The sequence below is a fragment of the Helianthus annuus genome, chromosome 10 (genome assembly GCF_002127325.2).
Source record: "Helianthus annuus cultivar XRQ/B chromosome 10, HanXRQr2.0-SUNRISE, whole genome shotgun sequence".
In the NCBI taxonomy this organism is placed as follows: Eukaryota; Viridiplantae; Streptophyta; class Magnoliopsida; order Asterales; family Asteraceae; genus Helianthus; species Helianthus annuus.
In genome coordinates, this window is record NC_035442.2 from 166871609 (window position 1) to 167006913 (window position 135305).

At 37.2% G+C, this 135305-nt stretch overlaps 10 protein-coding genes and 1 long non-coding RNA gene across 17 annotated transcripts in view; 6 read left to right on the plus strand and 5 right to left on the minus strand.

Moving 5' to 3' along the window:
* LOC110883361 overlaps window positions 1-886 on the minus strand; it is a 1594-nt gene extending 708 nt beyond the window's left edge. The window contains exons 1-2 of the long non-coding RNA XR_002560440.2: window positions 723-886; window positions 128-181 (exon numbers count right to left, since the gene is read on the minus strand). This is a non-coding gene — a long non-coding RNA (uncharacterized LOC110883361). The remainder of the gene's footprint in view (window positions 1-127; window positions 182-722) is intronic.
* Window positions 887-15864: 14978 nt separating this feature from the next.
* On the plus strand, window positions 15865-24962 carry LOC110886438 (phosphoinositide phosphatase SAC2). The gene is made up of 18 exons (XM_022134229.2): window positions 15865-16094; window positions 16184-16299; window positions 16399-16563; window positions 17599-17803; window positions 17887-18052; window positions 18381-18594; window positions 18678-18754; window positions 18854-19041; window positions 19127-19224; window positions 19799-19932; window positions 20021-20143; window positions 21362-21641; window positions 22429-22550; window positions 22641-22754; window positions 22931-23074; window positions 23253-23396; window positions 24327-24429; window positions 24511-24962. Exons 3-18 carry the CDS (start codon window positions 16471-16473, stop codon window positions 24589-24591), a joined length of 2286 nt encoding a protein of 761 aa, XP_021989921.1. The 5' UTR covers window positions 15865-16094; window positions 16184-16299; window positions 16399-16470; the 3' UTR covers window positions 24592-24962.
* A 3544-nt stretch (window positions 24963-28506) lies between these two features.
* On the minus strand, window positions 28507-31790 carry LOC110886437 (40S ribosomal protein SA). Its single transcript, XM_022134228.2, has 5 exons — window positions 31563-31790; window positions 30163-30425; window positions 29869-30066; window positions 29562-29772; window positions 28507-28763 (listed from the first exon to the last, which is right to left on the minus strand). The coding sequence occupies exons 1-5, from the start codon at window positions 31690-31692 to the stop codon at window positions 28675-28677; spliced, it is 891 nt and encodes a 296-aa protein (XP_021989920.1). The 5' UTR covers window positions 31693-31790; the 3' UTR covers window positions 28507-28674.
* Window positions 31791-49256: 17466 nt separating this feature from the next.
* On the plus strand, window positions 49257-53086 carry LOC110886436 (dnaJ homolog subfamily B member 6). 2 transcript variants are annotated; one of them, XM_022134227.2, is made up of 6 exons: window positions 49257-49643; window positions 49838-49931; window positions 51313-51389; window positions 51526-51582; window positions 52455-52694; window positions 52791-53071. In XM_022134227.2, the coding sequence occupies exons 1-6, from the start codon at window positions 49539-49541 to the stop codon at window positions 52851-52853; spliced, it is 636 nt and encodes a 211-aa protein (XP_021989919.1). In that variant the 5' UTR covers window positions 49257-49538; the 3' UTR covers window positions 52854-53071. The 2 variants fall into 2 exon arrangements, with proteins under 2 accessions (XP_021989919.1, XP_021989918.1); XM_022134226.2 differs by having other exon boundaries at window positions 49264-49643; window positions 52795-53086.
* A 3388-nt stretch (window positions 53087-56474) lies between these two features.
* On the plus strand, window positions 56475-63177 carry LOC110886435. Of its 3 annotated transcripts, none has more exons than XM_022134225.2 (9): window positions 56475-56793; window positions 57062-57267; window positions 57367-57549; window positions 57627-57748; window positions 58454-58496; window positions 58628-58780; window positions 58857-61657; window positions 61770-61839; window positions 62793-63177. In XM_022134225.2, the coding sequence occupies exons 2-8, from the start codon at window positions 57209-57211 to the stop codon at window positions 61811-61813; spliced, it is 3405 nt and encodes a 1134-aa protein (XP_021989917.1). In that variant the 5' UTR covers window positions 56475-56793; window positions 57062-57208; the 3' UTR covers window positions 61814-61839; window positions 62793-63177. The 3 variants fall into 3 exon arrangements, with proteins under 3 accessions (XP_021989917.1, XP_021989915.1, XP_021989916.1); XM_022134223.2 differs by having other exon boundaries at window positions 56476-56793; window positions 61756-61839; XM_022134224.2 differs by having other exon boundaries at window positions 56476-56793; window positions 57131-57267; window positions 61756-61839.
* Window positions 63178-64342: 1165 nt separating this feature from the next.
* On the plus strand, window positions 64343-67985 carry LOC110886434 (25.3 kDa vesicle transport protein). 2 transcript variants are annotated; one of them, XM_022134221.2, is made up of 6 exons: window positions 64343-64522; window positions 64877-65107; window positions 65215-65375; window positions 65456-65602; window positions 66271-66347; window positions 67673-67985. In XM_022134221.2, exons 2-6 carry the CDS (start codon window positions 64920-64922, stop codon window positions 67754-67756), a joined length of 657 nt encoding a protein of 218 aa, XP_021989913.1. In that variant the 5' UTR covers window positions 64343-64522; window positions 64877-64919; the 3' UTR covers window positions 67757-67985. The 2 variants fall into 2 exon arrangements, with proteins under 2 accessions (XP_021989913.1, XP_021989914.1); XM_022134222.2 differs by having other exon boundaries at window positions 64898-65107.
* A 1823-nt stretch (window positions 67986-69808) lies between these two features.
* Window positions 69809-86284, plus strand: LOC110886433 (peroxisomal (S)-2-hydroxy-acid oxidase GLO4). 3 transcript variants are annotated; one of them, XM_022134219.2, is made up of 12 exons: window positions 69809-69938; window positions 82147-82303; window positions 82395-82519; window positions 84015-84061; window positions 84154-84231; window positions 84311-84435; window positions 84975-85032; window positions 85109-85171; window positions 85512-85581; window positions 85665-85765; window positions 85847-85951; window positions 86038-86284. In XM_022134219.2, the coding sequence occupies exons 2-12, from the start codon at window positions 82161-82163 to the stop codon at window positions 86215-86217; spliced, it is 1095 nt and encodes a 364-aa protein (XP_021989911.1). In that variant the 5' UTR covers window positions 69809-69938; window positions 82147-82160; the 3' UTR covers window positions 86218-86284. The 3 variants fall into 3 exon arrangements, with proteins under 3 accessions (XP_021989911.1, XP_021989912.1, XP_035834668.1); XM_022134220.2 differs by lacking the exon at window positions 69809-69938 and adding an exon at window positions 81791-81897; XM_035978775.1 differs by lacking the exon at window positions 69809-69938 and adding an exon at window positions 81868-81906.
* LOC110886432 (peroxisomal (S)-2-hydroxy-acid oxidase GLO4) lies at window positions 69843-73685 on the plus strand. The gene is made up of 12 exons (XM_022134218.2): window positions 69843-69938; window positions 70364-70520; window positions 70612-70736; window positions 71485-71531; window positions 71613-71690; window positions 71764-71888; window positions 71966-72023; window positions 72109-72171; window positions 72799-72868; window positions 72932-73032; window positions 73120-73224; window positions 73322-73685. The coding sequence occupies exons 2-12, from the start codon at window positions 70378-70380 to the stop codon at window positions 73502-73504; spliced, it is 1098 nt and encodes a 365-aa protein (XP_021989910.1). The 5' UTR covers window positions 69843-69938; window positions 70364-70377; the 3' UTR covers window positions 73505-73685.
* LOC110883233 lies at window positions 77626-79320 on the minus strand. The gene has a single exon (XM_022131041.1). It carries the CDS (start codon window positions 79318-79320, stop codon window positions 77626-77628), a length of 1695 nt encoding a protein of 564 aa, XP_021986733.1.
* A 71-nt stretch (window positions 86285-86355) lies between the features above and the next one.
* LOC110886431 (protein PHYTOCHROME-DEPENDENT LATE-FLOWERING) lies at window positions 86356-95954 on the minus strand. Its single transcript, XM_022134217.2, has 12 exons — window positions 95712-95954; window positions 92012-92054; window positions 91837-91901; window positions 91692-91763; window positions 91353-91433; window positions 91119-91283; window positions 90933-91031; window positions 89279-90396; window positions 88922-89142; window positions 88697-88845; window positions 88104-88142; window positions 86356-88003 (listed from the first exon to the last, which is right to left on the minus strand). The coding sequence occupies exons 1-12, from the start codon at window positions 95844-95846 to the stop codon at window positions 86582-86584; spliced, it is 3609 nt and encodes a 1202-aa protein (XP_021989909.1). The 5' UTR covers window positions 95847-95954; the 3' UTR covers window positions 86356-86581.
* Window positions 95955-99015: 3061 nt separating this feature from the next.
* LOC110886430 (oligouridylate-binding protein 1B) lies at window positions 99016-105802 on the minus strand. Its single transcript, XM_022134216.2, has 12 exons — window positions 105564-105802; window positions 103853-103914; window positions 103469-103571; window positions 103255-103331; window positions 103113-103174; window positions 102402-102489; window positions 101698-101773; window positions 101564-101594; window positions 100870-100989; window positions 100301-100386; window positions 100030-100206; window positions 99016-99523 (listed from the first exon to the last, which is right to left on the minus strand). The coding sequence occupies exons 1-12, from the start codon at window positions 105675-105677 to the stop codon at window positions 99236-99238; spliced, it is 1284 nt and encodes a 427-aa protein (XP_021989908.1). The 5' UTR covers window positions 105678-105802; the 3' UTR covers window positions 99016-99235.
* Window positions 105803-135305: the final 29503 nt, after the last annotated feature.

Sequence of the window (135305 nt, forward strand, 5' to 3'; positions counted from 1 at the left end):
AACTATTACTTGAAAGCTCAACACATCAATCTACCATGTTCTACGCTACAACTTTCAACTAGAATTAATATAATAAGACGATCATCGTAGCTTACATTAGGGATAGACAAAGTTCATATGAACTTACCTTTACCTTGCATTGCTTGCGACCCGGATTGGCTCGTGCTTTCTTCCTTCACTCCTACAATTTCACATTCAACATTCTTTCAATCTCATGTTTTTATCTCACATTTACATTAACGTAGTGAGCTAACAACTCATCATTTCACCAATCCTAACCATTTATCATCATATGCATATGAAATCATCAACATCACATGAAACTAATACTCAAGCATTTCATCAAACACATGGTGTGCATACCATTAACAAAGCATAATTTACAAGTATCTTATGCATATTCTCACTAGTTCATGTCAAGATCATCAATTCAAATAATCTCATATAACATTCATTCTAAATCAATTTCATCTAACAAATACTCATTATACGCAGCTTCATACATAATCATTACACTAATTTGCACATGATTCATCATTACACTTCACATTACTCCTATTTCAAGTGGGTTTTCACTTTTAATCATCAATTCAGCCGAATTCAAACATAATTCATGTTCTGTGTGGTGTTTTTAACCCATACTCATACTAATTTCACATAAATTCGTGGATTGCTTGAAACCCATTTCATACAAGATCATCAAATTACAAATTTCGACATACCTTAAGTAGAGAACACTTGGATGTTTAAGAAACCCATCACATGCATAAGAATTCAGCCCTAATTCACTCTCAAATGGCTGAATTTCTAGTTATAGTTGAAGGAGTGAATTTTTCTCCTTCCATGTTCTATCTCGATATACTCACATACACACATCCCACTTACTGTATTCCTTTTCTTGTTATAACATGGCTTTTCAAATGTTACATTTCAGCCCCTACTATTTTAATACATGTCACTTTAATATCTAAGTATTAAATAGGCTAGCTTCCACTTAATTAAATTTGTTCACACCAAACAATTACACTTACTAGCATGGTAACCGACTTTTATTACACTAAAAGTCTAAACTTACCATTTTACCATTAAGGCATCATACATATAATATTATAATATAACATATGAAATTTGGGGTGTTACAGTTTATTGTTAAAAATAGCTTCTTCTTTTTTTTAATATTTTAGTTTTAGAACTTTTTTTCTTTTTTTTATTTGCTTTATTTTTAATATTTTAGTTTTAGTTCTCATTACGTCTGCATTTTCATTTAGATTTTGTAAAAACCTGCCATTTAAATATTGTTAAAAATCGGCTCGTCGAATCATGAGTGTAACCACTGGTTACCAAATAGATTGACAACATATGATTGTATCTTGTCTGTCTTTCTTGATCGACTAATTAGGTGTAATATGGATTAAACCCCATCATAAATCATATATGTCGGGCCTAGAGCATTGAAGTTTAATTAAGCACATCACATGGGTTTGATTATAACTTTTATCCATTTATCAATATATACGTTGTTTAAAGAAATGTCAGTATATACTTCATAATTTATATATTAAACTTACTTTATTTATAAATAAATAGATGTTAATCAATTCTAAACAAACAACCCCTAGAGATATCCATGATTTATTTAAGGTGATATTTGAGAGACTTCAAGTCCGGGACTAAAACATCCATGTAGAGTACCAATGGGTTGGAGGTCTATTTGTAAATGCAAAGCCTTTAAATACCTGAGTTTGATAGATGTAGATCTTAAGTTCAAGTCCTACAAATGACAGTGACTAAAAGAATATTGTCGTTCAAAAAGCATCAATGTAGAGTGTTAACAAAATAAAAATAAAAAATAAAGAACATTAAAATATTATTCTTTATCTTTATAATTTAACTAAGTCACTAATAATTCTCTCTCATTTTTTTAAACCCTATCACATTTCATTTCTTCTTCGTGTGTCTGTTTGATGTTAGGTAATGGAATGAGTGAGAGAATGAAATAAATAAACACATGAAATGGACAAGGGAATAAAATGAATTATTTCATTCCATTGTAATGTTTGTTTACTCATATGTGAATAGAATAAATCGTTACTTTGTACAGTTTGATAGGCAAAAAAGATCAAGTAACTAAATAGTAGTGGTGGTGGTGGTGGTCGTCGTCGTAGTAGTCGTGGTCGTGGTCGTGGTCGTGGTCGTGGTGGTCGTGGTAGTCGTCGTAGTCATCGTAGTCGTAGTAGTCGTGGTGGTCGTGGTTGTGGTGGTGGTGGTAGTATAATATAATAATAACAACAAAAATATAATAATATTAATAATAATGTATTTCCTTCCATTCCTTGAAGCATAGTGGCTGTGTTTGGAATATCATCGGTTCATCTGCATCAGCTTGGTACCAAGATTGATTCTCAACAGTTTCGATATCTGTATGGTTAACAGATATATTTTGGAAAGCATCTAAAATATAATAATATTAATAATAATGTTTTTTTTCCATTCCTTGAAGCATGGTGGTTGTGCTTGGAAGATCATCGGTTCATCTGCATCAGCTTGGTACCAAGATTGATTCTCAGCAGTTTCCATATCTGTATGGTTAACAGATATATTTTGGAAAACATCCGAAATATAATAATATTAATAATAATGTATTTTTTTTCCATTCCTTGAAGCATAGTGGTTGTGCTTGGAAGATCATCGGTTCATCTGCATCAGCTTGGTACCCAGATTGATTACAGCAGTTTCCATATCTATATGGTTAACAGATATATTTTGGAAAGCATCTGATAACTCTCTAGCGCTCATACTGTTAGTCAAGAACAATAAAAATAACGAACTCCGAAAATCAAATATATAATATTTAATTAGTATCTCAGATTTCACAGAAGTATTTAATTTAATTTCTGACTACTAATTTTTAAGTATTTTCACAATACTTAACTAGCTTAAACCAGTGGCTCTGATACAATCTTCTGTCTAAACCCTCGACCCTACCTCGGGCGGGGAGCTGTGAGCAGATACAAGTGGTACCAGTGTTTATTAAATTATCGCGGCGGAAACTTATCAGGATCGGGTGTCATGAAAAATATCAGAGTTTCATAACACCGAAATTTTCATTTCATAAACTGTGGGGTAAAAGTGTAAAACCTGTATTTACATAAAGGGTTTTCACGGGGATAAATCATTGATTACAAAAACACGTTTTATTCAGGTTTACAAAGCCACTTATTTAAGCTGGAGTGCTTCATAGCACTTTTACTTTCTTCACAATAAATCACCTGAAACGCGTTTTAAAAAAAACATTTGGTCAGCGAAAATACTGGTGAGTTCATTCACTTGTATAAAACACATTTGTTATAATTATAGCATTCAGAGTTTTTGCATTTGTTTATATCTTTCAATTACTCAATCAGTATTTGACTATTTGTCACTCGGTGGCAGTTCCTGTGACTATGATCATATCACTCATTGGCTAACCCGTTGTCCAATAGTGAAGATTATCAAGTAGTGTATACAAAACCCCACATACCGGCAGTAATACAGAATATAAAAACTTAATCACTGTAAATACAACTTGGAAAACAAATAGGGGTTTGAAAGCATTTAATAAAATAGAATGATTCACTTTGTAGATTTAAGGTGTCTGTACTAGCCTGCTGGTTTAATGCTTGTATTACTAATCAAACACACAATGCACACGTATTAGTGTATTAACTCAATTCAACTTTAACGATAATTACGAGATCTAAACCTACAACGAATGACAAAGTATAGCCGTACACAGGCAGCACTTAAACATCCATTGGATCAGTTTCAATCGATCGGACAAAGTACCGTACCAGTGATTCGAATTATTACTCTGATAACGGACAAAGTTTCAGTGCTTTGGGTACAGTGGGTAGTACAGCAGAATTTCAGAGAAAGAAAGAAAGTTTCGAACGGTTTGGAATGTCCCATGCTCGTCCAATTTATAGTTGTAGTTACATCTCGTCGCGTCGCGCGACCGAGTTAGCCTAACCCCTTCGCGTAGCGCGAAGGGCATAGCTGGCATTAGTCAACAAGTAGGTCTGCCACGTAGACGACACGTGTCCACCACGTGTCTCAGACGGTTTACAAGTGCGTCGCGTCGCGCGACCAAATCACGTTAACACCGTCGCGTAGCGCGACGTGGTTGAAGGCAGAAGTTCTTCGTTTTTCGTGCTGGTTCTCGTCATGCGTGCTTGGAGTTTCGGTTACGAGTTGGTATGGTCTTTTTCGATGGTTGTTACAGATGCTTTGGCTTCTTTTAATGTTGTGATGTCTTGATGTTTGTCTATACCCATTATACTCGTTCCATGATCAACTTAACCATAACATCAGTCTTGGTGATGCCCCTCATATGAGTTCGCATGCCTTGGTTAGTGCTTACCAGAATGTTTACTAGTCGATATTGGTCACATTGTGGGCCAAATGTAATGGCTATTATTAACAATTGGATCTTTCTCTTGCCACATCAAGGTGGGGGGGGGGGGGTAAGTGCACGGTCCTCCACATCAAGGTTTGGTTTTAGCAAATGGAAGACATGTTTTATGAATATATATGTATCCCTAGAATATCGCTTTAACCTATATTTAAATTTTCGATATCGTCAAAATAAATATGTGATAACTGCAATCAACAAATATTATTAAAAAGCATAGCATAAATGCATAATGGTGAATTTAAGAATAATTTTGCTTACAATCTTGAACACATGGATCATATGATACATTACAAAACAAATAAAGACAACACATGATATAATATATAGTCATATGAATTAATGATGTCGGGCCTAGGGCATTGAAGTTTAATTAAGTGCATAACATGGGTTTAGTTAAAACTGTTATCCATGTATCAATATAATAATATATAGTTATAGTGTTAAGATTAAATATAAATAAATTTTAACATACAAAATACCCTTAACGTAAGAAGTGAATGAGGTATTTTTCTTTCTTTTTTTGCAATTTTTTTCCTTACTATTTAAGAATGATGTTTATTTGCAAAATGTAAAAAATAAAAAAAAATCGTGATTTTACAGTAGTAGAGTAATTATTGTAGGGTAATTGAAATTAATCTACATCGAGTAATAATCTACTAGTGTAAAATCACAATTTTTTTTTTAATTCAGCGACTAAAATACGTGTTTAATAAGATGATAAAAAATCTCTCCTTCACTTCTTACGTTAAGGTGTTTTGTATGTTAAGACTTATTTTACAATCACTTATCCTTATACGTAATATATTATATAGATCAGGGGCGGACCCAAGCCCAGCCCAAGGTGGGCGGGCGCACCTCGGGGAAAAAAAATTAGCACTAATTTCGTCGAAAATCCCGTCCGCACCCCTTGGAATTTTTCGTCCGCACCCCTTGGAAATTTTCGACCGCACCCCTTGAAATTTTTCGTCCGCACGCCTTAGGAAAAAAGTGTTATCACTTTATATTTTAAATTTTTTAGTAATCTCTTATAAAAAAAATACTACCTAAATTATATAACTTTTAATACTAACTAAACCCAAATACCCATACCTTTACCCACTTATAATTCCTAACTAGCTAGCCCAATAAGTCTTAGCCCATTAACCAAACCCAACAATATTTCAAACTATAATAAAATAATTAAAGCCCAAAACCTTTAGAAATTCTCTCCTGCTCTCTCTCTCTTGCGTCCCTGCATTGCCAACGAACAACATCACCCAACGACAACAGTCCAGCAGTCGGCGACCAACGTAATCAGCCACCATACCACCGTCGTTCGACACCAAATCTAACCGGAATCCGAACACGGGTAAGTTTCTTTGTTATTTTGATGATTTTGGTTGATATTATAGGAGAAAAAGGGTAATAAAGTTGTTAAATAGGTTTGAAATTTTGTGTGTTTTGACGTTGTTTATGGCTGTTTAGATGATTTTTAGGGTGATTATGTTGTTTATATATTTTTAGGGTGATTACAACTTACGTTATGATTTCTAGGGCTTGAATAGTTGAAAATTAAAATTGAAATATTATGTTATGGAGCGATGAACTTATGTTATATAGAGAAAAAATTGTTTGAGAAATTAGCTTTAGATGATGTTTTGGATAGATTTCAAAAAATGAAAACCCGTAGGGCGTCGACATTTTAATTATGTTTGTAACAAGGTTTGACATGTTTTTGATGATTATATATATTTAGTTTGATGTTCGTTTGTTTTACATGACCTGATACGAACCGATTTTTTTACTTATATACCTAGGGGCCTAAAATTTTTTAAAAATGTTCCGCACCCCCATGGAAAAATTTATAGATCCGCCACTGATATAGATAAACCTTAAACCTTATTTATTTTGTAAATAAATATATATTTCAATGTTATTTGACTAATAAATTTCAAACAAACAATCCTAAAGATATACATGATTTATTGGAGGTTCCAATTTTAAGCATCAATGTAGTGTATAGGTATTTTAGTTTAGTTAACAAAATAAACTTTTTATAAGAAGTAAATTCACACATCCTCTTATTCTATGAATTAAACTTTCACAACTTGAATCCAACATCTTAAATGTTAACAAAATAAATAATAGCATTTATAACCTTATTATAAGGCTGGACGGTATAGGGACCGTCCAGCAACGTCGCCGTACCCTCTCTCCATTTCTTGTTCTCCGTCACTGTGCCTTCTTCGTTGCCATCGTCGGGGTTGAGACGCCTTGGACGGGCCTCCCCTCTCACACACATATATACATACAACATATACATATACATATACATATACATATACATATACATATACATATACATATACATATACATATACATATACATATACATATACATATACATATACATATACATATACATATATATTTTAGATCCATCCTTCATTTCCTTACCTCCATCCTCTTTGCCCCATCCTCATACCCAATCTACGTGGTGGGTCATCCTCTAAAAATGAACTATCACCATACCGCATAGCCTAATGCCATAAAAGAGCATACTTAACAAACTCATTTATTACCCATTACTTAAGTCTATAAACTGTATAAATTTTACACGAAATAAATATGAATTTAAATGCATTTCACTATTACACGATGTTGTGTTTTATTAAAATGTCTTGGAATGTGCGTGTTACATGCTATCCAAACTTTAGTATAGTTATTATCAATGGTTTAGATTAGGGATGAGTATTTTGTATTGAATACCAGTATCATACTGATATGGTGTTCGATACCTATTTTTCCATAAATTTGTTATTGATATATTCGGTTGCGCTATCGATACTATACCGATACCATATAGAGATGAACCTTTTTGTAACGAGTATGGCATCATACTCAATCGATACTATGTAGGAGCCGTTCGCGTATTAAATAAAATAAAACAATTTTATTATTCAATTATAATACAGAAATAAAGAAAGCTAAAAAAACAGTACAGTTACAACTCAAATAATCAAATTACAAGAATGAAAGAAGAAACAGAAATTCAGTTGGCTGAGGGTCGTGTTTAACACAAGGCCATTAAAAAGAATTCCGTGTCTCCCAAGAGAACTCGTTTTGTTTCGTAGGGTACAACAGTCGGAGCAGTAGTACTGTCGGAGCTGGCTCAAGGACCCGAAGAATACCTTGAAAGAAACACGAAAAAGATCAGAAATATGTAGAGGGAAGTTTGCATAAGTTGCTGGTGTTGCTTGTGTCTTCTGCAGTGGATGACACAAGCAAAACGAATTAAATGAGTGAATTAAATTGCATTGAACGTCTTCAATGCACTTTAATTCGTCATTTAATTCTCAGTCAAAACCGTTGACTCGTTCGTTTCAAATGCTGAAATGAAACAGATCTGTCATTAAAGTCTGGAAGGCGGCTTGCGGCTTGCGGCGTGCGAGCGTGCAAAGTGCCCCATCAAAATGCTACATTACACCCATCGCCCACGCCACGCGAGCGAGTGCGAGCTAGGGTGCTCACCCTTCGCGAGTACACTAGTGTGTGCTTCCATGAAACATTAAGGATGTAGTGTTTCCAATTAAATACCCTTTTAAGTTTCATCTCTCCTCCTTTGTGGGACAATGTGTCATTTTCCCATTATTTCAGCATTCAATGTTTCAAACACCAAACTTTGAGTATCGATATCTCATTCATCTTAGCTTCGTTTTGGATGCCGTTTAGTTCGTTACGAAACTCTTCCAACATAGAACACAAACCCACAAATAAATATATAAAATCTCATTCGTTTCTTATATTTATTTCTAGTCCAAAAATAGGAAAAATGCATTTTCTATATTTGTGTAAAATCACATTTTCACAAAATTTCCAACATACTATACCGATAGATTCGGTACCGACTTTTTCATAAATTCAATATGAGTATTTTTGGTACCGGTACGGTACTGATCTCATCTTTAATCGAGATAGATACAATTTAATATTTTTGGTATTGGTACGACACTAATCTCATCTCTAACGATACAGTTTATCAAATAACACATGATCTTGATCTTGTTGGTTTTGTATTAATACAAGTGAGTTATGTATGTACTTCAACGATTAACATGACAACTATGTGACGACATAAATTATAAGAGTTATCTAAGAACACATAACAACTATGTGACGACATAAACTATAAGAGTTATCTAGGAACAAATTACCCTCATCGAGTAAAATGAAGGGTTTGTCTAATAGAATTATCTGGATTCCTATTAACACAAATGTTATTGATCTATTTGTTACATAATATCCAGATTGAGTACGAGAAATATATTGATTCCTATTAACACAAATATTATGAATCTACTTGTTTACGAAATACTATGTAATCATGTAACAATGTAACATGTTATTTTTTTAAACAAAAAATTATAACAATATAATACTCAAGATAAAGAGAATAAAATATTCATTTATGTTGTAAAACTTTTAAAATATTATTAACGTATAAAAAGATTATAACTGTTTGAATAACATGGTGAAGTTAATTTAAAAGTCAACAATTGTGACTACTCATTTTTTTTACTTTTAGTATTTGTTTTTTATTACCTTATTGTAATATTATTGTACTACTTAATCTCAACCATTTCATTGCTAGATCAATGCTCCATATTCCTTCCTATCGTTAGTACATTTTTTTTTCACTTTGTACTTTATCGAGCCCCTATATGTCTATATTATATTATAATTAATACATATAAGGAGAACAAAAATATAATTTTACATAGTTTTAAGTTTCTAAGTAGTTAGGGGGTAAGGAGTGGGGGGCGGCAAATGGTTTTCACCGAATCGGCAATGGGTGGCAAACCAATGCCAACCCATTTGCCACATGCATGTTTGACGAAATTGTTGTGAAATCGGTGAGCCAACACCGATGCGGCAAAGGGAGGAAGAAGAGAGAGAGGGGGTGTGGGGTGGGGTCCATTCCAATCTCAACCAATCACATCTTTTTTCATTAAAAAGTTTACCACTCCACCAAATGTTTAAACCATTGCCAACACTTTTCAGTAAAGTTTAAACACTTTTAACTGATTGACATGGCGCGCTCTGATTGGTCGGTTTTTTGGTTTGCCACTCCAAAGTGTTTAACCACTCCTTACACCCTTATAACTTTTAAAACATATAATACAATCTCAAAATTAATTGTCCCTCACGATTTTTAAACACCCATGATTTTTTATACATTAATATTTAAAAAAATACACCTAAAAAGCTTTATGTTCTCTTTAATTTAAGTATAGTATTGACATAGTTTTTTTTTCCTTACAAGAGTAAATTACAATTTTTGTCCTTTATCTATAACCATTTTGCTGGCGGTGTCCTTTGATGCAAAACTTGACGAGTTTTGTACTTAATATTTCAAAATCTTGCACGGTATATCCTTTGAGCCTAACCTAGTTAACTTTTTTGGTTAAGTATGGTCACCCAAGAGTATTTTAATCTTTTTACCCCATTTATTCAATATCATTTATAGAAAAATAAAAAATTAAAATATTGTTATTATACACACACACACACATATATATATATATATATATGTAAGTATGTATCTGAAATCAACAACTACCTATCACCACCACCCTCCACCACCATCACCACCACCACCCTTGATCTCTATAACCAAAAAAAAATATGCAACAAATCCTCCAATTTTCCAAAACCCCCTTCAAACAATCACCCACAATGTCAAAACAGACCTACAAAGTATACTTTCATTCTTTTCCTCTTCTCATGCGCTCCTCTACTAAACCATCCTCTTTTTTTAGGAGGGAAGGGTTCCTCAGATTGGGCCTTAAAGATAAAGATTCCTTCCTCGGAATCAGCTAAGTAGCCTGAGAGGGTTGGCTGGGATGAGGTTCCTTCATTCTTTGGGGAACTAGGTTATTGACGAGAAGCGTCAGATGTACCTTGCTCACTCATACTGTAAACTAACAAATTGTCAAATAACACAAAATAATAATGTATATATTTACACAGAATCACATAAGTTATTTCCTAACACAATTGGTTAAAATTTAGGTATCAACAGAACACCTAAACGGCTTAAACCAGTGGCTTTGGCTCTGATACCACCTTTCTGTCACAGCCCTGACCCCTACCCCAAAAGCGGAAGCCGCGAGCCAGTCAAGTGGTATCGATGTTTATTGATTTGGCAGCGGAATTTAAACATCAGGACCATAGTTAGAAAATATTTACCAGAGTTTCAAAACACCAAACTTTTATAATAAATATATAGGATAAACTCCAAGTTTCATTCACAATACATTTATAGGGATAAACACTAATTATTGAAAACATAAATTCCTTTTTATTTAGGTAACTGTTATAGCCACTTCTTTAAGCTTTCAGTGTTCCCCTGCTGGTTTCTATTAGCTTCACATTAAGTTACTTGAAACGTGTTTTAAAAATATTTTGTCAGCAAGAAATATTGGCGAGTGCATCCCAGTTTAATCAAAACAAGCTTTTATAACTTTACAGTATTGAGAGCGATTACAATGTTTATATCTACCAATATACTCATTCAGTATTTGTCATGTTCACAGTTCCATGATTGTGGTCATGTTACTCATTGGCTAACCTGTCGTCTAATGGTAACGGATTACAAGTAATTTATACAAAACCCCACATACCAGCAGTAATTGTAGAATACATAGACTCAATCACTGCTGAGTATAATTGAAAACATTTGAGGTTTTGTAAAACAGTTTGGTAGGAAAAGAGAATGACTCACAAACGGTGAGAAAAGAGAATGGACTCACATTGTTGACTTAGGTAATACTATAGCTTCCTAAGGGTGTTCCTGATTATATCTATTAAAAATAAACAATGCACACGTGTTAGTAAGGTAACCCAAAGCACATTAGCCTTACAACACGAGACAAGACTCCAACGAACTGAGTCAGGCAGAGCCTTGACATGCGTTACGGAGCCCTAGATCAAACGGGTAGGGTAACGAATTAGTGATCGGGGGTAGCAATACTTACAACGAGGCAGAGCTTCGTGTTTTAGGGGGTATTATTCCCGCTAATTTCGCACTATAAGGGACAACAAGAAAGAAGTTATGAACGGTTTGAGACTAAGGCCTTCGGCCCCTTTATATAGGCTGAAATTGGGGCAGCTCGCGCCCCACGACCCATTCCTCTCTCTCCCTCGCGGCCCGCGAGGGACCTAGGCTAGGTCCTAGCCTTGGCGACTCAACACCGTAGATCTAACACGCACAGGGACACGTGGCACAAGGGGGTTCCACCAGCTGACACTCGGTCGCGCCCCGCGAAACACACGACCAAATAGGTCGCGGCCCACGAGCGGCCTATATTATTTGTTTTATTTGATTTTTAAGAATATTAAAGTTATACGGGTTCGTTTACGAGTATACAGGGTATAATAAGGTGTTTTAGGGTGTTTTCGAGGGTTGTTATATAGGGTTTTCACTTTTCACAAAATCAACAACTAGTCAATCAGAATGGGGGGTTTTGAAGAGGGTGTTGTGGGGTTTCTCAAATTTTAGATCCTTTGTGGTTTCGATTAGATTGGGGGATTTTGAATTGTTTCTTTTAGTGCATCTTCTTTTTCAGCCATGTTAGTTTTGAATGGTAATAGAGGTTGATCATGTGTCTGTGGTGTTAATGCAACATGTTTAGTATCATTTTATAGAGATAGGAAGTTGAGGGTTGGTCATGTTTGTTCATAGTGTTTCATAGGTGATCAAATTGAAGAGAGAGAGAGAGAGAGATGGAGAGGATAGTGAGAGATGGGAAATAAAATGATTTTAGTTGTCTATATATTTTTTGTTTTTATACACAACAGTCCTTACATGTATAAGTTATTTACAAAATAGTCCTTGAAAGATTAAATGACAAAAATACCCTCATGTGTCTTGCACATAAGCATATTTAACAAAAAAATTAACCGAGTTAGCGTTAAAGGACATAACGTGTAACATTTTGAAACATTAAGTACAAAAGTCATCAATTTTAAACACAAAGGACATCACTTGAAAACGGGTATAAAGATAAAGGACAAAATTTGAAACTCACTCTATATATATGTATATGATGTTTTCGTTCAAATGTTTCAACTACCAAGCGTTTGACCGTTTAACTTAAACACTAATTGTTTTTAGTGTTTATTATAGGCTTTCGCAAAAGCGGAAACCGGACGGACGACCAACTGACCAAGCACGTGAAGAACCGAACACTATTAAACTGCTAACACTTTGGAGAGGATTATGAAAAGGTTGAAGCATAATCAAGCACAACAAAGTTTTTGAGTTTAAAACTTTAATGCTTTTAAACTACAATTAAGTGTAATAGTATGTTATGTCGGGTCGTTTGGGTTATCAGTTAACCCAAACGTATAAGTTCAATGTTTAAAAAAAATAATTGGGACCAATCATCTGCATTTATTAAAATATTGTACAAACCTGGTTAGAGTGTTACACGATTCAACCGGCCTTTTTATTACCTTTCTTCGCTTTTGATTTCTTTTTTACTTCCACAGTCTCGCCACTATTACCCGATGTCTCGACTATATACTTTTTCGTTTTCTTGTTAGCCTTGGTTTTCTCCAGCTGACTTGTTTTCATTATCAAGACATAACTAATAAGCTCGATTATATTAATCGGGGAAGCGGTAGACGATTTTACCTACAGTTCCCGAAGTTACGCATATGATCTCGCTCTTTGGGACCACCTTCGCCAACTTTTTCTCACTATCACGTGTACTTGCCACTGTTTTATTTTTTAAAAGCCATGCATGTTTTATGGACAGCATATACACATACTTCTAAATGTAAAGAGCCAAGGTCACACATGTTACAAAATATAGATATGTTATCACATATATGCATGGATCTAGTGATCATGTAGTTTTTAGTATCTAGAAGACTAAAACAAAACAATTTCGTCGCTCATACTTAGATCATAAAACAAGTGTATTTTTAGGTGTTTATTTACTTGTTTTAAAAGTCTTACGAAAACATCCCAACACGAGATCACATAACTAGCATTTACACTTTTGTCTGCGCGGCACAGACCACGCACAAACATTGCCATATGCAGACTGTTTGTTTTTCCAAAGACGTTTTATTAAAAGAAAAATGTCTGCGCGAGATTTTCTTGGTGCAGACTTGGCCCAACTACTTTTAAAATCTTCTAAGGTTTGCAGATGGTTAAACACCACCACCCACCACCAACACCCACCGTCCACGTCGACCACCCACCACCACCGTGTGTACACCACCACCAGTTTATTTTAGAAGTTTACATATGTTAAAAAACAAACAATCTTTTCTAGATGTTTAGTCCACCTCTTCTTCTATATATGTCTACAGATTTGGTCCGAAGAGTCCAGACATTTTACCTTTTGTAAACAAACTGCACCTATCTTTTTATCATGTTTAGAGATAGTTACCATCACTACACAAATTTAGCGAACGTTACGATCAATCAATATAAAAAGAATATATTTTTCTCATAGCTTTTAGATCCTATTCGGTACATATTATTTATGGATGGTAAATATATGGATTGTTGACCTTGTATAATGTATATTCACGTCTCTCTCGTCAGATTAAAAACAGTCGGTCGTCCACATAATATTTAATTATTTATATATTACTTAATAAGTAATTAAAAAAACAATTAACTCATGCGTGTTCTAACATCTAGGTTAATAATATAATAAATAAATAATTGATAATCAAGTTAACAAATTGAATGGTAGCATATTCGTGGTTTCTTTTGAAGAATATAATAATATGAACACAAAGAGTGAGATAATAGGTAATATTAGTTGGCAAATTGTGACAGCTAAGAGATATCAACAACGACACGTCACCAAGTACAGCTGGACCTCTCAAAGTCCTACCATGCCCATGTGGACACGTCTTCTCCATGTTTTTTTCTTTTATTATTCATAGAATTTATGCCCTCAATACCATATATTACTTGTTTTAAAACCATTTGTTTGTTTCATAAAATAACACCTTTAATAAAAAAAACTATATAAACTAATTTTAATTTTAATTTTAACTTAAAAAGAAAACTCAAAGTAGTTAAACAATTGATTGTTATTTATTTCCATTAAATAAAATATATTCAAAGATAGTAATAATATAAAAGAACCGTTAGTTATGTCTTTAAATTTCATTTTATGTGTGAAAGGGGTAAAGACAAAACACGCCACATGAGGAACATGTGACACAAAAAAAAGAAAGGAAAAAAGAATGATGTAATATATGTGGACACTTTCAAGTTTCTATTATTTGGTTAATGTCAATACCTAAATTCGAGCATTTGTAATGAGAAAGCAATTACTCATGGCATTAAATAATATTAACAAGTATAAGACAAATATATTTTTCATATAAAAAATAACATAATGTATATAGACATGAGATAACATGTTCATATACTATTTAAATGTAACATTTTAAATTTTAAATATGCTATAAAGAAACAAAAAAAAAATAACTATGAGAAAAAGATTGTGTTAAAAATAACATTAAAATTTTTATCTGCTATTGTCAAAATATGTTCATTTAAACATTTACATTAACTATTAGTAAAATAAAAAAAAAATTAAAAGAAGATTTAAATTATTTGAACAATTATCTAAGAGCAATTATAATGCAGAACTCCAGAGCCAAATACAATACATGTGTCGGGCAACGGATGATAAAGCCACAAATGATGTATTACGTAGGTCTGGCGATGACCGAAGCATGAGACACATTTGTGGCTACAATCAAGCTCACAAACATAGTTGTTTTGTTATTTTGTTTTTTTATTAAAAAACATTTTAAAGTTTGTATTTTTATAAGGAAAACTTATTAACTTTTATAAAACAAGTTTATTAGCTTTTGAATTAAATGTGAGTTGTATTTAATTTTTTAGTAAAATGTAAGAATTTGCATATCAATTTTTACAATTATCTTCAGTTTTATTATATTTAAATTTATTTGATTTTAAACCATGTAGTGTTTAAACATAATTTATATATTATTATCTATAATTTAGTTATAAGAAAATAAACATAAAATTTGAGATAGCACGTAAAAAGCTAACGACACAAGGATGGTCAATTGGTCATGGTGTGAATGAATAATACACTGGTTGTCCTTAAACGACATGATATGGTTTTGTCCCTAAACGACATGATGTGGTGGTAAGATGCATCCGACAACATATATGCTAGATCCGACAATATAAATGATAAGAAGATTTAAAAGTAGGTTATTTCACCGTTAAAAGAAATGCAGTAGCAATAGGTTGATTGCTTAATAAAAAAATAAAAATAAAAAACCATCCCAACAGAAAACCATGAAGTAGGTCCCTTAAACACAATAATAATATAAGATCACAATTTGTAGCTAAATTTGACATAATATTAATTATTATTCAAAATTTTATGTGGATACATTGGCCGGAGCTGTGATTTTCGTCTACTCTCTCTCTCTCTCTCTCTCTCTGGCATCTCAACTCAAATCTATCCACCCCTATTATTATTAACCGTCTTCCTCAAATTCAACTTCATCTCTAATCTCCAGATCTGCAACTAGATTTCACTCAAATTCCAACACCTTCAACACCACAAGCTATCAATTTCCGGTACGAATCATCTGTTTTTCATGTCAGCAACTGTTGTTTTCGTTTTTGTAGCTCAATTTTCAACTTATTATGCTGTAATTGATGCACAGGATGCCGGAATTAGGTTTAGTTTGTTGAACTTGTATGTTTACGTGATCTGCTGCTAGCTAGATTTCGTTCAATCCGAACAGTTTCAACTTTCAACGCCACAAGTTATTGATTTCCGGTACGAATGATCTGTTTTGCATATCAGCGGCAACTGCTGTTTTTGTTTTTTGTTTTCGTAGCTTGATTATCGACTTATTATGCTTGAATTGATGCACAGGATGCCGGAATTAGGTTTGAAATTGTATGTTTACGTGATATAGCCCGAGCCTGAGGCTCGGGATTCGGAATAATGACTTCGGACGAGCTACCTGATTGGATCACTGAGGTTCCGAAAGTTAAGAATGCTTATTTGCAGAAGTTCAGACTCTACGAGACTCGCTCTGTATGATTTCGTTTCTGTTTTTCGTTTAGTTGTGGTGTTTGGAGTATATAATGTTCTGGTTTGTGTTTATCAGTTTGTTATAGTTAGTCAACATGTAATCCAACGTGTTTCTGTGTGATTTTGTTTTATCTTCTTCGTTTTGTTAAATTTTCTAGTTATGTTGTTTGGAGTATATGTATATGATCTTCTGATTTATGTGATCAGTTTGTTGAAACTTAAATCTAGTCAACATATAATCAGCGTATTTCAGCAGGTACAAAAGGATGCACACGTTAATTGAGCGTAAAACCGGCTATGTGTTTATTAAGCTTAACCTTTGTATGTTTGCTTAGGGACTTAATTTTTTCGGTTTACGTATGTTAGGCTGTTATTAGATTAACCTTTTTGTGATATTAATATTTATTTCAAGACTACATGTCTTAAATATTGAAGGATGGATTAAATTTGTTGGTTAAATGCTGTGATCAATATGTATACTTGGTGCCTAATGATTTATCGGTTATACATGAGCGTGCGAGTAGGCATGGGGCAGGGTAACAGAAGTCTGATCTACAATAAATTTATTAAGTTGTTATTGGCCCCTACCTTGAGTATCATTGCTTGAACAGTGTCAAACAAAGAGACACCGACTCACCGAGTCACCGACAACCCTGGAGTTACCATGGTACGGTTTTAAGAATTTTATGATTATACAATGTATCAATTAAGTTGAAAAGCAGATCTACTTCTTATTCAGGGTCCTTTACTGTGAACGTCTTCACCTTTTCAGTTCTACGTATAGCTCTGGATTCTTTTTGGTCCAGTAATCTCCTTTGAGCTGTTTATAAAATACTTAATTAGGCAACACACCAATATAGTTTTACGTTTAGCGATACTGCTCTCTCACACTTGTCACGTGCCGACAGTGTCGTATTATCTATCACAACATGCCAAAATAATACTTTTGCTAAATGATATATTTCGTTCTTTGCAATTCCATCTTTCACTTTAACTGTTAAAATTTGTAATCACAAAGTCAATTTTGCGTTTTTACAGAACTTTTATATGATCGGACGTAGTAAAAACAGATCAGCTTGGAGAGTGTTAAAGATCGACAGGTCAGAACCTACCGAGTTAAATATTACTGAAGATCCCACAACGTACACTGAAACTGAATGCTGTGAACTTCTAAAGCGTATTCATGATGGAAATAAGTCCACAGGGGGGCTTAGATTTGTTTGCACTTGTTATGGGATTGTTGGTACGCTCTGTTTCGATATATTTCAATGAATGAACATTTACTACAATACTTGATTCTCACATTTTCTTTTGCTGTGATTTTAGGATTCATAAAGTTTTTGGGACCTTATTACATGCTGCTTATTACAAAAAGAAGGAAAATTGGTGTAATCTGTGGTCATGCAATTTATGCAATTACTAAGAGCGAGATTCTACCAATTCCCAATACTACTGTCCAACCTAGTGTGGCTTACTCTAAGAATGAAAACAGGTCTTTTGTCAATTCTACATGTATATGTAAAACATTTAAAGCCAGATCTACTTTTTATCCATATGTATCTTCATAGATACTGATTATTGATGAGATATTTATAACACTTATTTAGCTCTTGCTTTTATAAGTCTTCTCTAGCATTATGATTATCTTGATGTTAGTTTATACTGTTGAATGAGACAAGGTAAAATCAGGGTATTACTGGGAATATTAAAAATTTTGCTGTTAATATTACAGCTATATATTTTTTGCTTGGTTTTATAACTTTAAGCGTTTGATTGAAGTGATTGGTGCTAACTGTTTATTGTTTGACTGCATTGACTAGATACAAGAAGCTCCTATGCTCGGTGGATCTGACAAAGGACTTCTATTTCAGCTATTCATACCGTATTATGCATAGTTTTCAGAAGAATTTATCTCCCCATGAGGCTGGAAATGAAACAATGTTTGTTTGGAATGAGTTTTTAACTAGCACAATCCACAATCAACTGCGGAATAATCTCTGGACAGTACAACTTGTTTATGGCCACTTTAAACAGGTATATTTAGCATTAATTATTTCTTAAAACAGTATGTCATGCTAGCATTCTTTAATGATTATATGCACTTCTTATCAAATTAGGTCAAACTTTCAATAGGCGAAAAGGACTTCTGGTTGACACTCATTGCTAGACGGTCGCGCCATTATGCTGGAACCAGGTTTGATGTTTTCCTTTGATTTTTGAATTAAAAATAAGACATTCTTTCTGTTTTCAATTTTTCAATAAATCATTTCACCTGATTTTTTTTCTTTTCTAGATATCTAAAAAGAGGGGTAAATGAGAAAGGTCGTGTTGCGAATGATGTTGAAACAGAACAGATTGTATTTGAAGATGTTCCTGAAGGATATCCTGTGCAAATAAGTTCTGTTGTTCAAAATCGGGGTTCAATACCCTTGTTTTGGTCTCAAGAAACTTCAAGATTAAATATTAAACCGGATATCATATGTAAGACTAAAACAATACTGTAACTGTTCTATTAATTTTCCAGTTACATTTGATTGAAGTATTGAACCGTTGCTTTTCTATTTAGTGTCAAAGAAGGACCAAAAGTACGATGCCACCAAACTTCACTTCGAGAATCTTACCAAGAGATATGGAAATCCAATAATTATATTGAATTTGATTAAGGTAAATACGGTCTTACATACGATACAAATGTCCATTCATATATATATATGGTTAATGGTTATAGGGGCGGCAATTCTTGACACGACCCAAACCCGACATGAAAAAAATCAGGTTTGGGTCGACTAACACCACCTATTTAAAAAACGGGCCGGGTTCGGGTTGACCTGTATTAAAAACAGTTCGGGTTGACCCGTTTAACTATTTAGAAAACAAAAACTTTTATATTTTTGTTTTTTCCATTTCTAATAATGTTAGTTTTGACACATTATATTATTTACTTGTCACACTCATACTCACCATTAAACATGTTATCGATAACCCGCTTAAAACCCAACAACTTGCTTATAAATCATCAACTTGTATAACTCGTTGAAATATACGGGTTAAACAGGTCGTATTCGGGTTGACCGGAATTTATATTTGACCCGAATAATAATATGGGTAGGGTTCAGGTTGAACATTTCAACCCACAAACCCGCAACCCATCAACCCAACACGATTGACACCCCTAAATGGTTACCATGTATCATTGGTGTGTTTTTTATTAATAATTAATCATCATGTGGTTTTTCAGACCAAAGAAAAGAAACCTCGAGAATCTCTTCTTCGTGTAGAGTTTGCTCATGCTATTGAGTTAATTAATAAAGATTTGCCTGAGGAAAACCGTTTGAAGTTTCTTCATTGGGATTTAAACAAATATTCCAGAAAGTATGTTGCCATCTTTCCTTGCTACTTGTTATGCTATTTTATTATGTTGTTGATCTCACGATGTCGTTTTTTATCTTTGACTTTTCAGCAAATCTACGAATGTATTGGCACTTTTGGGCAAAGTAGCCACTTATGCATTGAATCTAACTGGCTTCTTCTATTGTCAAGTAGTCCCAAATTCAAAGTCTCAAGAGCTTTTAAACTGTTCCAGGTAAAACTCAACAACACAGATGTTCATTTATTTTAGTGTGTAACAGAAAAAGGTTCATTGGACTTAAACTGTACACTTTTTAAATAGAGTTAATTGCGTTTACCGTCCCTGTGGTTTATTGAAAATAATCATTACAGTCCATTAGTTTAAAAGTTGCTGTAACATTTACAGTCCACCTCCGTTAACCCCGTCCAATTTACCATTAAGGTTTTGTTGAAAAGACTAAATACCCCTCAATTAAAAACAACATGTAAACAAATGAATTGATTATGCTTTTTGTCCCTGTGGTTTGTTGAAAATAACCATTACAGTCCATTAGTTAAAATATTGCCAAAACAGTACCAGTAGTTTCACTTTTGTAACAATTACAGTTCAAAAACTTAACGGTAAATTGGATGGGGTTAACGGAGGTGGACTGTAATTGCTACAAAAGTGAAAGTACTGGTACTGTTTTAGCAATTTTTAAACTAATGGGCTGTAATGGTTGTTTTCAACAAATCACAGGGACAACAACAACAACCATACCCAGTAAATCCCACAAATAGCAAAGCTACTTATAGGGTCTGGGGAGGGTGGGATGTAGACAGACCTTGTCTCTATCCATAGGGATAGAGAGGCTACTTCCGTAGAGACCCTCGGCTCGAAAACGCACAGCATACCAACACACCAAGTCAAAGAATATAGAAATAAGAAGTCACCCATACCAAGAAAGTGATCAGAGTGACACAATATAATGTAAATCATGTATAATAGCATACAACATCATTTAGGCATAAACACAAGAAGGCAATCACCGGAAAATTCCCTTAAAGAGTAAGAAAAACCTACTTCCCTAAAATACACCTAAGACCTTACTGCAATATCTTCTAGAAGTCCTTAACCCTAATCCTACGCCTCCACGAAGTCCTATCTTGGACCATGTCCTCAGAAAGATGCAACCCTAGTAAATCATGCCTAATCTGCTCATCCCATGTCAGTTTGCCAAAATGTATAGTATGTAAAAGAAATTTTTGTGATTTTCATGGTATGAAGGATGCATATTTAATATATTTACAAAAAAATGACATTACAGATCAAGTGTCATGGTTTTTATTAGTAAAAATTCGTTTGAAATAAAAATGAAGTTGACTATCAGATATCAAAGTCTGGTCCATCTGTATGCTATTATTTTTGTTTAAATCATTGCAAGTGTCATTAATGCCTCTGCTCATGATGCAGGGATGGTAATAACAGCAATGGTGACAACTTTAGTTTCAAGCCTCCTAAATATCAAACAGGGGTGCTTAGAACAAACTGCATAGACTGTTTGGATCGTACGAATGTTGCTCAATTTGCATATGGTTGGGCTGCACTAGCTCGTCAATTGCACACTATAGGTTATATAGATACTCCTGTTATTGAGCTGGATTCCACTTTAGCAGATGATTTAATGAGGAGTTATGAGAAAATGGGTGACACCTTGGCACTACAATACGGTGGTTCTGCAGCCCACAATAAGGTAATGCATTAACAAAATTATCACATTTAAAAGGCTATTTTTCATAAAAAGATGAACTCTGATATGATTTATGTTTCAAGTAACTAACTTATTTTATGCCCGATAAAACCCATCAAAGTCTTGTTGTTAATTTATTTTTATTTAAGGTAAGATAAACGATTTTCAGATCCAACGAATTCCTTCGTCAATGGATTTAATATTCTTTCACTTAGGTGATGGAATATTTAACTTTCTAATGGAAGGTGTAGAATTTACCGAAATACCTTTTCCTAATAACCATTACTCCTCCATTCTCGAACTATCAAAAGACCAGAATATCAACAGAAGGCTTCTATTATTCAAAATAATGTAAAACAGACGCCAAATATAATCCTTTAAAATGTAATACTATAGATCAGGAACCATTAAATTCATCAAAACAACCAATAACAAGTCTAAATAATGAGTTCTAAATTATTTTGAACAATAGTTAATATAAAAGATATCAGACAAATTGAATATAAACATCCCAAAACAACCAATAACAACCCTAAATAATGAGTTATTTGTTGAAACGAAAAACATCCAAATAAATAGATTGATATTCTATGTCAAAACTTAAATATTAATTTTTTTTGTCCTTCATGCGATTTGTCTCCTTGTTTATTTGACTCTGAACTTATGATATATATATATATATTTCATGCATCACGGGTAAAGCAACCGGGTCTGTTTTAAAATTTAAAGTTTTACATGTTGAAATGCATCGTAAATAATTATTCATGTTGTGCTATGTTTCTTTATACAGATATTTTGTCAAAGAAGAGGCCAATGGAAAGCTGCAACCCAGTCTCAGGAATTCTTTAGAACTCTACAACGTTATTACAGTAATGCATACATGGATGCCGAAAAGCAGGATGCCATTAATGTGTAAGTGAAATAAATCCATGATATTGAGTAACTTTTAACTATATATACCCATCACTATTATGATTTTGAACCGGGCCATTGTTTTAACAGGTTCCTGGGTCACTATCAGCCCCAAATCGGTAGACCCGCACTGTGGGAGTTGGATTCAGATCAACATTTCAATGTTGGTGGTCAAGGTTCTAACTTGTCAGTTGAAAGAGCTAGGTACTATTAATTATTTATGGTATTTCTTAATTAATTGTCAAGAACATAATTAAACAAAAATATTTAAATTTTAAAAAGAAGAAAAGTAGAATCTTTTTTGGTACTTGATGGATTTTAAAGAGGCATATATTCTATGTGGAAATAATTGACATATGCTTACTTTTATATAAATGCAGGCTTATTAAAAGGTCATTGTCGGTAGGCAACTTTCTTTATGATGACAACATAATCCGTGATGCAAATTCTGCTATCGGAACCACTCAAAATATTGAAGAATCCTTACCCGAAATCTCTTCTGAAAGTGATTCATCTTATCCAAGGTCAGATATTTATTATTATTATTATTATTATTATTATTATTATTATTATTATTATTATTATTATTATTATTATTATTATTATTATTATTATTATTATTATTTTCTACCATTCAGATAAATTCCAAATTTAGTAGATTACGAAAAAAAAAAGTTAAATAAAATTGTGGCATTTGTGCAGGTATACAAACTCAACATCTCCTGAAGAATCCCCCAACAGTGACGGGGCATTTTACAGAAAAGATTCTTTCAACTGCTCGAATTTTCTTGATGTTGATTGGCTTTCATCGTCTGGAAATTCATGTGAAGACGAAACATATGAAAGGTAATTTTTGATTTAAAATTACTGTTTGTACAACAACTAGTAATAGCCCCGTGCGTTGCAACGGAAATTCGGTCAGTATTAGTTTGGTTCATTATGGTAACAACACTCACTATAGTAATCGAAAGAGAAAACCTAAAAACTAAAGTCGTGATATGCCCAAAAAGATATCTGACACTTGTTTTACATTGTTCGAAAGCTATAACATTGGTACCGGTACGGGACCAGCACTCGCATAGATTACACTCGTGATACGTGGTTGCGTTTATTTTTTTTTCTCAACATTGCGATATAAGTTTTATTTGAAAAAGAGTTGTATTCAAAATAACGGTACGATGACGAACCGAGTCGGTATAGTAATATTTACAATGGTTTTATTACACAAAAGCTATATGATGTAACTCAAAAAACAAAGTCATGTTTTACATTGATCAAAAATCATAAAAACAAATACCAATACCGGTTCCGATAACACCAATACCTATAATGATGTTGTTGGTCAACACTAGCGAAGAACGCTAAGTTCTTCACCATATCTTCATTTTGAATACAACTCCGTTTTAAATAAAACTTCAAATACAACTTTTTTAAATAAAATTATATTGAAATGTAGAGAAAAAAATTAACGCGATCGCGTATTTAGTCTGTATAAAAAAAAAACGAACGAACGAAAGTTTTAAGAAAAAAATGAACTTATAGGGTTAAAAACGTATATTATTTATAGTCTAAGGTGTGTAATAGAAACTTATAAAAAAAGTCAAAGTTACCATTCACGCAAGTTGATAACTGTTATAAACTATAGGGTTAAAAACAGATACTATTTATAGTTTAAGGTGTGTAATTGAAAAAAAAAAGTCAAAGTTACTAGTAACATAACTTGGTAATTGTTACTTATATATAATGTTAAATGTGGTCGTCACATTTTGGCTGCAGGTCAACACTAGTAGGCTCTCCGATGGGCGGTCAGTCATCTGATAATGTTGTAAATGAAATGTGCACTTTCGCTAGTGATTCTGAGATATGTACTAATGTTAAGGTCAGTTATAACTTATAACCCCATTTTACCAAAATTAAGTTGTCGTTTACTGATATTTTTGTTTTTTTAACTCGGTTGCAGGAATCTAGAAGCCCGATTGTGGGCGGGTTTTCAGATAGATTTGCAGAATGGGTGACCAATGGGGATATCATGTTCCCTTGATCAGTTTTGTCAACAAAACCTAAAAAGAAAAACAAAAAGAAAAAAGAAAAAGTCTTACCCAAAAGCCATTGAATTGAGTCATCCCCTCGAAACGATGTGGGTTGCAAAGAAGAAATAAATGGTAAGAGAATAACTTTAGAGGAAAGGAAAAGAAAAGAAATGAAGTACCTGCACTATGCTAACCATTGTAAAAATGTTATATTATATGTATGTATGTATATATGCATATATATACATGTTAAAAGCGTACATTAAACGATAAAAAAACCTAGTACAAAGAGTAAAAATACTACAGTTGGTTCTCTCAAATTCAATCTTTGTAAATAATTTTGGTGGTATTTTTTTTTTAATTTAGTCAGACTGGAGATTCATATGATGGTTGCACAGATGTTTGTAAATAGTTTTTGATGCTACTTTTGTAACTCGGGTAGCTATTTATTTGTAGGAGTGTGGTTGGTTATGGGATAAAAGCGAATATATAACTAATGTTTTGAGATTTTCGTAAACGATCAGTTTCTGTTGGTAACCGTCTGTTAATACTTGGTTTTAGAAAACACGCTCCTAGGTGCTATGAGGTATTCTTGAAACCGCATTGAGTTGCTTAGGTCATAACTTCTAAGTTTCAAAGACTAGTTGTTTAGGATTGTTGTAATTTAGGTCGTCGCTAATTTTTCTTTAGGATATTCATATTCATGAAACAATGAAAAGAGTTGTGCTCAAGTAATTTACAAATGTATTATGAATATTGGGATGTGTATGATGCGAGTGCCTTAGCTTCACCTTCATGCCTCGGCTTACAGTTACGCTACTCTTAGCGCAACTCTGTGCATTTTGTGTGTTTTATAACCAAGATACAAACCAAGATACAGTGTGGTTTAAATTGGTTAAGCAGACAGTTAGGTGATGTATAGATTGTCAGAACCTCTTTATCATTACCTATTTTGTGATGATTGGCTACCAATGATGTGCTCCATATATATATTTCTTAATTTTTTTATTTATTTATTTATTATTTTTTTTGTACTTGTATATAAGATAAGAATTAATATGTTATAACATCTCAAATTCACTGTACTGTTATATACCCAGACAGTTATTAACTTATTATTTTACATAATGTATATATTGTGACCAAGGTAACGACCGATGTTGACCAAGTCAACTTTATATTCATTTCTTCATTCTTCAAGAAAGCAAGAGGAAGGGAGAGCCGACAATAGAGAGAATGTTTGCATTAAGAATAGATCAATCCATGTTTTAAGCATACGTTCTAATCTCTGTCTAACTTAGAAATGATCAAACCATCCGTCGCAAGTAATTCTCATACGAGTTCAAGTCTTGAGTTTTTAAGCAGGCCTTTGTAACAAGACGTAAAAAAATGATTTTTGGGTCTGTAAGTGGCATCCTTTGGTATAGAACTCATGATTTTGATTATGATTTCTAAATGTATATTGTTTAATACTTTAATGCATGTGGGTAGATTTTCTAAAGTTGATCAATTTTGAGTAGAATTGTTTTCTTGATCTTTGTTATGCATATACATCTGGCCAAAAAAAATATACATTATTATCGTCAACATTAATTTGCATTTGGATGAAAATCCTACCAGAAGTGTATAACTGCACTAGTTATGAGAAAAGGTAATTGTAAAATGTTTGACTCAGTTTGACATAACTAGTTGGAACTTTTAATTAACATTTGGTAGTAAATGTTGTTTCTGCTACTATCCTCTTCACAGAGAAAGCGCGTAGCGTCGGATGCGTAAGAATAGAACACGTTACAAACCAAACTACGCTTAAGTAATTGTACCATAAGCGTCAAAAAATGTAAAAAACGAACAGTGATCAGTGATCCTCCTCTCAGACACCACCATTGGCATTGTGGGTTATAGAGCTCTAAAAAGGTCCTTTCAAATAACTATATGCTTTCGGGTTAAAAACTTAAAACTGGTTTTCTAAATAACCCACAACCAAAATGTTCATCCAAGTCAACCCATTATACATTATATATTATATTATATAATAGTATAATTTACAACATTACTGTGCATGTGGTGGTTGTACTCTATGCATGACATGTTTTGTGCTATTGTATGTTGTATGTTGTATGTTGAGTAATATTGTTTGTACATTGCTATTTTGAAGCCACGTGTCTCTTTTATATCCACATCCACAACTTTACCTTTACTTTCTTTCTCTCTCTAACAATATAAGAGGACTCATTCTCAAAGATTCACTCAAATCACACTAACTTTCTTTGTGTTCGAAGTGATCAGCATACGGCCACATCGATAGTTACAGGTTCGTGATCTCTGCATCACATTTTATTCTTTTGACATTGAACCCTAAGTCTTAATTTCTTTATTCTTTACAGCAAGATTTTAATTGGGTATTTAGGACTACGATTCAGAGCAACATGTAGCATCATCATAGATTGAGATGGTAAGTATCATCTCCCACTAGACTCATAATCTTTTTGCTATGCAATATCAAGTGGTTTTATTGTCTGATACTTTTGAGTGCATATTGAGTAGTGTATTTGTAGCAATGAACAGTCAATTTGTTATGTGGTTGGTTTGGTTTTGATCATAAGTTAGTTTGGTTAAGGATCCTTCAAAATGTCCTTCTCCAAGATATATGGTCACCTGATTATTTTTCAATTTTTGATCTTTGGATAAACATGTTATGTTATGTATACAAAGAAATAATTAGAGATTTAAGAGCACTCTTTTTAACATTGTTTTCTATATTATATATCGATGGAAAAAAATATTTCAAGAATCCTTCCAAAACCTCGAATCCTAATATTGTACACACCTATACGACTTCGATATGGCATCTTTACCCGAACGATTTTTACTTCATATGGCCCTTCACAAGTTGGTTAGCAGCAATAGTGGACATTAGGTTTAACTAACCTGCCAAAACATCACCATCAACAACCTTAGCCAATTGTCTTGCGTTTGACCCTGGCGAGTCTTCGACCCTTTACACCCAATAGGTTCAAACAACCTGACTGTGGGGCCAACTGGGTGCTGCCACCCACAGTCCCGACCTCAATCGACGGGATGCTCACCGATACGTGAAGATCTCGTCCTTTGTTTACGGTTTCCATCATGGTGATACAATGAGAGCTCTCGATGATGTTCTGGGCCGGGTCTTGTCCACTCGCACTGTAGATGACGGAGACATTGTTGTTTGCATGCGCGTTAAACTAACCTAGCACACCTTCCATAGCGGATCCAGTTAGGTTCTTCAACATGTTTAGTTCGACCAACGAAGCTGCATTTGTTTTTAGAACACACTCTTTATCAGTTCTGACATTTTGTTAGCCCATAGATTATATAGAAAGTTTGCATTATCGTTGGTGTTAAATCTACCTTAATATACTATTTTTTGGACAAATAAGCTTAAAGCAAGTATATGTATCTTAAGTTAGTGCGTTGGATTTTTTATTGTAATCTTAAGCTAATTAATGCTTCGCTAAATTAATACTCACATATCTTATTATACAAACATTACTAACCAACCTTTTTACCATCCTAGATAACAGCAACACTACAAAGGAGGGACGCATAGGACGCGGGGAATGATATGAATGTCTTAACACCTTTTGTACAGTTGCCAAGTAGAAAAAACACAGTTGTAGGCAGTAGTTAAGCAAGCCATGTCCTCTAAGAATATATCTTTTGTGCAACTTATGTAACTAACATGCTTAGCGTTAGTAACCTAAGTTGCAACTATAACATACGTACAAACCTGGACACAAACTCTTGGCTATAGCTAATCTAACCGCTAAAGGATGTAACTCAATCACAACTAGCCTAATGTAAATATAAATCTAGCCCCCGCCGCATCGTGGCGGATTACTCTTCTAGTTTGTTATAAAACGAGTCATAATTGCCAAGTCTACAAATTCAAAGCAATATCCACATCCACCTCAATAAAACAACATAATAAATTCCTGGTATTAAGAAAACAAAATTCTGCATCCTGTCACAAACTTAAATTTGTCCCTTAGACATCCTATATGATCTTAGATAAAAATTTAAAAAACAAACATCAAACTTGAGAAAGGTTAAGTTTAATCCCAGCCAGTTGCAGCACCACCTTCAGCTGTTGGTACAGGTGCCGCCACAGCTTCCCATCCATCAGCACCACCAGCAATCGGAGCTGAAAAAAAAAACAAGTTAAGCGGAAACATATTTTGTACAAAATTCTATATCTTTAAGATACAAGTAGTCTTCAATTATAATTATAAGATTGTATTACTTCAGTTATATGGAAAAATATCTTCATTTTTCACACACTGGAAAATACCCTTTGGGTGACTTCGGACCTTTTTATCAAGTTGAACACGTTTTCATTTACGCTATTTGTAAAAAAAACCAGAATCAAACCTTTCATTAAGTAAAAAAAAGAGTAAAATGTCATTTTCGTCCTTGAGGTTTGGCCACTTTTGCGACTTTTGTCCAAAGGTTTGTTTTTCGCATCTAGATCCAAAAGGTTTGAAATCTTGTCATTTTCATCCGACTCTTTAACTCCATCCATTTTTTAACAAGTCAGAGGTATGTTCGCTTTTACGTCATTCAATCTTGCCGTTTTGATATAAATAAACAAATAGCTAAAATGACAAAAATGCCGTTGACTTAACGTAAAATAAATGGATGGAGTTAACGAGTCGGATCCGTCATTCAATCTTGCCGTTTTGATATAAATAAACAAATAGCTAAAATGACGAAAATGCCGTTGACTTAACGTAAAATAAATGGATGGAGTTAACGAGTCGGATGAAAATAGCAAGATTTCAAGCTTTTTGGATCCAGATGCGCAAAAACAAACCTCTAGACGAAAGTCGTAAAAGTGGCCAAACCTAAGGGACAAAATTGGCATTTTACTCTAAATAAAAACACTCAATATTATGTGTTTTTATCAAAATAACAAAAGCATTTATAATTTCTAGTTACGTACCATCAGCAGCACCCCAATCAGCTGCAGCTACAGGGGCACCAGCAATTGGCGGTTGAGCCACATCACCGCCCCATTGGGCATCAGGAATCTGCGACGACCATTGATCATCCATTCCAATAGCACCAGCTCCATAATCTTTGTAATCCACGACAGCGGTTTCATCCTCTTCCTCCTTAACCTCCTCTGGTTCTCTGTAGAAAAACAAATCAACCTGCAAAAACAGATAAAAAATTTTAAATTCTAAAACCTTTGAATCAAATGAATGAAAAATTGATAAAACCGAAGATATTTGGTTAATAGTTAATACCATGACATCCCACTTATGTCCTTGATTGATCACACCCCGCATCTGAAGAACCATTCGGGCTAGAAGCCAAAACAAACAACCAATGCTGTGTTTCCCTTTGTTGTTAGCGGGGATACCGATATCAACGTATCTCATAGGTGAGTCGGTGTCACAGAAAGCGATTGTCGGTATGTTTCCTAAGGCAGCTTCCTTAATGGGCTGTGAATAATCAACGACAACGACAATGACAGATTTAATACAAATAGCCTTCGAGCAATCAAAAAACGAGATAAACTTGATTGACTAAAATATAACCTGGTGATCGGTTCGTGGGTCAGTCAATATGAGGAGTCGTGGCTCACTGAAAGAGGTCTGGAGCTGGTTAGTGAATGTACCAGGTGTGTGGCGACCAGCAATGGCGTGAGCACCGGTATATTGCGCGAACTTGAGCACAGCTCTCTGACCGTATGGCCTAGCAGATTGAACAATGATGTCCTGTGGGTTCTCGATAGCAACGATTACCCTAGCAGCCATTTGAAGCTTCTCCCATGTCTTTCCAAGATTGATAATGTAAATACCTAAATTGAATCAGTACTAAAATTGTCAGTTACATGAAACAAGCACACTTAAAAAGGGCATCGATAAGCACAGATCCACTGATCAAGAGTTTGTAACTGCTAGAAATGTGACGAGAAACGAAATCACAGCACTTGTGTTAACCCTGAGAATTGAGATTATCAAATTTCACCTCAACATGCTTTATTCTTAAAATATCTTCTTTATTAGCAACATAATAGGAACCAAAGTTTAAAAGTACGGAATCGTGCCTCGAGGCGTTTTCACCTCGCCTCGAGACGAACCGAGGCGGAATAAAAAAATAAATTTAAAAACTATATATCTTATAAAAAATAACATACTAACCAATTTCATCATCAGATTCATCAAAAACATCAAAAAAACACATAAAAAGACATGGAATACAAGAAAAATCAAAAACACACATATCCCCTGAGGCGCAGCTTTTCTTAGCGCCTCAGCCCTGTAAGACGCACATACAAAAATAACCCCCTGAGGCGCGCCTTAGACTCGTTTCTAAAACCATGAAAGGAACTCACTTTCATATGTCAATGTAATCATACGATCATGGTTTAAAAGGACACATGGGTTTGCACTTCACACAACAAATAGAGACCAGTGTACAGAAAGCGCAAAAAACGCACAAAAAACCGACATAAGGCACAATCATGAGGCACACCTTTCTTACGAGATAAGGTTTTGTTCATCAAGATGTTGTACATATAGATTACGTATCTATAAAACCAAAACCATATATAGTGCTTATATATGTCTAAATTTGGGTTGCTAATGCTAGAAACCTATGAAAATTAACAAAAAAAATGTATACAAATAAATTGCAAAAACACTCAAATAAATCTGCATCATCATCGCATACTCAACACTCCAATATAATAATTCAATCAAATATAACATTAACATTTAGTCCAAATATATAACACTTAACACCACAACTACGCATTTAACAGCTTCGATCTCAAAAATGTTACACGCTATTAACTGAAAATAGCAGATAAACTGACGGAATATATAATCACACAAATAAATAAACAAAAAATCAGGCGAATCAACGCCGGAAGCAAATAGAATGAACAAATCTGAAGGGAACTGTAAACAAAAATCAAATGAAGAAATAATACCGTCGTTTCGGCGCTTAAAGACGTAACGTTCCATCTGAAAATCACAGTTTTTGGTGCCGAGATGGACTTCAGCGGACAACATCATCTGTACATCGGCTTCTTTGGTTGATAGAGGTTTAGGTTGCGCCATTGTTGAAGCTCGATCGTCGCTGCAAATCGGTGGTTTTTGCGAGGAAGAAAGAGTGACGGCCTTACGTAGATGAACGCACAATAGTGAATAAACCCTAGGTAGCAGGCAGGTTTGCTTTTACGAAAAGGTCCCTTGTGATGTAACACTTGGATCCCTTTACTATACGTTTAATGCAGAAAAGACCTTGTTGTTGCGTTTCATGTCAACTGTGGCAGGTTTGTGTTATGTAAATTGTAAAATCATAAAGCACACGTGGCATTACAACCACTGATATCATGATTTCATACTCAACAATCAACATGTGTAATTGTGCTTTGAAGTCAGGGGTGTAAACAAGTCCAGAAGCTCGAGAGCTACTCATAATCGGTTCGGTTAAAAGCTCGAATGAGTCGAGCCTTAACGAGTCCAAGCCCGAGCTCAAGCCTGAAATAGAGCTCGTTTAGTTATCGAGCCCGAGCTCGAGCCTGAAATACAAAGCTCGTTTAGGCTCGTGAGCCCAAACGAGCCTAAACAAAATTTTAGATTTTTATATATATAATATAATAATGATGATGATAACATTGGTGAGCTGAGCTCGAGCCGAGCTTTGGCTCGCTTAATCGCTATTGAAACGAGCTCGAGCCGACCTTCTAGCTCATTTGAGGTTGTTCTTGAAATAGCTCGAGCCGAGTCGGGCCGAGCTCAAGCTTTAGGTTTTATTCGTGAGCCGAGCTCGAGCTCAGAGAAGTAGGCTCGAACCGAGCGAGCTCGAGCTCGAGCTTCATAAAAACATAACGAGCCGAGCTCGAGCCTAGTTGGGCTCAGGCTCGGCTCGGCTCGTTTACACCCCTATTTGAAGTTTAAGCCTCTTTCCTAAGCATTGCCCAATGTATAACGTCTTTGTAGTTAAAAAAGGTGTAGTGGTATAATCCTACAACATTTATTACCTAGTTATTATCTTTTTAAGAAAATAAAACAAGGGAAAAGATCAAATAGGAAGTTAATTTTCGCTAGGAAGGATAGCAAGCCATAGGATTATCACATGTGGCAAATTTTAAAATAAAGAGAAAGGGTATTTTAGTCAATCCAACTCCTTCTTCTTCCTTTTCAAAACCCAGTAAATTAAAAAACCCACCATTTTCAAAACCCACCATCTTCAACTATTTCTTCACTTTCTATCTCAATAATCACTACATTATAGTGCGATTTTCATCACGAATCAATGATTCAGAACCCGATCAACGTGTTCTTCAGCTTTTTTTTTTTAAGAAAACCCAGTTTAATTTCATAAAAAAATATCGTTTTTTCTGGTGATTTTGGAGATAATCACTCGATTCGTTCGATTCGAGCGTTGATAAGTGTTTCTATCATTCAAATTTCGTCAATTGATGAAGAAATCGGCTTCGATCTACTTTAATTTCATTTTCACGATCTGGGTTTTTGATTTAGTCATTGCGTTTTACGATCTTTGCGGGAGTCCGGGGGCGGCAGCCCCCGGTAGCGGGGTCCCAGGGGCGGCAGCCCCTGGCGGGGTCCAAGGGGCAGTAATTCGAAGACAGTAATTCGTAGACAATTCAGACATTTCACAGTGACAGACAATTTTATTTGTCCATTGCGTTTTAGAAATAAGAGAGTTTTATGTGGTTTCTGGCTATTGCGTTTTAGAAAAAAACACATTTTTAAGTGTTTTTAGTTATTGCGTTTTAGGTAAAACACATTTTTTAGGTGTTTTCAGTTCATTGCGTTTTAGAATGAGTCATTTTTAAGTGTTTTCTGGCCATTGCGTTTTACATATAAGACATTTCTTTGTGTTTTTAGTGCATTGCGTTTTAGGTAAAACACATTTTTATGTGTTTTCTGGCCATTGCGTTTTACAAATAAGACATTTCTGTGTGTTTTCTGACCATTGCGTTTTACAAATAAGTCATTTCTTTGTGTTTTTGGTGCATTGCGTTTTAGAAAAATGTCATTTTTTAGGTTTTTTTTTCATTGCGTTTTACGTAACTGGTGGTTTTTTTTTTATTGCGTTTTACGCAACTGGGTTTTAATTTTTTTTTTTTAAATATAGCAATAATATACTCGTTTTAAAGATAAAAAACGCTCGTTTTTTTTTGTGCAATTTTTATAAAAAAAAATAATGTCGTATGAAAGAGTTATGGAAAATTGGTATTTAATAAACCAACCTTTAACCAGTTGGTAAATAATAATCCAACCTACAGAATTGGTATATAATAATCGTATCTATCAACATCTTGGTACTCAATGAACTTCTGTTAATTTTTTTTAATTAAAGTTAGTTTTTAAGTTTTATTTATTACACAAACAGTCCCTGTAGTTATAAAAAAATCATAAAAAATCAAAAAAATTCAAAAAAAATCATATAAATTCTAAAAAATCAAAAAAATCTTAAAAAATCAAAAAAATTATAAAAAATCAAAAAAATCATAAAAATTCAAAAAAAAATCAAAAAAAATCTAAAAGTTTTATTTATAAAATTAACGTGTTTTGCTTTACGGAAATTTTACGAATTTTTTAGATTTTTTTTTATTTTTAAGAATTTTTATGATTTTTTTGTGTGTCACTAAACGGCATTTTTGAAACTGAACTCACGTATTAGATAAAATTTAACATTTGATATTTGATAATTAATAATAATAATAATAATATATTGATATTGATCATCAATAAATAAACAAATATACTTCTAGTTCATTATTCATACAGGACTATCCTTCATCAGTAAACATACTTTGAACCCAGTATCTCCAGAGACCCTAACCCCTCATCGATTCTCACCATATCAAATTCCCTCCCCAAATCATTTCCATCACCCTAGTTAACGTCCTCCGCCTTGGACATACATCAGCCCCTCCACTCGAACATCGTTATTTAGGGTTAACATCCACCAGATCCATTCAATTGAAGCAGAGGTACAGATCTTCATAATAACCACAGATCGATTCCCGTACAGCCGATTTTTAGTATTCATCTCCATCTCCGTTGATTAAGGGTCGATTCTCAGTTGAAGGAGAGGTAGTTGTTTGCCCTATCACCACAACCGCTATAATAATCCTCCTAATGACCTCCTATTTTGTTTAATCTCGTGATCTGCTATGCGTTTCATCGATTTCTTCGTTCGGTCTGCTCTCTTGCAGTCGGTTCTTCGGTTTGGACAACCTCAATTCGGATTTTGGAGCCCTAGATGTCCCCTGGTGTAAGATCCGTCACTATTTGATGTTATGTGGTTTGATTTTGTCTGATTTGTATTAATATGATAGTTTGATTACTGTTACGCTAGAATGTTTTTGTTGATATGCCTTGTTATGATTAAGATATAGTTAGTATTTTTAGTGTAGTGTAGTTAGAATGTTTTTGTCGATTTTTTTTATTTTTTTAGAATTTTTATGATTTTTTTGATTTTTTAGAATTTTTTAGATTTTTTTTTATTTTTTTGATTTTTTATAATTTTTTTTATTTTTTAAGATTTTTTTTTATTTTTTTCAGAATTTTCATGATTTTTTTTGAATTTTTTTGATTTTTTAGGATTTTTATGATTTTTTTATAACTACAGTGACTGTTTGTGTAATAAATAAAACTTAAAACTAGTAACTTATAACTACAGGGACTGTTTGTGTAATAAATAAAACTTAAAAACTAACTTCAGTTAAAAAAAATTAACAAAAGTTCATTGAGTACCAAAATGTTGATAGGTAGGATTATTATATACCAATTCTGTAGGTTGGATTATTATTTACCAACTGGTTAAAGGTTGGTTTATTAAATACCAATTTTCCAAGAGTTATTAACGTTTAAAAAATGGGGGGGAATTGGAGGAGAGAGAAATTATTGGCTTGGATTGACTAGAATGCCCTTGAACAAACTCACGCGCCTCTTTTATTCCTTTCAATTTCCCTGATTTAATCTTAGCCCTTGATTAACTTAATGGATGGTCAAGATCACTTCCTATCCTTCCTAGCCAAATAAACTTCCTATTGTATCTCCACCCAATAAAACAAATAATATTATGATGGATGGGTTGGAGGATTCTTATTGGCCATTCAATTTTTCATACGGCGTTTTAATGGCCATGCCCAAGCAAAAAAAATGAAATCAAACGCCCGTGGGAGCGGTGTGCTGGGCATTTTTGACCCAATCCACGCCCAAAAAACCCCACTACGGGTGGTCTAATTGGGTGGAAACGAGTCAAGTAGAGTCGCTCGTGAGTTACTTGAGATTTGTTTGTTAAAAAAAATTGAATTGAGTTGAGGTTAAATGAGCTCGAACTTTTATCGAGGCTACAAGTTCGAGCTAGAGCTTCACATGTCAAGCTTATGACTTGATCTGGCTCACAAGACTTGAAAAGATTTTCTTTATGTGTTTTTTTATATAAAGGAGAATTGGCTTGTAATAATCTCAACTAGATGTCGTTGATCATTGACAGTCCCACCTTTGAATATTCCTCATGTCAGTCTCACCTTTCACCTATTTTCCTCCACCGGTCCTCAGATAAAAAAACTTAAAGGAGTTAAGTTTTTTTCCAAATTACAAACTGACGTATTAGGGCTTTTGATCAGAACGAGGATACGAGCCGATTGATGTAAAACTTACCTCGTAACGTTACTACACACGACTTGATTTTTGTTAATTAGAAGTTTAAACACCCGAATTGAAGCACCGTTTTCATCGTTTGGAGCACAATTTCAAGGTAAGTTTTACATCATTTGACTCGTATCCTCGTTCTAATCAAAAGCCCTAAAACGTCAACTTGCAATTCAGAAAAAAAACTTAACTCCGTTAAATTTTTTTAACCAAGGACCGGTGTAGGAAAAATAAGCCCTAAAACGTCAGCTTGTAATTCAGAAAAAAACTTAACTCCGTTTAATTTTTTTAATTGAGGACCGATGTAGGAAAAATAAATGAAAGGTAGGACTGGCACGGGGAATATTCAAAGGTGGGACCGGCAATGGCCAATGTCGTCTAGTTGGGATTATTACAGGTCAATTCCCCTTACATAAATAGATTTGTATGATAGTTGTTATTATATTTTCACTTATGATTAAAATAATTAATAATGTAGACAATATTGGAAACTACTAGCGAGTCGAGCTTTAAAACCAGAACTCTAAACGAGTCGAGTTAAAGGTCGATCCCTTTTAAGTAAAAACAAGCTAAGCTCAAGCTTATACGGGCTCAGGCTTGGCTTGGTTTGTTTATTCACTCGCATGCTCTAAAAAATGGATCATATGGTCGTTGCCATGATTGTAAAAATCTCGCCTAGGCTCCAATTTGTCACCAATTAATCACTAATCGGAGGTTCACCGAGTAATGGCCGATTAATCGCTAGGCGGTCAATGGTTGCCCCATTTCGGTCAAATTATGGTCAAATTTCGACCAAACCTAATAAATCCCATTCAATTACTTAAAAAGGGGGTCAATGATGGGTTAAAAATAGATCAACGAGGCGTTAAAACATGTGTATATATAAAATTAAAAATTATATATAAAAATCCTAATCCGATTAATCGCTACTTGGTACCTCATCGACCGAATAACGCCTACCGATTTTACAACATTGGTCATTCCCTTATTCCCTTCCTATCATGCCTCATTACAAAAGGCCAACTATTCAAATTTTCGAGGTATGTGAATGAGACAAGGGGTATATCATCCATTTTATAAAGCATGATCGTTTTTGTTAATAGAGATGGTGATGAAAACAATGGTTAACCGGGCAGGGTTAACACACTGGTCTCGTCAAGAAGGGTTAATCCCTTCCTCTCGAGGATCGCTGGCTAGGTCGTCCGCTGGTTGATCTCCTGCACAAGCAAACAAACCGTGACTCGTAACAAGGGGGATGGGGTGGGGGGTGCTCCTTGTTACCACTCTCCGGCGTGAGAATCAGTAGTCTGCTTGGGAAGCAAAGTATGATAGTAGTAGTAGTGAGAGAGTCGTGAAGAGATACCTCAAACCTGGTTTGGGGTTGGTATTTATAGCCGAGGAGTGAAGGAGGAGGTGGACGGATAGACTGACGACATGCTGCACCTTTGCAGGTGTGTCAGGCATGTCGGCTGTGGAGGTGAAGCCACGTCAGTCTGTCGCTTACGTAGACCTGACAGGCGGCTGCCATTGGTGCTACTCGCTCTGTGGTGCCAGTCCCACTTGCTGAGTGCCCAGGATGCGGTGCGGGCCGCATCGCTGCTTGCGGTAACTGTAGATGTTCCCGCGTCTCACTCTTTGATCAAGAAATACGCGAGATGCGGTGCCAAACCGCATCGTCGTCTGTGGTGACTGTTGCTGTTATCCAGCTCCTTTGTATTGATAGAAGTGTTCACTGGATGCGGCGCTAGGCCGCATCGCAGTGAATACTTCCGTTTTCATACACCAGATGCGGTGCCATGCCGCATCATTATACCGTTCTCATATTCCAGGTAAGTCCTTCTCCATCATTGGGCAGATTGGATTCAACCACTGTGTTTGCGCGTTCCCGCATGGACACATGTAAGTTGTTAGCTAGTGGGGGTTTTGATAAGGGTAATGGTCACTCGCGGTCGTGCTGACGCGAGATCTGAGACCATATCCCTTCAGATGGTTTAGTCCTTTTTGTTATTGTGAGTCTTGTAAGGCTATATTGAATATGTATAGTCGGGAGGTTCTTGTTTAGTTTATGAATAAATTGAATATGAATCAAGCCAAAACTCCCAAACTTCCCAAGCACAATATCCACAATTTGGCATGAGGCAATGAATCATTAATCATACACATATTTGATCATTGGACAGAACTTGTTACAAGCAACCACTACTACAACTAAACCTCTAACAATTTGCTACCTCAACCGTCTTGGATTTGGGTGGTGGAGGCAGCTTTTGCACCACAACCGTCAACACTCCGTTTTCGCACTTGGCGGTGATTCTCGACATATTAGCTGTAAGAACTTGTATATCGTCTCATTGATTTTGACGACAGTGTATTTCAATATATTGCGCTTCGACAGATAACGACGATGATTCTCCAATGGTTAGTCTAACAACTCTTTTTTGAAGGCTTGCTATTTAAGTGACAACACGTTTATGAACAAAGAATTTCTTTTTTTTACAACGTTGGTAGCCTATTAATTGTTACAAAATCTATAATTATTTTCACCTGATGGGGTTTTTTTTTTCATATAACGTGATTTGTATATACGGTACACACATAACACAAATAGATTATGTATAATCTACTCTACTTTAATATCATATAACATGATTTGTATATACGGTACACACATAACACAAATAGATTATGTATAATCTACTCTACTTTAATATAAGTAACACATTTTTTTGTAACATATACAACACCAATCTAACTTCTATTTACTACAACATTTCTTCTAATAAAGGAACATCAACCCCCATAACATATATAAGCATATCAACAAAATCAAATTTCCAAAGAAGGTTAGATCGGCTTAACTTTCCCCATCTTATGTTTCCCATCTTTCTTCATCCACTCCTCGAACGCTCTTGTTTCATAAGGTATTCTCAAGACACCATCGTTTGTGAATCCATATTCTTCGGCTGATCTACACAACAACTCCAGGAAATCTGTATGACTAAGAGTAGTGGTATGAATGATGAAACGTTTTGTTGTTTCATCATTCATGCCTACCGAGATAGGAACGTACCCTTTTGGCACTAAAGAGGAACGATGTCTCATTGTCTTGTACAACTTGCTTCCCGTTAACCCCATGATTAAGCACACAAGTTTCCTATGTTTGTCTAGCTAAATCGTCTTATATTTATAGTTAGTGTGAACTTTGGTTCTAGAATACGAAAGTACGCACGAATGTGTACTTTGATGTCGTTTTGAATATATATATTCTTTATTGTTCTTGATTTTAATATAATAATTAAATTTTTATTGGATAGTGATTGACAAGGCCGGCTTGCCGTAACATCAAAGTTGTGAATAAAAAAATAAACATTATATATTCATGTGTATATATAATATATATATAATAAGTAAATGATGGAATCAAAATCGTTTCTACTGAAGATATTATGGTTTGATTCCTTGGCAACTACTAATTGTAGGCATGGATATTCATTCTATTTTGTTTTGTTGTGATTTGTTTGGGAATGACGTTGCTTAGAAAAATGATGGTACATGAAAAGGACGATCGTATGAATCAAATTTTTGCCTGCTTATGCCGTACCAAATATGTCGTCTTTGATGATTGTATCGTATCCTTTGTGTGATAAGACTATTAAAAAAAAGGAGTTTCAGTGAAGGACCTTTACTGACGGACAACCGTTGTTACTTTCCGATTGATCCTGGCAAAATTAAAAAACAAAATTTTTGAAAAGGTAAATTAAGTAAATCGATAGGTGATTCGGCAGTAATAATTAGTGTTGATAGATAACCAAGAGTGGCCAAGGCAAATTAACAATAACCGGCAGACACCTGGCATGCTAAATGTGCAAAACTCATCGTTCTTGCATGGAACAACTTACAAACAGGGGCAGATCTACGTTGAGAACTATGGGTTTACACGAATCCATTCGGTTTCAAATTTTTAGTACAAATATTAATACAAAATTTGGTATGAACCTATAAAAAATATTTCGGATGAACCTATTAATGAAATTGATAGGTGGCAGAGTGGGTAAGTCTACTTCCATGCATGAGGTCTCAGGTTCAACTTCTCCTTGGGGTTAAGTCGTTTTGATTTTTCTAATTTCAAAATTTAAAATAGAACTTAGGGTGTTAACATTAAACCAGCACCCCCATGACCCCATTTCTGAACCAGCATCCCCAAATGTCTAACTAGGAACCCCATCAGTAAAGTTTTTATCTTGGCAACATTCATGTAGATGCATGCTAGTAATGAAACCAAATAAATCATATTGTAATCTCATAGGTTTTTAGGGAAAGATCAGCAAGAACATCAATAGTTCCTGTAAATTGGTTGTTTTGCAAATTGATGCATATAGCTAGGGTTGTAAATGAACCGAACGTTCGGCGAACAGTTCGTGAACCGTTCGGCGGGAAGTTCGTTTATGTTCGTTCGTCTAATAAACGAACGAACACGAACAAGAAATTTCGTTCGATTAGTTAAATGAACGAACATGAACAAAGGTCTCGTTCGTTCAATTATGTTCGTGAACGTTCGGTAAGGTGTTCGTGAACATTCGTTCATTTGCGTTCGTTTATGTTCGCATGTTTGTCTTTTAATGAAAGATTTTTGTACTTTCATATATTTTATCTATACTTTTTTTATATAATTAAACTTATATTTATTTTATTACCCTAAAAATTAAATTAAAAAAACCATATTTAACCTTGTTTATGCACCATTTCCCTTTCATTTCTTATTATTTACATCGACGAATACGATCGACAACCGTTCCATAATAAGGAATTCAAGTTCTAGTGCTACTCTTTAGGTCGCCCACCTTTATCCTTCGTCACATTCGCCAAATTTATTTGTGTTCGTGAACCGTTCGTGAACCGTTCGCGAACACACTCATTTCTTTAATGAATGAACACGAAAATAAAATCTCGTTCGGTAAGTGTTCATGAACACGTTTATTTCCTTAATGAACGAACATGAACAAGGCCTTGTTCGTGTTCGTTCGGTTCGTTTTCAGCCCTACATATAGCAAAAGCAAAACATGAATGATTTTTATTACTAGAGTATAGTTTATTTTACTATAAGTGGGTTACATATATATGGGCCTTCCGGTTTCTATGTGCTTGATCAACATAATAGAATATAGAAAATATCAGTCTTTAGTTTTTAACTTAGTTGTGGGTCGAAGATGTAATGCAATGTTTTCATCTTAAAAACTCGTAGTGAAAAACTATAAATACCTTTTTTTTTAATTCGTAAAGACTATCGTATTTAAATTATTGTGTTTCTAATTTATAATGACAGTGTTTTTTTATTATTGTATCGTATCTTTATTTTGTGATGAACCTTAACCGACCCGAACCGTCGAATCGACGCAAAAACTTTTTTGTCCGGTTCTATGAGCATTTATAAATAGTGAACCCACTGAAAAAAATTCTTAGATCCGCCGCTGCTTACAAACAAACATTTGATTCGTAACCCACCAACAATTTTGAGGGTAGGATTTTTATAAGATTCTCGCCCAAGCTTTTTCAGTCGTTTGTTGGTGTGGGGTTCATTACCAACTGATATTATCTCAGTATGCAAACACTACTTTGATGATTCAATTTTTTATGGGACTTTTGGTTGGTCTTGTTAGTTGTTTGTTAGTGTGGGCCGATTTGCCTCGGGTTATCCGTTGGTGAAATTCTCTATAAACGTAGCCCACAAGCTTGGTGGTAACCATCGGATCTTTCAAGCTTAATGAGTAGCAAACTACATGTATATAAATATGTGATATCATTGTTTGGCGTGGTCCACGAGAAGAGTTAATATGACAGATAATTGTTAGCGAGTTTGTTAGAAATGGTGTTCTTGGAATTTAAATACTATGCCATAGGTACTCACATAACCTTAACTCTTAACGAAGTTCTGAAAATGAGCTTCACATCAACATGATAACACGATCATATATCCCAACTCTTGGGGTTAGAGACATGGTGTTGTCAATCGTGTGCACACATATAAAGATATTTATTTGTATGTGTTTCTCGTGTCTAGCCATTAGGCACACATATAAATATATCATTTTTCTAACAAACATGGTGGTTGACGGTGGTTGGTCTTTGTTTAGTCATTTATGACTTTATCCAAGACAACTGGATCGGTGGGTCGGATCCTGATTCAACTGAGTTTGAAGATCGTCCTCTACGTTTGATCATAGATAACTAATTAATCAACTCAACGTACGTCATTAGGTTGATTTACTTTCACATATCTTATTATATTATGGTTGATTTAGATATATAATAATAAATATATATTAAAAATCATGATTGTTGTTTTGAAAGTTAAAATTGTATTCTAGTGTGTTGCTTGAAAGTTAAAACTGTATTTTAATATGTTGCTTTCATATAGAATTATTAGTGATGACGAATGTTCCTATACAATTATACTAGTTTACAACCCCGTATGTTACACGGGTTGAATGACGAAAAATGTAAATTATAAACTTGTATATAATTCTTATTAATGAAATGACTTATTTAGATAAATTAGTAAAACAAAAGAACAGTTATATTTTCGTTACTTGTACATGTGATTTGATACTTCATTAGTAATTATTGTTTATATCAAAATAATATATTTTATCTTAACAAATATATATGGTTAGGGTAAAATGAAAAATTCTACGAGTTGTGATAACTTAGAGAACTCAACCTTACAAAAGGTTTTTTGAATTTTTTTACAGAGGTGTGAATGAGCGATTAGAGATTCAAAGTGTTAAGCTTTTTTTATTTTGGATTCAAGTGGTTAAAACCACTAAAACATATGGACTCAAAAAGCAATTTACTATTAATTAAATTTGAAATCATAGGTTTGATCTCTAAGAGCATTCCCATCCAGTCCATCATATGTAGTGTGTGGGGTTTTTAAAATGTGAAGAGTATAAAAAGTGGTTGTGAGTGGAGGAGAGAGAAAATATTACTGTTCATCTGTATATTTGAGGGGACACTGTTCACCCACTATAATTTTTTAATATATATTGAAAGTGGTTGTGAGTGAAAGAGAGAGAAAAATGTAATATATATTGAAAAGAAGAGAGAAAAAGTATTTGTTTTTAGTGGAAATATATTGATATAGGAATTGTTTTTAGTGAAATGTATGTATATTTTTAGTGGATTGGATGTGAATGCTCTAACTATATTAAATAATATTATACTTATTATATTATTTTATATATTTATATTTGTTATAGATAATTATTAATTAAATTTGACTTTAGGTGTTTATCTCTAACTATATTAATTAATATTATATTATATTTTGTGTATAAAATTAATATGTAATACTATTATTAAAAGAGAGGAAACGCCAGAGAGTGACACTTGTACAAAAAGATTTTCATTTATTAGTATAGGAAGATTAAACAAAGTGTTCCCGTACGTCATTGATGTAACGTATAAGGTTTTTTGGCATTTTTCTTTAGAAAAACGCCCCAAGACCCCCTAGGCGTTTTTTTTCTTTCAAAAAGCTGTTTTTGGCGTTCTTTTTTCCACGTTTTTGTTCTAATTCTTTGGCCAGTGATCGTGTCGCCCTTTTTGGTTGGCCAATATCAAATTTTGATGTTTTTTATTTAAATTTTATTACACCCCTTTTAACATAATGTCCCACAATATTCACATCCCCACTACATCTATTTTAGAAAAACGCCCCATAATGCCCTTTGCTGTTTGGACTGTCGCAAAACGCCCAAGAGTGAGAGTATTATTTGTATCTTCCACTACACATAGTCTTAGAGTTGCTCACTTGTTTCTGTTAAAATATATAATCTGAACAAATAAATTTAGCAAAACATGTTGGTTGGGTAACGCACAACAACCAAAACGAGCTATGAATGAAACTAGTTAAATCTCCGTACGCGCGTTGCGGCGGGGACCCAATGACTGCAAAACGTGTGTCAGTAACGGCAAGCAGATACCGAATATCAAAACAGAAATAAAAAAGTCGTGAAAAGGATAGTCAATCAGGCCTAAAAAAAGCGATTTTAGATAACCTAATATATAATAATAGGACCCACACGTCCTACACGTTGGAAATTCGGTTGTTTTCAGTTTAGTTATCACGGTGCTAACACGTTAAAATATGGATGAGCTCGGTACCTGTAACGGCACCGAAAGTGCCTGATCCGGAAAATCATCGAAATTAGGTACCGGCACCGAAAATGCTCGGTACAATACGGTATGGTATTTGAAGGTAAAAATAAAAAAATATAGATATGGTGCTAGACCGGTGTCGAACCGAAATTAACGATTCTGAAAACGCCAAAGGTGGGTACCAAATTGTTACCGAAAATGATTTGGTATAGTAAATTTGGCACCAATACGATACCGGTTTGATTACAGGATTTGATACTATTTGCTCATAAATAATGTAGATATCCAAGTTTATTTTACATGTTACAATTCATTCATTATGTAAAAAGACAAAAAATAAAGCAAAATAAGTTGTTGTGTATAAAACCTCATTCAAACGAAATACAGTTTCCTTACTGTGTGTATGAAAAGTAATCTAAACTGTGCAATTACTTGCATTGGTACGTTGCTACAGGATTTGATGCGCTCGGTACCAACCGGTACCGAAAATACCTTTACCGAAATCCCAAAAATGGGTACCGGTACCGAATATACCTGGTACAGTACGACTTGATACGGTCGGTACTGGTACGACACCGGTATTTAAGGGTAAAACCCGATGAATACCGGTGCCGAATGGATACCGAAAATACACTCAGTTTGGTAAATTTGATATCGGTACCAGTACACTTGCATTGGTACGTTGCTACAAGATTTGATGAGCTCGGTACCAACCGGTACCGAAAATACCTTTACCGAAATCCCAAAAAATGGGTACCGGTACCGAATATACCTGGTACAGTACGGCTTGATACGGTCGGTACTGGTACAACACCGGTATTTGAGGGTAAAACCCGATGAATACCGGTGCCGAACGGATACCGAAAATACACTCAATTTGATAAATTTGATACCGGTACCATTACCCGATACTATTTACTTTTCATTCAATAATCTTTTTAATATTTAATATTTATTTTTACTGTTAATTTCATTGAGAAATTAATATATAGGAGAATATATAGGAGAATAAGGCTAGATCAAAACGAATCCTAATCAAAATAAATTCAGGTTGAATAAAGTCATTTACAGAAACTATTAAAATAAGTTCATCCACTTGTGGATTGTATTTGTTGTTGGCAAGTGGCGACAAATCATGGTTATGTTCAGTCCGACTCCATCCACACTTCCGATAATCCGATAGATATACCGTAGGAGAGATGCCACCACCTCACGACGACGGTGAGCGGCGGAGCATCACCTTCACAAAGCACCTCCCACCTTCACCCTCTGTTCTTTCATCTTGATCCGTTATCATTGATAGATGGCATCCGGATACGGGGGTGTAAACCGGCAGCAACTGATGCTCCGGTCATAAATAGACTACGCTAAGAGTGTTGGGGAATTTTCAGAAAACCGGATGATCAGAGAGGCGTGTAATCACTCTCAGATCAAATTATTTTGGTGGTTCACCCGAATAATTTAATCGGATAAAACTCTGATTTTTGAGAAATATGTGTGTGCGAAATTTGTCTGAACCAAAAAAAATTATGATCAAAAACTGCCTGCGAATTTTGGGGTTGGGGATGATTAATGGCCTAATGGTAGATTTCTGAAAGACACAACTGCTACTAAAACTGTCATTTTTTTAATGTTTTGAAATTAATGACTTTTTCCAGAAAATAAATTTTCTTATGCAATTTTAGTAAAGCTCTGCCCCTTGGACCCCGCCAGGGGTTGCCGCCCCTTGGATCCTGCTCCTAGGGGCACTGCCCCCGGACCCCCAGCAAGAGGGCCCCTTGGAACCCCATAGAGTACGGGCTCTGCCCGTACACTTCGAATTTTAAAAACTCAAACAAGCGTGCACTCCCGCACCTTCTAACTTGCTTGATGTGTATTATTATTCGCTTTGATCAATCTCAGTTACACTAAAATATCTAACAAATAGTAGGTTTTAGCTTTTCCGGCGTGTTAAAAAAATGTGGTCTAGTAGCTACATTACACGTGGTCCAATGAGACGTACGTATGTACTATAGATAAGGCCATACGTGAATTGTTATATATATAATTGTTATATATATAAATGTGAACAATTTTCAATTTTTTGATATTTTTTTCTTTTTTATACTTTTGTCCTTTAATTTTTAGTATATTGACACTTATAACCCTTTGACTTTCTAAAGACTTTGTAATCGAGTTTTACGTGTTTATATTTTATATGCGTGATGGTATGAATTCAAGCTGATTACGTTTCGACGTAATTTTTTTTTCCGAAAATGAGTTGGGTCAAATATAATATGTTCTTATGCTTAATATTGTATACGTTTTTCACTTTGTCTATGTTTTGATGTAGATTTTTTTTCCGGGAATGACTCGAGTCAAATACAATACGTTTTCATTAGACGACATAAATTCGAGTCACTTTATACGTTTCGACACCGGCGCACTGCATCGTAACATTCTTTAACTTGAAAACACTATTTTCTTACGTGCTTAATTTATGGACGTATCAGTATAAACTCAAGTTGGTTTACGTTTAAACGTAAATTTTTATTAAAGTTATATTAAAGATAGCATTTACGTTTCCATTTACAACTAATTAAAATCATTCTGTTAGATGTTCAATTTAAATTTATTTTTATGGTTTTCGATGAATGTAAAACTTGCATACATAAAGTGTAGTGTACCTATTTAAAAGTTCGGGCCTCAATAAAGACTCCAACGTTGTCGATCAACAAATATCAACCCTCGTTAAAAATGAGATTATCACTTGGGCGAAAAGGAGCAAGAAAAAATTGTTCTTTCTGAAAATCGATTTTGAAAAAGCCTACAATAACGTCAATTGGAAGTTTGTCATCTCCGTCTTGCAACATATGGATTTTTCGCCGCTGTGGTGTAATTGGATTTGGGGGTGCTTTCTTTGGCTAGATCCTCGGTCCTGGTCAATGGATCCCCCACGTTCGAATTCCAATGTCACAAAGGAATGAGGCAAGGGGATCCAATCTCTCCGTTTTTATTCATCATTGTTATGGAGGCTCTTTCGTGTATGCTTGTCAAAGCTAGAGATGCGGGGGTTTTTCAAGGGGTTCAAATTACCAACGATGGCCCTATTATATCACATCTCCTGTATGCTGATGATGCGATTATTACAGGAGAATGGTCTTAGTTGAACGTTTTCAATGTCATGCGGATTCTCAGGATTTTTCCACATGTGTTCTGGGTTAAAAATCAATATTTCCAAATCCAATATTTATGGGATCGGAATTGGAGGAGGGGAGCTCGAAAATCTTGCGACTCGCATCGGTTGCAAGGAAGGTACTGTGCCGTTTATTTATCTCGGTTTAAAGATTGGTGCCAACATGAATCGTGTGAACAACTGGGGTCCGGTTTTTGATATTTTCAACGCTAAGCTGTCTAAATGGAAGGCGTCTCTTATTTCTATCGGAGGGAGAGTTACTCTTATCAGGTCGGTTCTCGAGAGTTTACCTAATTACTATTTCTCGTTGTATAAAGCGCCTGTTCAAGTGATAAAAACTTTAGAGTCAAAAATAAAAAGTTTTTTATGGGGGAGTTCTAGTGTCAATAAAAAGACTCACTGGGTTGCTTGGGATAGGGTGACTAAACCGAAGAGCTGCGGTGGTTTAGGCCTTAGCAAACTGAATCACATTAATACAGCCTTGTTGGCGAAGTGGGGGTGGCGGCTAAAAACTAAACCAGAAAATTTATGGGCGAAAGTGATTAACGCACTTCACACGAACAGATTGTGTTGGGACTTCTTGCCGGCTAGGAAGTCTATAAGCGGAGTTTGGTGTGCAATCAAGAAGGTGATTGAGAGCTCCAAGATTGAAGGGAGGCATATTAGGAGTTTTTTTAAAGGTGCGATCGGCAACAGTGTTTCTACTGCGTTTTGGCTTGATCCTTGGGTCATAGAAGAACCTCTTAAGGAAAGATTCCCTGGTTTATTTAGCCTTGAGTCGGAGAAAAGATGTAAGGTTAGTGACCGATTAGGGGGTATTGAAAACGGTTCTGGGCATAATTGGAACTGGAAGAGGCAGCCGACTTCGAGCGATAAAACCGATGAGTTGATCCAGCTGAGGGCTTTGCTAGAAAATATTGAGCTAAGGGACAGAAGTGATAAGTAGCAATGGGTCGGAGAGAAGGACGGGAATTTTAGTGTGGCTTCGGTCAAGAAGATGCTTAAAAAGGAGCCGGTTTCGAGCAACTTCTACGTTCCCGAATGGTGCAAATGGATTCCGAGCAAGTTCAATCTTTTTATTTGGCAGGCCTAAATGGAAAAAAATCCTACAACCTTGAAGCTAAAGAAAAGAAACATTGGCAACTTGGACACGATCTGCCCTTTGTGTGATTTTGGAGAAGAATCGGCCGATCATCTCTTCACCGCTTGCATGGTCGCTTCTGTGCTGCGGTCGAACATCAGTAAGTGGTGTAAGGTTCCTAACGTTGTGGCATTCTCGGTTCGCGATTTGCTCGATATCCACAACTACCTGGGAGTGAAGGATTGGAAGAAAGAAGCCATTCTTGGAATTATTAGAATTGGATGCCGGAGTATTTGGCGCGCGAGGAATAATTTCAAATTTAATAACTGACCGATTAGGATTGAAAATATTGTTAGCAAAGTCAAATCGATAGGATATCTTTGGTTTAAAAATAGGTCCAGGTTGAAGTCGATGTCATGGGAAAACTAGTGTAAATTCAAGTTTATGTAGTTGTGTCTTGGTTGGGTGCCCCTATTTTGGGGGCGACCAATTTAATGAGGTTTACTTAAAAAAAAAAAAAAAAAAAAGAAATATCGACCCCATTTCCACGCAGACCACATTATTTACTAAAACCATTTTACAAAAATAAGTAAATCCCATTTATTCCTGTTGTTTCTGGAGACTTCTTGAACGTATGAAAGCTTGAAATGGTTAACCTCATACTCATATGATCATCAATAATATCCCCACAAAACCATTCCAACGTGCCGTATTTTACTCTTCAATTACCAACATGTATACCCTTTTTATAACAACCCTTCAAGATTCAAGCAACTGCCTTTGATCTTTGTTTCAGTTTCATCAATTTGTCGACAAAACAAGAGCCCACGGTGATTCTTGTCGCTTAAGGTTTCAAGAATGGATGTTAATGGAGGAAAAAGCAACGATTTTTATGAGATTTTGGGGTTGAAAAAAGAATGCACAGAAGCAGAACTCAAGAATGCATACAGAAAGCTTGCAATGGTAACAAGTTTTTAAATTTTTTTACTATTTGATTAATATTAGTATTATTGCAATTTTCCAAGAGTTTTTTTTTTTGACTTTAAATACTTGCAAGATCTATATAAAATTGATAAAAAAATATAATTTTTTTTTTGTTGTTTTTGTGTGTTTTTTTTTTTTTTTTTTTTTTTTTTTTTTTTTTTTGTGGGGTGTAGAGATGGCATCCTGATAGATGTTCAGCCTCTGGTAATTCAAAGAATGTAGAAGAGGCAAACAAGAAGTTTCAGGCAGTACAAGAAGCATATTCTGGTATTTTATTATTATACCCATTTTCTTAATTTGTGATTAATTGTTTTAAGAATTGTCATGGGGGGTGTTTGGGAACTGGGTTTGCATTTGGGTGTGATAAAAATCTGATCTTGATATGGGATACCTTATTAAAGATTCAATTGTTGATGGTGTTTTCAAGATTAGATTTTTATCCATAAAAGGCCTGTGGAAGTGAGTGAATCTTGAAATATTCATGGGATTTTCTGGATTCAATTTGGTGTTTTCAACAAATTAAAGATTCAATTGTTGATGGTGTTTTCAACATGTTTGATGTCCTGTTTTAAATTTGTAAGTTGGTTACAGATTAAGGGTAAAGTTCTTGTACAAATAATCTTAACATACTAAACATACAAATTGAAGGAAAACTCAAAAAGACAAATAATCTTAACATACTAAACATACAAATTGAAGGAAAACTCAAAAAGACAAGGTGGCATTTTTGTAATTATCAATAACTATCAAAGTTACTCTACAAATATACCTGAAAAAACCTAACCACTCCCCCCACCCCCAAAAAAAACCTAACCCCCCCCCCCCACCCAAGCTAAAATGCTAAAAACTAAACCCCCCAAAAAACCTAAAAAAATCTAAAAAAATAAAGAAAAACACACAAATTATTTTATTTTATTTTTTTAACATTTTTTATTAAAAAATCGCTACTTTTAGTAGCAGCAAAAAAAAAAAAAAAAAAAAATTTTTTTTTTGCTAACGAAATGTAGCGATTTTTTAATAAAAAATGTTAAAAAAAAAATTTGTGTTTTTTTAGGTATTTTTGGTTGTAACTTTGATAGTTGGTGGTAATTACAAAAATGCCACCTTGTCTTTTTGGGTTTTCCTTCAATTTGTATGTTTAGTATGTTAAGATTATTTGTATTTGATCTTTTGCCTACAGATTAATTGTTGATGGTATTATCAAGATTAGATTTTTATCCATAAGGTCCAGTGTAGTGGGGCGCGAAGAGGGGTGTTTTTTTGGGCCATAGCGCCCGCCACACCACGACGGGCGGCGCTATGGGGCAAAAAAATGGATGCAGCGTTATCTCCATAGCGGCGCTTGGGGGGATGATTTTCAAAAATGGACCAATAAAAAAAGTTAAGTGTTTTTTTAATTAATTAATAAAAATGAAAATTAATAATTCGGTAATGATGGGTAGGGGTTTTATGACTACGGGCTCTAGTGATATAACGCCCCATAAAGCCTCTGTGTGACGTGGCACGACACGTGTTGCATAATGCCCACAAAGGGACTTTATGACTACATATGGCTAAAGGGCATGTGGAAGTGAGTGAATCTTGAAATATTGGTGTTTATTTCAAGATTAGTTGATAAATCAACCTTTTTTTTTGGTTTGTTTCCTAGTACTTTCCGATGCAAACAGAAGACTTCTTTACGACGTTGGAATTCATGACAGTGATGATGATGCCGACGACAAAGATGTAAGTTCTTTACATCTTTTCTTGCAAGATACTTATGCTCATCAAATTCTCAATTGAAAGTTATCTTAAAGACAGCAAATTTAGATGTGAAAAGTCGATTTATTTTATAATGAGGTTTACGAAACGGTTGAAGCAGGGAATGGCTGATTTCTTGAGCGAAATGGCAACAATGATCAGGCAAAACAAATCCAATGTAAGTTTATGTTCTCTTGTTCTAATCATTATAAATTACCACAAGCAGTTTGTATTAGTAGAGGTGGCAAAATGGGTGGGCCGGGTAATGGGTCAAAACGAATAACTTTAATGCGGATTGAAACAAGCATGGTTGACCCGAAACACTTTTTTTCCAAAGAAGTTCTTTTACTTTTATATATAGTTATGAGGTCATGTGTCATTACATATATAGACAAAAGATCAATTACAAATAAATTTAAACGTACGAACCGAAGGAAAAGACAAAAAAACGCGGTGGCATTTTCGTAATTATTAGTAACTATCAAAATTACTCTACAAATGATCCTTTAGTTTTTTTTTTTTTTCGGGAGGGGGGGGGTGCTAGGTTTTTTGGTTGGGTATAGTTTTTTTTTTATGAAAATTACACTACAAGAACATTTTACAAAATTACTCTACAAGAACATTTTGCAAAATTACTCTACAAGATCAAAATTACTCTACAGGATCATTTGTAGAGTAATTTTGATAATTACCCTACAAGCAAATATTTACGAAAATGCCACCGCGTTTTTTTGTCTTTTCCTTCAGTTCGTACGTTTAGTACGTTAAAGTTATTTGTACAGGAACTTTACCCTACATATATATATTACAACTTCACTAATGATTTTATTTTAATAAAATGATTTGGGTTCTTTTGCATTAAAATGCATTCACTTTGGACGACTCCGACCTGTGTCTTTAATACCTATTTTTTAAAGAAGTTTGATCACTTAGAGATATAATACAAACCAGAATTAATCATCGTGCAGAAAAAGAAAACCAGAATTAATGAATTTCATAAGTGAACGAGTTGAAAATTGTAAGTTATCATATTCTTTATGGCGTCGATAGGAAAACATCGAGACAAGTTTTGAAGAGCTAAAAGATTTGTTTGAAGAGATGTTTGAAAACGACATCAAGTCAGCCGATTCGTTTTCTGAAACAAAAAGCTTCACCACTTGCCCTACTTTGTTTCCAAGTTACGATGAAAACATTTCCTCTACTAACAAACGAGGTTCCTCGGGGATGTCAACCACCGCAGTTGAAGACCATTCAACTTTCAAATCAAGTGTACAAGGATTTTGCTTAGGGGTTAGTTCACCGGTCTCTCTATATGATTTTGATTGTGGTCGTTATTTGATTCAAATCGATTACTAACAACGTTCGTTGTGAATGTTGTGTTTCAAGACAGACAAACAACATGGAAGCCACAAAAAGAACAGGTTGTGCTCGAGAAAGGCGAGGTGCTAAACATGGTTCCAAACACAAAACTAGTCGGAATAGGATCTCAAATCGCGATTGAATGGTTAACTCGAGTCTTTAGTTCATTATGTGATTGTGTAATTATTTTTAGTGTGATTGTTAATTCTTTGAAACAAATAATCTTTCTATTTGTATCATGGTGTTGACACTTTAAGAGATAAAGGTTAAGTGGATCACAAAGAAGCTTTCATCATCAATTTCTTGCTTCTTTGTTTTGTTTATTCTCTTTTTCATGATCAGTTTCTTTTATATATGAAAAGGGGTAAAGTATGGTAGTAAGTTAATGGGCTCCATAATCCATAAATTTTGCTTTCCATACTAATTTGTTGTCACTTACATATGGTCTTAATTCCTAAGGGTTGATGGGGACTTGACAAAGTGTTTCCCCTTGTAGAGGAATCTTTAATCAACAAAAATATATGAATGGATGGTGTTGAATAGTTATGGTGTTCAATGTCATGATTAAAGAATACATGACTATGGAAACAAAAAGGAAATAGAGAAAGTGTGTATTAAAAGGCAAATGATTTAGACTTGTATCCATAGAGTATAGTCACTATTGTTGGGTGACTTCAAGAACAACTTTTAAACTCTAAAGAAGATTGCATTGATATGTTATATATGGAAAATGTTTTATGTTAGGAAAAAAATCACAAAAGTAACATTTTTCAGTGCGAGTTATGGGTCTGATCTATGTCACCTCTAAAACTCATGTAATATATATTGGCGTAGTTACTTGACTTGTATATCATACATCATACAATTTTCCATTTATATTAAATCCATGTGATGTGTGATGCCATAATCACAATTCAATTTCTCATTTATGTAGCATGATCATAATCACAATTCAATTTCTCATTTATGTAGCATGATCATCTGCTCTTTATTTTAACAACTAAATGAGTGTCATCAACCCGTACAAATAACTTTTTTAGATAGCACCCACTTTATCATCACCTATGGAGATACTATCTGGCACCAATCATCGCTTGTTGGAGATGAGACAGCCGCTCTTCCTCGTTCCCAAGAAACAAAAACTCATGAGCTACTTATCCGTGGTTCAAGTAGAATGCGTGCCATACTTAAGAATCAATCAGTGACATACCAAGTTATGCAATCCATGTTGCAAGATGAGGGGAGAGAGAGAGAGAGAGAGATGGAAGTGGCGAAGTGTCTTTCTTTATCTAATGTTTAGCTATCACTAAGAACTATTTACAGGTCTCTAGAATTAGTTTTGTGGAGGTTGTTAGCTCCCCCACGAAAACCCACTTATACCACCCAAGATTATCGATATGGAAAACGGGAACGACCAACAATGAGTTCCAAGCATCGGACCATATGTTTGATAATGCTACACACGAAGAGCATTACATGACTTTAATATACGATTATAAAGTGGATATGTAAGTGGAGGTATGGCGATGGATTTGTTTTCGAAATATTATGGCTATAAATGTGATTTGTTTGTTACACGTAGAGGTGAGTGAAAACCCGGTTAACAATTCATAAGCTAAAACACTAAGCAAAAAAAAAAAAAAAAACGAAGATAATAAAAAACGATGGCTCTATTTTTTTATAACCAATTATACATGTCCAGATTTGGTTACATATACTTACAAAGCCGAATTAACCAGACCCAACTCGCCGATAACCGAACAAATAGAACCATACCAAACAAAACCATTCAATAACAATGATATCAAACCTAACCCATTATTATCTTTTCCATATAAAGGACTAGTATCATTGAGAGAGGAGATCTATAATTTCAACATATATTAAAGCCCAAACATCTATCCAATCCATTGAAACCCTTTTTACTTTTATGAAAACCCAAAATCTGTAAACTTGCCACAATTTAACCAAACCCAAAAACCCAAATTATTAACTTAACCAATCACTTTACATTTTTAACAACCAAAACTTTCGGATTAAGATATAGGGATATAATATAAAGTTATACTACCTCATCTTGAAAAATGACCAACCATTTTTTATATTTTATGTCATTGTCTTTTCTCAACCAGTCAAAAGTTTTTAAACCAAACACCCCCCTTTTATCTTAGATAGTTAGATTCGAATACATATACAGGGTTGAGATCCTGTACAAACAGTGCTAACTATAAGAACCGTAAGAATAGATCTGAGCCATTGATAGTTTAAATTAAGAGTTGATATTGATTACAAATAAAACCCATATAATTAATATTTAATACTATCAAGTTAGGGTATTTTAGTCATTTAGTCATTTCCCATAAAATACTAATTCCACCAAGTTTTTTAAACTAAAATAACTTTTATATATTTCATTAATTTTGAAAAAAAATTATACCATAAAATCAAGTATTTTTTTATCTTTAATATGAGTACCATATTGCTATACTTTTTTTTATTTAGAAAAATGACTTTTAAAAAAGTTACAAAAAGATGTTTTATAATTGTGCTAGTTAAGTAGTTGGAATGTGCTAATATGAAAATGTATTGTGTTAATTTTAAATCTATACGTATGTTCTTATTTTATTATGTAATTCTTATATGTTGTTATTTTTTTCCCTTTTGTGTTGTTATTGGGAGCCTATTTATAAATAAATTTGTTTTCTACTAGTTATGTAATAGTATGTGTTATTTACAAAATTAAAACAAAAATATGAAATTGTGCTAGTATGTAACAGTATGTATTGTTTATAAAATTAAAAAAAAATGAAATTGTGCTAATTATGTACTAATTATGAAATTGTGCTAGTATGTGTTTATAAAATTAAAAAAAAATTGTGCTAGTATGTAACAGTATGTGTTGTTTATAAAATAAAAAAAAATGAAATTGTGCTAGTATAGAACAATATGTGTTGTTTATAAAACTAAAAAAATTGAAATTGTGCTAGTTATGTAATAGTATATGTTGTTATTTTTTCCTTTTGTGTTGTTATTGTGAGCCTATTTAGAAATAAATTCGTTGGAATGTCGTATTTTTATTGTGCTAATGTTGTTTTGTTGGTGTTACCGTCGGATGCCCAGACGGTGGTGTTAAGAGAGTGCTAATGTCGTTATTTGATTGTGCTAATGTCGTTTTTTTATTGTGCTAATGTCGTTATTTGATTGTGCTAATGTCGTTTTTTGATTGTGCTAATGTCGTTGATAATGGAAGTTCCTTTTTTGATTGAAACGAGAATGCTGATAATGTGGATGGTCTTACGTTATGCTAATGTCGTTTTTTGATTGTGCTAAGGTCGATGATAATGGAAGTTCCTTTTTTATTGAAACGAGAGTGCTAATAATGGAAGTTCCTTTTTTGATTGTGCTAATGTCGTTTATGTGGGTGTGCTTATGTTTTTTGTATTGGTGGTTCCTGCAGGTTGGTTTGATCTGAATATGTTACAAAAATTCAAATTTTGGTTTAAATTAATCTGAATGGATTTAGGGATACTTTGATAATTAATTTTAATTAGTTATAAATAAATAGGGTCAAAATGTCTAAATTACCCCTAAACTAATTTTTAATTGAATAACACTTGTCATTTATGTATTGGTTCTTATGGTTCTTACAAACATAAGAGTTTGTATTTGATCCCATGCCTACATATACATACATATGATGATTAGTGTACCTTACCCTGTATATGTATGTATACAAATTTTGTATAAAAAAGATTTTGTGAAGATGGAGAACATGAAAGATAATGGGGTTTGAGAGAGAAGTAAAGCAAGACCCATCTACAGAAGCCAGCTAATTACCTTTGTAGGGTTTTCAACTTTCTTTTTTTCTTTTCTTCTTCATATAAAACACACACACCCACACACACACACACACTAACCCAAACTCACAAACCCCTTTTCTTTCAACTCCAATTGCAATGTTGCTTCATTCTTGAAACCCCATCGAAGATCGGTTCCTTAAAGACAAGATCTTTACATTCTTCTCACTCCCGTAAGTTCTGTTTCTTGATTTGACATTTTTCCAACATTTTTAGGGTTTTTGTTTGTTCGATAGGTTTTAATTTGGTAATTTGTTTGATACCCACTTGGCATTTTGTTGTTTTGAGGTTAATTGATGTGGGATTTGTGTGATTTGTGGGATTGTGTTGTGTACTGAAAGAACTATTGGTTTGTTTGTGTATGATATGTAGTTGTTGTAATGCTGGTTTTCGGGTGAAAGATTATCTGATTGGGTTTTTGATTGTTTTGTTTGGAATCAGATCTGATGCTGTCTTGCATTTCGATGCGATTGCGAGATTAAAAGTTCACAATTCACATTGTGGTTTTAGGTTTTTTTAAGGATCTTTGAGTCGAACACCGGGTGTTCAGCTCAAAACATTTGAGGAAACTGAGGAAACCGAAGGAAGATGGAGTTTGATACGCCTCTTGATTATGCGGCGTTTCAGCTGTCGCCGAAACATTCGAGGTGAATTCGGTTTTATGATTTTTTAACTATTGTTTAGTGGTTTGGTTTGGTTTGGTTTGGTTTGGGTTTGTGTTGATCTTTTGATTGCTTTTTGGGCAGATGTGAGTTGTTTGTGTCTAGTAACGGGAACGTTGAAAAGCTTGCGTCGGGTTTAGTGAAGCCGTTCGTGACTCATTTAAAGGTTGTAGAGGAACAAGTTGCGTCGTCGGTTCAGTCTATAAAGCTTGAAGTGGATAAACGTAAAAATGCTGACTCGTGGTTCACTAAGGGAACGCTAGAGAGGTATAAATCCTATAATAAATCGGTAATTACTAAGTGGTTTTTATATATTTGTTGTGATTAATTGCTTTTTATACCAGGTTTGTGCGGTTTGTTAGTACACCGGAAATTGTAGAGCTAGTGATCACCGTTGATGCTGAGATGTCTCAACTAGAAGCAGCTCGGAAAATATATTCTCAGGGATCGTCTGATAGCAACTTAGGTATGTGATATAGCCCGTCATCTTTTTTGCTTGTTTTGTGATAGTCTGATTTTTGCAGCTATTTATGTTACGGGTCATGTTATACGACTTTGATACACGTAAGGGTGCAAACGAGCCGAGCCAACCCCAAGCTTGACCAGGCTCGAGCTAGAGCTCGAGCTCGGCTCGGTGATTATCTATTTATTAATATATTAAATAATAAATAAAAATAATATAAATAATAGACTCGTTTAGGCACGCGAACTTGATAAGTGAAGCTCGGGCTCGGGCTCGGGCTCGGGCTCAGGCTCATTTACTAAAGAAGCTTATTTTTAGGTTCGGGCTCAGCTCAGCTCGTAAACAAGTTTAAATAAGCTCGGCTCGTTTACTAGAAAACTTTAGATAAGGGGTAAATGTTGTTAAATATTAATATAAACTAATATTACGCTAAGGCCCGACGAGCCTGACAAACTTCACATGCCAGGCTCGAGCTCGGGCTCGGTAAATAAACAAGCTTTATTTTAGGCTCGACTCTCGAGCTTGGCTCGGGCTTGATAATAAGGCTTGGCTCGTTTCAAGCTTTTTCTCGAGCCGATCTCGAGCAGCTTGCGAGCCGCTCGGCTCGTTTGCACCCCTAGATACGCGTTATGCATCTGTCACAGAGTAAGTATAGGACTTGATGGTGCTAATATACTGGGCTAATTTGGTAATTTTACTATAATTCAGGTGATGGTAGATCAAGCACAGCAGCAAGAGCTGATGCTACAAAGTAATCACTTCTCTCTCTCTCTCTCTCTCTCTCTCTCTCTCTCTCATACACGCACGCGCACGTGCATGACCGTTCTCTTGAATGCGTGTCGCATTTTAGGCTAATTCGGTACCTTTTACGGAAATTTACAGGAAGGAACTTTTGAGGGCATTCGATGTAAGGCTGAAAGCCGTAAAGCAGGACTTGGATACAGCTTGTGCTCGAGCGGCTGCTGCTGGTTTTAACCGCGATACTGTAACCGACCTGCAGTTGTTTGCTGAGCGGTTTGGTGCCGCTCGCCTGAAGTAAGAATCCTCTTTCTTTTAAATTATATTTTCATGATCTTTGTTTTATTGAAAAAATATTTATAATTTTGTGCAGTGAAGCTTGCTGTAAATACCTATCACTTTATGAAAGATGGCCTGATCTGTTCAAGCACTCGGTTAAATCCAGCTTCGGAGATCGAGATCAAGCCGCTATTCGGGGATCTTACAGCTCGGACATGTCGATTGACGATGAGTCGCCGTCTAGGACCGCCACGTCCCCCGCCCCGACTGCCGCCTCCACTTCTCAGCCGCCCTCAACCACATTCCCTTTACGACCGACAGGAAAAGATGAAATGGTTTCCGACAACCAAAAAATAAATAAAGAAGATGACGGTAGCGGTGGGGTCGAGGAACCGTTGGCTCAGACCGCCCCGCAGCCGTCTTCTAGACGGCTCAGTGTGCAAGATCGGATTAATCTTTTTGAAAACAAGCAGAAAGAGGTTGGTGGTTCGGCCACTGGGAGTGGCGGCAAACCACCAGCAGCTGTTGCTAAGCCCGATCTTCGTCGGCTTTCGTCTGATGTTTCACAATCAAATGCGAGCGTTTTGAGACGATGGAGTGGTGCTAGTGATATGAGCATTGATTTGAGCGGTGAAAAGAAGGAAATCAACAGCCCGAAACCGCCTTCGAACGAGACTCCCGTTGAGGTCCAAAAAAGTCAATCTGTTGAGGTCAACAAGAGTCAACCTGATTTGAAAGCTGTTGGGCCCGAAGAATCTGTTGGTTCTAACCAACCGACTTCCACTTTGGAAAAGACACAGTCTTCCTCATCGTTATCGAAACCCGAAGACGATTCGTTGGAGGTGCGGTTAAAACCGCATACACAGGTCAAGCCTTTTCAAGGTGGTAATCAGGAAGATTTTGAGCCGGATTCGAAACCGATGACGTTAAAGGCTCCGTCAAAGAGAGTTGGTTCCGGGTCAAAAATCCAAGAAGCTGTAGCTGCTTCTCAGCATAGAGGGCTCGAGATCGGTTCATTACGTGCCCAAACCCGGCCAAGTTATTCAACCGAAACCAAGGAAATAGACCCGAAAGATTACATACCAACAGAGAAACAGTTCGGTGACTCCGGGTCACAAAAAACGAAGGTCCAAAAGAATATTCCGAGAGATGAAAGCCGATACGTTGATGAGTATAGTAACAGTAAGACACCAACATCTGGGAAATTTGTTGTGGGGTCCGGGTCAATGCCGTTGGAACCTAACGTTGACCAAGTCAATAAGTCAAGGCCGTTAAAAGGGAATCAAGAACTGAATGACGAGCTTAAACTGAAAGCGAACGAGCTAGAAAAGCTTTTTGCAGAGCATAAACTTAGAGCTCCAAAGCTTCCGGAAGAACCTGTTCCGGAACCGAAAACCGAACTTAAACCAGATGATCAGAATCACAGAACCCCACTTCAGAGAAGCTTTTCTGACGCTTCACGAGGAAAATTTTACAACAGTTACATGAAGAAACGAGACGAACGATTAAAGGAACAATGGGGGTCTAATAAAGCCGAAAAAGAAGCTAGAATGAAAGCTCTGCAAGATTCGCTCGAGCAAAGTAGTGCGCAAATGAAGACGAAACTTTCGTGGTCTACAGGTACACAAGATCCCGTTTCTAGTGCGCGTAGACGCGCTGAAAGATTACGGTCGTTTAACGCCCGATCGGCTATCAAACGAGATCAACCGTTAGATTTCGGGCAGCTTGAAGATGATGAAGATTTATCAGAATTTTCGGAACTAAAGCTTTCCAGCAACGGTGTTTCCAGAGGTAAAAAACCGTTACTGAACAAAAGTACATCCACATCTACACCGCGGACCCCGGTTCCACGATCGAGCTCGAAAATCGCCTCAGGTTCCGGGAAACGAAGGGCACAATCGGAAAATCCTCTTGCGCAATCTGTCCCGAACTTTTCGGATTTGAGAAAAGAAGATGCGAAACCGTATTCTGTTGCCGGAAAAGCAACCGCGCGTTCTCAGATGAGAAACCATACGCGTAGAGGTAGCAATGACGAGACGCCAGCTGTCAAGGAAGAGAAACAGGGGCGGCCACCTGTCAATTTAACGCCGTTAAAATTTGAAAAAGAACAGAGTGAAGGTGTTTATAAAAAAACGTTTCATAAGAGGAATAACAGCATTGGCGGAAAAATGAAGGTGCCGTTAGTGTCGAAAGATTATGAGGAAGATGATGTGGAAAACGAGTTTGATGATGTCATTAACGAAGGTGTTTATAAAAAAACGTTTCACAAGAGGAATAACAGCTTTGGTGGGAAAATGAAGGTGCCGTTAGTGTCGAAATACGAGGAAGATGATGTGGAAAACGAGTTTGATGATGTCATGGAAACAGAAGCTTCGCAAGATGTAGTAAACGAGAGTCTGTCAAACTCCGAATCTGGAAATGGACAAACGGACCCCACTTTGGCAACCGAAATACTTGCTGCGCAAGATTTACCCGGTGAAAGCCCGATGTCATGGAACTCCCAACTCCATTATCCGTTTTCGTATACTAACGAGACTTCCGATAACGATGCTTCTGTTGAATCGTGGAATCTAAGTTCAACGGAATCAGATGTTGCTCGTATGAGGAAGAAATGGGGAAGCGCGCAAAAGAATATTCTTCTTGCTAATTCGTCTTCTGGTGTTCAATCTCGCAAGGATATGACAAAGGGGTTTAAACGGTTATTAAAATTCGGGAGAAAAGGTCGCGGGTCCGATAATTTGGCTGATTGGATTTCCGCTACTACTTCTGAAGGAGACGATGACACAGAAGACGGTAGAGACGTTTCTAATCGGTCTTCAGACGAGCTTAGAAAATCGAGAATGGGATATTCGAACGAAGGTAGCTTCAATGAAACAGATTTTTATACTGATCAAAGTGAGTATACACCTGATTTCTTTTATGTAATTTTTAGTTTTCGAGTGTTTTTTTTTTTTTTTTTTTTTTTTTGATAATATGCTCACTTCTTATTACAGTGCATACATTGCAGACCTCAATCCCTACACCACCGGCAAATTTCCGACTGAGGGATGATCACCTTTCTGGAAGCTCTATCAAAGGTATATTATTAACTTAAAGTAAGGTTGTAAACGAGCTCGAGCTCGGCTCGTTTCGAGCTCTATGTCTATAGCTGGAGCTCGGCTCGTTAATGATTTCTTCAAGCTCGAGTATGGCTCGGGCTCTACTCGTTTATTATTTCTTAGATATTTAATTATTTTATTTATATACATATATGGTTATCTTTTGAATATTTATAATTATAATTATATATATAACCAATATATATTGTTCAATTATAATAGCATAATTTTATGAGTAAAGTACACGGATGGTCCCTGTGGTTTACCAAAATTTTGGATTTGGTCCCTAGCTTTTCTAAAGTACACAGACGGTCCTGTGGTTTGCACTTTGTAACGTATTTAGTTCCCAACCCACAAATCTAAAGGTTTTAGCATGTCCAAGTTAGAGACTAAATGCTTTACAAAGTGCAAACCACAGGGACCATCCGTGTACTTTTGAAAAAAAAGCCGGGGACTAAATGTGTTACAAAGTGCAAACCACTGGAACCATCTGTGTCCTTTTGGAAAACTAGGGACCAAATTCAAAATTTTAGTATACTACAGGGACCCTTTGTGTACTTTACCCCACAGTTTTATATATCACAGTATTTAATGCGCATTATATAAAATAAAAAATGTTATATTTATATAAATCAAAAGGCTTGTTTTGGCTAGAGAGCCTAGTCAAGCTTGATATATGTGAAAGCCTTACGCTCGAGCTCAGTTTTTACATGAGCTCCATTTTAGGCTCGAGCTCGAGCTCGTTTAAGCTTGGCTCGCTTCAAACTTTTAGTGAGCTGATCTCGAGTAGCTCAGAAGCAGCTCGGCTCGTTTACACCCCTAACTTAAAAGAATATGATTTTCGATAACCATGAGAACCGGAGACTGTAAATTAACGGGAGTAAATGTCAAGTTGTTGATTGTTAACTTACAGTTTGGTTTGAACTGAACAGCGCCTCGGTCATCATTCTTCTCGTTGTCATCATTCAGGAGCAAGGGAAGCGACTCGAAGCTGAGATGAAAGGGATCCATAGGTATATATTTAAAAATAGAGAAAATCGAATCATCGGTTGGCAAACAATTGATATGTTTAAGATCTACATACAGTGTGGTAGACCTTCCGCATGTTGTGCTAGTCAGCTCTGCAAGTATTTTTGGTTGTATATTTTGTATTCCTTCAACTAAGTAGCCAATTGGCTAAACCTTATTGTTGAATTCTCTAGTCTTTTTATGAAGCAAGTGTTCCAATTTTTGTTTTGCACTATGTATGTACACAACAAACAAACTTGAATTCCAACTCGAACTTGGAAATTTGAATGCTTATTTCAGTTCTTGTTACTTGTAACTTCTTTCTAGGGTTTCTTGGATGCGTTTAAATATGTCCAGAATGTGCCTTTATGAGCTAACAACTTTCTGTTTTCCTTCTTTCAATGGTTTGAATTGAAAACTATAAAAACGAATATCAGTAACGGCTCTAATAGTACCGATAGCGGTGCCGATGTTAGGTCGGAATCGACATGGTATTGATATTGTTGGAATGTTGCAAAGATATCATTTTCGTTTTCCAAGAAATTTATACCTGGTACTACTAATGAAGTTGTTCAGACAGTATCGGATTAGTTCGTCATGCTAAAACTTTTATTGAAACCTATATAAAAATAAACACATCGCAACGACATATATGGGTTTTAAGTATTTTAGGTTTGGGGTTTAAGTGTTTAAAGTTTGGGGTTAATGTTCGTTTAACTACTGGTTTTTTTCATGGTTGTGTTAAATAAATCGTGATTGCCGCTTTTAGATACAACGAACATATATAAATTTTCACAGTGATGTGACGTGACGATCACAGGCTCTGCGCAAACTAGTTGTAAATGAAAAGGATGGGTTGAAAACATATTTTATTTCACACATGCATTACATGTAAAATAATTTATAATTAAAATATGCTCATAGGAAGCATTTGGTACTTTGGTAGTTGAGAGTTGGAAAAATCTCATTGGGCTTAACAAGGGGTGAATTGTAAATTTTGAACAACCAGAGGGTCCAATAGTCAATAAAGTTATACTAGAAGGCAAGTAATTAAATATAAATATATACATTTTTTAGAGTTAAATGTCATTTTAGTTTATGTGGTTTGGGTCATTTTGTCAGTTTAGTCTAATGGTTTCATTCGTCTGTGGGTCCAAAAAAGTTTCACCGTTGCCATTTTAGTCCACTGGGTTAACTTCATCCATTTTTTTTGTTAACGAGAAGGGCAATTCGGTCGTTTTATATGTAAATATATTAACTAAAAGGGCAATTCGGCCATATAAAATGACCGAATTGCTCTTCTTGTTAACAGAAAAAATTGATGAAGTTAACCCAGTGGACTAAAATGACAACGGTGAAACATTGTTAGACCCACTGACGAAAAATAAAAACTTTGGACTAAACCGACAAAATAGCCTAAACCACATGGACTAAAATCACATTTAACTTCATTTTTTAACATATTGCGTTTGTTCTTGAAGGACAAGAAATCAAATCACCCCCAAATTTTCAATTCATCATCCTTCCAAAACCCTACAATTTCAATTTCATTTCATTTCATCCGGTTCGATCCGTTTATCTGCATGCTCATCGATCAATGTGGATCAAGATAAAGATATACGCATGATAAATACTTAAATACATACAATTTCAGGTAATTATCTTCTGTTATGCTTGTTTATGTTAGATTTGGATCAAATTCCAGTTATGTTTAATGTTGATTTTGATCACGTACGGTTAAATTTGTTATCCTCGTTTCGAAATCTTCATTCAAATCTCTAATGTCGTTAGAATTATAATTATAAATCAATTTTATTTGTTTTCACTGCTAGTTTGATCCTGCTGTTTTTGAGTTAAGATCGTGTGCATTCATCAATCATGTATTGAAATTTTGAAGTTTATAACAGCTCTAATTTTACAACTAATATATGGTGATTATGTAGTTGAATTGAATCACTTTGTAGCTTCTGAAACAATTTTATTTTGTAATAACATTCTTAATTTACAGGTTTTGTTGAATTTCATATAGTGTATAGCTTCTTAAAGTAAACATGGTGAAGTTGACGATGATTGCGCGTGTTACCGATGGCCTTCCGCTAGCTGAAGGATTAGACGACGGGCGTGATCTGCAGGATGCAGAGTTTTATAAACAGCAAGTTAAGGCCTTGTTTAAGAATCTTTCAAGAGGACAAAACGAAGCTTCACGGATGTCTGTGGAAACCGGCCCCTACATTTTTCAGTATTTTCCATTCCTTACACTTTTTCTTTAAGAAAGTGGTGTCGTGTGTGTATATTGTGTAGTTCTTGTTGGTGGTGAATGTAACTTTGTATGTGGAAAATTTCCAGCTATATTATTGAAGGGCGGGTGTGTTATTTAACTATGTGTGATCGAGCTTATCCAAAGAAGCTTGCTTTTCAATATCTTGAAGATCTTAAGAATGAATTTGAGCGTGGTTATGGGAATCAAATCGAAACTGCTGCAAGACCCTATGCTTTTATAAAATTTGGTAGGTGTGACCTCTTTTGATTTTTGTTTACGGGTAATTAACATTCTAGTTGATTAACACATTCTTTTTTTTTTCAATAGATACATTTATACAGAGGACTAAGAAACTGTACCAGGACACTAGAACTCAAAGGAATATTGCTAAGTTGAATGATGAGCTGTATGAAGTACACCAAATAATGACTCGTAACGTGCAGGAAGTTCTTGGTGTTGGCGAAAAGTTGGACCGTAAGTTTCGTTATTTGTATTAGTTAGTTGCTGTTCTATGATTTCTTGAGCTATTGGCATTGCAAACATATGTGTTTCTTATTTTTGCGTTAGAATTATCAGCTTATATTGTTTGTTGAACTCGAGAAATGAGTTTCTGAACTGGAATTTGGTTGAACTCGTGCGTGCCCGCACGTCCTGCGGACACGAATGCAGCTCCGAAAACCCGGGCCCGCGTGAGGCTGTTTTTTGCACGCGCTGTTCGTTTTTAATGTTGTTTTCTAAAAACAAACTTAAACCTATGCTGAAGCGTCGTTTTTTGTACCTGATTGGGCTGAAGCGTCGCCTCAAACCATGGTCGCTTCGCGCTTAAAGCTCGCCTCAAAACGCTTCACGTGTTATGGCGCTTCAGACCAAAAAAAAGCGTTTTACCAAACGCTTTAAGCGTGCTTAAAGCTCGCTTTTTTAAACCAAAATTTGCTAATAAGAATGCAAACATACAGTCAAGAACAGGTATTGGATTTAATTATAATCCAAATCATTAAATTTTCGAAATGCATAATTTTGCATATGTTTAATAATCCATTTGGTGTTAATTACAATTTCTTTCCCTCTGAAAGTCATCTTTTATGGATAATTGTTTATGGGTTCAAAATTTTGAATTATATATGTATTTTTATTTTTTACAGAGGTCAGTCAAATGTCAAGCCGATTAACCTCGGAGTCTCGCGTCTATGCTGACAAAGCTAGAGATCTAAATCGTCAGGTAAATATGGTTTGAGTGTTCGACTTTTAGAATGAAAATCCTATAGAAATAATGATTAGTTAGTTGGTGATTTTTGCTGCATTGTTAGTTAATACAAGTCATTTTATTGACAACTTAAAGTTAATTATCTTATGAGTTATGACAGACCAGTAATAAGCCTGATTCACCAACTTTATGCTTTATAATACAGGATTAGGTTCAAGAGTGAACACTAGTGTATTTGTGAACTGACCGAACTAATCCTGGCCATACACGTGTGTAAATCAATGGCCAGGATTTGATGATGAAATACACTAGTGTATTTTACGATTTGATGATGAAATCCTAGCCATACACGTGCGTAAATCAATGGCCAGGATTTGTTCACTTAGTTCGCAAATACACTAGTGTTTAGGACTGTAAACGAACCGAACGTTCAGCGAACAGTTCGTGAACCGTTCGGCGGGAAGTTCGTTTATGTTCGTTCATTTAATAAACGAACGAACATGAACAAGAAATTTTGTTCGATTGGTTAAATGAACGAACATGAACAAAGGTCTCGTTCGTTCAATTGTGTTCGTGAACGTTCGGTAAGGTGTTCGTGAACATTCGTTCATTTGTGTTCGTTTCTATTCGTATGTTCGTGTTTAATTTAAAGATTTTTATACTTTCATATATATTATCTATACTTTTTATACTACTAAACTTTTATTTATATCATTACCCTAACAATTAAACTAGGAAACCCTCTTTCACCTTATTTATGCACCATTTCCCTTTCTTTTCTCATTATTTAAACCGACGAATATGATCTACCTCTGTTCCACAATAAGGGATTCAAGTTCTAGTGCTATTCTCTGGTCCATCCACCTTTATCCTTCATCGCGTTCGCCAAATTTATTTGTGTTCACTTGTGTTCGTGAACCGTTCGTGAACACGCTCATTTCTTTAATGAACGAACACGAACATAAAATCTCGTTCGGTAAGTGTTCATGAACCGTTCGTGAACACATTTATTTCCTTAACGAACGAACACGAACAAAGCCTCGTTCGTGTTCGTTGTTCACTCTAGAACCCCACCCTTATAATACATGTACAAAACTTTGGGGGCAATCTATTCGTTTAAAAGTATTTTGCAATTCATAGGAAGGTGGCTCGTACATTAGAAGACAAACAAAAAATTCAGTTTACTTGCTAGATGCATTTAGGGGGTGTTTGGGACTGCATACCACCTTTTGATGAAATCAATAAGCTGTTGTTTATATGCAGATTGCAGTTGTTTATTCCAATTGCTTATCCAAACACACCCTTAAGATTGTTTTGTTCATTTGTTTCTCAACTTGTAGGCATTGATCAGGAAGTGGGCTCCGGTTGCAATTGTTCTTGGAGTTGTCATTCTGCTATTTTGGGCCAGAAATAAGATATGGTGATCAATGATCTGTAATCAGTTGTTTTGTGAGGGATTAAGAAATTATAAATCATTTGAGCCTTAAACTAGAAAAAGTTTATAAATTAAGGCTGAATTTTCAGCATATATAGTTGCTAGCTATAGCCTATATAGAGGTGGTTATCTAAAAGAAACCTTTGTGTTAAAGTATTTACTTTATCTTTGTTGGATTTATGGATTAATACATGAGTTTGTTGTGGTGCAGTGTGATATTTGCTCATTGTTAATGTTCCAAAATATGTAAGTCCTTTGGATATGTATCAAATATCATAATGATATAATCAAAGAGTTAAATGCCATTTTAGTCCCTGTGGTGGGCCATTTTGTCGGTTTAGTCTAAAGGTTTCATTTTTGGCCTGTGGGTCCAAAAATGTTTTACCGTTGCCATTTTAGTCCACTGGGTTAACTTCATCCATTTTTTTTATGTTAACGAGAAGGACAATTTGGTCATTTTATATGGCTGAATTGCCCTTCTAGTTAAGAGAATTACATATAAAATGACCGAATTGCCCTTATTGTTAACAAAAAAAATGAATGAAGTTAACCAAGTGGACTAAAGTGGAAACAGTGAAACATTTTTGGACCCACATGTGAAAATGAAACCTTTGGACTAAACTGACAAAATGACCCAAACCACATAGACTAAAATGATATTTAACTTTAATAAAAAAATAGTCATGTTTAAATATCCTACTACTATTCATCTTTATGATATAATCATGAGACTTGACATAATTATAATGCTTTAATAATTTTAAACCAATGGAATAGCATTCAATTATGGAGCATTTGTTCATTAAGATCATGATATATATCATTATCATATACTTAGAAAAATACAATATATTAACTATTAAATTTGAAAATGACAGGGCCTTAGCATAATGTTACGGTATATTTGTTTGTATGTCTATGGAGAACTTAGCAGGCTACTATGAGTTACGTTTTTAGCTAACTCATGAATTATATAGCTTATGAAATTGTTTGTTAAACGTTCCGTTTGCGGTATGCGCAACATATAATGTATATATGTGTGGGCGCTTGAGGGGCTAAAATGAAAGTGCACTAATTTTAACGTTATTTTACTAATTTCGTGAAAATAACGTTAAAAGAGGGGGATAGTTAATCATGCATCATGAGGTGGCGTTGATAGCCGAAAGGCAAGGGAGTACATGCACTAATCGGCCTTTGTCTTAATTGTTGTTGAGTGTTATGTGCCTTATGTCCAAGGCTTGATGCAAAACTACTATTGAGCCGAGAGTCTCACTGGAAGCAGCCTCTCTATTCCTACGGGTAGAGCCGTAGAGGTAAGGCTGTCTACATCTTACCCTCCTGAGACTCTACCTTAGCTTTGCTATTGGTGAGATTTACTGAGTATGATGATGATGATAATGAAATTGTTTGTTTGAATTGTGATATTTAATAAATAAAGTTAGCCAAATAATTTTCACACAAAATTTGTCATATATATATTTAGTTAATATAGTGATTATACACTAATTTTAAATAGCGAAACTCTAAGTCACCGATTTGTGTTACTCTACCACCTTGATTACATAAAAATGATATTCATTAACGATTTCTACTATAATTGTGTTACTCTACCACCTCCCTAGAAAATAATATTGATCCTTGATTATTATGTTTATTCGTGTTACACTACCATCGCCGATAACCCAGAAACAGAAAGTCAAGGGAATGATCGAATAATCGATGACCACAAGTAAAGATAAGATTTCCATAATTAGCAAGAACTCTCTCTTATTAACGTTGCATTATATTATTAACATGGGTCGATAAAGGTTTGAACAATATGTACAGTATAACCTATAATAATAAAATAGACGATAAATGGAATTTGAGAATAAAGCTTCCAGTTGCGTACATATTATTAACCTTTGGTCACATGTAACACACGGAAATATAAGTGATGACCATGTATAAAAATCACATGAAAAGGGTTGATAAAAGGGATGACCATATAGTCATATACATGTAAAATCATATGAAAAATGTTGAACCAATGACATGATTTGTACCATCACATGTTGACTCATTTGGCTGATTCTCCTATGTGGGCCCACTAAATATTTCACCAAAACGAAAGTCTCCAACTTTTGCACACAAGGCCCTGACCCTCACTTATCCTCTTCTGCAGATCAAAGGTATGATTTTTATGTTATATTCTTGACTATCTTAATTATAATCCAATTCATCATCATGTTAACTAGTTTAGTTAGTCTTGATTTTAGGGTTCTAGACATGCAACATCACTTCCTAACTGTCCACAGTTTCATTTCTAAATTGGCCCATCACACTTTCAAATTTCTTGACTTCTGAAATTTTATTACTTTGGCTTCTTCTTTAAAAGTGAAGCCTTTAATCTTTGTTTTCACTATAATTTGTAAAATTTGAGGATTGATGTTAGAATCCTATTAACCAACTAGTGAGACGGTCTCACTGAGCCGCCACTAGGGGCTCAGCCCCTTGGACCCCGCGTAGATGCATATCGTGCACATACGGCTCAAACTGAACCCGAAATATTTAATGATGATAAAAAAGCTTAACTAATCCTAATTCTTGATACCACAAACAATAGTGAGAATGGGTGATGAACCAGTGAATGTGAAGGAATATCAAGAACTGGCAAAACAGGCCCTTCCAAAAATGTATTATGACTTCTTTGCTGGCGGATCCGAGGATCAACACACACTCAAAGAAAATGTTGAAGCATTTCAACGAATTACGTAATACATTAACTTTATATTTCATTGATTACAGTTTTGTTATAACTTATCACATATATTAATTATCTTTATGACAACATTCTAAAAACAGTCTTCGGCCGAGAATTCTTGTGGATGTGAGCAAAATAGACATGTCAACAACCATATTGGGTTACAAAACTTCAGCACCAATTATGATTGCTCCAACTTCTTTGCACCAGTTGGCACATCCTCAAGGTAGGAATTTCTTAATTATCAGATTTCTTAAATTTATCGAGTACGCCCCGCTTGAGGTATGCGCATATAATGTATATATGTGTGGGCCCTTGGGGGGGGGGGGCAAAAGTGAAAGTGCACTAATTTTAACGTTATTTTACTAATTTCGTGAAAATAACGTTAAAAAGCAAGAGACGGTTAATCATGCATCATGTGGTGGCGTTGATAGCCGAAAGACAAGGGGGTACATGCACTAATCGGTAGTTGTCTCAATTGCTGAGTGTTATGTGCCTTATGTCCAAGGATTGATGCAAAACTACTATCGAGCCGGGGGTCTCACTGGAAGCAGCCTCTCTATTCCTACGGAGTAGAGGTAAGGTTGTCTACATCTTACCCTCCTCAGACCCTACCTTAGCTTTGCTATCAGTGGGATTTACTGAGTATGATGTTGATGATGATCGAGTATTTTGTGCAAAAACAAAAAAATAAAAAAAAATATTACTATGTGATAAGCTAAACAGATTGGGGTTTTATGTAGGTATTTAAAAGATCAGGTTCTACAGGTTAACTTTAATTATTTCATATGAATTTGTATTTTTTTAGTGTAAATTTGTAACTTTAGAGTAAAATATGCAAAGAAAACTTACTAAAAAGTTAAAATATGCTAAACACGTCATGTTGGAGTTCATGTGTATGACACGATTTACCAACCCACTAACATGGCCCATTTAAAACCCCTTATTTTGTGATTATTGATTATATTTTTCAGGAGAGATCTTGACCGCCAAAGCAGCGGCTGCATGTAATGTCATAATGGTAATTTGATTGCTACAACTGCAGCTTACTAAATTATTTGTGTTAGTTTATCTTATATTTCTTTTTTCTGTTCTGCTGCAGGGGTTGTCTTTCTCGTCTACATGCACAATTGAGGAAGTTGCTTCCAGTTGCAATGCTGTTCGATTCTTTCAGTTATATGTATGCAACTGTTACATTCCAAATCAAGTTTTTAATTTTAGTGTGAAACATTATATTATTTTGGTATTGTTAGATGTACAAGAGGCGGGAAATATCGGCTTTGATGGTGAAGAGAGCTGAAATAAATGGATTCAAAGCTATTCTTCTTACTGTTGATAGTCCTAAACTCGGTCGTAGGGAGGCTGATATAAAAAACAAGTAAAACAAGGCGTAAAATAGTGTCAATTTTTATTCTTTTTCTAGATAAATAATTAAACTCTTAACATTTTATGTAGAATGATTGCACCCCAGCTGAAGAATTTTGAAGGTCTTGTGTCAACTGAAGTTCATGATGCAAGTGAAATCACTGCCGTTTTGTTGGTTTTTTAACCTCTTTGTTATGCATATATTTTAATGAAACACTACATGTTGAATGTAGAGTGAGGGTTCAAATCTTGAAGCTTATGCATCTAGGACCTTGGATCCTTCTTTTTCTTGGAAGGTATAATTAAAGTATCTAATTTACATCTAATAATAGCTTTTTATGGTTTACTAAAAGTAGTTGCATCTTATTTAGGGCTGCAAACGAACCAAACGTTCGGCGAACAGTTCGTGAACCGTTCGGCGAGAAGTTCGTTTGTGTTCGTTTGTTTATTAAACAAACGAACACAAACAAGAAATTTGTTCGTTTAGTTAAATGAACAAACATGAACAAAGGTCGCGTTCGTCCGTTTATGTTCGTGAACGTGTTCATTTGTGTTCGATAGTTTATTAGTGTTTTTAGTTTTTATATTTATTTAAATACTTCAAAAATTCCAACAAATTAAATATCTAATAAGTGTTAGTGTATTATATATTATGTTCATGAACGATTGTTTGTGTTCGCTTGTTTCCATTTGTGTTCATGAACATTAGTTTGTGCTCATTTGTGTTCATTAACATTCATCGCCTAAAATTAACAAACAAACAAATACGGAAAAGTTCATTTCCTTAACAAACAAACACAAACATAAAATCTCGTTCGATAAGTGTTCGTGAACACATATATTTTTTAACAAACGAACACGAACAAGGTCTTGTTCGTGTTCGTGCGGTTCATTTGCAGCCCTAATCTTTATTTGTTTTGCAGGACATTGCATGGTTAAAGTCCATTACAAACTTGCCAATTTTGATAAAGGGTGTACTCACTCGCGAGGATGGTAAGACGCGTTTCAATTTAAACCCGGTTTAACCCGTAATCTAAGCCTTATGTTTCTTGACAGTCATTAAGGCTATGGAAATAGGAGTTGAAGGAGTTATAGTGTCTAATCATGGAGCTCGCCAGCTAGATTATGTTCCGGCCACCATTGATGCTCTAGAAGAAGTAATTATCCATAAGTAATCATATCTTTTAACAAAATCCGAATTCGCATACCATCTTTTGTTAAGAATTTATTGGGCTTGCTTGCAGGTGGTACTTGCAGTTCAAGGAAGAATACCGGTTCTCTTTGATGGAGGAATACGACGAGGAACAGATGTGTTTAAAGCTTTAGCTCTTGGTGCACAAGCTGTTATGGTAATTTTAATTTTCACTTATATATGGAATAAACACTCTCAACATTTAGGTGATTTCTTATAGTTATATGAGATTGATATAATATATAATATTGCAGGTTGGGCGACCGATTGTGTTTGGATTGGCGGCAAAGGGTGAGTATGGAGTTAAAAGAGTGATTGAAATGTTGAAGGATGAACTTGAGCTCACAATGGCTCTTTCTGGCTGCCCCACTCTTAATGATATTACCAGAAATCATGTCAGAACGCAGATCGATGATGATCGCCATTGTAGATTGTAGTTTAAAACAATCTTATCGAGAATCATTTGATAAGGATATACTTGATGAATAAGTTGTTACAGATCCAATGCTATATATTGATCTTAAATTTTCATAACACAAGAGTGGTAGTCGGGGAGCATTCGGGGTGTGTTGCTATTAGAATTGTAATGCTTCTTCATCTATGTTGTTGATTAACTTACTCTTTATCAATGTTTCCTGCTTCTCATCTCAAAGAGCTTCTTGGCTTTTAGAAGACATTGAGCCAACATTGTTATATGATTAATGAACCGGTGTGTGGATGAAGAGGGTTTAAGAGTTTAAGCAGTAGATCCGGTGAAAATTAGCCCTGAAATTAGGTGGCTTGAAGATAAGTTTTGCACACTTTACTAGCTAATATCTTTTTATCTAATAAATGGGGGTTCAAATTCACCCAATCTAAAACAATAATTTATAAAAGATGATGTCAATTCTTAAATCCACGAGTTCATGACAATCATTATTTAGAGAAAGCCTATGATAGTTTTGAACCAAACATAATAAATACCTTATTATTATTATTTTGGCAAATTAGATTTAAATAATCCCAACTCATTGTTATTGGCTAATAATAATCCCAACTCATTTAATCACCAATAATAATCCCAACTATTCACTTTTGTTTGTAAAATACTCCCAGTTAAAAAAACACTAACTAGGTTAAAAAATTGCTGATGTGGCATGCCACGTCACCTGCCACATCAGTTGCCACGTCATCAAAAATGCCACGTAGACAGCCACGTCATCAAAAAATGCCATATCAACTGCCACGTCAGCAAATTTGCTGATGTGGCATGCCACGTCAGCAATTTTTTAACCTAGTTAGTGTTTTTTTAACTGGGAGTATTTTACAAACAAAAGTGAATAGTTGAGATTATTATTGGTGATTAAATGTGTTGGGATTATTATTGTCCAATAACAGTGAGTTGGGATTATTTAAATCCAATTTGCCTATTATTTTTGCTTACAGAGATGGAGAATTCAAGCAGAGGCAAATGATGAGGTGTAGAAGCTTTTGAATTCTGAGATATTACCTTCACAACAGGTTTCATCAGATATATAATAGTTCAAATTTGATCAACAAGATTCTCATATTTGTTCGATTTCATGTTACAAATGAGAATCTGAGGGTCTGATATGATTCATCTTGTATAAAACTTTACAAATTCCCGTTTAAGCGTTAGATTTCATATTATTAATGTGAATCTAAAACTAAAATTAAAATTATATTATAAGTGTAAGGATCAAATAGTAAGTTTATTTTGACTACGAATGATAGTAATCGATAGGATTAGGACATGTGACAAAATTTAAAATAAAGAGAAATGGTATTTTAGTCAATCTTATCCTTTTCTTTTTCCTTCTTCTTCCCAGTAACATCAAAACCCACCATTTTCAAAACCCACAATCTTCAACCATTTCTTCACTTTCTATCTCAATAATCACTACATTATAGTGCGATTTTCGTCACCAATCAATGATTCAAACACCTGATCAACGTGTTTTTCAGCCTTTTTGAAGAAAACCCAGTTTAATTTCATACAAAATCTCGTTTTTTCCGGTGATTTTGTGTAATGATCAAACTAAAGGAAATTGTAATCAACAACAACTGGGCAGAAGGCTTAGGATTTCATTGAAATTTTGAGAGAAATTGGGGTGGGAAATAGAACAGAGTACAGAATGGGATGGGAGAAAAAGATGAGATCACTGAGATCTAACAAACTTGCCTACCTCATGATCACACAATAATTACATTAAATAGAAAGACAACAGAATTCTGTTAGACTCCTGCTGATGTGGCGATCATGGTGTAATCTCGAAACTTCTTGGGTTGAGTCCTAACTCTTTCACTCTTCCTTAATGGGCCTGGATCTATAAGATGGGCTGTGTTACTATTGGGCTGGTCCGTTGGGCTCATAACAATACCGCCCCCATTAGCACCCACCTTGTCCTCAAGGGGAAAATTGGGAAACTGTTGTTGCAGCTCAGTATCATCCTCCCAGGTGGCTTCCTCTTTAGACAGACTCTCCCATTGGATAAGGCTTTGTTTGACCAGCTGAGTGCCTTTATAAATTGTCCTAGATTGCAGGACAGTTTGGGCCGAAAAATAATAGTTGAAGTGGTGTCTACCAAGTGTAAAGGAGTGATTTGGTTAACCGGCTTGCCAACACATTTACGAAGCAGAGAGACGTGAAAGATGGAATGTATCTTAGCCGTATCTGGTAAGTCCAGTTTATAGGCGACCGTTCCAATTCTGGCCAGGATACGATAAGGACCAAAGTATCGATGGCCAAGCTTGTGATGACGTTGTAAGCGGGCAGACCCTTGGCGGTACGGTTGCAACTTAACAAACACCCAATCTCCTACCGAAAATTGCACATCACGACGATGTTTATCAGCAGCCGCCTTCATTCGGGATTGAGCTTTCGAAAGATTTGTTTTTAATAAAGCCAAAACATTGTCACGTTCCAAAAACTGATCCTCCAAAGCAACATTAGTGGAGGAACCGCGAAGATATCGAGTGAGAGTAGGGGGCTTGCGGCCATAGAGAATCTCAAACGGTGTCATTTGGGAAGAAGTTTGGTATGAAGTATTATACCAAAATTCAGCCCAAGGCAAAAACTGCAGCCACTTTTGGGGATGATCTACCACGTAGCAACGAAGATACATTTCCAAACAACGGTTAAGCGCTTCGGATTGTCCATCCGATTGAGGGTGGTACGCAGTACTAAATTTGAGAGTGGTACCGTTGGCCCGATGCATCTCTTTCCAAAATTCAGTCATAAAACGTGCATCCCGATCTGTGACAATGGTTAAAGGAACACCATGTAGTAGCACGATTTCAGTAACAAATGCAGTGGCCACCATAAAACTGTTAAAGGTGGAGGGTAAGGCGATGAAGTGCCCATACTTGGATAACCGGTCAACCACCACTATAATGACGGTCTTTCCGTGGGAGTTCGGTAAACAAGTAATGAAGTCTAAGGCAATATCTTCGAACACTGCCTGGGGAATAGGAAGAGGTTGTAGTAACCCCCCTGGTGACAAAAAAGATGGTTTAGTTTGCTGGCATATTTGACATTGAGCGACGAAATCCTTAACGGCAGCTTTCATTTGCTTCTAATAGAAAGTGGCAGCAAGGCGTTGATAAGTACGTGTTACCCCCGAGTGGCCCCCAAAGACGGAAGCATGAAATTCGATCAATAATTGGTGACGCAGGGCCTGGTTATTAGGGACCATTAAGCGCCCCTTAAAGAACAAGAACCCGTCTTTCAGCGAGTAATCAGGAAGAGCATTGGGATCAGCAGTGTAACGGGTCAAAAGGGCTGTTAAATCGGGATGAGTTTGCACCGCAGCATGTAGCTTTGCTAAGAGAGTAGGAACTGGTGCTGAAAGAGCCAGCAAATGACCAGCGGAAATGCGTGAAAGAGCGTCAGCAGCTCCATTTTGAGTCCCCGGGCGATAGACAATATCAAAGTCGAATCCCAATAGTTTACCCAACCATTTTTGTTGTTCGGGTGTCTGAATTACCTGATCTTGGAGACGTTTTAATGACTGCTGGTCTGTGATGATCGTGAAGCAATGACCAAGCAAATATTGCCTCCATTTAGCGATCGCTTGTGTTATTGCATACATCTCGCGGTGATAAGTGGAAGCTTGCTGCATGCGGGACACAATTTCTTACTAAAGTATGTCAAGGGATGTTTGTTTTGGGACAAAACAGCCCCGATACCCGAACCCAACGCATCCATTTCAATGGTAAATGATTTAGAAAAATCAGGAAGACGTAAAATTGGTGTAGAGCTGAGCAGATTCTTTAATTTTGTGAAAGCTTGAAGTTGTGTGTCGGTCCATATAAAGGCATCTTTGCGCAAAAGATCAGTTAACGGGCCGGCAATCGAAGCATAATTTTTAATGAAGCGTCGGTAGTATCCGGTAAGACCCAAGAAACTGCGAACTTGCTTGACATTCTGAGGAACCGGCCATTGTTGAATTGTGCTTATTTTGTCTGGATCCACAGCCACCCCATGAGAAGAAATTACGTGACCCAAATATGCCACCTGAGTTTGCCCAAAGATGAACTTAGAAAGTTTAGCCACCAACTAATTATCTAGAAGCAACTGTAGTGTAAGAGTGAGATGATGCAAGTGGTCAGCCCAAGTCTTACTATATATTAAAATGTCATCAAAGAAGACCAATATAAAGCGTCGTAAAAACGGTCGAAAAACATCATTCATGAGCCGTTGAAATGTGGACGGGGCGTTTGTAAGCCCGAAGGGCATGACCAAAAATTCATAGTGCCCGTCATGGGTGCGAAACGCGGTCTTCATAGCGTCGCCTTGGGCAATGCGAATCTGATGATACCCAGCCAATAAATCAAGCTTAGAAAAGTATTGCGCATCATGGAGCTCATCAAATAGTTCGTCAATAGACGGAATAGGAAAGCGATCCCGAACCGTGATAGAATTTAAGGCACGGTAGTCCACACAAAACCGCCACGTGCCATCCTTTTTGCGAACCAATAAAACCAGAGACGAGAAGGCACTAGTGCTAGGACGAATTATTCCTTGAGTGAGCATCTCTTGGACCAACCGTTCGATTTCTTGCTTTTGAAAATGAGGGTACCGATACGGTCGAACGGACACGGGGTTGCTAGCCGGTAATAATTCAATATGATGGTTTTGGGAACAGGTGGGTGGCAGCCCAATAGGAGCAGTGAAAACAACAGCAAACTTAGTTAGAATAGTTTGCAAGTCTGGTGGATAAACAGGCGGCTTTGACTCTGGTGGTAATAGGGTCAAGTGAAATAACTGAGCAATACCATCCGAATGGATTAAGTGCCGAAACCCATGAAATTGGATTGCCTGAGCGATGGTGACGTCCCATTGCCATATCACTTGTTTACCATTTAGCGAAAATTCAAAAACTGAAGTTGAATAATCTGTGATTACCGGACCAAGTGTGGCTAACCAAGAGACTCCGAGAACCATATCACAACCCTGTAACGGTAAGACATAAAAATCCACCACAATCGGGTGGCCCTGAATAACCAATTCCACTGTCTTAGCCAACCCTGAACAAGGAAGCCGTTCGCCACTGCCGACCAAAACCGAAAATGGTTCGACGGCCTCGATGGTGAAATTAAGGAATGCGGCAATCCGAGTTTGTACAAAACAGTGTGTACTTCCCCCGTCGAAGAGGACCTGAACCTCCTTCCCCTGAACCAAACCCGTAAAACGCAACGTAGTGGCAGAACAACCCCCCGATAAAGCATTATAGGAAATAGTTGATTGTGTTTTAACTTCATCGAGTTGGAGTTTTTCAGCTAGTAAAGAATCTGTACCTTCAGAAGACGGAGAATCCGGTGAACCACCCGGATATGGGGAATCATCATCGAAGAAAAGGAGTTGTGGCGTTGTTTTGCATTTATGGTCCCAGGTATACTTTTCATTGCGTCGGTAACACAACCCCTGGGAGCGTTTCTGGGCGATTTCATTGGGCGTCAAGCGGCGGAATCCTACCTTTGCTGTAGAAGCAGTGAAGGTGGAGGGTTTACTGGGAATTGACGGGTTAGTCGGCGATTCAGAAGGTGATATTTTGGGAGTGGGTAATAAGGGTTTAGAAGAGCCCAAGGAAACCCGACCCAATCCACGTTCATGCAATTGGGCATTATCCATTGCATCTTCGAGTGTAGTGGGCTGATGGTAGATAGCGGACTGCTTGATAGCGGACTGCTTGATATCAGATCGGAGACCCGAAATCCAACAACTGACGAGAAATTCCACCGGCAAGGGCATGGTACGATTCGAAATAGCTTCAAATCTGGAACGATAATCAGCGACAGATGAGGTTTGTTGCAGTTTAGCGAGCAAACCTTCTGGTTCTTCAAAATCAGTGGAACGAAAGCGTTTAAGGAGAGCGACGGTGAACGCCTCCCATGAACAACTCAGATCGGAAGGATTTCCATAAGATCAAACAATAATGTCGCATAGATCTATACATATTCATGGTTAAAAGGATTGAAAGATGGTTTTCCAACCTTCTTTCAACTCTTTTACGCTCAATGCACTCGAAACCGATAGAATCGGAGCTCGTTCTGATCTTCCACTCTTTCTAGTGATTAGTCGGTTCAAGATCCGGTTTCTATCAGAGAGACAACCGATTTCGGGTTAAACATGAACAACCGTCTCGAACAGGTTAACTGATTAGACTAGGGTGATTCCTGTCCGATCGGGTCACTTAGGTCAAGATGGGGTTTCTGTTGTTTAGCACGTTATCACACCGTCTCGAGAAAACCGCAAACTTACAAAACAAACAAGTGTCAAGACGATCAGGTCGCCGAAACGGATTGCCGTCCGATCGGATTGCCATCCGATCGGATTGCCACCCGATCAGACAACCGTCCGATCGGCTTGCACTTGGCCCCACCCTTAAACATTATTTCAACCTTTCCAAAGTTTTGAACGTCGAACGGATTGCCGTCTGATCGGATTGTCACCCGATCGAACGACCATCCGACCCTGTGATGTTTTGAACTTCAAACACTTAAACAATTTTCAACATGTTCAATACGGATTGCCACCCGATCGGATTGCAATACGATCGAGTGACAAACTGTTGTGAACTTGTTCTCACTAAGTGTCCAACCTATCGGATCGTCACAGGATCGAACAGTCGTTCGATCGATCGACCTGAAGGGTAGTGATACTTCTCTGTTTTCTAAATACTACAACGAAAACTTCAAAAGTCAAACCATCATACACAAACACATCTTCACCAAACGAGGTGACAATCCAATTGAATGGCCATCCGATCGGATGACCATCCGAACAGATTGCCACCCGAGCGACTGGCCATCCGATCGGATTGCCATCCGACTCTTGGTTCACCGCCACCGTTTGACGCACTATTCAACGCTTACGTTATCAATCTGTAATCAGGCTAATCTCAGACGCGCTCCCTTCAATCCAACCAAGTTGTGTTTACTTGTTGAACACCGACGGTGAGTATACTCGAATCCCTTTTTATCGCATTTTGGGTGTAACATACGTTTCTATCAAATCAAATTTATCAAAACGAATTATTCAATCAAATTGTTTATCACTTGCGAATAACTGTCAAGCATATTTACACGTGATGCTAGTTACATATGTGTTAGGACTTATACTCGCAAGGTCCCGCCTTAACTAGTATAGTACTATAGTACCCGACGGGGTCTAGTTAGGATGAATAGCAATCGCAATCGCAGCTCGAGAGACTTAGCTGGTAGTATTTGTCTTGTATGCACGTATGTTGAGGTATCTCGTTTATGTATTTGGTAATTCGCAGCACTATTAACTATTTACGCTACACTATCCAAAACTTGTATACTCGCCAATACTTTTGTACTGACATTGTTTTAACGTATGTTGTAGGTTTAGTCGCAGTCTACATCAAATCGAGCTAGGAAGTCTAGAAACTCACCTAAAATCTAGGTTGTCGGATTTGTATTGTTTGGGAGAACATGAAATTCGTGACAGCTTATGTGATTGTAACTATTTATTAGTATGGGATAATGAACGGATTAAATACTGTCGCAATATAGTTGTTATGGATTCTCTTGAGCAATCTGATTCGCCTAGTGTCGTGCCCCGATGATTCCGCCAAGTATATGGAGGAGTTGGCCGTGGACGCATCAGCTTTGTCGGACACGTGTAAGCTCCTCATTCATGGACTCTTTTGGTAATGGTGATTGGTCAAGTGACATTCTTATAATTTTCCCTAATAATAATATTATTGGTGATACGGGTGCATTTCATGAGTTTATTAAGAAGTCATTACATGTGGATGTTAGTAGAGCACAATTAGTTGATAAGATTAGGAGGTTGAAGAAGAAGTATGTGAATAATGTTAGTAAAGAGATGGCCGTGGTGGTGGTGGTGTGAAGGGGGGGGGGGGGGGGTAGATGGTGGTGGTGATTGAAGGTGGAGATGGTAATAGTGGTGTGGAGTGGGAAAGATGAAGTGGGTAGGGTGGGTGGTGGGTTTCATATAAATTGTAAAATATTAATTATATTTTTTTTAATTTTTTAGTTATTAATTTGATAATAAGGGTATTTTTGTCATTTCACACACACCTAACACTAAAAACTAACCCCCATCCACGCCAGGAACTATACGAGAACGAAATTCAAAAACTTAGGGACTATAGGTGTAATTTTAGAAAGTTAAGACCAAAATGAGCATTTTTGTCTTTTTGTAAATATCTTATCCGAAGTTGACTCATTTGGGCCCACTAAAACTTTCCTCAAAACAAAACTCCACTCCCACTCACAAGTCACAAGGCCCTGATCCTCAAATAGCCTTACTCTCCACTCAGATCTATACCATTTAAAGGTATGTAATGTATGTATATTCTTGATTATTATGTCCAATCCATTTATGAATTTTTATTATGCTTTCTTAATGGGCTATATTGCAATAAACGGCTTCATTTCTAAATAAACTTTAAAAGTCCTCATGTTTACAAGAAAAAATGTCTAGTTTCATGATTTGCTCTTGCATTGCATACCAGCTCAAACTGACCCAGAAATCTGTCAGTTATAATACAATGCTTAACTAATCCCATAACTTTTTTTATACCAGAAACAAAAGTGAGAATGGGTGATGAACCAGTCAATGTGAAGGAGTATCAAGAACTGGCAAAACAGGCCCTTCCAAAAATGTATTATGACTTCTTTGCTGGCGGATCCGAGGATCAACACACACTCAAAGAAAATGTTGAAGCATTTCAACGAATTACGTAACACATTAACTTTATATTTCATTGATTACAGTTTTGTTATAACTTATCACATACATATATTATCTTTATGACAACATTCTATAAACAGTCTTCGGCCGAGAGTTCTTGTGGATGTGAGCAAAATAGACATGTCAACAACCATATTGGGTTACAAAACTTCAGCACCAATTATTGTTGCTCCAACTTCTTTGCATCAGTTGGCACATCCTCAAGGTAGAAAATTCATAAGCCATAGTTATCGATAGCGAATAGCGACAAATAGCGACAACGTACCTATATGCTACGTAGCGATAGCGATGAAATAGCGCCCGCTATTTCGTGTTTAGCGATAAGGTAGTTAAAAATTTAAGAAATAAAACATAGCTATCTACATAACTTTTTTTTATATATAAAGTTAGTTTTATACCTTTTATGTGTAAATTTATAGGTTTAAGGACCAAATCTAAGCTAGTAAAAATAGGGGGGGTTAAATGTTAAAATACACAAACCAATTTTACCCACTTTTTATGTAAATTTTACAAGTTTTAATGACTAAATGTAACCTAATAAAAAATAGAGGGGTTAAATGTTAAAATCCATAAAGTTATCTAACCCTAGAAAGGCTCAGACACGACAAAAACAAAAAAGGCAGCCGCTCAGCCACTCTCTCTTCTTCTTCTTCTTCATAGTTTCCGGCAGAAATTGCAGGTTTCTGGCCGGAGCAACAAAAAAAAAACGCAGCCGCTCTTCTCTTCTTCTTCATAGTTTCCAGCAAGTTTCCGGCAGATTTCCGGCAAAAATTGCAGGTTTCCGGCAGAAATTGCAGGTTTCCGGCCGCTATTTTCACGCTATTCAGCGCTATACACCATATAGCGACCATGTCTCGCCTCGCCACGCTATTCGCGATAGCGGTCGCTATGGCCGCTATCGATAACTATGTCATAAGCGATAATATTCTTAAACTGATTGACTATTTAATGAAAAAAAACAAATAAAAAAAGAGAAAATTACGAAAATAGCCAAGACCAGGGTTGAATTACGAAAATAGCCACCTCATGCGTCCTTGGAGTGGCGCATCACGGATTCAAATGCGTTGGATGCGTCTGGAAGTCTTGGGATGCGTCTTTGGAGCGAAACCCAATAGAAAATGGACACGTGACGGCAGACTCCTCCAAGGGGTCAGGCAGACTCTTCCAAGGGGTCAGACAGGCTCTTCCAAAAGGTCAGGCAGACTCTTCCAAGGAGTCAGGCCTGACGCCTTGGATCTCACACTCGGAGGAGTCTGCTTGACTCATTGGAGAAGTCTGTCTGACCCCTTGGAGGAGTCTGTTTGACCCCTTGGAGGAGTCTGCCACCACGTGTCCATTTTCTATTGGGTTTCGCTCCAAAGACACATCCCATTGTTTCCAGACGCATCCCGCGCATTTGAATCCCTGATGCGCCACTCCAAGGACGCATGAGGTGGCTATTTACATTAAAGTATTCCTATGTGATTACCTAAACAGGATAAAAGATCAGGTTCTAGAGTTTAAAAAGAATCATTTCATATAAATTTGTTTTTTTTTTTGTTGTAAATTGCAACTTAGTAAAATATGCAAAAGAAAATTAGAAGATATTGTGTTAATCTGGTTGTGTCTGTGTCAACACGTGACGTGTCGGGGTTCATGTGTATGACACGATTTACAACTATTATTTCGTGTGTTTGTGATTATTGATTGTGTTTTTTCAGGAGAGATCTTGACCGCCAAAGCAGCGGCTGCATGTAATGTCATAATGGTAATTTTATAGCTACAACTCCAGCTTGCTAAATTTCTTGTTTTATTTAATTTAATCTTATTTTATTTTTCTTTTTTCTGTTGTGCTGCCAGGGGTTATCTTTCTCGTCTACATGCACAATTGAGGAAGTTGCTTCGAGTTGCAATGCTGTTCGATTCTTTCAGTTATATGTATGCAACTGTTACATTCCAAATCAAGTTTTTAATATTTGTGTGAAACTTTATATTATTTTGCATTTGTTTTAATTAGGTGTACAAGAGACGTGACATATCGGCTTTGATGGTTAAAAGAGCTGAAGCAAATGGATTCAAAGCGATTCTTCTTACTGTTGATACTCCTAAAATGGGTCATAGGGAGGCTGATATCAAAAACAAGTAAAAACATCGCGTAAAATAGTTTCGTTTTGGGTTAATACCATAAAAACCAATATATTTTTCGTTTTTCATGAAAAAAAATCCACAACCTAATTTTGGTATTTTTAAAGTCTAAAAATACACAAATAAATTAAATCATTGAACTCGTTTTTGTATATTAAAGTCTCTAAACGTGTCTCCAACGCACTAACTTTTTTTAATTGATTGTTTAACTCCTCAATTGATCAAAATAAGTTGGTTTAAATTTATTAATTTTTTTAAGTTGAATGCCATTTTTTCAAGTTTTGACAAATTTAATAGCGAACAAAGCATCATTTAAAAAAAATACATGTAAGTGTATTTTAGACAAGTTTAGAGACTTTAATATAAAAAAATATTTTGTGACTTTTTCATGTACTTTTTTACAAGTTGAGGGTCTTTAATATACCAAAATTATGTTTAGTAACTTTTTCGTGGCTTTTCATGGTATTGAACTTTTTTTTGATAATTTTAATTCTTTTTTTTTTTACAAATAATTAATCTAGCAACATTTTATGTAGAATGATTGCACCCCAATTGAAGAATTTTGAAGGTCTTATGTCAACTACAGTTGATAATGCAAGTGAAATCACTATCTTTTTGTTGGATTTTTGTTATGCATTTCTTTTAATGATCATTTACATGTGGTTTGTAGAGTGAGGGTTCAAATCTTGAAGCATTTACATCTAGCAGCCTTGATCCTTCTCTTTCTTGGAAGGTATAATAAATAATTACTTTTGACATCTCCTTGTTCTTCTACAACCATGATAATTCAATCTATGAGTCTTGACACAAAGTGGAAACAAATAAAATTATGGGCCCCGTTATCCGACATGGGCCCCGTAACTCCAGACGTAGCCTAAGTTATGCCCTTTTTAAGTTGGGCAGTTTGCCACACAATCCGGCCCATAGAGATGTTTTCGTCCATTACTTATGGGCCTCGTAAGTTATGCCCTTTTTAAGTTGAGTCCAAATATGAATCCGGCTATTGGATTAGTTTGGTATTATAATAGCCTTTATGGTTTGCTAGAAGTAGTTATAGCTGATTTGTTTTGCAGGATATTGCATGGTTAAAGTCCATTACGCAATTGCCGATTTTGATAAAGGGTGTGCTCACTCGCGAGGATGGTAAAGACCGATTTAACCGGTTTCTCATCCCACCCAACCTTTTCATCTTGTCATCTCTAATCTTAGTATGTGTTTCTTGGCAGTCATTAAGGCTATGGAAATAGGAGTTGAAGGAATTATAGCATCTAATCATGGAGGTCGCCAACTAGATTATGTACCAGCCGCCATTGATGCTCTTGAAGAAGTAGTTATCCACATAATCGTAATCACTTAACAAACCCAAATTCGCATATCGCCGTTTATTAAGAAAGTTATTGGGTTGCAGGTGGTCCTTGCAGTTCAAGGAAGAATACCAGTTCTCTTTGATGGGGGAATACGGCGAGGAACAGATGTATTCAAAGCTTTAGCTCTTGGTGCACAGGCCGTTATGGTAATTTCACCTACAAATGTTGCATAAAAACTTTAATCTTTAGTGATTTCTTATAATTATAGGTGACGATATAACTGATATTGCAGGTAGGGCGACCGGTTTTGTATGGGTTGGCGGCGAAGGGTGAGTATGGAGTTAAAAGAGTGATTGAAATGTTGAAGGATGAACTTGAGCTCACAATGGCTCTCTCTGGCTGCCCCACTCTCAATGATATTACCAGAAATCATGTCAGAACGCAGATCGATGATCACCATTCTAGATTGTAGTTTCAGATAATCTTATCGAGAATCATTTGATAATAATATCCTGGATGAATAAATTGTTATAGATCCATGATGTTATGTTAATCTTATAGATTATAGATCTCTGATAACATAAACATTAGACCATATCCGAAATCAACATTAAGATCAACCAAAAGGTGCCATAAAGATTTAACACATAATCTACACTATATGTCGGATATCATAGAACATTGATACGCGAACATTAGACCTTATATTGTCCCAGGTTCAAGCATATATACATTTATCCTAAATAGTAAATACTACCCTCCATTAGACAAACTTGAGGAAAAAAAAAAAAAAAAAACATTAAAAAGCAAATCTGAAAAAGACAGTAGAATTAGGGCTAGCTACTCTTATTAACACCCTGCATATCCATTGGTGAATTAGTCATACTACTCACAGAACCCATAGTCTGTGAGCTCAATTGCGGGCTTGCAGGACAAAGAGCCTCTTGATTACCTGCACTCATTGGTGGTTGGATCGCACCGGAACTCAACTGCGGACTCATTGGGGTTCGCTGGCTCATTTGTTGAGGGCTAGCCTGCTGTTGTTGCTGTGGTAGTCCCATGGATGGCGAACCGACCTGCTGAGGTGGCGAGAGAACCGCCTGTAACGGGGATGTTGATTCTTGCTGCTGCTGCTGCTGCTGTTGCTGATGTGGCAACTGTTGCTGCTGTTGTTGCATATGCATCTGCTGCTGCTGATGTGGCAACTGCTGCTGTTGCTGTTGTTGCTGATTCATATACACATTCATGCCAGATATCAACTTCGGTGGAGCCATAGCCGTCCGTTGCATTGGATTCATCGTGTTAGTGGTAGCCCGGTTCATACCGGGACCCAGCATCGAATAATTACTTGACCCTGGAAGCACCTGCCGATTCGCACCGGGCATCCCAGTGATATTACCAGACTGCCCCTGAGCCCCACCCAGTATACTTCTGCTCTGTACCATTCTAAGCTTCGCCGTCATCATTTGAGCCTGAGCTGGCGTTATCATCCCCGATCTAAGCTGCTGACTTATCACATTACTAATATTTGAAGCCTGGTTGTTCATATTCATATTCATATTAATCGGGTTCTGACCCATATTATTCCCCATTCCCGTAAGCACACCCGTCATTGGCGGTGAAATTCCACGATTACCCCCCATCATATTCCCCATCCCTTGAAGCCCAACCATATTATTATTTCCCGTACTACCACCCATTCCAACATTCCCGAGCCCCATCATCATTTTCCGCTGCATTTGCGGCTGTTGCTGCTGCTGCTGTTGTTGCTGCTGTAACATTTGAAGTTGTAACGGTGAACTTTTATTCAACATATGACCCAACTGTTGCATGTTTGAATTCTGTCCCATAACATTCAACTGTGATAACGAATTTGACGCAAGCATCATAGCTGACGATCTTTGAATCTGTTGTTGCATCTGTTGATTTTGTTGGAACGACGGTTGCGACTCTGGTTGCAGCGGCCGTGCTGGCGGCAATAACCCGCTGCCCTGAGGGATCTGCAACGGTTGTGAATTTGCAGGAGGATGCATTCTTGCACCTGATGAATTTACCGATGCGTTATTATTATTTGTTCCACTGTCAGTCGGTTTTGCAATTTCATTAGATGTCTGGCCGGAAACCGTTTCTGGCATTTCGGTATTTGGAGATAAAACTCCAGATGTGTTATTGTTTTGTTGATCACCGGAAGATCGAACGGTATTGGTTGGTTTTGGTTGGAGATGATCGCCTTCAACATGATAACCTTCACGTGATATCTGCATAAACAGATTATAATATATTTCATTATTCCATACACATTGAAAGTGTAAAAGTATAATATTCTGAAATTAGTAAGTTCATTTTTTACGGGCGTACCAGTGTGCAAAACTGAGCTGCAAGCAAGTCTGCAACATGCTGTAACACCAAGTCGAGTCACAAGTCAGAAATACAGTAATTGTTAAATTTAGGTGTATATAAATAAATAAGAGTAAAATGCCGTTTTCGTCCCAGAGGTTTGGCCAGTTTTGCTACTTACGTCCTAATGTTTGTTTTTTTCGCATCTAGATCCAAAAGATTTGAAATCTTACCATTTTCATCCAACTCGCTAACTCCATCCACTTTTCTCCGTTAAGTCAAGGGTATTACCGTCTATTTTGTTAACTTAATGGGCAATTCGGTCTTTTTCACTTTATGTAAAAAGACCAAATACGCCTGAAAAAAAAAACGCAAATTGCCCTTTAAGTTAACAAAAAAGATGGAAATACCCCTGACTTTAACGGAGAAAAATGGATGGAATTAACGAGCTGGATGAAAATGGCAAGATTTCAAACCTTTTGGATCTAGATGCGGAAAAACAAACCTTTGGACGAAAGTCGCAAAACTGGCCAAACCTCAGGGACAAAAAAGGCATTTTACTCTTTCATAAATTTTATGTGAATGTAAATAAATAATAAATAAATAAACTCAACGGTATTTGGAAGTGTAGGAAGGCATTCTTCTGAAGCTAAGTAATCACAGTCATCTAATTCTCCATAGTGCATAGCAACAGTGCCGTCATCTCGTTTCTCTGACAATATCATTCTGGTTCTTACTTTTGGCACAACGGTGAACCCGTTTCCTGAAAGAAAAGTCGACGATAAATGATCGGGAAAAGCCATCATTCCCATAAACTAAAGTTTTTTTAGTATACAAACCTTGGAGCACACGTTCTGTCTGCACGAAATTCAAAACTCGGGTCTTGCAAACATTCATGCTCCCTCCGACAAGCGATTTAGACAGGGGCATTTTACAGTCTTCATCTTTAGGGTTTTCGGTATTGAGATCATTAAGAAGATGATGATTCAACTGTTGAGTAGAAAACGCCATATTCGTACTGTATTCGTCAACCTTATTCTTTTTCAAGTTTAACTGATACCTGCAATAAAATTTAAAAAAAAAAGTAAATAAATCAATCTAATTTCTAAATACTGCAGCTTAAGTTTTTTTCAAAAAAAAGGTAAATAAATCATTCTAATTTCTAAATACTGCAACTTAAGTTAATTTTCTTATACCTGACGGTCAACGCTTCGATTTTCGCAAATCTATCACGCATGCTTTTATCAGCCTCTTTTCCAACAAGAGGACTGGCGGCATTAAAGGGCCCGGGCCCACTAATGTTACCTACACTAGCAGGCGAACCGACCCCACTCATAGTAGCAGGGGTTTTCGGGAGAGAATTTGATCTCCTAGCTGCCGCTTGAGCGTTAGACGTCAACGATCCGGCCCCACCAGCTATCGAAACTGAGGTGACCGCTGACTTGTCCCTTTGAGATGATCCCATCGGCGCACCGTACTGTCCACCGTGGGACCCACTGGAAAATTCACCTGATTTTGACGACAACGGAGATTGAGGCAACGCCCCAGAAGATACACGTGGACTTTGTGCGGATTTTCTTCTTTGAAACTGTTCCTCTTTTCTTGAATTATCCATTGTGTTGTTGTTCCATGGAGTTGGCGGGAAATTGGATCGTGCGAACTGCTGAGTCAGCCTCTGTTGTTGCTGGATCCGTGGGTCAACATCTGAATCCACCATATGCATATTTCGATTTAACTCAGGGTCAACAGGCTCTTGTTTTAGATTGTATCTCATTCCGGATTGACCCATTGTAAACTGTTCCTGATTGAAGCTTCCGTCAAACGGATACTTTTGTATTCCCGCAGCATTATATGGTAACTGCATCCCTCTCCCAATCGATTGCTGATTCTGCTGATGCTGCATCAGTGAATTCAATCCGTCCATTTGTTGTTGACTTCCATCTTGAATTTGACCCATTGAATTTGACCTAGCTCTTTTACTCAAACCGGTCATAGGAGACAACGGACCATCTTGGTTTTCCCTCTTACCCATATTCGTATTCATACCGTCGGGATACGAATTCATCATGTCTTGCACAGGCCCCGGTCCATGATCCTGCATAACTCTAGTGTTTCCAGCCCCGGTTTGATATTTGGATTGATAAGCTACGTTTTGGGTAGTCAGATTCACAAGATCAGTCGGCTGCATCATCAGGCTTGAACTTGGGTTTTCCGAGACCCGGTCCATGCAAACTTTCTTCCCATGGACCGAATTGTCTGGTCCCGTCATCTGCCTCAACCTCTTCCGTCTAAGTTCCCGTATATTCAAGTTTAGCTGCAGCAAAGCAAAATTAGAAATTAAAAAAAAAAAAGTAAAATGTCATTTTCGTCCCTCAGGTGTGGTCAGTTTTGCGACTTTCGTCCAAAGGTTTGCTTTTCCGCATCTGGATCAAAAGGTTTGAAATTTTGCCATTTTTATCCGCCTCATTAACTCCATCCATTTTTCTCTGTTGAGACAAGGGTATTTCCGTCTTTTTTGTTAACTTAAAGGACAATTCAGTCTTTTTCAGGGGTATTCGGTCTTTTTACATAAAGTGAAAAAGACCGAATTGCCCTTTAAGTTAACAAAAAAAGATGAAAATACCCCTGACTTAGCGGAGAAAAATGGATGGAGTTAACATGCCAGATGAAAATGGCAAGATTTCAAACCTTTTGGATCCGGATGCGAAAAAACAAACCTTTGAACGAAAGTCGCAAAACTGACCAAACCTCAGGGATGAAAATGACAGTTTACTCTAGAAAAAATAAATAAATAAATAAAAAGAGATCAGCCACATCAACAAGATCATTAAGAAATTTAAAAAAACTTACATTTGTGCAAGTTGGGGGCCTGCAGAGTCGGTCAAGATTGGGAGTCGGGTCGATATCTAGCTTCGGATGTAGGGCTATCAAAATGCGGGCTTCTGCTTCCTACAGGCCCAAAAAAATCAAATGTCAGATTGTAGTATATTACTTTATTTCCATTTGATTATTACCATATTAAATAATGCTGCTCACCATCAAATCACCATAAGTCCAAGAACTATCGGAGATCAGAGGGATGTCCTTAACCACGTTCTCTAATGACATTTTAAGACGTATTTTGGTAGTAATAGGGGATGAAGAATCTGCAGAAGAACCGTTAACTCCGGGTTCAGAAGCACAATTTCTATAATCTCGCACCTGCAATATTGCCACGTCAGAAAGGATATATATGTCTTAATTTCGATTCTAATTAATGTGGTTACTTACCTCGCAAGCAACCGCTCCGTTAATATATTTGCATGGTATATCATCCAAGAAATCAGCAGGTAACAGGCCACGCTCAATAGCCTACAAGTACCAATAAAATAATAATTGAATATCTCTAACTGAGAATGATTTAGGAGGTTGTATCAAAAAATAGAATTTGGGTAATCTTTTAACCCGTTCGACCCATTCCCTTTTGGCTAAAACCTTTTTACTCATTTGACCCATTTGAGATACGTATAAATTAAAAAGAAAAATTAAACCCAACCCAAGTTAACCAATTCATAAGTAAATGGGTTGAAATTGTCAGCTCTAGATACAAGTATAAAGATTAACAATTACCAAGAATAGGCTCTCTGATGTCCGATCATATGGGTGCAAGAACTTTGGATCATCTTGTACGGCAATCCGATTCTGAAAGTGTGTACAAAGGAGTTAGTTGAAACTTGAAATGGAAGAAAAAAATTGACATGATGTTGTAACAAACCTCAGAAGGGTTTCCGATTGAATATCCATCAGGAAAGAGGTTTATGAAGAAAGAAATATCAGCATCTGACGAAAACAAAATTGAAAATATGAAGATAGCAATCCAAGAATCCAAACAGCCCCAAAAGGCATGCAGATGTGAGATGTATGAAAGTTAATGTTCTTTAGCAAGATACCTGATATTTCAGAATCATCTTTGCCATTCTCGGCAACATCAACCTACAGGATCAGATTACAATCATTACATTAAGAAAGTTGTATTAAACACATAGTTGTTATTTGTTAAAAGTGATCGTCTCTTGCGCCTAGGCGCATTTTCCAGGCGAGGCAAGCAACTGCGCTTTAATTCTGCAAGTGAAAGTTCAGCCGCAGATTCCGGCGAGTTTCTGGCCAAATTCTATAAATTCCAGCAAGATTCCGACCAGATTTCTACTTTTATCTAAGGAAAACTACTTTTCTACATTCATACACTAATACTTTAGAAATTTTGGTACTAATTAGATGATATTAAATGTTATATAATAGCATTTGTTTATTTTATTTGAAGAATAGTATTATTTTTCTAATACATAATATATTTTTAATTTTTTCATTGTGCGCTTTTTTTCTCAGGCCCTAGCTTTTTTTGCGCCTTGCGTCTAAGCAGCAAGTGAGGCCTACGCGCCTAGTGCCTTTGATAACTATGACTAAACACATTGTACCAACAAGTTAAAGAGTGTAACATCTTAATCTAACCATAAGCAAAGATCCTATCTTTCCAAAACCCTAATTTAAGTTGCCTCACAATTTTTTAAAAGTACATTACTACATACACTAGTAAACAAGCCAATTAAGGTAAAATTTAATTCTTAAAGACAATTTTCACGAAGTTTCAATAAATACCTAATTATTCTTATGTGTTCCCTATAAATCATCTGCAAATCTACACGATTTCCATCAAAAAGTTCCCGTAATCTTTAATTTTGTCAGAAAAATGTGTTCTAGGGTGGAATTAATTGGTTACAAACTACATTTGATTTGAGCAATTTATGCATCAGATTGACATAAGAATAAGATCCAACTTAGGATGAAGGGAGCTCCTTTTTAACAGCAGAACCAAAAAGGCAATGTGTCAAATTGCAGAAACGAACACTTGATTTAATCCATTTACCAACAATTATACAAGACGAAAGTGAAGGAGATCCTATCTTTCCATATCCCTAATTCAAGTGGCCTCACAACTATCTTTTAGAAGTACATGACTATATTCCTACACACACTAGTAAACAAGCCAATTGAGTTTACCTCACTTCTTAAAAGCAGCTTTCACTAAGTTTCTATAAATACTTCCGTTTCCCCTATAAATCATCTGCAAATCTACACAATATCCCTCAAAAAGTTCCCGTACATTAATTTTGTAAGAAATGTGGTGTCATGTCCTAGGGTGAAATCAATTGGTTACAAACTAGATTTGATCTGAGACATTGCCGAAACCAACACTAACAAGTAACAAGCCAATTGAGTTAATTTCACTAGGTTTCTGTAGATACCTAATTCTTTTGTGGTCTCTATAAATCATCTGCAAATATACACAATTTCCCTCAAAAAGTTCATAATCTTTAATTTTGTTAGATAAATGGAATGTCCTGTTCTAGGGTGATGGTTACAAACAAGATTTGGTTTAAGCAATATATAGATAAGATTAATATACGATCCAACTAGGGATGAAGAGAGCTCGTGAAAATGCATTGAATTGCAGAAACAAACACTTGATTCAACCCATTTACAAACAACTAGACAAGACGAAAGTGAAGGAGATCCTATCTTTCCAAAACCCTAATTCAAGTAGCCTCACAATTATTTTTCAATAGTACATTACTGCATACACTAGTAAACAAGCCAACTGAGTTCACCTCGCTTCTTAAAGACAATTTTCACTAAGTTACCGTAAATCATAGTTGCTAAAAAGCAATCGCCTCTTGCGCCTAGGCCCATTTTCCAGGCGAGGCAACAGCGCTTTAAGTCGACGTAATTGCGCTTTAATTCTTCAGGTGATGGTTCAGGCGCACATTCCGATGAGATTCCTAGACTTCGGAGAGTTTCCAGCCAAATTCTCTAAATTCCGGCAAGATTCCAACCAGATTTCTACTTTTATCTAAGAAAAACTATTTTTCTACACTAATACACTAATATTTTAGAACTCTTGGAACTAGATAGATGATATTAAATGTTATATCATAGCTTTTGTTTATTTTATTTGAAGAATAGTATTATGTATCGAACACATTATAGATTTTTATTTTTATTTTCATTGCCCACTTTTTTTCTCCGCCCCTTGCTTTTTTTTGCGCTTTGCGTCTAGGCCCCAGGCGAGGCGGTGAGGCCTATGTGCATTGAGTGCGCCTAGCACCTTTGATAACTATGCTGTAAATACCTAATTCTTCTGTGTTCCATAAAAAATCATCTGCACATCTACACGATTTTCCTCAGAAGGTCCCCCTAATCATTAAGGTAGTGTTTGGTATGCAGGAATGAGAGGTGGAATGGAATGAGTGATTACGAGGGAATGAAAAAAAGAGTGTTTGGTTGGTCAATGGAATGGAATCACCCATTCCAAAAGGCATTCCATTCCTTCAAAATCATTCCTTCCACCCCCCATGTTTTTTTTCCATTCCATCCCTCTTGCACCATTCATCAACAACACCACAACCCACGACCTTCGCCACAACCCACCACCACCACCACCCACCACCGACGCCATCGCCGCCACCCGCCACCACCTCACCTCGACAGCCACCGCCGCCGCCACCCACTCGCCACCGTTATCACCCACGGCTGCGACCAACCGCCAACGCCACTCGCCGCCACCACCCACCAGTCCACCACCATCGTCGACGCTACCACCACCGCCACCACCAACCGCTGCCGCCGCCACTAACCGCCACATTTGCTGCCACCCACCACCAACGGCCACCTTGTCGCCACCACCACTCGTCGTCACCGCCGCACCGCCACTCGCCGCCGTCACCGCCGCACCGCCACTCGCCGCCGCCACCACCACCACCACCCATTGCCGCCGCGGACACCCACCACCGCCACCTATAACCACCCACAATCACTACCACCGACCACCATCACCACTCACCGCTAATTTTATTACTCCGTTTTTCTTGCCTACCGAACAATACATAATAATAATTCATTTCATTCACATGGTAACCAAACAAGACATGGAATGGTAATGATCCATTGCATTCACTCATCCATTCCATTACCTCGTCCATTCCATTCCTTCGTTCATTCCATTACCCCATACCAAACAGACCCTAATTTTGTTGGATAAATGTGGTGTCCTGCCCTAGGGTGAAATCAACTGGTTACAAACTACATTTGATTCGAGCAACTTATGCATAAGATTCAACTTAGGATGAAGAGAACTCACTTTTAACAACAGAAACGAAGACGCAATGCGTCGAAGTTCGAACCACACAACACTCGATCTAATCCATTTATCAACAATTAGACAAGACAAAACTGAATAAGATCTAATCTTTCCAAAACCCTAATTCAAGTGGCCTCACATTTTTTTTTAAATTTCATCACCACACACACCAGTAAACAAGCCAACTGAGTTTACTTCACTTGTTAAACACAATTTTCATTAACTCTCATCAAATACCTAATAATTCTTCATATTCGCTATAAAATCATCTACAAATCTACACAATTTTGTTAGAAAAATGTGGTGTCATCATGTCCTAGGGTAAAATCAATTGATTACAAACTAGATTTGATCTGAGCAATTTATCCATCAGATTTAACAACAGGACGTCAATAAACACTCGAATAAATGAATTTAGGAAGAATTAGAAGAGACGAAAGAGAAGGAATAGGTACCGAGGGTTTGGTGGTGAGAGTTTCATCAGGAGGAGCGTGGACGTCGTCGTTGTTGTTTTGTGGAAGATCAGGTTTAGGTTTGGGGCGAAAACGAGTACCCTTCTTCGAGACCTTGAAGGAGACCCCCATTGTCATTCACTCTGAGAATCAATCTGATGGAGGAGTTTGAATTGCATATAACAGAACCAGTGTGTGGGATTGTGATTCTTGATTTTCGTTTACTTTTTACCCTAACTTTTAGTAAGCCCCGAATGTCACACTATTGACAACAACTATTATTAGAAAAGCTTGTAAAAACAAAAGATAATAAAACCGTACTAGTAGTGTCGTGAGTGGTGCAATCAGGGGATCTTTTTATATGTTTTGTCTTATATAGGGGGAGTCGTGTGCCCTCCATCGCTGCCTCGCCTAGTGGTTTGTGGCGGCGTACCACCGGCAGGACAGTTCTTTGTTGTACGGGGGCGTACATCACGCGTATTGCCCACTCGTTGGGGCTCGTTCCCCAGGAGGACCCACTGTTCACCGAGGGGCACGGTTGTGCCGACCAGGTTGACACGGCAGACGCCGATCGGCATGCACATCACGCGTGACTTCCCTGGGCTCGGCCTTTAGTTTATACAAGAGGACCACCAACTTTTTGTCCCCGCCGACCTCCCAGACGAGTTACCAGAGGAGCTACCCCCTGGTAGGTGGTGATGCCGACGACAATGACGATGACGCCGATGGTGACGACACTCACCCACCACCGCCACCGCAGCCGCAACCACAAGGGGTGCCTCGGTACCCCCACCCCGTTCTGTACGACCAGCTCCCACCAGCTGTGGCGCTTGCGTCACAGCAGATGGAGGGCCGACTGCAGGCGCGGATCGACGCCCATCATGCCCGTACTGATGCCCTTCTCATGTGGGCGATCGAGGGCAATATACAGGCGACTATCGAGAGTGGTCGAACCCATTGCCGATACCAACGTTGTCGCCTCGCCTTGGACAGGATTCGGGGCAAGCAGGCTCCATTCAGGATCCGGGGCCATCAGGAGCGTCAGGATGTGGATCCAGCGATTTAGGATTGTGGTACTTTTTTCGTATTTTGATTGTTTATGTGTTTTGAACGATGTCATGTATATATACAAACTTATTATAGTTAAATTTGCAGTTTCAGTTTATTTATATTTGTGATTGTTTATTTTAAATGTTTAGATTGGTTGCTTGGTTACGTATAATGTTATCACACGACGTGAATACTTCACCATAAAAAATAATACAAAATACAACTACGATACAACACGATACGATACAAGGATGATACAATATAATACGACACATCACGATAAAATATAACAAAGTTAAAAATGTGATACGATACGTTACGTCACGATACGCTATAACAGGTCACGATAAAATATAACAAAGTTAAAAATGTGATACGATACGTCACGATACGCTATAAACGTCACGATAAAATGTTAAAAAAGTTAAAAATGTGATACGCTACGCCACGATACGCTATAATACGATACATAACGATAAAATATAATAAAAATTATAAAACCCATTAAAACACCAATAACCAAACCCAACCCAACCCAACACATCAAAATTCAACCTCAAAAAAACCAGGACTACAATAGGGATCGTATAGGCCTATACGATCCGTATAAGCCAGCCACCAGACAAACGCTGACCCTGTCAGTCTGCCATGTCTAAAACTTTAACAAATACGGGTCGTATAGGCCTATACAATCCTTATTGGAACAGTCAAAGTGTGTAGATAGCTGGCCCGAATTTCCTATTAAAATTGGGAAGGAAAATATATAGGAGTGAGTTAGTATATACTTTTCAAGTCAATATGAAAACAAAAACTAAGGGGAAACTTTGATTCGATATATAACAAATGACAAAAAATAAATCGAAATGTTACCTGGTAATTACGTGCCCTAAAAACTGATAATCAAATCGTTGGATCAAAAGCCTTAAAAACCAATAATGAAATCGCTGGATCAAAAGCCCAAGTGAATAAATCTCGGATCGGTGGTGGCGACCCAGTGATGACTAATACCGGTGGTGGCAATGCAGCGATGCTGATGATTAGTTACGATCTGGTTTTCCAGCCGAGTTAAGATCCGCGCTTTTTCACATCTAGGTATATGAGAATTGGGCGGGAATTTTAGGTTGGAAGCGAAGTGAATGTGTGGGAGTTTTTATACCGGCACCAGCGCGGGAGACACTCCGTGTAATTGGACCGGAGTAAGGTATTCAAAACTGGGTTTGTTGAACCTGTTGATTTGGTTTAACAAGTGCATTTTATAATGGGCTATAGTATTAATTTATTTATTAGTTTATTACTAAAAAAAGATATGGTTAAATGACAATAATACCCTCTTAATTGAGTTTTTAGACAATATTAGTTGTAAAGATTATAGGATGTAACAAAACATGAACATAAAGGTTGTGTTTTGGCGATTTCATAACGAAAGATATGAAGTGCAAATTAAGTAAAACATAAAGTTTAGAGTAAATTACTTTTTGAGTTCCCGTGTTTTAGTGGTTTTAACCACTTGAGTCCAAAATCAAAAAGTTTAACGCCCTGAGTCCCTAGCCATTTATTTTATAACGTTTTGAGTCCAATTTTGTTCACTTTATAATGATTTGAGTCCAAAAAATTGGACTCAAAAGGTTAAAATTTGGACTCAAAAGGACTCAAATGGTTAAAGAAAATGCTTATAGGGACTCAGGTCGTTAAACTTTTTGCTTTTGGACTCAACTAGTTAAAACCACTAAAACACAGGGACTCAAAAAGTAATTTACTCTAAAGTTTAATTTGTACAATTTTGTCTGACATCTATGACATTTCTCACTCTATAATGACTTCTTACACTTCTTTTTTTAAACTTCTTTGTGCTATAACTCAACCTTACGTCCTTACCCCAGATTTAACATTAAAACACATTATAAAAGTTTAACATAAAGCACAACCTTCTTGGACGTTTGTCACTCTTTAGTGACTTCTTTCACTTCTTATTTCTAAACCCTTTTGTACTGTAACTCAACCTTACTCCAGAATAAAGCACAACCCTCATAGTAGAGGGTTTCAAGGCCAGTGGCTGACCCAGAAATTATTTGCTGAGGGTGCGGATGAGGCGTTCAATCATATTTTCAAGGGGTGCGGTCGGGTTTTTTTGCCTAAAAGATACACTAAAATTTTTTGTTAATGGGTGCGGAGCCCACCCACGACCGTGGGTAGGTCCGCCACTGTTCAAGGCAAGTCACTAATTGGCATTTGTAGCTATTGAATCTGGGACCAAACAAACCAACAAAGGCACTTGTTACAGGTACAAAAGCATGCATCTCCATCACTAGCAATTAACAGACATCATACCATATGTATCCATACCCATGGCAAGCATATAGAAGTAGAACAACATTGGGGTAAATAAAAAAAAACAAAGAGGAACATCATAAAGCCTCCTAGAAACCCGAAAAAAAGAAAAACACAAAACATCGCATACAATAACGCCACGTAATCACTCACTGATAATACATGAGTTGTTGGGCAGCAGCAACATTCTGGAAACCACCATCATAAATAGCCTGGCTCGCTCCAGCAGCACCCATACTCATACCGCCCATAGTTGCCGGTTTAAGAGGGTGCTGCCCTTGAGGGTGCATGAGCCCGTGGACCCCGACCATCTTGCTTAACGCGAATTGTCTCTCGTATGCCAACAAGTCGGCAGCTGACAGCATTGGTGCAGGCACAGGTGGCGGAAGCGGGTTTGAAGTTGTTCCTGGTGGAGTCGGCTTACTGCCCCAAGAGCACTGAATTGCATACAAAACAAATAAAAGAGTATTAAGTTTAGTTTACAAAAAGAGTAAAATGCCATTTTCGTCCAAAAGGTTTGTTTTCCCGCATCTGGATCCAAAGGTTTGAAATCTTGCCATTTTCGTCTAGCTCGTTAACTCCATCAAGTTTCTTCAGTTAGGTCAAGTCAGGGGTATTTCCGTCTTTTTTATTGACTTAAAGGGCAATTCGGTCTTTTTCATTTTATGTACAAGCATTTAGCATAATGTACAAGTATTCAAAAGACCGAATTGCCCTTTAACTTAACAAAAAGACGAAAATACCCCTGACTTAACGAAAAAATGGATGGATTTAACGAGCCGGATGCAAATGGCAAGATTTCAAACCTTTTGGATCCAGATGTAAAAAACAAACCTTTGGACGAAAGTCGCAACACTGGCCAAACCTCAAGGACGAAAATGGCATTTTACTCTTACAAAAATAAAACTAACAGATCAATAAACTATCAAACCAGCATCCTTACCTTAATTTGTTTACCGTAAAGAATGGATTGAGTGTTTCCCATTTGAATAGCCAAACCGGCCTCTGCGTGATTATTGTATCTCACAAAACCAAACCCTTTATCCGGCTGAACTCGTACTTCCTCAATTACTCCAGCACCAAGGGCATGAAAGTGGCGATGAAGCTCAAGCTGAGTAACCTGAAATTAAAATAAAATAATAATTCAATTTATACTTAAACTTGTTCTATTTAACTGATTATTTATGGGTTATAACAGGAATACGAGTTCTTACTTCTGGAGCAAGGTTACCAACATAAACAGTGGTAAACTGCGGGTTATTCTCCGGTGCGTCACCGTTAACAGGCTCCTTACTTTCCTCTGCAAAATAAAAAAATATTAAAACAAAAACGTAACACTCAAAAGTCAAAACTAAAGATTTTAGAATGAGTGAATTTCAAGGATTGTCCTTTATCTTTATACCCACTTTCAGGCGTTGTCCTTTATGTTTAAAATTGACGAGTTTTGTCCTTTATGTTTTCATATCATACACGTTTTGCCCTTTACGCCTAACCCAGTTAGTTCTTTCAGTTAAATTTGGTCATATGCTTTGAGCTGTAAATCTGTCGTTAAACTTACCTTTGAATTGACAAAAATGCCCTCATGTGCAAAGCACATGACCAAATTTATCTGAAAAAACTAACTGGGTTAGGCCTAAAGGACAAAACGTGTATGATATGAAAACATAAAGGACAAAACTCGTCAATTTTGAACATAAAGGACAGCGCCTGAAAATTGTTATAAAGATAAAGGACAATTCTTGAAATTCACTCTTTTAGAATTATTATTACTTCTGCTCCGTACCTGAAGACCCGTTTGTTAGCTCCACCACGCTTTTAGAATCTGAAGCCTGTTTTTCATCGCTGGTACCAGCACCTTTTGTAGCCCAATTGCACCGTATCTGCCTACTGCCAAGCCACTTCCCTGAAAAGACAAGAACAAATGGTGAGAGAATAGTACGCATAGATATCCACAAATGAAATAAATGAACTCAAACACTAATCTAATATACTCTCGAACATTTGAAAAAGAGTAAAACGCCATTTTCGTCCTTAAGGTTTGGCCATATTTGTGACTTTCATCCACAAGTTTGTTTTTCCGCATTTGGATCAAAAAGGTTTGAATTTTTGCCATTTTCATCCGGCTCGTTAACTCCAATCCATTTTTCTCCGTTAAGTCAGAAGTATTTCCGTCTTTTCTGCTAACTTAAAGAGCAATTCGGTCTTTTAACACTTTATGTAAAAAGACCGAATACCCCTGAAAAAACCAAATTGCCCTTTAAGTTAACAAAGAGGACGGGAATACCCCTGACTTGACGGAGAAAAATGGATGGAGTTAACAAGCCGGATGAAAATGGCAAAAAATCAAATCTTTGGAATCCAGATGCGGAAAAACAAATCTTTGGACGAAAGTTGCAAAACTGGCCAAACCTCGGGCACGAAAATGGTATTTTACTCTTTGAAAAACAAATGAATAAAAAGCGTTACGAAAGTCTTACCGGTTAAGTCATTTATAGCACTTTGAGCATCCTGAACATATGAATCAACAAGGTCAGGTTCTAACTAAATAGACGAAAAGTATGCACAAATATAGTAATAATTTAATCCTCTTGGTCGGATACAAACTATAAACCTGTTGGGTGCGGAAAGAAACAAAGCCAAAACCTCGTGAACGGCCAGTTTTCTGATCCCACATAACCCTTGCATCCCTATGATAAACCAATAGACATGAAAAGAATTATATTGTTGTGTGTGAGGCTGTGTATCGTAGGGCTGCAAACGAACCGAACGAATAAGAAACAAGACCTTGTTCGTGTCCGTTTGTTAAAAAGAAATATGTGTTCACGAACCGTTCATGAACACTTACCGAACGAGATTTTGTGTTCGTGTTTGTTCGTTAAGGAAATGAACGTGTTTGTGTTCGTTTGTTAATTTTAGGAAACGAACGCAAACGAACGTTCATGAACACAAATGAAAACAAACAAGCGTTCACGAACAGAATATATAATACACTGATACTTATCAAATATTTTATTTGTCGGAATTTTGAAGTATATATATAAAATACAAAAGCAAAAAAACACTAATGAACTATCGAACATAAACGAACAAATTACCGGATGTTCACAAACATAAATAAACGAAACCGGCCTTTGTTCATGTCCGTTCTTTATTAAACGAACGAACACAAACTTCCCGCATGTTCGTTCATTTATTAAACGAACAAACACAAACGAACTTCCCGCCGAACAGTTCACGAATTGTTCGTTGAATGTTCGGTTCGTTTGCAGCCCCATGTATGTGTGTGAGATAAGGGAGGGTGAGAGATGTACTCACGAACAACTAGGATAAACCGAAAAGCATGCATACAGCATAGCATCGGTGACCTCAGGGCTAAGATCACCGACAAATATGTTGTAGTGACCTGCAAATCAAAAGTATAAATGCCATGAGATCGAATTAATATAACAATAGTAACACCTGATGATAGTTACACAACCAAACAAACTATAAGCACCACATAAAACCTAAGGAGGGCAATTCTTGACATGACCCGAAACCCGAACCGAACCCAACACGAAAAAAAAAGGTTTGGGTTGACTAACACGACCCGTTTAAAAGACGCATCGGGTTCGGGTTAACCCCTATTAAAAACAGGCCGGTTTCGGGTTGAGGCGTATAAAAACGGGTTGACCCGTTAACCCATTTAACTATTTAGAGAAAAAAAAAACTTTTATATTTTTGTTTTTGTTTTTTCCGTTTCTATTTTATATTGTTGGTCGTAATAATGTTAGTTTTGGCACACTATTATTTACTTATAACACTCACATTCACCATTAGAAATGTTATAGATGACCCGCTTATAAATCAACATGTATGACTCATTACAGGTTAAACGGGTCGTGTTCGTGTTGACAAGAATTTATATGTGTGCAGGTTAGGGTTGAAATCTTTGACACGAATGATAATATGGGTCAGGTTCGGGTTGCACATTTCAACCCGCCAACCCATCAACCTGACACAATTGACACCCCTAATAAAACCTACCTGATGTATCCTCCCTCTGCCCACTGGCATATGCCCAGTTGACTTTAATAGGTTGACCAAACCTGAAAAAGCATTGATAAGAAGTGGTGACATAAGATAGGAGAGGAGCAAATAGCTCTGGTAAAATTGTAAAAACACTTACAAATGCCTCCCATTTAGAGATAATATAGCAAGTGCAGCGGATCTACGATCAAAGTAGTGAATGAATCCATAAGACGACTGCACAGATGATAAACAAAAAGATATATAACTGTGTAATAACTCAACATATGGCACGGTGCCATCTTTGAAATAGATAATGCGCAAAGATGATCAAAACTTTTCACTTTTCAATCTAGTTTTAAACATATGGACACCTTCTCTTTTCTTATGAGTTTGCAGCCTTCAACAGGACCAGTACTTGCAAAAACCTCTTGAAGAAGTGGTTCCGTCACTTGTATATGAATGTTCCCCACGTACCTGCAATTTCTCAAAATAAAAGAATTAGAAGTTTTCAAAAGAAAAAAAATTTAGCTACAAAATACTACCTAGTTTCCCATACACATAAAACATATAGTCATCCTACATTTGACACGTTGCATATCACAACTATAAACCTCAGTACTCTGTGTGTGTGTGTGTGTTGGAAGAGGAGAAGATCAAAATTTAAAGATAATAGCAAATTAAAAAAAACACATAGTTGGTTACCAGGGACATATGAAAAGAAAAAAAAAGTGAAAAATCATCGGCAAACCACTCACACACTGCGGCATGTATTTGGATCAAACCCAGGAGGCAGATTTCCGCTTGGGATTGGCTCAATCTGCAAAATAAAAAAGTGAAAAAGAGAAAAAAACCAAAAAAAAAAAAAAAGCAAGCTGAAGAGTAAAAAAAAAAGCTAAACCCCCCAACTAACTAAACAATGGGTAAAAGGGCCAAGTCAAAGCGTATTGAATACTAAACTACACAGTACACACCAGCCACCAAAGAAGCACACTAACAAAAAAAAAAAGAAAGAAACGTCCACACGGTTCCCCTAAGTATAAGTAAATCAATGCAAGACGACAAAACTAACTTTAGATCAAAGAACTTGCTGCATCGCTGCACTCACTATAAGTTCTGACTACCTCAATTCCTTACAAACATTTCACAGTTTTTATTGTTCTAAAGCAGCATTCATTTTGATTTAATCTGCACTCATTGTGAGTTTGTGACTAAGTATTAAATAAAAGAAACTACTAAGACACAACAAAAATAAAACGCTTTTGTTGTCTAGAGTACTTTTTTGAAACCATACCTAAGGGGATGATTGATGTGTGGACTTCTCTAAAGATCTAACAATAGCAATGCAATTATAAAAACCTCACAAGGGTAATTCATCAATAGAAAGAACCGATCCAGATGCTTAAGAGCCAAGAGTAAACTAAAAACCTTGCCCTTGCCATATTGGAATGATCAAAAAAGAATTTTGGGAAGGAAGGAATCTCATGGTAGATACTTATATGGTGAACAAAATAGAACTTGCATATTAACCAACCATATGCCTTATGTGCAAAAAGAATGCTCACAACCATAACCAGAACAAACTTCCCAGTACCACATTTCCCACAACCAAATGTCCAAACAAAGAATGCTCATAACCAGACCCCCAATCGCTGAAAAGCAATATAACTATAGATGAAAAAAGCCACATGCAACAAAGCAAAAAAAAAACACACAGACCACCATTATGACGCACCCAAAGAAGGTGTCGTGAACAGGGTATTTACCTAATATCCTACGAGACAAACCACTAAACTGTGTATATGATCACATAAAAACCATTAAAGCCTCTCATCATCTCCATAAAAAGAGGAAGCATTGCACAACAGCTAATACAGTAATACCCTTAGGCCTTATCCAATGCGTTAAGGATCAAAGTGAGAAAAAACATTCCAGGGATTAAAAAACCAATAGTTTCAAACGCATACGATATATGCAAAGAAAAAAAGATTGAGCGAAAAAAAAAAAACATTATTCGGTCAGAACTCGACGAATACCAGCAAAGCCAAACATAAAGCTACCAGTTGACTTTATAAAAATCATATCAGATCATAAAAGTTACAAACTTTTGATGATCCTAACCTTTTATAAAAGTGTACATGACCAAACATATAATTAACAGATTATTACAAGCATTATAATGTTAGTTTAAACCAGTAACAAAATTCAAAACAAATCTTGCATTTAGCACAAAATGAAAAAAAAAAAACAAAATTAACTCAAATTGATCATCCATAACGTTACATTTCACATACAAAACAAAAAAAATATCTAACTTAACAACGAATTACAGGCACAACGGTCATAACTCATATTCTCATAATCCAACGATCAATCACAAAACCAAATCCCTAAGCTCAAAAACAACAACATTAAGACGAAAAAAAACATTATGGCGAACATGAAACATAACAAATTAGGCGTGCGAACCTGTGGAGGTGCTAAGAGGCCAGGATGATAGAGCGATTGCTGTTGAAGGAGAGCTTGCTGCATCAAAGCTTGTTGTTGTTGAAGCTTCAGCCTTTGATGCTGTTGATTTTGCATTCTGGTTTGTTTATTGAGGATATGATGGTTTGAAGATTGAATTGTGTGTGGAATTTGGGGGTTAGGGTTTCGATATACTACTTGAATAATAATAATATAAGATCGAGAGAACAAGCACCCTTGGGAAATAAAATGACGGGAAAGAGAGAGTACCAAAATAGCAAGATATTTTTAGCTAAATAACATTATTGGTACTTGAACTTTTGTAAAATGGAGGTTTTTGTCCTCTAGCTTTTTTTAGTTCGCCTTGATATTTTTTCTCCAACTATTCTTACATGCTTATTCTATTCTAACATCCCTAAAATCTTATTCACACACACTTTTTCTTTTTATACACGTCCGTTTTCACTATCTCCCTCTATATATATCTATTAGGGATGGGACCGGTATAGTACCGGTACCGAATTTAAACAAGACTGGGTATCAAATATATAGGTACGAGTACTGGTACGAGTACTTTCAGTACGGTACCCGCTTTGATATCATTTTGTTTTTATTTAATTTTTGAGTACTTGTACGGGTGCTAAATAAGTAAAATTGACATAGGTACCAATATAGTACTAGTACCAAATAGGTACAATTGGTACGAGTACCAATACGATACGGGTACCATATAGGTAAAATCAATACGAGTACTATAAATACCATAATACGAAATAAAACATAATAAAAAAAAACTTTTAAATGTCTACACAAAATTCGGTACCAGTACCCGTTTTTACCCATACCCATACCAATACCGAAAGTACCGAATACCAAAATCAATAAAAATGGGTACTGATAAATGTACCAAATACCTAAAATCGGTACGAGTACGGTACGGGTATGAAGAAACACTGAACTAATTACGAGACTAATTAGTTGGGTTTATGTTTCTACCATAATGGCTAAACTTCTAATGATTTATCTGAGCTCCGTCTTGGACGTCTAATTCAAAACATAACACCGTTACTCGTTAAGAGGGGAATATGGGGGTTTCCCTCTTAACCGGGCTCCAGCGTGAGAATAAGCGACTGCTTTGGGAGGATAATTAAGTATTAAGAGTGAGAGTAGAGGGAATGGAATGTTTAACCTGTGGAGTGAGGTCTCTATTTATAGCCGGAGAGGTGTAAGAGGATGTGGGCTGATGGGCCTTGGGCCGATAAGCGACAACATAGCGGATATGCTCTTTGTCTCACTGGTGTCGACCGTTAGTGGCTTCTAGAAGTTCTCCGGCGCTGGCGTGCTCTGATTGGAGCCAAGTGTCACTTGTCGGCCTTGTTGTCCTTCTGCCATCAGCAGACAAGTGGAGATCGTGGGACAGATGTCTCTGTCCTCTGATTGGTGCCACGTAGGCGTCCTTGAGTACTTCTCGTTTTCTGTACGTTAGACGATCGTGGCGCACGATTGAACAGAGCCTGCTGGATGTTCATTGGCTCCTTTTTCCTGCCATTTGTACCTTCTGTACCTTCCTATCCTGGTCTTGCGCGGCAACCTTTTTGTGGGTTGCGCGGGTATACAGGTAGTGAAGACTTTTATCAGGCTCTTAAGTGTTGGAAATGCAGTTCTTTTCTGACTGGGCCTCGCGCCTCTTCATGGCGTCTAGCGGTACTCGTGCTAGGTTGTCCAGTAAGAAAATTGTTGAATAAGGAGTATGGCTGCGCGCAGCCTTGATGAAGGATTGCGCGGCTTTTTTGGGGCCATACCCCTTCAAGTCCCCCCAGTCCAGTGCTGCACCATGCGCAAGGCAAAATGGTTGGAGCTCTGGACTTAGAAAAGAAAAAGTGCAGAAAATGCTTGCTTTAGTTTGTTAGGCGCGCGTGCAAGCGCTTGTTAGTTGCTACGGCGCGACTACAACTCTGCAAAGTTGATGCTGCTTTGTTTTTAAGTTGATGGCGCGCGGATGTCTTGGGTAACCAAGCCATCCAGCGCGTCCCTGAGTATCTTCTTTGCTAAGTTTCTTGAAATTTGAGCGGCAAATTCCTCAAGATTTGAATTCTGACGGTTTGGTGAGATAAGTCTCTGATTGTGACGCTTGAGTTGACTCCTGGCACGGATGTCATCATGCCGTTTATGACGGTTCCACTTTTCGTCAGGAGAGTGAGGCCCACGCGCGCGTGGTAACCGTCACCCCTGCTTTTACGCCTTACGCGGCATCCTCTCGTTGGCCAGATGAGCGGCGAATGCGGCACGTTTACCCATCGCATTAAATGCGATGGGTATATATACTCGATGAGGTGAGAAGGATTCATTCATCTTATGCTGTTTGTACTCGTTACTCTCTAACCGTCTTCATCCAATCTTCAAATCTTCAAACCTTTGTAGCAGTTCTTCAAGTTCTTCATATCTAAGCTTCCTGAATATTCGACGACTCTCCAAGAACACCTATGGCTGAAGAACATGTTGAAGACAATCCCGGAGAGGAGGGGCCTGTCCCAGTTCTCCGGTGGGATTTAGGTTTGTTCGAGCAAATCGTACGAAGCTTCCGGTTTCCACCGGAATGGGATGCAAGATATCCTGGCCAGAACTAAACGGCCGCCGATGCGCCGCCGGGCTACATTACTTTATTTGAAGATTTCTCCCTCCAGGGGAATTTCCGGCTGCCGGCGACGAACTTTATGGGAAGTATTCTGCATTTTTACAATTTTCATATTTCTCAGATGACCCCTCCTGGGATGGTTAGGGTTCGACATTTCGAGTTCCTATGTCGAGCCCATGGATCGAACCTACCGTCGAGAAGTTCCGAGCATTTTATCAGCTCATCAGGAATATGGGCTTCTTCTCTTTTGCTAGCCATAGAGCTGCGAGGAAAATATTGTTGAATCCACCGAAGAGCTTCCATGATTGGAAACCTAAATTTTTCTTCATTCGTGAGGAGGTGCTCCCGATCGCCATGCCTTTCCGGGACTGGACTGAACCGATATTGAAAGAAGATCTTCCTATTCCCAAACATGAAAGGTGGTATCAGCAGCTTACTCCAACCCCTAACCGGGTATTTGGAGAAAATGTCCTCGTTGTTGCGCGCATGAGTGACCGATGGTTGCCTGACAGCGAGGAGGTTCCCATCTTGAAGATTAACGATCAAGGTTAGTAGTTTCCTTGTTTTCCTTGATTTCATGCTTCATCGCCTTATTTTATTTATACGATTTGATGTGTAGAGGCGCACTTGTATCAAGCCGCTTTCTCTACCTTTGTGGGTCTATGGGCGTGCGCCCACTCCGGGATGGGGAGGAGTACTGGTACGAGCAAATAAGGGGTAACTTCATGTACCCAGCTGTTGATGCCTTCGCCGAGCCGCCCACTGCAACTGAAGGTGCGCATATACCAAATCCTCGACCCTTGCGCTCCGTGACTTCTGCTGGGAAAGAGATTGTCTATCTTTCCAGCGAGGAGTCCGTGGGATCGTCAAATGGAGAGCTAAGCCCATGGTCTCAAATCTTTGCAGGTGTGTTGCGCAATTTGGGAATAGACCCTGTGTTACGCCCTAACACGTTTGACCTTAAAAATGACGCAGCGGAAAAAGAACTTTAAAATTTCTTTTCTTATTAACGACACTGCCTTCACGAAGGTTCCAAATTCTAAAAACGTTAAACGTTCTACAAAAGAATTCGCAACATTCATACTAAAATTTAGATTTTCTAGACATTATATACTTCAACTATGTGACCGATCTATCCGTATAATCTTGCTTTTGACTCGATTACGTCCGCTTCACTTCCTTAGCAGCAGAAGAAGAAGTCCGTGTAGTACCTGTGGGCATCACATACAACTTAGCCATTAGTCGATGACAACATCATATAACATTAATCTCAAATATTAAAGTTTGAATAACGTTCGATAATGTAACTTGATCCATTCGAATAACCCTTCTCCTTCTCTTGTTCCGGATTCGGCTTAAATTTCATAAGAATCCGATGTACTCATTCCTGCATTACATACCGACCTCAAACGCATAATTAGTAATGTTAAAGTTCTGACATATCAATTCATGCATACATACGTACTTACATACAAACACACATACACATCTGCATACATACACACCTTCCTATATTTCTACGTACATGCATACGCTTATTCATACCTGTATACATACATATATACACCTTCACATACGCACCTACATCCCTACATACACATTCAAGATCTTACATATCACTACATGCACATATATTAATTACATGGGACCTAAGCTTAGGTTTATAGCCCAAAAACATTCAAGGTACGATCAAAACAATGATTGGGAGATCCACCGTAGTCCACGGTTAACATACCGAAACCTACGTTCCAAAAATTGACTTAAATAACAAATTTCAGTATTTTGGACATGGGAAGGGCGTCGGCGACGGCCCTAGGGGGCGTCGGCGACGACCCTTGGATTTACACGTAGCCTAAACTCCCCGTAGACAGCGAAATAAGGCGTCGGAGAAAACTGGTTTTGCATGAGGCGTCGGCGACGGCCCTAAGGGGCGTCGGCGACGGCCTCTCAAAAGCTGATTTTCCTGCTGTGTTGTTTTTATCGTTCGAACACACTAAAATTCGCATAACTTTTGAACCGTTGTTTAACCTCCCGTTTCTTCCTACATGCTTGTAAATTCACATTCTATCATATTAACTTAAAATCCCACCTCCGGATTAAGGAAATTCTTAACTCACGAGCATTCGACATGTTATCATTTTCTAACTATTTGACCCGTTCGTGCATTTATCAACATAATCTGTTTATTTGACCTCAATCTCATATGAACTTTAATAATTTCATTGGTACCTATCATAAAAGATTAAATTCTCGGACGTCTTGCATCCTCTTAACCCATTTTCGCTCAAAGGCTTATTTTGACCCGTTAAGGGTATTCGCGCATTAATTGGTCTATGACTAACCAACCCATCATCCCCACATTCATACTTGTCCAAAACATTACGCTAATCGAATAACTTGTTTCTAAACTACTTTTAAGATCGTTCACCCCAAAATACCCATCGGGGGCATTTTGGTCAACTTTAATCCCATCAATTACGACGAAAGACTTTAACACATATTTGACCTCAAACATCATGTTTAATTAATCAAAACACTTTATTACTTACTTGAACTAAGAAGTGATTACGAAAATCACTTACCTTATGCATCCGTGCTCATATCCGTTTTCTTGCCACTTCTTGACCCGTTAGCCTTCCGTGCTTGATTCCGTCTCGACATGATTCCTATACTTCCATGTCATCGAAATCACATTCATATTAGCATACGCAATTGTACATGTTAATGATGTGTGTAAAATGCAACATATAAAACACATCAATTAAGGCATAAAACTAACCCTTTTTAAGTACTAATGTTGGAAAAAGAGTGTTTTTGTCTTCCTTTTGTATTTTCAGGATGAAATGAGCTCAAAATCACAAAAGAAGCAAAAAGACCACTAATTCTACCATAAATACAAGAAAAGGAACAAAAGTAAACTGCCCGGACCCTCAACGGCACCTCCCAAGACAAAGAGAAGAGAACAGAGTCTGAACACGCCCCGTGTCCAGTGAACACGGGGGCGTGCCCAGGAAGCAGCAGAAAAGACAAACCAAGAAGCTTCCATTGCTCACCACGGGGCCGTGCCCAGCGAGCACGGGGGCGTGTTGAAAGTACAGCAGGCGCATTAATTGTAATTCGCAATTACAATTAATGAAGAGAGAGAATGTCAGACGGGCACGGGGCCGTGTCCAGCGGACACGGGGCCGTGTCCAGCGTTCTGTTCAGCCTATAAATAGAGGAGCTTGGTTTCATTCTCTCTCATCCCTTGGCACACCACCTCTCTCACACTTCATCCACCACCCATCACCACCATAACACCATCATCCACCACCATCATCCATTGTCCATCGTAGAGTGTGTGAGTCGTCTCGGGATCCAAGATTGATCGTAAGAGTTCTTGACAATCAAGGCCATGTTTGCCTAAGTCTCTTACATCACTTGGTGAAGACAAGTGTTTAGTATAATACTTTTTATTTTTAATCTTTTGCACTTTTTATTTGGTTTTGTATTAATGACTTTAATAACTAGTTACTTATGTTGAAGATGATCTTTCCTTATCGTTTGTCCGTGGTGTCTTGGCGTTATTTTACTGTCTATATAAAATAAAAGATTTTCACCATTCATATCTCCACGGTCTATATGGAGGTATGTTGGCTACCTGGTCGGGGGTTAAGGGAACGGTTTGGTAAGGGTCTTGCCCTTGTTCAGCGTTTAGAGGTCCTGCTTGGGACCTGGGTCAAATTTAGTAGGATCTCCTTCAATGCCCATAGGTATTGGATGGCGGGGATCCAAACTCTTTGACCCCCTCATAAGCTAACTACTATTAATACTTTAACCCGACTATTTAGGACTGTATCCCTGCTGACTCAGACTACTTAGCCGAGGGTAACGTCACCGCCAAAAGCGGGGCCTACCATAATTTGCATTAATAACTTAATTCATTATCTTTCAATAATCCGACCCTTTAGGATTGTATCCTTGCTGACTCAAACTACTGGGTTGAGGGTAACGTCGCCTTCAAAAGAGGGGCCTACTACAATAACTAAGATAATCTCTTAAACAAGTGCAAAAGTGCGAAAATAATCAAAGGTTATACTAATACACGAGTCGGATCCAAGTGATTCATCTTGTCTATCTGTTTTTATTTTATTTTCTTTTTCAGCATTTAGTTAGTTTTTATTTTTCTTAGTTTAAAACAATTTTCTAACTTTTTGATTTGATTAGACGTTGAGGATAAACCGGTATTAAAAGCTCTTGTGTCCTTGGACGACCTCGGTATCTTACCAACACTATACTACGTCCACGATGGGTGCACTTGCCCATATGTGTGTTTAGTGTTAGTGAATATCGTGTTTTATAAATTTAAAACTTGGCTAAAAGTGTAAAAAGGGCTTAAATAAACATCTAAAAATATATTACACCTAACGCACATCAGTTAACGATCATATCGATCGCATAATTCACATTTAACTTTCATTTGTCACTTCTAACAAGCATAATACATGCAACCAAGTTCATGTCATTTCAAACTCATGTAATCTATCGTTTCATCGTATTAAACACACTCACGTCTAACACGTCATTAGCCTAACTCATGACACATAATTATTCCTAAACCTTACAGTAGAATTCATAAGTCGAACCATACCCTTCGCATATTCGTTGACTTTTCAGAAAGTCAACAATCAAGCATACAAATTTCCAACTCAAGAACATATGTCCATATTGATGTAGTGGACCATACTAACGACATCCTATGCATTTTGTAATCATATTCTTGCACACATACAACCATATAATTACTTACCTACGTACACGCACATATACGTAATCCATTCCATTTATACTAGTATTTCTATAACTCCACAACTAGCACTATAACACGTATTTAGCTGGCCTTATACTATTCCAACAATGATTCTTTTTAGGAATCTCATATGCTTCACATATACTTCTAGTTCACAACTAGCGGATCAAACAACCACATGGTGTGCATCACATCATTTAAACACATAGTACAAGCCACTAGTGCACCCTTCTACCCGGGCATGAAATCAACAACATCTCCACATGGAATCAATCTAACACATCTTCTTCATGTAGGTTTACTAACAATCACATAATTTCCACCATATATCCTTATTCATCCATTGTTATCATGTAATTTTACATACTAACTTATACTAGGCATTTCTTCAAACACTTGGCGTGCGTACTACTATCTAAGCATAACGTACAACTAATTAAAGCACATTCTTCCTAGTTTCATACATAACTCATCAAATCCTCCTACTAATAACATATATCATTCCCACATAAACATTCAAACATATTATCATCATATTTCTCTCAATTCCTCTAGTAAGAATCCATCCTATCCATCATAATACATCAACAATCATGATTAATTAAACATGGATGATCATTCAAGTCACCATTCTTACCAAAACAAATGGGTTTCACCTCTAATCATCAATTTAGCCCAAACCATGTATAATCTTGGTTCTATATCATGACATTAACACCTACTCATACTCAATTTCATACCAATTCACGATTTACAACATAACCCATCACATTCAAAGTCATCAAACACCAAAATTCTACTTACCTTGTGTTCAAGAATGTATAGATGATCCAAAATCGAGACATGCATCGACTCAAGATCACATCTAGGGCTTGAATTTGCTAAATTTATGATGATTAGGGGTTTCCCCTTTTTCTCCTTCCTGATCCACGCGACACACACACCTGAATGTGTGTGTGTTTGTGTTTTAACCCTAATTAACCATTCAAGTTCTATTTTTAACATGTTTGCCCCCTAAGGATTCATTCCTTTATTATTCTTAGCTACCCCTTTTAACTAGGTTCAATAGCCTAGTTATTTATCTCATGTTATGTCCTATAGGAACATACGACAATATAAACATTCAGGTTTTGGGGCGTTACAAGTCTACCCCCCTTAAATAAGGTTTCGTCCCCGAAACCTTTCTCATTCAAACTAGACCAATCCTACCCTTACCCCTTTCAAGTTGTTCATCCACAATACTTACTACAACCTAAACGCATTCGGGATCTTGGCAAATGTTTTATTCATGCATGAACGTAATTGTACACATCGTTCCTATGCCCTTATATTAAGTAATTTACTTTCATAGTTATACTTATGTCAGATTCTGCTCCAGAGCTCTTATTAGTGTCTTTTACTTTATATTACTAGCTCTTAACACATATCATCACTAACGTTTCATTTATCGAATTTATTCCAATTGTATATAATTATTAATCGTACAAACCTAAGTCTGTGGTTTGTTTCTAACTTTCTATTTAAGCATATGCTATTCGAAATAAATCGATTTATTTCATACTACTCATGCATCATATGCTATCTTTCATTTTGTTCACTATGAGTCATCCTAAACATCCCATTACTATCATTACTTCCGATTACCTTTAAGCTCATAGGAGGGGTCGTTATATTACCATGCGCATACTATAATCATTCAAGGACTTATTATTACAACTAAAATCATCCTTCTTAAACTTAATTATCCGTACTTAATTCACGAAGACCGAGCATTATTTCCATGGTTACTATCGTTATTTATGCCATGCGTATCTTCCCTACAATGTCTTGTTCAAATGAACATGGCCAACAAGCCAAGCATCAAGGTTGGTATTTCTTAACGGTACTTGTCATCACTTACATTCTATCAGAATTTCCACAGTTATAGCCATTCAAGTTCTACACCACTTGACGATCATTACGAACATTTTGAAATTCATTCTACATCTTTGCATTACGGTTTGTATATATACATTCTATTCTAACACATCAGTCTCTAGTCGAGTCATAACCTCCTATTTAAGTTATGACTCTTTTTATACACATCTGACAGAAGTAAATTCCATGGATTCGTTATCCATACCTTACGATGATCATTCCTTTCCGGTTAGTGACATTGCGTCTCCATTCTTCAAGCTCACCTATGAGCATGAAACTTGACAAATCAAATCATTAACTACCGAGTTCAAATGGCGGTCGCCATCTGACCCGTATGTCCCATTTATCCCTTCTACCATTCTTGCCTACAACACATTTACATAATTATAATCATGTATATATATACAAAAAGTTTAAACATAATTTGGATAATATCTCTTAAGGAATATTTATTTGTTTTGATATGTAATCACTTCACATTCGAATATCTTCCTTCTTTTCATTCCTTTGTTCATTTGCATTACATTTACTTATATGTCTTGTTTGACGTAATCATGGTCAAACTATTGACCCCTCTTATGTAGACTAGTTTTCGCCTTTTTATACCTTAAGTCCGCTTCGCGGATTTGAACATTGCATTCATGCCTTTCATTCCTTGAATCCGTCTCGCGGATTCGAGCATCGCATTCGTATCTTTCATTCCTTGAATCCGTCTTGCGGATTCAAGCATCGCATTCGCATATTTCATTCCTTGAATCCGTCTCGTGGATTCAAGCATTGCATTCGCATATTTCATTCCTTGAATCCGTCTCGCGGATTCAAGCATTGCATTCACATTTTTCATTCATACAAAGTACTCTCAATCCCCCGAGAGTCTTACTACCCATTTCACCCACACGCCTAGCTGCTACCAAACTCTATCGGACATACCTGTAATAATTATCACGGTCTCACGAACGTCATACGTTTCTTGTGTACTGGCCAGGTACACATTCCACGTACTAGTTTCGTGTCTTCGCGTAATCGCCACCTTATGTTCGAAGAATTTAGTTTTGGCTCGGGTCACATTTTCAAAACTTATTTACCATGTCGTTATCATAATTTGTTCAAATTTTTTCTTTCACTTGCTTAACCATACCGTTTCATACGCCCATACGTTAGGTTTACGTACCTGGGGTCAATTCGTTTCATTACTTGCCTCGATGCCGGTCCTAGACCGCATTCACGGATCATCTCTCCCAACAATTGCGCTTACCCTTCACAAAACATACTATTAGTTTCCTTCGAATACATAATCTAATACATACTTACATTCGCTTTTGCCTTTAGGCCTCGATCGAGTCTTGGATTGCACGGGTTCTTGGTCACGAGAGCACACCGGTTTGAGTTCAAGTATTTACCTCCTGTTACTTGATTCTCTCAAACCAGGGCTCTGATACCAACTTGTTACGCCCTAACACGTTTGACCTTAAAAATGACGCAGCGGAAAAAGAACTTTAAAATTTCTTTTCTTATTAACGACACTGCCTTCACGAAGGTTCCAAATTCTAAAAACGTTAAACGTTCTACAAAAGAATTCGCAACATTCATACTAAAATTTAGATTTTCTAGACATTATATACTTCAACTATGTGACCGATCTATCCGTATAATCTTGCTTTTGACTCGATTACGTCCGCTTCACTTCCTTAGCAGCAGAAGAAGAAGTCCGTGTAGTACCTGTGGGCATCACATACAACTTAGCCATTAGTCGATGACAACATCATATAACATTAATCTCAAATATTAAAGTTTGAATAACGTTCGATAATGTAACTTGATCCATTCGAATAACCCTTCTCCTTCTCTTGTTCCGGATTCGGCTTAAATTTCATAAGAATCCGATGTACTCATTCCTGCATTACATACCGACCTCAAACGCATAATTAGTAATGTTAAAGTTCTAACATATCAATTCATGCATACATACGTACTTACATACAAACACACATACACATCTGCATACATACACACCTTCCTATATTTCTACGTACATGCGTACGCTTATTCATACCTGTATACATACATATATACACCTTCACATACGCACCTACATCCCTACATACACATTCAAGATCTTACATATCACTACATGCACATATATTAATTACATGGGACCTAAGCTTAGGTTTATAGCCCAAAAACATTCAAGGTACGATCAAAACCATGATTGGGAGATCCACCGTAGTCCACGGTTAACATACCGAAACCTACGTTCCAAAAATTGACTTAAATAACAAATTTCAGTATTTTGGACATGGGAAGGGCGTCGGCGACGGCCCTTGGATTTACACGTAGCCTAAACTCCCCGTAGACAGCGAAATAAGGCGTCGGAGAAAACTGGTTTTGCATGAGGCGTCGGCGACGGCCCTAAGGGGCGTCGGCGACGGCCTCTCAAAAGCTGATTTTCCTGCTGTGTTGTTTTTATCGTTCGAACACACTAAAATTCGCATAACTTTTGAACCGTTTACCCGTTTAACCTCCCGTTTCTTCCTACATGCTTGTAAATTCACATTCTATCATATTAACTTAAAATCCCACCTCCGGATTAAGGAAATTCTTAACTCACGAGCATTCGACATGTTATCATTTTCTAACTATTTGACCCGTTCGTGCATTTATCAACATAATCTGTTTATTTGACCTCAATCTCATATGAACTTTAATAATTTCATTGGTACCTATCATAAAAGATTAAATTCTCGGACGTCTTGCATCCTCTTAACCCATTTTCGCTCAAAGGCTTATTTTGACCCGTTAAGGGTATTCGCGCATTAATTGGTCTATGACTAACCAACCCATCATCCCCACATTCATACTTGTCCAAAACATTACGCTAATCGAATAACTTGTTTCTAAACTACTTTTAAGATCGTTCACCCCAAAATACCCATCGGGGGCATTTTGGTCAACTTTAATCCCATCAATTACGACGAAAGACTTTAACACATATTTGACCTCAAACATCATGTTTAATTAATCAAAACACTTTATTACTTACTTGAACTAAGAAGTGATTACGGAAATCACTTACCTTATGCATCCGTGCTCATATCCGTTTTCTTGCCACTTCTTGACCCGTTAGCCTTCCGTGCTTGATTCCGTCTCGACATGATTCCTATACTTCCATGTCATCGAAATCACATTCATATTAGCATACGCAATTGTACATGTTAACGATCATATCGATCGCATAATTCACATTTAACTTTCATTTGTCACTTCTAACAAGCATAATACATGCAACCAAGTTCATGTCATTTCAAACTCATGTAATCTATCGTTTCATCGTATTAAACACACTCACGTCTAACACGTCATTAGCCTAACTCATGACACATAATTATTCCTAAACCTTACAGTAGAATTCATAAGTCGAACCATACCCTTCGCATATTCGTTGACTTTTCAGAAAGTCAACAATCAAGCATACAAATTTCCAACTCAAGAACATATGTCCATATTGATGTAGTGGACCATACTAACGACATCCTATGCATTTTGTAATCATATTCTTGCACATATACAACCATATAATTACTTACCTACGTACACGCACATATACGTAATCCATTCCATTTATACTAGTATTTCTATAACTCCACAACTAGCACTATAACACGTATTTAGCTGGCCTTATACTATTCCAACAATGATTCTTTTTAGGAATCTCATATGCTTCACATATACTTCTAGTTCACAACTAGCGGATCAAACAACCACATGGTGTGCATCACATCATTTAAACACATACTACAAGCCACTAGTGCACCCTTCTACCCGGGCATGAAATCAACAAAATCTCCACATGGAATCAATCTAACAATCACATAATTTCCACCATATATCCTTATTCATCCATTGTTATCATGTAATTTTACATACTAACTTATACTAGGCATTTCTTCAAACACTTGGCGTGCGTACTACTATCTAAGCATAATGTACAACTAATTAAAGCACATTCTTCCTAGTTTCATACATAACTCATCAAATCCTCCTACTAATAACATATATCATTCCCACATAAACATTCAAACATATTATCATCATATTTCTCTCAATTCCTCTAGTAAGAATCCATCCTATCCATCATAATACATCAACAATCATGATTAATTAAACATGGATGATCATTCAAGTCACCATTCTTACCAAAACAAATGGGTTTCACCTCTAATCATCAATTTAGCCCAAACCATGTATAATCTTGGTTCTATATCATGACATTAACACCTACTCATACTCAATTTCATACCAATTCACGATTTACAACATAATCCATCACATTCAAAGTCATCAAACACCAAAATTCTACTTACCTTGTGTTCAAGAATGTATAGATGATCCAAAATCGAGACATGCATCGACTCAAGATCACATCTAGGGCTTGAATTTGCTAAATTTATGATGATTAGGGGTTTCTCCTTTTTCTCCTTCCTGATCCACGCGACACACACACCTGAATGTGTGTGTGTGTTTGTGTTTTAACCCTAATTAACCATTCAAGTTCTATTTTTAACATGTTTGCCCCCTAAGGATTCATTTCTTTATTATTCTTAGCTACCCCTTTTAACTAGGTTCAATAGCCTAGTTATTTATCTCATGTTATGTCCTATAGGAACATACGACAATATAAACATTCGGGTTTTGGGGCGTTACACCCTGAAGACAAGAAGAAGAAGCCTGTGAAGAAGAAGGTTATCACCTTGGATCCTGAGGTGACCAGCAAGGGAGCTGGTGGTAGTCGCGCAACCTCTACTTGTCACACCCCCAAAATCCACACGCGGAGTATCACCGCATGGAGGCGTGACATGACCAGGATCAAGCCACCAATCATATTGAACATGTAAGTAATAAGTAAAATAAATGTAATTCAACCAAACCAATATGAAAGGTGTTCAAAACATAAGTGCAATATCAATGTTTAGCGGAAGCATAAAAATAAACCCAACATAAGTATGAATATGTAATGTCAAAATGTTTAATCAAAGCATTCACGATCCTTGTCCACAATGACCGCGCCTCCCAGTGCAAGCTCCATGTATACCTAACGACCTGCAAGGCATGTAACAGAAAGTCAACAACTAGTTGAGTGAGTTCACAGTGGGTTGTTTAGTAATAGTGTTCATTTCGTAAGACGTTTATTTGTTTAGTAACCCATGTATCGTTTATAATTACATCGCGGCCCTCCAGGCATGTTTGCGAAGATTAGTGGGGGTTTCCCATGTATTGTAGACTAGTTTTATTTGTATCGCGGCCCTCCAGGCATGTGTGCGAAGTTTAGTATCAGTATCGCGGCCATTCCAGGCATGTGTGCGAAGATCAGTATCAGTATCGCGGCCATTACAGGCATGTGTGCGAAGAGTAGTGGGGGCTTCCCCATGTATCACTAGTCTAGCAGTATCTATAAGTGACCTTTCCCAACCGAGGTCAGTAACTCATAATTCCCAATCACAACGTAAGTACAGATAATCATCCAATCCCATTCCCTACCCCGGGAATCCCATGCCTTGGTAAGAGTGTGAACTCACCTTGGTTTGCTCGGTTTGTTATTGTGCTTCTAGTGTTAATTAATGGTTAGGTCCGTTACACACGACCTAAGGTACATTGCACATAAACTCAATGTAAGTGTTTACGTTCAAATAAGGTTTACAATTCCTTGGTGTCCAAACAACTGTGTTCCGTGTGATAATTGTTTACAGATTGACATGACATAGATTGCACATACATACAGTAACATACAGTAACACACAGTGGCATGCCAGGTGTTCTTCACACAGGGTTTTGAACTTAGCATTATAAGTAAACTCGGATCCCTAGTGTTAACATTAAGCTCTAATACTGGTGTTTACAATAAACTCGGGCACTTATATTTACATCAAACTCGGACTACGCACACACATATCAAACTCGGACATCTAGTCCTTGGGTGAAACTCAGACCAAACAACAACAAGAACTCGGACCAAACAATCAACAAAGCTCGGACCAAACATCAATAACAAAACTCGGACCAAACATCAATAACAAAACTCGGATCAAGCATTCCATCTAAAACTCGGACCTAGTCTTCAATCAAAAACTCGGACCATGTCTTCAATCAAAACTCGGACCATGTGTTCAATACAAAACTCGGACTATGTGTTCAATACAAAACTCGGACCATGTGTTTAATACAAAACTCGGACTTGTGACTTCACAAAACCCTGACACTTAACCCCGAGTTAACAACATGCGTGATTTCCAAAACCAATTTACAGTTTTCAATGGAACAGTTACATTGCAAGTTACGATCAAAAACCCTAATTTTCATACATTGGCAATGCTGTAATCTAATCAACAATCAACACCTCTAACATATCAGGCATCTTAATGTCAGGCAAGTGATTACACAACTATTCACAAACCATTTCACAATAATCAGGATGATCAATAAACACAGAACCATTGTTTGGAGAACTAGGGTTTGCATGAATCAAATAACCAATGATTAACAACAAATAATTATTAAACGTTTACCTTAGATTGATTCTAGATGGATTGGGAAATCAAGATTGATGCGAGAGAACTTGTGTAGCCAAGAATGATGAGAGAAATGGTTGTAAAGAGAATGATTTGAACTGCCGTAGAATGATTTGTGAGGAAGGTTTTAGGGTTAGGAGTTATTAAGGTTTCACTAACTACTCTACTTACCCCTAAGTATCATCTTTTACATAAAACACACACCACATATAATTTATAGTCAAGGCACAAAGTTCTCATGTAAGTCAAATAATGCATAAAGTAATGCATAGTTCCATGCAATGCTAAAGATTGTGTAACCAACTTAATTGTGTTAAGTTAAAGCATTAACCTGAAGTTACGGGTTGTCACACTACTGCCGCCGACAAAGGTACTCTCCGCCTTCGTCAAAGTAACCTGGAAGATTATGTTATTATCAGTGATTCATTTGAAGGTTTATCGCGTATAGGCGAGAGGAAAACTGGAGCAGGAGGCTCCAAGAGCTCAGGGAGCGCGGGTTCTCGTAACCCGGATGCTGGGACTACCCCTTCCTCTGTTGCGCAAGGGGGGTGATAAAGAGGAGGAGAAGGAAGAGCCTGCGGTGAAGCTGATAAGGAAGAGAAGTCGGGAGGCTGCGCTCGGGGCCGCTGTTTTGCCGAAACCCGGCGATGCCCCTTTGATTGGGAAGAAGAGCAACTTGCGCTCACTCTACAAATTCTCTCCTGGTATAGTATTTTATTTTCTTGTACTTACAATATTCTCCTTTCTAATACTCCATCTTTGCAGAGGCTGAAAAGAAGAAACCCGAGAAGGGCGTCACGATCACAGAGCCCTTGGAGCCGGCGCAGAAAAAGGCCAGGGCTACCAAGGTCACTATCAAACCGTTAACTTCTTCACAGTCCGCTGAAAAGGAGAAACAGAAGGTGTCACACCCCGACCACGTAGAACATACAGAACGTGGCGGAAACGTCGGGGAGTGTTGTAACAGAATCAATTGTTTCAAATCCATGGCAATTGAAGTTTTGTTTTATTAATCAGGCATGAGTGTTTACATTGTTTAAACAAGAACCAAAGAGTACATAACATAAACTAACTAGTTCTTGTCTTGTTTTAAGTTACTAAGGCACAGGTCCGCCTATGTATGTCTTGATAAGAACTACGCATCGTCTCCTGAAAACACATGTGAAAATAGGTACGTCAGCATAAAAATGCCTGTGAGATACATTGGTTTTGTGAAAACGGAATTCATGACTTATGTTTGAGAAAATGTTTAGTCATGAACCTCGTATTTTGCTTTGTCTTGTAAATCATTTGAAAAACGGTAAGATCAAATGATATGTATAAATAAGAGAACACTGTATGGTTTAAACGGGTAACCATGTAAAATGAGTTTGTATAAGATAAGTCGTTTGTAAAACAATGTCTCGTGAAAATTGTGTTAATTGTATAAAATGTCATATGTCTCAAATTGAAATGATTCAAATAACGCTACGATATGTAATACCATACAAACACTTATATATAGGAAGTACCAGCGGCGTATCCACCATGCTTGTATCATATTACACACGCCTCGTTACTTAACCACTTACTCAAACCAAACTATCAAGATGAAATGTTTAACAACGGTAGAAATGTTCATGTATAGTCAAATGTCTATTGTCAAATGTAAATCATGCCAACGGATACAACTGGTTTACATGGTTCAATGGTTACAAACGGTTCATATAATCAAACGGGTTTAGACGGTTCACATAGTCAAATGGTCACAACGGTTCAAAATGTAGCATAATGTGTTCATATGCTGGATGAGCATATGCAACAGAAATGCAATGTGAAACAATGTACTACGTATGCACACAATGGGCGTACGTAGCATGAAATGCATTGTAGAGTACAACGGCTCAAAATGTAGTGTAATGCGTTCATATGCTGGATGAGCATATGCAACAGAAATGCAATGTGAAACAATGTACTGCGTATGCACACAATGGGCTTACGTAGCATGAGATGAGATGTAAAGAAATGTACTAAGTACGCACACAATGGGCATACATAGCATGTAATGTAAAGCAATGTACTAAGTACGCACCCAATGGGCATACATAGCATAAACACAATGAAATCATGTACTATATATGTACTATCGAACATAGCAAGTATATGATGTGAAAAACGGGAAAGCATGAAAGTAACAGATAGGCACATGTGTTTCACCCCAAAACAGTTTGGAAAACAGTAAAAGAGGGGTTCAATGTACTCACCTGAGATTGCTTTGAGTTCTTGTATAATAACCGGATAATGCGAAAGATCACGGGATATCAAACGGCACCTAATAGGTAGCTATGTTAATATACCGGACCAAATCGGAAGGATCGGACAGTACGCGGGTTCGTAAACCAAGCGAGTATGGAGACTCGTGTAATATGGTTTAACAAAGCCTACATACTAAAATGAAACTTAACCTAAGTGCTTACGGTCCATTACGACCTGTTTAGGTAGCTTAGGCTACCCTAACGCGTCGTTCGCGTAGAACGCGTTCGGAGCGCCTAACATTGCGACCACATGGTATAACCTCGGAAGGTTATAGCTATGGTCACCTAATGTGTTTGGTCGGGTCCTAATGACCGACCAAGTGGGTCGGGTTCGAAAGTATAAGCGATGGTTTAGATCGCTTACCTTACGACCCTATATAAGCACTATACTAAACGTGACGAGCTAAGCATGTTAGAACATGCTTAACTAAGTTTAGAAAACAGGTTTGGCATCAAAACAAACGGCTTTGATGCCCATGAGTAGTTTGGTTACAAAATACGCAAGAATGCGCATTTTGGCCGAAACTACGACTCGTCACTGAGCCTAAATAACGTGGTAATCAGTAGGTATGGTCACTATGGACCATAACCATCGTGATCACGCTCACGTTATGAAGTTCCATGAACTTCACATCGACCAAAAGCTGGACAATGCAGAAAGTCAACAAAACGTTGACTTTCGGACTCGAAAAGCGAATAAAAGAGCGAAAGAAGACTTACGGAGGGTCCCCGAGTGCTAATCAAGATCAAATAGCTCGGGTATGAAGCAAAGGCATCAACTTAGAGCATTTAGATCTGATTTTGTGGGTTTTTACACAAAAGGGGGGGGGGGTATTTATAGGAAAAGTGGAACCGTTAGGATCGTTTATCGAATAACGTGCCGCGATCTCGAGCGAACACTTGTCAATTTCTTGTGGGATGTCAGATATTGTCTCTTGGCTTTTATTAAGGTGAAAGGGCATCGCCTCTTGATCGAACGAAAGGCCAGATTCTGCATTAAATGCAAATCTTTCTGTCAGACATCCTCACGCGGCCCGCCTAAGGATTTGGCAAATCCTTACGCGCCCCGCCTAAGGTTCCCAGACCAGAATTTTCAATTTTGGTCCCTGCACTTCAGAAACGCGTAATTTGGCCCATTTTTGGCACGTTTAAGCCCCGTTAACCTCATTTCAAGGCTCTAGGATGAAGTTAAAGTGTAGGGGACTTGAAATATGCTCAAAAATATTCCGGATGTCGGTTCGTTTGGCCGTACGATCGCGATGTTCGCTTAATTACGACGGAATGCGCATAAGTGCGAAAGACGATCCAAATGACGCGACGAATGGATTTTTCTCATGCCAAACACTAAGGGATAATATAAGGATGGTTACATAAATTTTTGGATGTCCGGATGTATTCAGAACGTAAGTTATGCGCGAAAGTGCAAACTTGTGCACTTTTTGACACTTTTAGTCCCTGAATGACCCAAAAGTTTATTTTAGCATACCAAACCCCTCAAAGCCTATTTCTAAGCTATGTAAAGGATATTTGTGGTATGTTTAACTTATGGACATGTTCCGGAATGTTCGTTACAGTTCAAATTGGCATACTTTCGCAGTTTGTCAAGTTTAGTCCCTGTAAGCGAATTAACTTGTTTTTGCTATACCAAAGCCTTCAAAACTTATTTCTAAGTTATGTAAAGGTTATTTAAGGTACGTTGAGTATATGTTGATGTTCCGGAGTATTTGTCGTATTAATCTGAGTACGTTTACGCACCAGTTTGCGTATAATTCTCCAGAAAGTGATGTAGACTTTGAATCTGAACAAGAATTGATATGTGCAAAAGATACACATATTTATACAAGATCCCAAGTATGAAATACAATATTTCATTGGTTTGGTATTTGTTTGATGGTCGCAGTGACACAGGTGTCACAGTCTCCCCTACTTTAGGAAATTTCGTCCCGAAATTTATTCGTAGGAGTCTATTTGTGAATTTGCCAAATAACCACCAATGATATGTAAGGCAATATCTTGTCATTTCCTTAACGGTCATTCTTCCGAAATGAAAATGAACACACGGGTCATTTTCAATGGTTGCTTCATCAGAATTGGAAATGAAGGATTACACAACGGATGTTTATTTCCTCAACGGATAAATCTTCAGAAACCAAAAATGAACAGACGGAGTCATTTTCAACGGTTGCTTCCTCAGAGTTGGAAATGAAGGATTACACAACGGATGTTCATTTCCTCAACGGATAAATCTTCAGAAACGAAAATGAACAAACGGGGTCATCTTCAACGGTTGCTTCCTCAGAGTTGGAAATGAAGGTTTACACAACGGATATTCATTTCCTCAACGGATAATCTTCAGAAACGAAAATGAACAAACGGGGTCATCTTCAACGGTTGTTTCCTCAGAGTTGGAAATGAAGTTTCACACAACGGATATTCATTTCCTCAACGGATAATCTTCAGAAACGAAAATGAACAAACGGGGTCATCTTCAACGGTTGCTTCCTCAGAGTTGGAAATGAAGGATTACACAACGGATATTCATTTCCTCAACGGATAATCTTCAGAAACGAAAATGAACAAACGGGGTCATCTTCAACAGTTGCTTCCTCAGAGTTGGAAATGAAGGATTACACAACGGATATTCATTTCCTCAACGGATAATCTTCAGAAACGAAAATGAACAAACGGGGTCATCTTCAACGGTTGCTTCCTCAGAGTTGGAAATGAAGGATTACACAACGGATATTCATTTCCTCAACGGATAATCTTCAGAAACGAAAATGAACAAACGGGGTCATCTTCAACGGTTGCTTCCTCAGAGTTGGAAATGAAGGATTACACAACGGATATTCATTTCCTCAACGGATAATCTTCAGAAACGAAAATGAACAAACGGGGTCATCTTCAACGGTTGCTTCCTCAGAGTTGGAAATGAAGGATTACACAACGGATATTCATTTCCTCAACGGATAATCTTCAGAAACGAAAATGAACAAACGGGGTCATTTTCAACGGTTGCTTCCTCAGAGTTGGAAATGAAGGATTACACAACGGATATTCATTCCCTCAACGGATAATCTTCAGAAACGAAAATGAACAAACGGGGTCATCTTCAACGGTTGTTTCCTCAGAGTTGGAAATGAAGTTTTACACAACGGATATTCATTTCCTCAACGGATAATCTTCAGAAACGAAAATGAACTAAGGGAGTCATTTTCCTCGACGGGTATTCTTCAGATTTGGAAATGAAGGATAAACGGATATTCATTTCCTCAACGGATATTCTTCAGAAGTGAAAAATGAATAGCTAGTTCATTTTTCCTCAACGGATGCTTCATCAGAATTGGAAATGAATAGGGTTAACTCTAGACACATGACAGAACTTGTTGTGATTTCTGTGCACTAAATTCCATAATTATGTATGCATCCATAATTACGTAATCCCTTGCACAGTCCGCACAGTTTGTTTTGTAATGTTTTGGGGAGAGATATCAAACTTGTGATGAGGGTGAATAGACTTCCATCGGTTCCCTTTTTAATTAGATCGACAGGGGATCTTCTTATTCAGGCCACCAAGGAGTCCCTTCAGCTATATCATCACATGATATCCCTAGCCAGATTTTTGGATGAATCTGTTTAGCTAGACCACTCAAGGGGTCTAATTATGAAGTAGTACTTTATAATCCGTGGGACTTAACTATATCATAGAAGTCCATTGAGGATTTTAAGTAATACCCTTGGGTATCCTACTATGAATCTCTTGTATACGGATATGTAAGATTCTACGAGGATTTGGATAACATGATTTGGATCACACAACAACACATAAGGAAACACATAAGCACACAGTCACATAATTGTTTAACTTGATTATAATTTGTTATTAACTTGTTATTGATTGAATACGGATATGGAAACCAATCGACGGGTCTCAATGTTCACTGGAATCTATCTGAGAAGATAGACAGATTTCCCAAAATTCGATTTTTGATTACAAAGAATCACCTCATTCGAATGAAGGTATACAACAATCAAAGACTTACTGGAATTCCTTAGGCACCCTATTACGGGTTTATAGTGGTACCTTGGGTATTCGTCTTGTGTTGTAACTTGCGCTTTGTACTTCGTTTCCTTAGAATAACGGGTACTTAGGAATTTTGTGGAAGACGCAAGTGATTATAGAATGGGAGAATTTTGGGGGTAGTTTGTTCTTCAAGGAATACGGTTTCTTGATTGTCGGTATTGTAAAGGGATATGTCGTTTATACATGTAACCACACAAATACATTGCAATGTAAATGAAAGATTTATTTATAAACAACGATATCAACTGTTCCTTGGATCTTGACAACAAAAGAAACTAATACATAAGACATGATTATTTCTAAACGGTGTTGTCTTCTAGTCAGTCAGTTGCTCATCCCTGTGCTGGATTTGCATTAGCAAGCTTCGGGCAATTTCTTTGGAAATGCCCCATCTCGCCACAGTTGAAACAAGAGCCAGGTAGAAAGCGACCTTGAGCAGGATTGTTGCCAGCTTGGTTTGGTACAGTTGCAGCTGGGCAGACTCTTGTTGTGTGGCCTATAAGCCCACAAGTTTGGCATTTGCGGCACTGTACATTGGCATGATGATGGAGGCCACATTGGTTGCACAAAGGTGCAGTTCCATTGTATGGTTTTCTAGCAGGGGGTTGAGCTGGTTGGTTGGGGACGGCTTGACCATTGTGGGCGACCACAGCGAAGTTCTGAGAAGCCTTTCGCTTCCTTGACTTCTTAGGAGATTCAGTCTGTTCATCCATGGTCTTTGATTCCTCGATTGGGTTCGATTCCCCGGCTGATTTCTTGTCACCTTTTTGAAAAAGTTTATGCTTTCTGATCTGCGATTCAGTCAAGGTTGCAGATAGCTCAATGGCCTGACGGAGTGTGGTAGGGTTGCTACCAGTCACAATGTCTTGTACCGAGTCAGGCAGGCCGTCGATGTACCTTTCGATAGCCTTGTCGAGTGGGGCGACCATAGTTGGGCAAAGTAGACTCAACTCCTCAAATCTATCGGTATATGCCCTGTGTTCGCCACTATCTTGTTTCAAATCATCAAACTCCTTCTCCAACGCTCGTTGTTCATGACGAGGACAAAACTCTCTCATCATAAGAGCTCTCAGTTCAGCCCATGTTTGTGCTAGAGCAACATCTGCACCACGGTCTCTCATTACCCCGTTCCACCATGTAAGAGCCCTCTTCTGAAACACGCTCGAAGAAAACTCGACCTTGCGATTTTCCGGACACTGCACGTGGCGAAAGGTATTCTCGATGCTCTCGAACCATTGAAGAAGCCCAGTTGCTCCCTCAGAACCACTAAACTTGAGTGGTTTAGCCGAGTTAAAGTTCTTGAAATTGCATGTACCATTGTTGTTGTTGTTGGCTTGGTTCCATTGAGCAAAGAGATTTGGGAATTGAGCAGCCATCTGCTGCGCAATAATTTCTGCCAGCTCGGCAGTTGCTATCTGGTGTTCGCGTCGAGGAGGCATTCTAAAAGAGGAAAACATGAAAGGAAACAAATAAAATGGTATTGGGTAAGAATAGGAGGTTACCATTACTGACCATAATCACGGTTGATGGTCATTTGTTTGAATCATGAAGCAAACAAACAACACCAAGGCTGAATTAAAGCAATTAAATCCTCATAGTGTATCGCGAAGACATGCTCGCCTATAAGTGGACACTCACCCCAAGAGTTCCCAGGTAAGAGTGACTGGTCCGATTATGTGGATTTGTACGAACACTCTAACCTTAGACAGAAAACCCAGGGTACAGGCATCCACTCTTCCAGTTTGCACGTGTTCACACTATTTAGGACCCAAAACTTTGACGAGAGTTTTGAAAATTCAACGGGGGTTCAAAACCTTATAACAGAGGGTTCAAAACCTTACAATAGAGGGTTCAAAACCTAGTAATCAATCATCCTAGAACAGATGATTAGTTTTCAAAGTGGTTTTGAAATTTATGTTCTTGTTGTGGTTGTCGCCTAAGGATAGGCGACGGTATTGTTTTATGACTAAACGCAAGTAAACTCGCGTTAGGGTCCTAGGAAGGTTATAGACTAGGTCAAAGTATTACTAATAACCTAATTCCCTATAACCATTGGCTCTGATACCATCTTTTCTGTCACACCCCGACCACGTAGAACATACAGAACGTGGCGGAAACGTCGGGGAGTGTTGTAACAGAATCAATTGTTTCAAATCCATGGCAATTGAAGTTTTGTTTTATTAATCAGGCATGAGTGTTTACATTGTTTAAACAAGAACCAAAGAGTACATAACATAAACTAACTAGTTCTTGTCTTGTTTTAAGTTACTAAGGCACAGGTCCGCCTATGTATGTCTTGATAAGAACTACGCATCGTCTCCTGAAAACACATGTGAAAATAGGTACGTCAGCATAAAAATGCCTGTGAGATACATTGGTTTTGTGAAAACGGAATTCATGACTTATGTTTGAGAAAATGTTTAGTCATGAACCTCGTATTTTGCTTTGTCTTGTAAATCATTTGAAAAACGGTAAGATCAAATGATATGTATAAATAAGAGAACACTGTATGGTTTAAACGGGTAACCATGTAAAATGAGTTTGTATAAGATAAGTCGTTTGTAAAACAATGTCTCGTGAAAATTGTGTTAATTGTATAAAATGTCATATGTCTCAAATTGAAATGATTCAAATAACGCTACGATATGTAATACCATACAAACACTTATATATAGGAAGTACCAGCGGCGTATCCACCATGCTTGTATCATATTACACACGCCTCGTTACTTAACCACTTACTCAAACCAAACTATCAAGATGAAATGTTTAACAACGGTAGAAATGTTCATGTATAGTCAAATGTCTATTGTCAAATGTAAATCATGCCAACGGATACAACTGGTTTACACGGTTCAATGGTTACAAACGGTTCATATAATCAAACGGGTTTAGACGGTTCACATAGTCAAATGGTCACAACGGTTCAAAATGTAGCATAATGTGTTCATATGCTGGATGAGCATATGCAACAGAAATGCAATGTGAAACAATGTACTACGTATGCACACAATGGGCGTACGTAGCATGAAATGCATTGTAGAGTACAACGGCTCAAAATGTAGTGTAATGCGTTCATATGCTGGATGAGCATATGCAACAGAAATGCAATGTGAAACAATGTACTGCGTATGCACACAATGGGCTTACGTAGCATGAGATGAGATGTAAAGCAATGTACTAAGTACGCACACAATGGGCATACATAGCATGTAATGTAAAGCAATGTACTAAGTACGCACCCAATGGGCATACATAGCATAAACACAATGAAATCATGTACTATATATGTACTATCGAACATAGCAAGTATATGATGTGAAAAACGGGAAAACATGAAAGTAACAGATAGGCACATTTGTTTCACCCCAAAACAGTTTGGAAAACAGTAAAAGAGGGGTTCAATGTACTCACCTGAGATTGCTTTGAGTTCTTGTATAATAACCGGATAATGCGAAAGATCACGGGATATCAAACGGCACCTAATAGGTAGCTATGTTAATATACCGGACCAAATCGGAAGGATCGGACAGTACGCGGGTTCGTAAACCAAGCGAGTATGGAGACTCGTGTAATATGGTTTAACAAAGCCTACATACTAAAATGAAACTTAACCTAAGTGCTTACGGTCCATTACGACCTGTTTAGGTAGCTTAGGCTACCCTAACGCGTCGTTCGCGTAGAACGCGTTCGGAGCGCCTAACATTGCGACCACACGGTATAACCTCGGAAGGTTATAGCTATGGTCACCTAATGTGTTTGGTCGGGTCCTAATGACCGACCAAGTGGGTCGGGTTCGAAAGTATAAGCGATGGTTTAGATCGCTTACCTTACGACCCTATATAAGCACTATACTAAACGTGACGAGCTAAGCATGTTAGAACATGCTTAACTAAGTTTAGAAAACAGGTTTGGCATCAAAACAAACGGCTTTGATGCCCATGAGTAGTTTGGTTACAAAATACGCAAGAATGCGCATTTTGGCCGAAACTACGACTCGTCACTGAGCCTAAATAACGTGGTAATCAGTAGGTATGGTCACTATGGACCATAACCATCGTGATCACGCTCACGTTATGAAGTTCCATGAACTTCACATCGACCAAAAGCTGGCCAATGCAGAAAGTCAACAAAACGTTGACTTTCGGACTCGAAAAGCGAATAAAAGAGCGAAAGAAGACTTACGGAGGGTCCCCGAGTGCTAATCAAGATCAAATAGCTCCGGTATGAAGCAAAGGCATCAACTTAGAGCATTTAGATCTGATTTTGTGGGTTTTTACACAAAAGGGGGGGGGGGTATTTATAGGAAAAGTGGAACCGTTAGGATCGTTTATCGAATAACGTGCCGCGATCTCGAGCGAACACTTGTCAATTTCTTGTGGGATGTCAGATATTGTCTCTTGGCTTTTATTAAGGTGAAAGGGCATCGCCTCTTGATCGAACGAAAGGCCAGATTCTGCATTAAATGCAAATCTTTCTGTCAGACATCCTCACGCGGCCCGCCTAAGGATTTGGCAAATCCTTACGCGCCCCGCCTAAGGTTCCCAGACCAGAATTTTCAATTTTGGTCCCTGCACTTCAGAAACGCGTAATTTGGCCCATTTTTGGCACGTTTAAGCCCCGTTAACCTCATTTCAAGGCTCTAGGATGAAGTTAAAGTGTAGGGGACTTGAAATATGCTCAAAAATATTCCGGATGTCGGTTCGTTTGGCCGTACGATCGCGATGTTCGCTTAATTACGACGGAATGCGCATAAGTGCGAAAGACGATCCAAATGACGCGACGAATGGATTTTTCTCATGCCAAACACTAAGGGATAATATAAGGATGGTTACATAAATTTTTGGATGTCCGGATGTATTCAGAACGTAAGTTATGCGCGAAAGTGCAAACTTGTGCACTTTTTGACACTTTTAGTCCCTGAATGACCCAAAAGTTTATTTTAGCATACCAAACCCCTCAAAGCCTATTTCTAAGCTATGTAAAGGATATTTGTGGTATGTTTAACTTATGGACATGTTCCGGAATGTTCGTTACAGTTCAAATTGGCATACTTTCGCAGTTTGTCAAGTTTAGTCCCTGTAAGCGAATTAACTTGTTTTTGCTATACCAAAGCCTTCAAAACTTATTTCTAAGTTATGTAAAGGTTATTTAAGGTACGTTGAGTATATGTTGATGTTCCGGAGTATTTGTCGTATTAATCTGAGTACGTTTACGCACCAGTTTGCGTATAATTCTCCAGAAAGTGATGTAGACTTTGAATCTGAACAAGAATTGATATGTGCAAAAGATACACATATTTATACAAGATCCCAAGTATGAAATACAATATTTCATTGGTTTGGTATTTGTTTGATGGTCGCAGTGACACAGGTGTCACAGAAGGGTCCCGAGAAACCTGCTCGGGAAAAAGAGGTTGAGCAAAAGAAAACTTCTGATAAGCCTCCTACTGGACCGAAGGAGCCTGAGGTTGCCGCCCCTATTATTACTGATACAGCGCAGGGATCGAGGCCAACTCCTGTCACTGGGCATGAGCAGCCCATCGCTGAGAAGGGGAAAAACTTGGAGGTAGAGAAAACTGTTGAACCTTCGCCTACTGCCGCCTTTGTTCAAACTGGTCCGGCGCCCACGGAACAGACTACTGCTGCTGCTGGTGGTAGCGCGAGCTTTGTTGCTGGCCAAGCTGGCGCTGGAAGCCGGGGTGGGGCGCGTCACTCTCCTATAGGTCCAATGGACACCTTGGGAGATGTTTACTATAAGTCTTATACTGAAGAAAGCCGAGGTGAAGCGCTTCATCAACCTCCATGGAGCCTAAAACAGAAGGACACTTTCCTTGAATTCGCTCCTTGCCGTGATTGGCTTCTTAACTCCATCCCTCCTGTTGAGGTAAATCGTCAAATGGAGCGAACCCACAGCGCGCTTTATCATGCATATGTTGTTGGTGAAGCCAACACTCGCGCTGCTAAACATCAGATTGTTCGCAAATGGCGAACTATGGTTAGGGAGAGGGAAGAGTGGGAGAAGTATCGCGAGCGGTTGCTGAAGCAGGTGAAAGCGTTTGAGAGATCGAAGGCCGCCTTTGATGAGGAGAGAGCGAAGCTTGAAACAGAAAAAAAGGCTGAAGAGTGGGGCCGTGAAGGCCTTAAAAACAAACTCCGCGCCGCTGAGGAACTCCTTTCAAAGGAACGTGCTGAATGGAAAGCTATCTGTGCCAAGGACAATGAGCGTATGTACGTGGCTCGCTCTAAGATCACCGAACTTGAAGGTCAAATTGCGGATTTGAAGAAGAAGGCGGAGGATGCACAAGTTGTGAAGGAACAAGCCGAGGTATGTTACTGTTCTTTCTTGCTTACGCATTAGTTTGTAGAAAATATTCTCTAAGTCTTGCTTTCGATAGACTGAGTTTAAGGCACAAATTTCAAGCAAGGATAGAGACTTATCTGCTAAGGACGTTGAAATCACTGAGTTGGAACGTCGCCTGCGCGAGCAGATTGAAAGGAGCGAGTCCTTAGAGATTGATCTCGAAGCTGAAAAGTCAAAAGCTGCCACTGCCGAGGAAGCGAAACAGAAGGCTGATGAGGCACGCGCCATTAGTACCACAGCTCTTAATGTGGCGCAGAATAATTATTCTGAGGCCCAGGGCATCGTGGATACTTTGGTCGCTGAAGCTGAGTGGATGCGTGCCCGAGGGATCGCTCTGGTAAGATTTCTCTTGACTTTGGCTTAATTTGTTAAGACTTGTTGCCTTATGTTTTTTGTTTATTGCAGATGGCCAACTCTGTCTTAAATGCTGGGGAGCTGGATACAGCCGCTGCTGCTTTAATAGATGCTTCGCGTGTTGTTGGTCATCGGGGTGGTTACCTGGAATGTGCACAACATGTCTCAGAGGTCTTTGGCCAGGATTTTGACACTAGTCACTGCTCGGTGACTGATCAAGCTGAGGCCGAGCTGGCTCGCGCTGAAAATGGTTACGATAACTTGTCTATGCCAGTGATGGACTTGGTTACTGAAGCACTGAAGCATGATGACTGGTGCCATCGATTGAAGACCATCCTCGATCCACCACAAACGGTTGAATTATCTGATGAGGAGGAGTTGGCAGGCAACGATGAAGGCGACGATGACGGCAGAGATGGTGATCAGCCTGAATAGGGATTGAAGGCTTTGTGCCTTGTTTTTTTTTTCTTTTAGTTTTTTGAATGCATAGGGTTGCGCGGTCGCGCTTTACCTAAATTTAATGGATGTTAGGCTTATGTAACCTTTGCGCGTTGCGCTTTTTGAATATGACGTTTATGTTCACCTTTATTGTCTTTTGTTACAATTATTGCACTGTTGTTTGAAACTTTGGTTAAATTAGCGCGAATAAATGTAAGTGTAGCTCAAGGGCTGATAATTCACTGGAGTGTTTTCGAGCTAATCAAAAGTTTAACATGCATTTGTAACTCATGAACTAATATCGCAAT

Coding starts and splice junctions, on each gene's coding strand:
- LOC110886430 (XM_022134216.2), bottom strand. CDS start 105,677: ATGCAAAATCAACAGCATCAAAGGCTGAAGCTTCAACAACAACAAGCT. Junction 103,175..103,254: donor TCTCTAAATGGGAGGCATTT/GTAAGTGTTTTT, acceptor ATGCTTTTTCAG/GTTTGGTCAACCTATTAAAG. Junction 100,387..100,869: donor GCTAACAAACGGGTCTTCAG/GTACGGAGCAGA, acceptor TTTATTTTGCAG/AGGAAAGTAAGGAGCCTGTT.
- LOC110886437 (XM_022134228.2), bottom strand. CDS start 31,692: ATGGCGCAACCTAAACCTCTATCAACCAAAGAAGCCGATGTACAGATG. Junction 30,426..31,562: donor CTTTAAGCGCCGAAACGACG/GTATTATTTCTT, acceptor GATTCAATTTAG/GTATTTACATTATCAATCTT. Junction 30,067..30,162: donor ACCCACGAACCGATCACCAG/GTTATATTTTAG, acceptor GATTATTCACAG/CCCATTAAGGAAGCTGCCTT.
- LOC110886434 (XM_022134221.2), top strand. CDS start 64,920: ATGGTGAAGTTGACGATGATTGCGCGTGTTACCGATGGCCTTCCGCTA. Junction 65,603..66,270: donor TGTTGGCGAAAAGTTGGACC/GTAAGTTTCGTT, acceptor TATTTTTTACAG/AGGTCAGTCAAATGTCAAGC. Junction 66,348..67,672: donor CTAGAGATCTAAATCGTCAG/GTAAATATGGTT, acceptor CTCAACTTGTAG/GCATTGATCAGGAAGTGGGC.
- LOC110886431 (XM_022134217.2), bottom strand. CDS start 95,846: ATGACAATGGGGGTCTCCTTCAAGGTCTCGAAGAAGGGTACTCGTTTT. Junction 91,032..91,118: donor GGACTTATGGTGATTTGATG/GTGAGCAGCATT, acceptor TTGGGCCTGTAG/GAAGCAGAAGCCCGCATTTT. Junction 90,397..90,932: donor GGCCCCCAACTTGCACAAAT/GTAAGTTTTTTT, acceptor GCTTTGCTGCAG/CTAAACTTGAATATACGGGA.
- LOC110886438 (XM_022134229.2), top strand. CDS start 16,471: ATGACTTCGGACGAGCTACCTGATTGGATCACTGAGGTTCCGAAAGTT. Junction 22,755..22,930: donor TTGTCAGTTGAAAGAGCTAG/GTACTATTAATT, acceptor ATATAAATGCAG/GCTTATTAAAAGGTCATTGT. Junction 23,397..24,326: donor GAAGACGAAACATATGAAAG/GTAATTTTTGAT, acceptor TTTTGGCTGCAG/GTCAACACTAGTAGGCTCTC.
- LOC110886432 (XM_022134218.2), top strand. CDS start 70,378: ATGGGTGATGAACCAGTGAATGTGAAGGAATATCAAGAACTGGCAAAA. Junction 70,521..70,611: donor GAAGCATTTCAACGAATTAC/GTAATACATTAA, acceptor TTCTAAAAACAG/TCTTCGGCCGAGAATTCTTG. Junction 73,225..73,321: donor TTGGTGCACAAGCTGTTATG/GTAATTTTAATT, acceptor ATAATATTGCAG/GTTGGGCGACCGATTGTGTT.
- LOC110886436 (XM_022134226.2), top strand. CDS start 49,539: ATGGATGTTAATGGAGGAAAAAGCAACGATTTTTATGAGATTTTGGGG. Junction 49,932..51,312: donor AGTACAAGAAGCATATTCTG/GTATTTTATTAT, acceptor TTTGTTTCCTAG/TACTTTCCGATGCAAACAGA. Junction 51,583..52,454: donor TCAGGCAAAACAAATCCAAT/GTAAGTTTATGT, acceptor TGGCGTCGATAG/GAAAACATCGAGACAAGTTT.
- LOC110886433 (XM_022134219.2), top strand. CDS start 82,161: ATGGGTGATGAACCAGTCAATGTGAAGGAGTATCAAGAACTGGCAAAA. Junction 82,304..82,394: donor GAAGCATTTCAACGAATTAC/GTAACACATTAA, acceptor TTCTATAAACAG/TCTTCGGCCGAGAGTTCTTG. Junction 85,033..85,108: donor TGTCAACTACAGTTGATAAT/GCAAGTGAAATC, acceptor TGTGGTTTGTAG/AGTGAGGGTTCAAATCTTGA.
- LOC110883233 (XM_022131041.1), bottom strand. CDS start 79,320: ATGCCCTTGCCGGTGGAATTTCTCGTCAGTTGTTGGATTTCGGGTCTC.
- LOC110886435 (XM_022134223.2), top strand. CDS start 57,209: ATGGAGTTTGATACGCCTCTTGATTATGCGGCGTTTCAGCTGTCGCCG. Junction 57,749..58,453: donor ATCGTCTGATAGCAACTTAG/GTATGTGATATA, acceptor ACTATAATTCAG/GTGATGGTAGATCAAGCACA. Junction 58,781..58,856: donor TTTGGTGCCGCTCGCCTGAA/GTAAGAATCCTC, acceptor AATTTTGTGCAG/TGAAGCTTGCTGTAAATACC.